The sequence below is a fragment of the Crinia signifera genome, chromosome 2 (assembly GCF_055691185.1).
Source record: "Crinia signifera chromosome 2, ASM5569118v1, whole genome shotgun sequence".
NCBI lineage: Eukaryota > Metazoa > Chordata > Amphibia > Anura > Myobatrachidae > Crinia > Crinia signifera.
In genome coordinates, this window is record NC_139218.1 from 345218816 (window position 1) to 345348568 (window position 129753).

Genomic DNA, 129753 nt, shown 5'->3' on the forward strand with positions numbered 1-129753 from the left:
TTCACCAATTTAGTCAAAAAATCGCCGTACAGCACAAAATCGCCATAAAACATGGCGAATCAGCCTCATTGAATGCTGCCCTATGTCTGTCTGTCATTCTCAAGATTGTTTTATTACTATTTTGTTCCGTTTGTAAATTTTAATGTAATGTGTTGGCGCTATGTAAGTAAATATTCATAAATAAATTATAATTATTCAATCTGCTCCCACACAGTGCGATACAATTATTTTAAAGTACTGTACACAATGGCCCTTAATCTGGTTCACTCGCAAAGGCAAATTCCTTCTCAAATGGACAAAACCATGTGCACTGCAGGTGGGGCAGATGTAACGTGCAGAGAGATTTAGATTTGGGTGAGTTATTTTGTTTCTGTGCAGAGTAAATACTGGCCGCTTTATATTTACACTACAATATAGATCTCACTTTGAAGTAAAACCCCACCCAAATCTAATTCTCTCTGCACAGGTTACATCTGCCCCACAGTGTAAATGATTGCAGCTTTAAAAAAAAATGGAGATTTCTTACCAAATCTCTCACTTCCTGAATCTCTCATCCTATTAAATCCCCCCCTTTGGGTGTTAGTCAGTCCAGATAACATGTGTGCCCATTCACAGGCCGGGCTATAAGTGATAGACTGTGTATGTCTACTGAATGTAGCGAGCATTTGTGATGCCACCCACAATAAAATCCTGCTAATTTTTTAATTGCTGGCCATATGCAAGTTGATTGACATAAAGCCAGCATTTTGGGGATAGTAACTGTCTGTTTTCTGGAAATGTCAGGGAAAACATAGGTGTTCCCAGGCATTTGAGGGGAAGGTGTGTGACGTCAGCTCCAGACCCGATCCCACTGTTTCTATCGCAGACACCTAGTTGGTACTGGGCTACGCACAGACTGCATAAACTGGAAAAATCATTTGACGGTGAGCAGTTGGGAATGGATCAGCAGCTAATTACTGATCCAGCTAATTTTCACAAGCCTTTCACTGTGGCTGGACAGTGATTACCTAGGCTATTCAATTACGCAGGGCTATGCAATTTAGCAGACCAGCAATCAACTATGAATAAGCCCCTTTGTGTGTATATTTTCTTATGATTGTATTTATTATTGATTAATATAGATTGTTTATGGACCGATTTACACTGTGTGATACTGTTGAGGGATATAAACAAACTTTATTGCACCAGCACCAGACACTGATGTCAGTAGCACTATTGAATAACTTTATTAAAAATGTCGAAACCAGAAAAAATGCAACTTAATACCCTGCTCACTATCACTCATTAGCATTGACGAAGATGCAATTAAACATTGAAACGCATAGGCATGAAGTAAGTGGCGTGAGAAATTACAGAGCTTGACCTGGTCCATCTGGTCTTGAGCTGACTTGCTTTATGCTGATCTATAGCATCTCTATGGTAGGTGAGCAATAACAACTCTTTCTGCTACAATTTTATAGAATATATGTTTTATTTTCATACCATTTTGGAGTGATATTTATTAAGGTTCCTCTTAAAAATTAATACATGTAATTTTATATGCATATGTCCAGAAAATATACATTGATGGGCTTCACTATTGTGTTGAGTTCGGTTGATGCACTGACTGATTTCTCATTACTGTTCTCACCATACTGTAGTAGATCTAATAGCACTTTTTTCCAAACGTTATAGTGGAGAACTTTCTCAAATGCAGTATAATGCTACTGCATCTTATCTCATTTCCTATTTTATGGAGACTTATACCCTGAAACCATTGGAATAGCGACATTGGTAGAATCCAGTGGATATCAGTTAAATAAGTAGTAGAACAGGCTATATGATTACTTTTTTCCTACTTTTGGGACATTATAAATCCATATGCTTCAAACGCATTGGGAGCTGTCAGATTAGCACTATGAATCCCTCAACTCCCAGCATTGATCTCACCCAGATACTTCTGGTTCCTAGCGAGGAGCTCAGTGGCTTGAGCCAATAGCAGAGAAAAGGACCAAAGCCACAGAGCACTGAAGTGGTGTAGGGCTAGCACTACCTCTTCTATAGGAATAGGGATAGCGCTACCTCTACTATAGGAATAGGGCTAGCACTACCTCTTCTATAGGAATAGGGATAGCACTACCTATACTATAGGAATAGGGCTAGCACTACCTATACTATAGGAATAGGGCTAGCACTACCTCTTCTATAGGAAAAGGGCTAGCACTACCTCTTCTTTATACACAGTTGATAGTTAGGATAGGGCTAGCACTTCCTCTTCTATATAAACAGTTGCTAGTTAGGATAGGGCTAGCCCTACCTCTTCTATATACCCAGTTGCTAATTAGGATAGGGCTAGCACTACCTCTTCTATATACACAGTTGCTAGTTAGGATAGGGCTAGCACTACCTCTTCTATATACACAGTTGCTAGTTAGGGTAGGGCTAGCACTACCTCTTCTATATACCCGGTTGCTGTTTACTCAGACTCAATCATGTCATAAACCATGTATAGGGTTGATATGGTTTTTCTTGTTTCATTGATTATAGCGCTCATCTATTTGTTTTAAAATACCTCTTGTTTGTACCAGTTATCCTTTATAACATATTACCTGGCTCACTAAACCAAAAGCATTTTCTGAGTCTTAAGTAACATTATATATGCTGTATACCAGGGCTGGGCAGCACCGGCCCTCCAGATGTTAATGAACTACACATCCAAGGATGCTTTGCATTAGTTTTGCTATGTAGCCATGCTAAACTGATGCAAGGCATGCTGGGATGTGTAGTTCATCAACATCTGGAGGGCCGGTGTTGCCCAGCCCTGTTGTATACAGTTATGCCTTTTTCATGCATTTTTTTTACTGTCTTTAGTATTTTATAAGGTAAGATAACTTGCTGTACAATGCAAATCTAATATTTAACTTCTTGACCAAACGAAAAGCACATCTCTTACTAATTATGCATATGTATGTATGAATGTTTGAGCAGGTCGGTTAAAAAGTAGGTTGTCAGGATATTGAGTGCATTGAGTGGCATGTAACTAATGTATGTTGTCAATGTCTATCTAATGCATGTCTAACTTTTTTTAATGTCTAACTAATGCATATCTAACTTTGGTTAATGTCTAAGTAATGCAGGGCTAACTTTTGTCTATGTCTAACTAATGCATGTCTTACTTTAGTCAATGTCTAACTAATGCATGTCCAACTTTTATTAATGTATACCTTGTTAATGTCTAACTGTTATTAATGTCTAACTAATGCATGTCTAACTTTTGTTAATGTCTAACTAAAGCATGTCTAACTTTTGGTGTGTACCTATCACCTGTCTAACTGGACATTGTCTGTGAGCTATACCACACCCAAATATATGTATAAATGTTGTTTATTGAACTACACCCATTCCTTAGGTATGGCCAGACATTTGGACTTGGTGATCTACTGAAGGCTAAAAAATGTTTTGCGATCTACCAATTAGCCATGGACTCCTGAAAAGGGCACCTGGCCTCATGGCATGGGCCGTGGGGACTGGTCAGCAAGATCAGGACAGTTGGAAGGTATTTTTTAGAGCTCTGAGCCAACATATCACGCTTAAATTAATTAAAAAGTCAGCAAATATGTCATTAGATCTCCCCAACGCTCCTCTTGTTTGCCCATCAAACCTCATATATGAAAAGAATGAAGATATTATAACTGGAATAACCATTTTCAAAATGCAAAGACACCGTCTAAAATACAAAACAAATACAACTGAGTTACCAGTAGTTACCAGAGCTATTAATGATGGGTAATCAGTTGAGGATGAGCTATATATTATAAAGAACATGAAATATGAATATGAAAAAAAACTCAGACATCATTTTAGACAAGCAAGCTGAATTATGATCTGGTGTTTTCCAAAGCTGCCACAGAGAATGAGTCTGATCCTAGGTAAGGTTTTTAATAAAGGCAGCAGATTCCCTGCCATTGTTGTAACTGCTAAATTATGAAAAGGAGTAACAGAAAGTAGAGAGAAAGACAAAGCCAGGGTTGACGGAACAGCAACTCAGAAATGTTGGAAGGAAGGGAATGGCAAGTTGTAAGGACAAAACAATATTAGAGAAAGGTACATATAGTGACATAGGGCTGAAGAAAGTATTGATTGTAAAGGGAAGGAATACAGAGAATGAGAATGAGAAAAAAAAGAGGCTAGGTGATTTTAAATACCTGTAACCAACAGGAATGCACCACAAGGTCTCGTGCAGAACGCCATGTGCAATGCAAGGCCAAACTGTAAGAGAACCAGTAAGTATAAAATACATGGTTTCCCTCAGCTCACTGCATGGTATTAGTAATCAGTCTTGAACACTTAGGATAATAGAATTCAGAGATATTGGTTACATATATTTGCACAAATGTATTATAAGCCTTCATTTGTGATCTGTATAAAGCTATATGCCACATTGTGAAAATGTACTAGCTTACACCAGGGGCCTGAGTCTAGTTCATTCGCTCTCCTGCATGTTCGCACAGGGGAGCAATGTTTTTGGTGCATGTAAGTGCATGTGCAGGCTTCATTTGGCCAATTGCTTATTTGCCAGCTCGTTCACAGTGAGCAGTGCGGGTGGGGGGCATGATGCGGTGGCAAGGGGTAGCACTTATGGGAACGCCCAGCGTTTCATGGGCTTCCCCAGGAAAATGCTGGGCGGTCCCACGCTAATGCGGCCATGATGCTGATGAGGGGGGCATGCAGCTGACATCAGCGGATGACTTAGATCTGCGAGCGCTTTCAAAATCATTCGATGGTTGGATGAATGATTTCGGCCCCGCACGCAAGACTGTGATTGAATGTTTATGCTAAATAAAATGTCACACTGACACATACATAACAAATATATATATAATTTGGAGACTGTCGGGATGGAAAAAAAAAGGCTAAGTGCAATCCGGAACCGCATCATTAGAGGATTTTTTCTCTCTTATGTATATTTTTGTTATGTATGTGTCAGGGTGACATTTTAATGTGATTACAAATCTGTTGGATTCTACAGAGTGCCTGTGTGTGTAATTACCAAAATATACTGGTAATGATCAAATACTAATGATCACAGTGTCATTGTTCTCATTTTCCTTATTCAAAAGGAAAATTCAATAATCCTCTATTGTGCCATATTCAGCATTCACAGTAGAAAATTAACTTGTAAAAGTTGTCCAAAGTAACAATATATTTATTGCAAGCCAATGAGTTCAAATTAGATTTTGGAGTTAGGGGCCAAACTCATAATTTAAGCTTTAGGGGAAATAATTTTCAATGTTCCAGAAGAGGTAGGGAAGGTCTCCTGGGGTTGAAAAGATGCTTGTTTATACTTTAATACTATACTTTCCTGCAATTACCTGCTCAGAAATACATTAGTACTGACAAACCATTGTCTCCTGGGTTAACAAATGCCTCTGTTCTACTACAAGCAGCCTCCTCTGCTGTAAGACGGAGAATCCTAGACCACAGCATGTCTACTATACACTGCAACTGAAAGGAATGGCTGAACATGTCTTTATGATTTGATCTACTGGTTGCTATTTTTTACTTCTATTCTGGCACTTTGCTCGGAGAACAATGCAACGATAAGTGACACAATCTGTCAATATTGAATTTGATAGAGATCCCAGATTTTTATTAAAGCAAATGAGCTTGCCAAAGTAATATAACAAGGATATCACAATTCACAAAATACATCAATGCTCAGCTTTGCCAAACTGTCAGACTCACAATTTATAAGGGTATTTTCAATTCATATTACCTCTCTGGACTTCGCATTACATATATAGGGCGTATATTTACTGAAGCCTAAACCAAGTATAAATGGCAGTTGGTTTAAGTATCCTGCTGACTTTACAGACCCCTAATACAGGATTTGTCTTACAATGAGCACAATAACGTGGCAGTGCTGCAGTCTTCGTTATTCACAGCGGTGAATGATCTGGGCAATTTAGCATTATGCTTGTAGCCATTCAGTCGCAATTCATTAATGCACGGAGGGTGGCACTGTCAAGTGGGCGGCAGAAGACTTGCCCACTCTTCCAGGTGTCTAAGAGAGATAGACCAAGTTAGGGAGCCCCCCAGATGTTCAAGGAGAGCATGCAAGTCTCCAAAAGGCCACTAGTCAGCTACTATGGTTTAGATATGTTCGGGCTTTAGAAGAAAGTGATCACAAAAGCATTATGTGCAGTTTTAGAACCAAAGTGTAAGTCATAGTTAGCACTTCATTCCTCACTAGGAAAGGATTTCTGCCTCACCTTGCCTCACCATATCCACAGGAGAACCACCCTGGAAATACAGACCCAGTCAAGTACCATCCGGAAGAACCACCACCAGCCCCCCCTTGTCCCCCCCTTGTCCCTTCATTTACAATTGGATTACAAAACTCTGCAACAATAGTAGAGGTCGAGGACACAGTTCCGCCCTTAACATCAGGCGATAGGAGTTGGTGATTCGTGTCATCCTGGGCCACTCCTGGTATCAACATCTTTGTGTCCTCCCTCCATATTGCACGTTTGGGGACTGTATCACAGCTACCACTGGACGTTTTGGACCTTCCCCACCACCAAGTGGGTGATATCAGTGTCCATCCATCTGGACGTTTGGGACTTCCTGGGTCAAACCCACACATGGTTTGGTTTGGTGAGATGATGATTTTAATTATCTGACTATCAATTGTCATTGTTTTTAGCCTGTATATTTTCTGGCTTACAGTTTTATAAAGTATATTAAATCTTCTGTGATAGATCTAACCAATCTCTTAATTTTTTATTTTGATTATATGCAAAATATTGCACACATAACCATCCCTATCAGCGCTGCCCACCCCATTTTTCTTCTTTTTATTTTATTAAATTGTTAATTAAAAAGCATCTTGAAAGTGTACAGGACCTTATTACCACCAGTGATAAATGATAAGTAGACCCAGTGGAGTAACTCCCAGAGACCATGGAGGCAGTGGCTGCCAAGTTCCAGCTGTCAAAGGGGCCCCATAAAAGAAGGCTGCTGAACTTATGGGGCCTAAACATATAGCTATTGCTTAGAAACTGCCCAGGGATCACTATGTGTGTGTAGGCCCCATTAAACTTGTTTTACTGTAGTTAGATAAACTGATATTGTTTAAACATTACTAAATATTATTCCAAAATCCAGATAAGTGTGATGAAGTGTGTACAATGTTCAATCTTTCTTTTTTTTTCCTTTACTTCTACCCAGGCTGAAAAAGGTGTTGTCCACAAACTGATGACAGTGATGTTGTTGAGTACAAAAAACATGGGACTAACTATAGTGGGTGCTGGGGGTATCATTGCTATGGGGCACAGATACTTAGGGGGCCTGACCCATGTTTTATAGTTGCATTCCAATTTCTTAGATTTACCTGGTAAGCATTTGGGCCCATTGCCCAGCCAGAATTGTGAAACATTACTTTTCTCAAAAGATCTGTGTGTATTAGATGGTATATTGGTAAAGGTGTACTGTAATATGGCGTAATCTGAGAAGGAGACAATAATGTAACTTAATAAGAACTCTGGGACTTTAGTGTCAAAATTACTGAGGACAGTGGTGATAACAGAATATACTGATCAGAAAGAAATAATCCTTACCTTGAGTTGATCGGACCACTGCAGTAGGTTCCCCTATAGAGTCAGAAGAACACCAGCAGGTCCCACCACAGCATTCAGTCACACCTCAACCCAACCCATCCGTGGAAGAGATGGCACAATCCCTGGAACATTTTCACCAAAACCAGGTAAAATGTATGGCCACACAGACACAGCAACGGAATGCTATCAGCAGCCAAATATGAAAACTAACTAATGCCACTATAGTGGCTTAGATCACAAGAGCCTGAATTGCCCATAAAATTGACATGCACCTTCTTTTCTTTTTACAAATTGTAAAAATGAAATGTATTAGTTTAACCCTTTGAGTGCCAACATCTCTTTGAGAGATGTGCAAAATATTGGCTAAACATGCCAGCGTCGCTCACATTTGCTATATAAATTCATATAGAAATGTTGGGTACTTGTGTAGTTTCACGGCGCCAGCTCTACGCTATGCTATGTTTGAATCCTGGCAGCTGGCTAAATGGCTGCCTTACTTTTCTAAGCTACGTTGTCAGCGTAGCGCCGGCAGCAGCGCTACGCTAAGTTTGTTAAAAGCTACGTTATCAGCATAGTTCAACGGCTGCCTTACTGCTGTAGTTAATTTGAAGCTACGTTATCAGTGTAGCTCATAGGCTGCCTTACTTGTGTAGTTTCACGGCGGCAGCTTGAACTACGATGTCAGCGCAGTGACTCCACGACAGCCCAGCGCTGACAGGTCATTGTGGCACTTGTAGTTCCACAGAGAAATACACAGCCCGGCACACCGCTAACAAAGGGGGCGTCTAAAGTAGACACCCCGGCAAACCGCTAACAAAGGGGGCGTCTGAAGGGTGCGTCTAGTACTTAGACGCTATAGCAGCTAAGTACAGCGCCGGCAAACCGCCAACAAAAGGGCACGTCTAAAATTTAGACGCTCTAACGTCTAAATTTAGATGCTCCGCAAACCGCTAACAAGGGTGCATCTAAATTTAGATGCTAGAGTGTCTACATTTTAGTCTGGTATAGGGGTGCAGCATTATTCCAAAAAAGACACAGACCAAAAAAATTTGAAAAACACTAGTAAACCTGTCGACAATGACACTTGTCGACGTAACAGCTGTCGACCTTGCTTATTCCACAATCCACGCCAGCCCGAAGAGTGGCGAGCGGACGCCGCACATGTCCTACAGACCTTTTCATAACCCCAATATCCACGTTGGCGCAGAGTTGATTTTATAAAGTATGGCGAGCACAGCCACTGAGCCCGAAGCGTGGCGAGGGGACGCAGGTAACTTCTCATGTATTCTGCGCCCGCTCGCCACGCTTCGGGCTCAGTTGCTTGCTGCGCTCACCACACTTTATAAAATCAACTCCACGCCGACATGGGTAATGAAAAGGTCATTAGGATGTGTATTGCGTCCCCTCGCCACGCTTTGGGCTGGCATGGATGGTGGGGTGTTTCAGAAACACATTCACAACTACCATGTTATACATCTGAGATAGTAATGACGACATGTGTTAACCGGTAACTGGTTTTTAGTTGTGTCTGCCTCTGCGCCGTCGCCTTCTCAGCCTGGGGGAGCAGGGTCAGCGCATGGAGAATATGTAGGAAGGGGTCTTCTGCACCAAGGGTCTTCCTCCAGATAAACTCCTGCAAGTAGGAGTCCAGCTGATGGTGCGCAGTGCCCCTTTGGCGCTTATTGCGCCACTTGCAGGAACCCCACAGCCTCTCAATGTTCCAGGTGTGAACCCCGGTGTATGGATCCACGAAGTGGTACTGGTGGTTCACCCTGGCATGATGTGGTACCCAGCCTGCTCCAGCTGCTCCGTGTTGTAGGCCTGCCACCAGTCAGACTAAATTGTGGTCCCCGGTTGCACGTGCCTCTCGATGGCAGCCATGAGGGTGCTGGCATCACGTCACTCGACTGCCATTATGAAGCACTCTCCGGTCTCCCTGGAGATGCCTCCGAAGATCCACTGTTGGGGCAGCATGCGACCAACATGGCTCTTCCGTTTGGCGAACAGGCTCTCGTCCACTTCAACAATGGTGCCTGGGCCGCCAATACGCCGGTGAGGCTGCGACAGGAGGTCGACGGTGCAGGCCTCCCGCATCAAGTAATTATAGAGTATGGTCGTCTTCTGCGAGATGGCCAGGTGGTGCTCGCAGAAGCGGATGCTCATCAGCTCCTCTGCCCAGCAGAAGATTAATCTGATCAGGGTGACAAAGGTCAGATGGCACCCTCTGAACCACTGCGCAGCCCTGACACTGACCTTCTTTCTGCAGCTGTGGATTTGGCTAGTCGTGGAATCACTACGCTGGTTTTGACAGGGACGCTTACGCGACTACAGGGACACTACGTTATCAGCTTAACACCCGGCAGCAGCGCTACGCTAACCCGATTCTGAAAGGGACGCTACACTTACTACATAACTGGCGCCATGAAACTACACAGGTACCAAATGCTGTATTAAAAAAAAGAGTATATTTCCTACATAGGTAAACAATTCAGGTCATTATGATGAATAAAAAAAATGGTTGCTTGCCAATTTTCTCATCTATTTTGACAAATTCACTTGCCACTCAAAGGGTTAATCCAGTTATGCTAGAAGAGTTTCCGTTTCAACATTTCTTTGAATTTGTTACATTGTAAGAAAGAGATATTTATTATTTTAAAAAAAAGGTACTTGTGGAGTATCACGGCTCCCATCATATGGCATCGTATGCCATATGTAGTGGCATACGATGGCATACAATGGTATACGATGCAATGTGATTTTTACAGATTTTTGAGCATTTTTGGTCAAAAATCGTATGCAATCGCATCGGATGCCATACGATGGCATACGATGAGATGCGATGGCATACGTTTTTGATCTTAAATGCATCCAAATGCATTAAAATTAGTATGAAACATGTTAATTGGCCCCCAACTGTCATTTTTCACTGTGTACCACCCCCAATATCAACGCCAACCCGAAGCATGGCGAGCACAGCGAGCCCACGAGGGGCGGCGGTACGCGTCCTACGACCTTTTCATACCCCCACTATCCACGTCAGCGTGGAGTTGAGAATAGAAAGTGTGGCGAGCGCAGCGAGCCACCGAGCCTGAAGCGTGGCGAGCGCAGCGAGCCCCGCGAGGGGACGCGGATACCTGTGAAGCCCGCGAGGGGACGCGTATAGCTGTGAGGGTATCCGCGTTCCCTCGCGGGGCTCGCTGCGCTCACCACGCTTCGGGCTCGGTGGCTCGCTGTGCTCGCCACACTTTCTATTCTCAACTCCACGCCGAAGTGGATAGTGGGGGTATGAAAAGGTCGTTGGACGCGTACCGCCGCCCCTCGTGGGCTCGCTGCGCTCGCCACGCTTCGGGTTGACGTTGATAGTGGGGGTGGTACACTATGAAAAATGGCATTTGGGGGCATTTCACATGTTTTCTACACATTTCAATGCATTTTGATGCATTTCAGTGCAAAATCGGGTGCGATCGCATCGCATGCGATTTGATCGTATGCAATGCAATGCGATTTTTTATCATACGATCAGCTTACGATCAAGGTCGTGGGAGCCGTGATACTCCACAAGTACCAAAAAATATATCTATATTCAAATGTTCTGCACAGAAAAGTTAACTGGAACTTGTAGAAACCAGATATGTAGTTCATACTTTGATTTCTTTGAATAAAGAAAATGTGCAGGGAGTATCCACACTTGGGCATAAGGGTTTTAAGACAGCCGTACTAGAATAGTGTAAGAGCTTAATACAAATATTATGTAAAATATATATGCCAAGAAATGCTGTCTCCTGATGTCTCCTTCTCTCTCCTTCTGATCAAAGTCACCACGGCTCTCAGCTGCGATATCATTATATAACAGCTATTGTAACTTCAGCACAATGGAGGTCAGTCATGTGCAATGTATTGGCAGGGAGATTATAAAGCAGTTTCAAATAATCTCCTTCATGAAAATATGACTTTAGGTGATCACCGTATCTCAGCCTGTCATCCATCACTGATCACAAATGGGCAAGCCGTTACCACACTCTTATCATTCTAAAATACCCAAAATGACATTGAGGCAAAATAAATGACTGATAAAATATTTGAAATTGCACAAATGAGACAATCAGCAAAATACAAGTAAGGTTTATAGCTGAATAGTACTCAAGTTACATTAATTGGAAAACTTTGGTCTTCTGTGCGTGTGATTTGACCACAACGGTTTTGCTAATTAATTAGTGCCCTCATTTGGCAACCAGACATTGGAAAGCATTCTAATATTATTTATTAAATAATCAAATAGGTATATTTCATTGGCGATGTCAGATATACTCGTCTCAACTGAAAATGAGTACGTTTGTCCTCATTAGAATCCCTAGTGGTGATTTGGTTTTGTCTCTTTTTTTTATTTATTTTTTTAAGCTTGAGGTGCATGGTTTCTACACCCAGTGAACTATGCAAAAACCATGCTAGAGGCATGGAACTTTGGAACTTCTCCAAAAGAAGAGAGGAAAGGGGGCTTTGTGTTCCTCATTACTGAAGCTTAGAGGGATTCAATCCACGACCCCAGTACCAAAAGACCTCTTAGGGTCCAATGGTCTTCATGCTTTCCTCTGCCTCATGGCTCTTGATGGCTCATTCTCCCCAGGGTTGGAGAACAAGAACATCAACTCTCCCCACACAGAAAAAACCTCAGCAACAAGAGGAAAAGGCAGCCCATGAATAAAATCCCACAAATGTGACTCACACACACACACACACACACACACACACAAAAATATGTGGGGGAGTGCAAAAAGTGACAACAAATGTGAAATAAATGAATAAGCCCCAGGTGGTGGGGGGAATAAAAGAATTATCCTTGCATTAGCCAAAAGGCCAGGGCAAAATAAATAAGTACATCACAGAAAATAAAGTGTACAGAGCAAAAGATCCTTACTAGAGCAAAGGGGGGTCCTAATCACCACTGCATTTTCAGGCACCCCTGGATCAGGAGGCACCGAAATCTCAGTCTTAAGGGGAAATTTACTAAGAATGGGGGTTCTATTTCACATGGGATTTTGCTATGCGTATTTATTTAGCACCTTCAAGAAGATGCTAGATAGGTTCTGATTGGTTGCCCATAGCAACATAGCATGTGAAATAGAATTCCCCCTTAGTATTAGTTGGAAATAAGGATCTGTACAACCGGGCTTACAACAAGTTATATATTAAACGACTGCACTGCTGTGAAGTCACGGAGAGAAGATGGGATTGCTAATTGTGAGTATGGTGTTTGTTACATTGGGGGTTATTCTAGTTCACTCTTTCTGACAAAATCCTTCTTAGATGGACAAAACCATGTGCACTGCAGGTGGAGCAGATGTGACATGTGCAGAGAGAATTAGATTTGGGTGGGGTTTTACTTCAAAGTGAGATCTATATTGCAGTGTAAAAATAAAGCAGTCAGTATTTACCCTGCACAGAAACAAAATAACTAACCCAAATCAAATTCTCTCTGCACATTTTACATCTGCCCCCCCTGCAGTGCACATGGTTTTGTCCATCTAAGAAGGAATTTGTCAGAAAGAGTGAACTAGAATAACCCCCATTGTCTCAAAGTGAAATGGATGAGTGATCTGTATCAGGGACCCTGACAATGATAGCTTCACTGCACAATTCTCAATATATATATATATATATATATATATATATATATATATATATATCATAGAAACACACTTTTAGATAGTACAAAATACTATTTGTTGGCTATGTGACAGATATATCGCCTAGTGCAGTGGGAAGTGGTTCCCAAACTGTGTTCCGTGGCACCCAGGGGTGCCTTGGGGTACTTGCAGGATTGCCTTAAATTGGTGGTCCAAAACCAATTTAAAAATGTATTTTCACTGATAGGTAAGTAAGTAAGTTTTATTTATATAGCGCACTTTTTTCCAACAGGACTCAAGGTGCTCGATAAGCACGACCAGTGCTTGTGGCTTCAAATCATTAAATACGTGGACAAACATAAGTAAATCCTGTCACTCACCACATACTTGAACATAAGGATGACATAGAAAAAACAATTCATTTTCTCAGAAAGACACGTTCCTGGGGAAATCACTGTCAGCCGCGCTGTTCCTGGGTCTCGGAACGTCCGTGCATTGCAATGGCTATTGACTAGTATAGATGTTTTCTATTTTTGGATAGCTATTTATCTACTCAGTATCAATCTATTCAAAATGAAACGTGCCATACATGTCTGCAGAAACTTTACCTGCCCAATTGCATTATAGCATTCTAAAAAACATATCGGGTGACATTCTATGGTATGAGATAAAAGCGCATTTTTTTATCTCGCTCCACATCGCCGTTCTTCGCACTTTCTGAAATCGCATTTTTTAGTAATAAATCGCATATTTAATGGGACGCACTTTGGAGGCTGAAAAGTACGATGTAGTGCGATTTGCGGCGAAGTGGTGCGATTTTATGACACATAAAAGTGCGATTTCTTCTGCCAGTCATGTGCGAGTTTTGGACCAACCGGAGTGCAATTTACGAGACTGTCTCCGCATGACTAAGAACCCCCTAACCTATTGGCCCACCTCTGTCCCCTCCATTATGCATCACACCCCCTATATAAAGGGGCACTGGCGCCATTTCACTCTTTGATAGGAAGTAAGGAGCATGGAGAGGAGCAGTGGCAGTGTGAGCAGAGGAAGAGGTGTTGGTGACAGAGGGAGGAGTGGCAGAGTGAGCAGTGGCAGAGGGAACAGTGGCAGAGTGAGCAGTGGCAGAGGAGGCAGTGGCAGCAGCCAGTAAAGAGGAGCAAGTGGGAGAGGCAGCAGAGGAATGCTGAGGTCGTTCTCCATTACAGAGAGTGGCAGCAGTGTGGCAGGCAGCATGGCCACAGCAAGGCCAGCCCCATACCAGGCCCTTGCGGACCAGCCCCAGCAGTAGGAGGTGGAGGATCTGCTGGCTTCCCCATCCTATACCCAGGACCTATTCCATACCCCAGAGCAGCTGCAGGAGGGCCACATGTCAGAGGTGGAGGAAGATGGACGTGAGGAGGAGGAGGAGGAAGAACACACTGGCATGGAGGAGGAGGGGTACATGGCTGGAGTTGAAATTGAGGAGGAGGAGGAGTTAGAAGCTGGCCGCACAAAAAGTGGCAGAAAGGTGACCCATATCCTGAGTCACCTAAAACAAATATAGGAAGTTATTGCCTTATATGGTAAGGTCTTTGCATTGTACAAACAGGATTCACTGGGACAAGAGCAATATGCTTGTGAAACTGGAAACACACACATATAAGCAGGTACAAATAAGGACAGAGAGGGTAATATGTACTTACCAAGTAGCCAGCCCTCTGGCATTTGTTGTTGGTATAATCGGTTGCAGAGGGCTGAGTGCCTCAGAATATAGGCGTCATGGCAGTTCCCACGGAAGCCTGCTACTACACTTAGGATTTTGAGATGAGCATCACATACCACCTGTACGTTCAAAGAGTGCCGCCCACGCCGATTGACATAGACGTATCCCCGCACGTGCGGTGCCCTAATCCCAATGTGTGTGCAGTCTATAGCTCCCAGCATGTGAGGGAATGCTGAGAGTCTATAGAAAGCCACCTTGTGGTCCTGCCACTCCAACTCAGAACGTGGGAATCTGATGTATGTCCACCACAACTTCTTTAAAGCAAGTAACACTTGAGTAAAATGCTTAGAGAAAGTGGGTTGTGATACCCCCAAGGACCATGAGGTCACAGACTGAGTGGAGCCTGTGGCCAAATAGTAGAGGGCACACATTAATTTCTGCAGCCCAGACACTGCATAGTTGCCTCCCCCGAAAGGGTCAAAATCATCTCTCACCTGCTCATATAAGTCCAACAGGTTATTGCGGTTCAGCCTAAACATCCCCACAACCTGTTGATCCGAGAGGGAGTCCAGGTACAGCCTAGCACGATACATACGTGGGGTACGCAGTAGTCGGGGGGCTACCTGGATCTGGTCGCAGCTTCCTCCCTCCTGCGCAGCTCCTCCAAATGGGCCACATCACAAATCAGCAACTCCAAACCACTCTGCAAAATCTCCATGTCTCAAACCCTCACAGGTGTCCTTAATGATGTTGGGGTATATGTACGGGTGTTTCTGAGTGAAATTGAGGGCACCTGTGTTGAAATTAACCATTTGTGCACTTGACCAAAGTGAGTTCTGGGCCAAATCGCCCAACAGAACCTGGTCTGAAAAAAGTGCGATTATTAGACACCTTAAAAGTGCGATTTACGAAAACGCATCCCATTAAATATGCGATTTGTATACTTTTCTGTAAGAAAACATCTGGATGCGATAAAAGTGCGATTTTTTACCACACTTTCAGTACGCATGAGTTATCGCACAGAATATGCGATATCCGGCCCTTAGCGCATCCTATTACATATGCGATTTCATGGAAAAATGCGATGTCGCCATTTTTTACTAATAATCGCCAAAAAACACACATCTCATCCCATAGAATGTCACCCATCTTGTTTGGTTTGCTTTGTTTCAATAACAAATATAATTAATCTACGTCATGTAAATAACTTTAATGTACCATCCGAGCTAAAGCTCCATTTAATCCATGATGTCCAACAGACAAGAGCATGCCAAAAAACTACTTAAACCACCAAAAACTATTTATAGCTCATATCCTCCTAAGTAATATATTCAGTGCCATCACCATTTAAGTGACTATTACAGTGGTTCCCAAACTGTGTGCCTAGGCACCCTGGGGTGCCTGAGGACACTTGCAGGGGTGCCTTGGGTTGGTGGACCAAGATCAATTCATATTATTTATGGCCAATGTACCAGGCAAAACCAGTGCTTGTGGCAGCCAATCATAATATATGTGGACAAACAGAAGCAAATCCTGCCCCACCAGATAACTGTGACATATAAACACAGTGCACTTCATTTAATATTTTTTTCTGAATTTCTCGATAAGAAGCATTTGGCCTAGGGGGGCATTGAAAATATTTTGATGCTCTAGGGCGCCGTGATTCAAAAAAGTTTGGGAACCACTGGACTATTACATTAATGGAAAATCACCATGAACTGCACAACAAATGGACAGAAAAAGTGTTAGATATTGCCTACGTTCAGGGGACATTGCTTAGTGTAACACAAAATAGGGGTCCTAGCTGATAAGCTAAGTAATAGGGATGTGCGAGTTTGGATTGGGGGAATATGGACACCCCCAAACTGAACTCTGAGCCTGTTCGAGAATTCCCGCCCATACTTGGAGCGCGGATCTCCAAACCATGCGAGATCCCGCCATCAGACAGGGGCGGATTGGCCTGGCGGGAAACCGGGCCGTTTCCCGGTGGGCTGGCCCATAATAGTCATTAAGGGGCTGCTCACCTCCCCTGGCTTGGCCGCGGACTTTGCCCAAAACAAAAATGGCTGCGTCTGCAGCCAGCAACGGCTCTTACTGGAGTAAAAATGTCCGTGGGAGGGCTGGTGCGCATGTCAGGCAGCACGCAGCTGCTCCCGCGGTTCTGTCTCTGTTCTGCCACCGGCCGTCTGTGTGAGGATGGAGCAGGGAGCGGCCAGCTGTATATCCCTGCCGCCGCTGCCCTCAGTCAGTCTCTGTGGCTGCCGGCTGCCAGTTCACAGTCACACTGACTACATTAGAGACAGCAGCGCCGGCAGCACAGAGCTGAGCTCCCGCCTGTCTCCCAACCCCCTATAATGTCACTCATCACTCATCATGACAGTCATCAGTCATGACAGCAGATTGTGGAAGGAGGCGGAGCTACACGCGTGGAAGGGGCGGAGCTACACGGGAGCACTCAGCACAGTTAATGAAAGGAAGAAGTAGATCCACTGCCAGCCAGCCAGCCTTTAAGGTAAATAAAGTGGTGGTGCTGGCACTACACAGCACTACTATTGGTGCCGGCATTATGCAGCACGGCAACTGGTGAGAGCATTACGCAGTGTCACTACTGTCGGCAACTGTTGTGGGCATTATGCAGTGTCACTACTGTCGGCAACTGTTGTGGGCATTACGCAGTGTCACTACTGTCGGCATCTGGTGAGGGCATTACGCAGTGTCACTACTGTCGGCAACTGGTGTGGGCATTATGCAGTGTCACTACTGTCCGCAACTGGTGAGGGCATTATGCAGTGTCACTATTGTCGGCAACTGGTGAGGGCATTACGCAGTGTCACTACTGTCGGCAACTGGTGTGGGCATTATGCAGTGTCACTACTGTCCGCAACTGGTGAGGGCATTATGCAGTGTCACTATTGTCAGCAACTGGTGTGGGCATTACGCAGGGATACTACTGTCGGCAACTGGTGAGGGCGTTACGCAGTGTTACTACTACTGTTGGCAACTGGTATGGGCATTACGCAGTGTCACTATTGTCGGCAAATGGTGTGGGCATTACGCAGTGTCACTATTGTCGGCAACTGGTGTGGGCATTATGCAGTGTCACTACTGTCGGCAACTGGTGAGGGCATTATGCAGTGTCACTACTGTCGGCAACTGGTGTGGGCATTATGCAGTGTCACTACTGTTCGCAACTGGTGAGGGCATTATGCAGTGTCACTATTGTCGGCAACTGGTGTGGGCATTACGCAGGGATACTACTGTCGGCAACTGGTGAGGGTGTTATGCAGTGTCACTACTGTCGCCAACTGGTGAGGCCCTCACCAGTTGCCGACAGTAGTGACACTGCGTAATGCCCTCACCGTGAGGGCATTATGCAGTGTCACTACTGTCGGCAACTGGTGTGGGCATTATGCAGTGTCAGAACTGTCGGCAACTGGTGAGGGCATTATGAAGGGATACTACTATCTGCAACTGGTGAGGGCATTATGCAGTGTCACTACTGTCGGCAACTGGTGAGGGCATTATGCAGTGTCACTACTGTCGGCAACTGCTGTGGGCATTATGCAGTGTCACTACTGTCGGCAACTGGTGTGGGCATTACGCAAGGATACTACTGTCAGCAACTGGTGAGGGGGTTATGCAGTGTCACTACTGTCGGCAACTGGTGAGGGCGTTATGCAGTGTTACTACTGTCGGCAACTGGTGTGGGCATTACACAGAGATACTACTGTCGGCAACTGGTGAGGGCGTTACGCAGTGTCACTACTGTCGGCAACTGTTACCCAGGGCTAGTACTGTCAATAACTGGTGTGGGCATTATGCAGCTTTACTACTGTCAGCAACTGGTGAGGTTATTAAGCAGTGCTACTACTGTTGGCAACTGGTGCAAGTGTTACGCAGCACTACTAGAGTCGGCAACTGGTGAGAGTGTTACGCAGTGCTATTATTGTCAGCAACTGGTGTGGGCATTTTGCAGCGCTACTATTGTCAGAAACTGGTGCGGGCATTATGCAGCACTACTACTGTCCACAACTGGTGCGGGCGTTACACAGCACTACTACTGTCTACTACTGTGGCCAACAGTGGGGATTATGTATAAGCAACACTGCTACTGTGGCCAACAGTGGGCATTATGTGTATACCACACCACTACTGTGGACATTATGTAAGTGTAAGGGTTCTAGTACTCTGGGCATTATACGTATAAGCAGCGCTACTGTGGATATTATGGGGGAAATTTACTAAGAATACGAATACAAAAAATTGTATTCGTATTCTTGCTATGAATGAATACGACTGCATATATCGTATGCAAAGTTGTGTTCCGGAGGGGAATTTACAAAGCAGTCAAATATGACTGCTTTGTAACCCTCCGATGTCGTATTAATTCGTATTAACGGCCGTATATACAGCCGCTAATACGAATTCCTACAGGCAGTCTGAACGGATCAGTCAGATCCGTGCAGGCTGCAAGGTGTAAAAAAAAAATAGAAAAAAATAAAATTAAAATCAGCGTGGGGTCCCCCCCACAGCCGAAACCAGCACCAGCCTGAAAGAGCTGGGGCGGTAATAAAACATCAGGAAACCCGACAAATAGGGGTTCCCCAATTTTTTAAAACCAGCCCCAGGCTCCTGGTCCGGGGCTGGTTCCCAAAATATGGGGGACAAAATGAGTAGGGGTCCCCCGTATTTCAAGAACCAGCCCCAGGCCAAACCAGCCAGCAGGGTAATGTCACAGCCGGGGGACACTTATTAGATATGGTCCCGCGGCCAAAACATCACCCTACTGACCAGTCAGCCTGGCCAGGGGCCCTGAGAGAGTGGTGACCCCCCCAATAAAGGGGTCCCCCCCTCCAGGACTTACCTGACCAGGCTGAAGCCTGGTGCTGTCCCCGGTGACCCTGTGCGGTGGTCACCGGGCTGATTGAAGTGTCAAAAAATAGAATAAAAACTATTGTCTTTTACTGTGGAACTATGAGTCCCAGCAAGCCTCCCCCACAAGCTGAGACTTGGAGAACCACAAGTTCCAGCCTGCGGGGCATTAAAGGGCCGCTGGCACTTGTAGTTCCACAGTTAAAAAATAGTCAAATAAACACACACTGACACAAAATAAAAATAAAACATTAATACATCCAAAGCCCATACATACTGATACTTACCTATCTTGAACCCGTAGGTAGGTCCCTGGGTCTTGGTCCGGTGTCCTGTCCTGGTCCAGATCCATGTCGGCATTTGGCTCCATGTCGATGTCCATGTCGGCGTCCATCCGGGTCCGAAGAAATCCATGGGGGACCTGTGGAAGGAAATCCAACTCACCCAGGTCCTCCTGTGAAGATCTGTCGTCTTGATCCGCCGTAGTCCTGGTCTTCTGGCTAGGCGGCCAATCAGGAGCCGACTTTCTCGGCTCCTGATTGGCCGCCTTTCGGCCAATAGAATCATGTGCCTTCACGAATACAGGGTCAGATAGGAAACACAGTGTGTGGCACTCGGATCAAATAAAGCAACTTCAGTCAGATGGCTTCAAGATCGTTTCATTCACAGTTGAATTTCGTCAGGTTATATCCTGACGAAATTCAACTGTGAATGAAACGTTGCTATATCTTGAAGCCATCTGACTGAAGTTGCTTTATTTGATCCGAGTGCCACACACTGTGTTTCATATATATATATATATATATATATATTTATACAGTATATAGGTGGATGTACGGCACTCCTCTCGACCCTCAGAAGCAGGGCATCACGGTGTGTGGCATATGTATAATGGGCATCACGGTGTGCGGCATATGTATAATGGCATCAAGGTGTGTGGCATATGTATAATGGGCATCATGGTGTGCGGCATATGTATAATGGCATCAAGGTGTGTGGTATAGGTATAATGGCATCACAGTGTGTGGCATATGTATAATGGCACTTGGTGAAATATTCCACGCCCCATACTGATAGGCCACACCCCCCAAAAATTGGCGCGCCATCGGCATGCAACACCACTGACCCCCCCCCCCCCCCCTCATTAGGGCTGCTTCAAGATATTTCCCGGGCTGGTTTTAATTCCCAATCCGCCCCTGCCATCAGATCTCGTGAGATCTGGACCCTATAAAGGGGCGGGTGGTCGGATGCCATCTTCACTACCAGTCAAGGAGAGTGAAGAGGCAGCATGTGCCCTGGATGCCTGCCCGCCAGCCATCCCACTCATAATAGTTACTACTACTAGTCCAGTGATAGTGCTGTATTGTCCAGTCCAGTGATAGACAGTGCTGTAGTGTATAGGCCAGTCTAGTGATAGTGCTATGCTGTATAGGCCAGCCCAGTGATAGTGCTGTATGTATTCCAGCCAAGTGAAAGTGCTGGATGGTCCACTCCAGTGGCACTGCCATTAAAGTCCTCTGGTACTGCTGCATAAATCCAGTAAAGTCTAGTGATACTGCTACATAAGTCAAGTCCAGTGATACTGCTATATAAATCCAATCCAGTCCAGTAAAAGTGCCTTAAAGCCCATTGGTACAGCTGCATAAGTCCAGTAATACTGCCGTTAAAGTCCAGTGATACTGCTACATAAGTCCAGTCCAGTGATACTGATACATAAGTCCAGTACAGTGATACTGCTGTACAGTCCAGTCTAGTGGCACTGCCGTTAAAGTCCATTGGTACTGCTGCATAAAGAAAGAAATACTCGCACAAGGCGAGTTTTGGCAGCGCTTAAGTCAATGAAATAGAAACAAAATTTGTTTATAAAGGTACAAATATTTTTTACTGGTTTAAAATTGCATATATACACAATGCAATAGTACAATCATGAACAAAAAAACATAATATAAATGATTAAAATCGAGAAGGTAGGGAATAAAAGTAAACTTGAATTAACAGAAATAAAGTTAATATAGGAATATCCCGCCTCAAAGGACATGTATTTGTGAGCAAACAGTGTGATCACTTGATTTGTGGAAAAAACAGGTAAGTGCACTTTACCAATAGGAAATTCCGGATTTTTGTAGAACAAATGATGATATGGGGCTGGTAGGTCCTCACGATGAATGCGGCTATTTGTCGTGCCGCTGGAGGGGTCAGGGATCGCTGGATGGAATCAGTCCTCTGTGATGAGGTGTGAGACAGATGGAATATGTCTCCAACACCAGAGGGATGTTACTGTGGCGATATGACCAATGCGGTTTCCAGCAATGTAGGGGTATGGCTTCCGTGACCCAGGAATGGTCTCACCGGTGTAGATGTTGGTAACCAGTGGTATCTGGGAACACGGTGTCCGCCTTGTAGTGTAGTGTCCAGATAAACAGCAATGGATGAATGAGAATAGGAGGTATACTCGAGATTGAAAACTCAGAGTAGAAATAGGCGCCCTATGGGGTGTATCACTAAGCTGCTCCTACTAGAGGGGTGTAAGGCCCTCTTATGGATGCAAAAGTGGGAAAAAAAGGGGTGGAGCGCTACAGTGGATCAATTGGATATCACTAATTTATTGTATAAAAATATTAAAAAGCAATTGATATGACAATAGTAGTAAATCAATAACAAAAAATGATACAATAATACAAATTATAATAAAAATTAATGTATAATATAGAACAAGGAGGACAATACTTATGTCTCTGCGCAGCTGCCTTTGTGTCCCTTAGGATGTTGGGGGGGGGAGGGAAAGTTCTCCGGGTAGTGCACTACCAGATTGGTGGTTAATGATTTGCCATCCTGGATGGAGGTAGAAGACGCTGGAGGATGCTCTGGTTCCCAAATTTTTGGGGTCCTCACTATGTTGCGCTGATCCCAGTAGTGGATGGAACCTGTGGTTATTTTTCTCGCTGGAGGAAGATCTGTATACCTTCGGAATGAAGAGGACCCTTCATTCCGAAGGTATACAGATCTTCCTCCAGCGAGAAAAATAACCACAGGTTCCATCCACTACTGGGATCAGCGCAACATAGTGAGGACCCCAAAAATTTGGGAACCAGAGCATCCTCCAGCGTCTTCTACCTCCATCCAGGATGGCAAATCATTAACCACCAATCTGGTAGTGCACTACCCGGAGAACTTTCCCTCCCCCCCCAACATCCTAAGGGACACAAAGGCAGCTGCGCAGAGACATAAGTATTGTCCTCCTTGTTCTATATTATACATTAATTTTTATTATAACTTTTATTATTGTATCATTTTTTGTTATTGATTTACTACTATTGTCATATCAATTGCTTTTTAATATTTTTATACAATAAATTAGTGATATCCAATTGATCCACTGTAGCGCTCCACCCCTTTTTTTCCCAGCAATGGATGAATGTCCACAATGGAGTAGAACTCACAATAAGGTCCTGAGGCTGGGAAGGGGGTACAGAATCACCTAACGCGTTTCACTGCGTCCTGCAGCTTTATCAAAGGTGTGTGGCATAGGTATAACACACCTTTGATAAAGTTGCAGGACGCAGTGAAACGCGTTAGTTGATTCTGTACCCCCTTCCCAGCCTCAGGACCTTATTGTGAGTTCTACTCCATTGTGGACATTCATCCATTGCTGTTTATCTGGACACTACACTACAAGGCGGACACCGTGTTCCCAGATACCACTGGTTACCAACATCTACACCGGTGAGACCATTCCTGGGTCACGGAAGCCATACCCCTACATTGCTGGAAACCGCATTGGTCATATCGCCACAGTAACATCCCTCTGGTGTTGGAGACATATTCCATCTGTCTCACACCTCATCACAGAGGACTGATTCCATCCAGCGATCCCTGACCCCTCCAGCGGCACGACAAATAGCCGCATTCATCGTGAGGACCTACCAGCCCCATATCATCATTTGTTCTACAAAAATCCGGAATTTCCTATTGGTAAAGTGCACTTACCTGTTTTTTCCACAAATCAAGTGATCACACTGTTTGCTCACAAATACATGTCCTTTGAGGCGGGATATTCCTATATTAACTTTATTTCTGTTAATTCCAGTTTACTTTTATTCCCCACCTTCTCGATTTTAATCATTTATATTATGTTTTTTTGTTCATGATTGTACTATTGCATTGTGTATATATGCAATTTTAAACCAGTAAAAAATATTTGTACCTTTATAAACAAATTTTGTTTCTATTTCATTGACTTAAGCGCTGCCAAAACTCGCCTTGTGCGAGTATTTCTTTCTTTTTGTACCAGTGAGGGGTGACTACCCTCACACCCAGGCAGCAGCTTACATTGTAGGTGCAGCTCACTGTCAAAGCGCCTGAATATTCCTAGTGAATATCTCCTTTTGTCGTACTGCTGCATAAGTCCAGTAATACTGCCATTAAAATCCAGTGATACTGCTACATAAGTCCAGTCCAGTGATACCGCTGCATAAGTCCAGTCCAATGGCACTGCCGTTAAAGTCCATTGGTACTGCTGCATAAGTCCAGTAATACTGCCATTAAAGTACAGTGACACTGCTACATAAGTCCAGTCCAGTGATACTGCTGTATAGTCCAGTCCAGTGGCACTACTGTTAAAGTCCATTGGTACTGCTGCATAAGTCCAGTAATACTGCTGCTAAAGTCCAGTCCAGTGATACTGCTGTATTGTCCAGTTTAGTGACACTGCTGTTAAAGTCCATTGGTACTGCTGCATACGTCCAGTAATATTGCCGTTAAAATCCACTGATACTGTTACATAAATCCAGTCCAGTGATACTACTGTATAGTCCACTCCAGTGGCACTGCTGTTAAAGTCCATTGGTACTGCTGCATAAGCCCAGCAATACTGCCATTAAAGTCCAGTGATACTACTACATTAGTCATTGGATACTGCTGTATAGTCCAATCCAGTGGCACTGCCGTTAAAATCCATTGGTACTGCTGCATAAGTCCAGTAATACTGCTGTTAATGTCCATTGATAGTGCTGTATAGGCCATTCCAGTGATACTGCTGTATAGGCCAGTCTAGTGATAGTGCTGCATAATTCTAGTCCAGTGATACTCCAGAAAGATTATGGAGTACCAACATTTGGAGGATAAAAAGGTGAAAGAACAAGAACCACTTTCTCCTTGTACTGAAGCTGCTGCCATTAGTCATGATAAAGAACATGAAATGCTGGCAATGTCGTCTGCCAATGCCCAATGTCATTGTAGAGGGCATATAAAATCCAAAATGGCAAAGTTCAGTATCTTGAAGAAAAAAAATAAATGTAAATCATTTGAGGAGAAATGTAAGCTTGCCATTATGCCATTTACAACACTGAGTGACAAGGAACAGCTAAGGCCCTGGCCTATGTTCATAACTAGTGGTTCAGCTTCACATGACGACCTAAGCCCTCCTCCTCCCTCCACTAGAAAATTTAAGAGAGTTAAGCTGCCATCAAAAACACAGCCCACAACTGTGCATTTTAGAGACATGGTATCACAAATCAAAAAAGGAGAGTCCAAGGGTGTTGGTGGTTGCGATGTCTGACCTTCCCATCACTTTACAGGAAGAGGTGGCTCCTTCCACCATTTGCACTCCCTCTGCATATGCTGGAAGGATCACCCACAGTCCAGTTCCTGATTTTGAGATTGAAGGTGTCAATGTTGTACACCAGGAGAAGGATATTGATGTAGCTACAGTAGTGCTGAGGAGGAAGTTGACCAGGAAGATGCTGCTGATGGTGATGTTGTTTACTTAGGGCAGAAGACCAAAAAATCCACCTCTTTGGTCTGGAATTATTTTTATCCAGTTCCGGACAACAAATGTCTTGCCATACTGTATGCAGCTTATGTAAAGCTGAAATAAGCAGGGCTAAGACCTTTGGCCACCTAGGGACATCCTCGCTTATGTGTCACCTGAAGTTTGTTCATAAGTCACTGTTTAGTTCAGAAACTGTGGCTAGGACCGTAAGCAGTCCAGGGACATCTAAAACCCCTGATCCTGTTGTATCCATGCACCTGAAAACCTCACCAGCAAGTCACTCCTCATCAATTTCCTCCTCAATCCGGATCAGAGGTAGTCCTGCAGGCCATGTTACCGGCATGATTGACTCCTCTTCTATTCGGGATTCCTCTGGAGGATCCTACTGTGCTACACTTACTGTTGCTGCTGCTGCTGTTGCTGCTTGGAATCATTCATCATCCCAGAGGGGAAGTCGGAACACCGCTACATCTTTCACTAAGCACTTGACCGTCCAACAGGCATTTGCGATGAAGACAAAGTATGATAGTGGTCATCACTGTGGCCTTAACAGCTATGTTGGTGTTAGACGTGTGTCCATTATCCACCATCAGTGGAGTGGGATTTAGATTGATGGAGATATTGTGTCCCCAGTACTAAATGCCATCTAGATTCCACTTCCCTAGGCAGGCGATACCCAGGATGTACAGACATGTCCGAAAAAGTGTCCTCAGTGCCCTGAAAAAGGGCAAAATAAGGACTATATGACTGTGACAGCCCACTGGGTAGATGCATCACATTCCACAGCAACAGCAGCAGCATCTACAAAATGGCAGCTCCTTCCAAGACAGGCTACGCTGTGTATCACCAACTTCTTGGAATTTGTCACGCAATGGCTTACCCCACTTAGACTCTCCAGGTGATTTGTGGTATCTGACAAAGCCAGTTACATTGTGCGGGCATAACATATGGGCAAATTCCAACATGTGCCATGTTTTGCCCACACAATAAATTTGGTGGTGCATCATTTCCTCCAGGAAACAGGAGCATGCAGGAGATGCTTGCAGTGGTACGCAAAATTGCGGGACACTGTCGCCATTCTGCCACTGCCTGCTGAAGACTGGAGCACCAGCAAACCCTCCTGAACCTGCCCTGCCATCACCACAAACGAGTTTGTGATGCTCTGGAACTTCATCCTCTATATGCTGCAGAGGATGGAGGAGCAGCAAAAGGCTATTCAAGTGTACACACACAACTATAACATACAAAGGCAAAGGAGGGGGAATGCACCTAATCCAAGCACAGTGGAGACTGATTTCTATGTTGTGCAAGGTTCTACAGCTGTTTGAACTTGCCACACATGAAGTCAGTTCTGAAACTGCCAGCTTGAGTCAGGTCATTCCTCTGATCAGGTTGTTGCAGAAGCAGCTGGAGAAAGTGAAGGTACAGATGTTGGCAGTTACATGGTGTAGGGATGGAAGGTGTAGAAGTGGGTCACCGACGGCTGCGCATCGCCACATCACTGACAGCAGCACATCCCTGCTTCAATGACGGCAGCACATCCCCACTCGCTGATTGTTGCGCATTCCCGGCTTCACTGACGGCTGTCACAAACACAATGCACTAGTTGGGAACTCCAAATTAATAACACGTCCCCATATAGAAATGCCAATATTCTGCAGATGCAGAGGTACTGCAATATGTACTGCACAAATGACAAAACGTATTTTACATGATTTTTTATTTTATAATTAATTACATTAATTACACTAACACAAAGATGGAATCATATATATATATAGAGAGAGAGAGAGAGAGAGAGAGAGAGAGAGAGAGAGAGAGAGAGAGAGAGAGAGAGAGAGAGAGAGAGAGAGAGAGAGAGAGAGAGAGAGAGAGAGAGAGAGAGAGAGAGAGAGGAAATTCTCCCAACAGGGAATGTGCACTCGCCACAATATCAAAGAAACTTGCTCTGATAAAATCCAACTTTTGCTTTATTTCATATGGAGATATCCAATAGTCTTATGCCATAAATTTTTAGAGCCCCGACGTTTCGGTCCTACATTTGGACCTTTATCAAGGAGTCTGAAAATAACATAAAGCAAATCACTACAAGTGAATGCATAATGTAATTTCAAATATACGGTATAACATACACATCATAACAAAAAAGTCAAAGCCATATACTTACAAAGGCACAATTGTACAGAGTATGCAACAGCACAATACTGGCAGATCAGCATGGTTCAGGAACACCAACCATGTCTGAGACTGCCCAGGCCCGGACTTACATACCCAAATACCGGAAATCACATGTGTGGCGGTTTTCCCGCCATTCCACGGACATCGCCGCGTTTCCGGAAGTGCGTCACCGTAAGTGTGCACCTTGGAACTAAGTTCATAGAGAAATGCCGCGGTATCGGATATCCGGTGCCTGACACGCATGTTCTAATGGCTTTACAAGCCGGAAGTGGGATGTGTAGGCAGGTGACACGCATAGGTGACCCGCAGCCGGAGATATACCATGTGACCGGAAGTACGGTCCGTGTCTCAGCATTATTCATTCTTACTATCAGCGCATGCGCCATGTGACTACATGCTTGTAGAATTTAGCTAGTGACCTGGTAATTTGGATAACGCGGGGGACCTGCTGTTTGAGATACCCTCAGAGTATTATACAGAATGAACATACTGTATCAATATATACACTATATACAATATATGAAAACATATTATTTAATTTAATTATCCAAAAGGACGGGACATCAATGTAAATACATTAAGTATTATATATTTATATACATCTGAGGGTATCCAGCAGGACAATTATATAGGACAAGCGATACATATAAATTTGTGAATTTAAATACAACAAAAACTTGCTTATAAAGAGTGCAAAAACGAAATTGATTAATGAAAATAATTAATCATTAATAATTGATCATAAATAATAAAATAAAAATAAATATGTACAAAACAGCTCTCTCACAGCCATGAATACATGAAAAAGTACAGGAAAAGTACACGAAAAATTAAAAAAAAGTGCAGAGATTGCAAAGTATTCAAAGTGGAAAAATTGGATCATGTAGTGTCCCTACATGTGCCAATTTCTGTTATTTATAACAATTAATTGCCACCATTGATGATCACCTAGACTTATTCTGCCGTAACTGATCACCCAGACTTATCCTGACAAAGTATATTTACCAAGCATTTCTTGTTGTTAACCACCCAAGGTCCCCAAGTTATATATGTAGAGAGGGTGTCTCCTGAATCTAGGAGATCAAGTATGTGCACAAATCTGTGCTAATTCACCAAGGGTATTAGCGCAGGAAGATGTTCAGGGGATTATTTTCGTTTAGGCCCTTTGGGGCCAATGTGCCCAATTGGTTGATCCATCTGCTTTCCTTCTTCTTGAGGAGGAGAGCTCTATCACCACCCCTTGGTGGAGGAGGCACCCAGTCAATAAGGCGGCATCTCAGGCTAGCGATTTGATGCCCTGCTGCCAAAAAATGTCTTGGAATGGGTAAATCGGTTTTGTTGGTCTCAATGGCCGCCCTGATGGAATTCCGATGATTTGCCATTCGTTCGCGGAACTTCCTGGTGGTCATTCCGGTGTAAGCTAAGCCACATGGACAGGTCAAAAGGTATACATACCTCCCAACTGTCACGATTTTAGAGGGACAGTCCCGATTTTCGGGTCCTGTCCCGCTGTCCCACCCGCGGCAGGCATTGTCCCGCTGCGGGGGGGTGACAGTTGGGAGACCCCCAATCTAGTAGAATAGACGCTGTGCGCATGCGCACAGCGTCTATTCACGTATGAAAATGAGGTCGCGGCTAATTAGCATAAGCCGCGCCCTCATTTGCATACGCCCCACCCCCTTTTCGGGCGCGAGTGTCCCTATTTCATACGGACAGAAGTTGGGAGGTATGGGTATATGACATGGTCCATGAGGCAGTGTAGACGAAAGTGTATTTTAATTGGTTTCCCCGAATGTGGATGGGGAAACGAAGGGCCTGACAACATACTGTTGCACGTTGTGCAACCAGCACAACGGTAACACCCGTTTTTTTTTATATAACCATGTGTTGGTTATCTGTGAACTAGGACTCAATGTGGGACGCATTAAAATTTGTTTGAGGTTAGGCCCCCTCCTATAGGCCATCATTGGGGGACCGTGATGGTGTAACTTCAAGTGTTTGTCAGATGCCACTATGGGCCAATGCTTGTTAAGGCTTTTCTGAATTGTTGAAGATGCATGATTGTATGTATTCACAGATAGAATTTCCTCTACATTTGGAGGCACGGATCCTGGTCTGTACCCCCTATGCGCACCCCACCGATACTCTATTTTCCACAAGTGAGAGTGCGGTCAAATTACTGGACTATATATATATATATATATATATATATATATATATATAATCCTCGAGACGGAGCGGCACTCAGTGTAAATAAACATCGAAACGTTGCAGTTTATAACTGTTCACTCTATTTCTTCACTGAGTGCAACTCCGTTTCGAGGATTCTGTATTTGGCGTTTGTATTTGGCACCAGGACATTACCCATTTAAGTGCGAGTGTGCTGCCTATCTGGACATTATATATATATATCTAACTGTATATATATATATATATATATATATATATATATATATATACAGTTAATAAACTTTTAAATGGTGGTAGTGCTTACTGTTAAACTTGGGTCCGCCGGTTTCTGTACTGTGCCATTGGTGCAATCAAGGTGGGATGGGTGAAGCAGCCTGAATAAGGAGGATGGTAAAAATGCAGTCACTGCGTGAAGGTGGAAAATCCTTAAATGGGGAATCACGGGCTCCGCAAAGGCCCATGAAAATCTTACTTTCACTTTCTGTGCTGCTGCGCATGCGCTCTGCGTAGAACAGGGTTTTATGCCCGTTCGGGGCCACGGCAGCCGAGTCAGAGCCGGACGACACGGGACCGGCAGCGAGTGATCCGTTCAGGTGTCTCTATCCGGTCTTGCACTCTTGTAATGGGAGGAGCCATAAACATGCAGAGCAGGCAGCATCTTTGCAGCTGCTGTCTCTGTAAGGTCTCAGGAGCGTGACAGGGTACAGGGAGAGCAGCATGCTCTCATGCTCTAGTGGCAGCTCGGGCCCCATAACAGCTGCACCCCCTGCACCCTTAGTAGTTACGCTACTGAAAAGCACCTTTATCTCCTTAAGGGTTCAAATGCATTGGAGTCTGTTGACGCTGCCCAGGAATTACCTGTTTCGATAATTTGCCTCTTATTCTGGACTGTGTTTAATTGCATTTTTTCTGTATTGCATGTTTTTATATGTCATTTATTGAGTAAATAGTATTACACACACATTATTTCCGATGGTTTATCATATGATCCACATGAGAATTTCTGTTTGAGAAAATACAGCTATAGCCATCCTCTGTGTTCATATCTATGAAGAGAGATGGAGAAGAGGGGATGCCCATCCCTGCCAGGTACCTCTCCTTTATGACTGTCTGTGGAGGGAACACATCCCTGTGCATTTTCAAATACACTACTCTGTGAACAAGAAAGCGGCAGTGAACAGGAAGGATACTGAGGACTGTCAGTCCGGCGAGTGACAGAGCGCCTTTTATATTACCTGCCCACGTCATGTGACATGGTCTGACCACCCTGAGGTGGCAGCTTTGCTGTGGGCGTGCACACCTTTTTTGTGGGTGTGCCTATGAAACACCGGGTGTCAACCACGGAACGCCCTCTGCCTATCGATCAGGCAGCAAGCTCCCCTGCTAATGAAAATTTCGCCAAAATCGCTTGCTGCAGGGGTTAGCACATGCGTATTAGCACCTATGGGCGTGTGCACACCCCCATCATCGGGGATGAGGACAAATTCAAATCGCCCCCCCCCCCCACCCCCCCTTGTGTGCTCCTTCCTGTTTTATCTATGCTGCTTCCTCAATCTCCTGCTGTGCAGAGCACAGTGGTGACTTACAAATGACATGAATAAAAGTCACAATAACACTATTCATTAACTTCGGTGATGTATTTCAGTTTCCTTAATGAAAAATACTATTCATCCAGAATCTTGTGAATTTCATACAAATCCTTTCACGCAGCTAATTTTTTTCAACCCCCACAAATTACAGATAATACAATGTGAAAATCAGCAGGGCATAACAATGCTCCATCAATTAATCTGGGTCATAAAGCAATCCTCTGTTGTATAATGTATATTCCACCCCCACAGACCTACCGCATTTAAATCCTGGTATTTGTACAGCCAGATCAGTAAACAGGGCAGTTATCAGCGACAGAAAATGCAACTAATGAGCAATAAAGAATTCAATAAATTATTGCAATGGAAAACAATAACTAAATGAATGTGGAGAAAAATTGACATAAAATGTTACCCAAAAATGTAATTACACATAAATATGGCAATTTTATAGCAGGTAGTGCTGCCTGTAAAAGATGCGACATTGCACCCTACCCCCCATTCCTAAACACATGACTTCATGCCAAGGGGGTGAGGCTACATCACAGAATTTACCCAGAAAGACTAAAAAATTATGGGCGAGATTCTCTATTACAGAAATGCGGTAAAAACCCCGTTAACTGGGTTTTTATCGCATTTCTGTATTCTCTAACCCCCCTTCGCAGTGTCAGCGCTGCGGAGGGAATTGCCAGCAAAAGCTGGCGGTTCCCTGCAGAAGCCTATGGGCTTCTTACCGCAGCGGTGTGTGAGGGATCCGGTGCGGCCGGCGCGTCAGTCTGCGCATGCGCAGACGGACTCCCGGGTCATAGACCCGGAAGTCCAGCAACGGCGCCGCATCGCAAGGGACAGCTCTTACCGCAAGAGCTGTCCCTTGCGTTAATGACCGCATATTTTAGAGAATATGCGGTCATTAGAAATGCGGTGGCCGGCGAAGAGGGCTGCGGATTTTAGAGAATCCCGCCCTATGTATGTAAAAACTATGTACAGGGTATATTGCAAAAAGCATGGGATATAGGTCATTCTGGTCTTCACGCTTCACTGTACTTTTGCATGGGGGAGCCATGTTTTGCTACTACAGGCTACAATTGGAAATGGGCACGGCGACTTATAAAGTCGCCGGCCCATTCGCATGGAGCAGTGCGGGCGGAGGGGGGGGGGGGTTGGGCAAGGGGCAACGGGCACGGGTCATGAAACCGCTGGGCGTTCCCGTGGTAATTTTGCCGTGACGCAGATGCCCGGGGCGGGCAGCTGATGTCACCGGATGTCAGTTGCCGGCCCTGTTACCATATCAGGGCACTGCAAATCTGAGTCACCAGAGAGTAACTTAGATTTGCAAACGCTTGAGAAATTATTCGATGGTCGCCTTCAACCCCGCAAGCCTGCAAAACATCTGCAAATGCTGCGAAATTTGCAGCTTTGTGAGTTAACCATAATGACCCCCATAGTATATAACCAAGTGGGACACCCCATGGCAGTGGCACTGGTGATGATGAGTATACTCCAGATGATATTCTCTGTGACCTGCCGGTGATAAATGATTTGAACCCGCTATTTCTGACAGGGGAAATAGCGCCCGGGATTGAATATCCCCCATAGCCTGGAAATTGTTTACCTCTGCGGGGACTAGGGGCAGCCTAGCAGCTTACCTTAGTGCTGGGCTGCCCCAACAGCGTTCCGGGTACGGCGGTGTCGATCGGCGCTTGAAGATGACATAGCGCTGTCATCTTCAAGCGCCGGGAAGGGGCGGGAGGGGGGTGCGGGCGTTTAAGCCTGTCCGGTGTAAATGCCCCTAAACGCCGGGTCGCACACGGCTTCAACCAGGGTCCAAAAAGCCGGGTGCGACCCGGCGTTTTGGTCTAAAAGGGGTATAACAGGTTCTTTAAATAGGTTTAGCGCACACTGGGGCAGATGTATTAAGCCTAGAGAAGAGATAAAGTGGAGATAAACTGAAATGAGATAAAACACCAGCCAATCAACAACCAACTGTCATTTTCAAACACAGTTCATTGGCTGGTGCTTTATCTCCTTTCACTTTATCTCCACTTTATCTCCAGTTTATCTCTTCTCCAGGCTTAATACATCTGCTCCATTATACCTACAGAGATATATCTCAACACAGGCATAATAGACCATATAATGTTTTCCTGACCCATATACAGTATTTCCAGATTTAGTTTCCATGTCTACCGGCAAATGACAACTAATGATAGGAGAACTGGCACTGAGATTTGAACTATATTCACTTTTTTAAAGTGTAACAGGAAGGAATACCTAAAGGATATATAATACCGAGTCACATGACCATGTCAGCCATTCATATGGTAAAGTCAGTTTAGTACCTGAAGGTTTACAGTATACATGAGAACCCGCCATAGCTATTCCTGGAGGTGAGAGATGCTTGATGACTTTTAGTGGCAGTGACATAGTTAATATTTATTCTTAAAGCGTTAAGCAGCACAGCTACAGGGAAGGTTAACGGTGCGGCCTGCTGTGATTTACAGATTTGTATATAAATGAGTTAATTTATTATTTTTATCGCATCCTGTTCCTCTGCTGTTAAGGAATGACCTCTGAATGGAACAGGCCGCGCTCTAGCTGGATGCCGGTGTGGCTTGAACGGAGGAGCATGACAGGTGCTTGAAGAAGAAGAGTAATGAAACCTTTATAGGTTCTTATCCCTGTGAATATGTTCGCTGATAAGGACAGATTATAAATTACTTTAATTGTAGAAAGGATGAAGATGCATTTTTTTAAAAACACAATTAGTGGCAAGATAACTATATAGAGCATTTGGGTTGATTGGTTGTACTACAGGACCATCCGTATCTCTTTTACCATCATTTATCCGGCATGAAAATGGTTAATGGCATTAATGCTTTCCCAGTCATTAGTAGAGTACACTTTAAAACAATGCACTGTAGAATTAATGTATTTTTTCTAAATGATGGTTTCATTAGTGGAAACTAAGGTTTAGGAAATAAAACGTAATATATTTGTGTGTATATATATATATATATATATATATATATATATATATATTATATGTATGCTTGACAAAAGCGCACTAAAACGCTGAATAATAGAGTAAAGAGCTTGCATGCCAAGAATAGCCCCATTCCCAGCGAATCCTGTTGCCGGATGTCCATGTTTTGTGTCGCAGCAGCTGTGTGTGATGTCACAGAGCCTACACGGCCCACACTGCAATTGATCTGGAGACACCTGCGTTGTCTGGACCGCACCTTCCCGGCCCTTAGACTGCTGTCATACATTTTGCAATGTGACCGAAGGCACGCACGCATGCACAGAATTGCAAACATCTCTGAATACCTATGTTTGCAAATCTGTATCAAACTGAATCAAGCCACCAGCATAGGCGTCGATTCTGTGGGTGCTCAAGGGCCAGAGCACCCACAGAAAACTGTGAGCACCCACTGGCCCGCAACCTCCTAAGTCCCACTGCAAGGCCACATCCACCTGCTGATTAGTGTCCGCTGCACCCACACCACTGAACCTGCCGCCCGGCGAGCAACAACCAACAGGCAGAGTGCAGCATGTGTGCCCACAGAGGGAGGCAAGCACACCACCATGTGTCGTGTATACAGTGTGCAGCACTAGCCACTGCACACCATGACACAGGCCTGCCCAGGCCAGCACACTGCAGGGCCACACACCCTCCCCAAATGACACGCCCCCTCACAAGGCCACACCTCCCTGAGCACCCTCCAGCAAAAACACAAATCAGCACCCCTGGCCACCAGTAAAAACTTACAATTTCTTAGCATGGTCAGACATAGATGTCTACTTAATACTGTATAATGGCTCATAGCTATCTTGTCCTTTATTTGATATCAGCTTGGCAATACTGATTTGTGCAAAGCCATCTATTAGGTTTAAAGGTTCAATATTTCATATAGTGGTAATGAGACTGCTCCAAAAGTCCCACAGTCATAGAAATGAATGTAAAAAATGAAAGGTTTTTATTACAACAATATGCCTGTGTGCCACCATCCTTGTGCCAAGAGAAATGGTGGCATTTGTTGTCTGTTTTGTACTAATTATCCATCCTGAGTTACTGTTACTACAGGACTCTCTGTAAGGGGTTTATTTACTAAGATGGGAGTTCTATTGAAGATGGGATGTTGCCCATAGCAACCAATCAGAATCTACTTCAATTTAGCACCTCCTAGAAGATAATAGGTAGAATCTGATTGGTCCCATCTTCAACATAACTCCAATCTTATTTGCTTAAACAATTCAAAAACATTCTACACAATCTCTATCAGATATCATTGTCAGAAAGGTGGGGGGACTGTCAACTTCTATGTCAGGGGTGGGCAATTAATTTCTATCGGGGGCCGCATGAAAAATCTGAAGTGTGTCGGAGGGCCCAACCAATGACCATGAACCGTGGTTTATCAACTGGAACGCACAGAGTTAAACAGACTTTGGTGCATAAACGATGTAAACTGTAATAACTGTATTGGCATTGTAATACAGGCATGTACAACATACACATATAGCAGGTATTGAGCAGGTGTATAGGTGCAGTTTGTTTTAATTATCTGCTACTGCAGAGATGACTTATGGGGGTCTCCACTTGGGTGATAAAGGTGCAGCGTTTTCTGTTGGGGGGGGACGCTCCCAATGGGGAGTCATACACACACACACCAGCTCTTTCTTATAAACAGTGGGGGCACTTCTATAGCAGCGGCTTCCTCCTGCTCTCCTCTCTGAGCTGGTGTGATTTGGGGGTGACAGAGGAGAGACAGTGGGTGACAGTGAAAAGACTGAGAGAAGGGGGAAAGGTAAAGGTTGAAGTGGACAGGGCAAAGGGTGTCAGGGGAGGAAGAGCGTGACAGGTAGATGAAAATAAAGTGGCAGTGAGAGGCAGATGGTAACGTTGAGTGAATAGGAAGAGGCAGTGGGTGTTTAATGTGTGTTCCCATACTGACCACTGTCTGTGGTTAGTGCTCCCCATACTGCTGCTTCATCTCCAACTTTAAACACCCCACAGCATGGGTCCCACACAGCATGGCTAGCTGGTGAAAGGAGCACAGAGGCCCCCATCATGTCCCCTCACCTGCAGCAATGGATTAGGGCCGGCACAGACAGAAAGCTTAGCATCTGCAGCAGGACACTATCCGGCAGCCTGAGCTACAACAAGTTCAGTGTCACAGGGTGGCGCTACCCAGACCCGAGATCCCCGAGCTCTTCCTGCAGCTAAGGACAAGGCAATAACTTGAGAACCACTGCTGACTAGTCTAACTGCGGGCGGGAGGAAGCTGTGACGGGCAGTGAGGAAGGCGCGCTGCTGCGCTATAGGCTGAGCGCGCTGTCAGTCTGCCGACGGCGTGCGCAGTCCAGGGGCTGCTGCCGGGGGCTGGCTGTTGCTAGGAGACGGATGCCGAGCACTCCGCTCCTAAAACAGCGCACAGTAAGGAGAGGGGTGGAGGACAGTGGGCCGGTCCGGATGGCGTCGCGGGCCGCATCCAGCCCGCGGGCCGGCCTTTGCCCACCCCTGTTCTATGTGGACACCCAAGATGGCAGACCAAATCCCCAAATAAATACATTGTTGCAATTAAATGATTAATTGTCATTTGTAGGCACATGCTTTAGAACAGTGATTTTGAAACTTTTTACCTTGTGGCATACTAAATAAGATTTTAAATTGCCAGAACAAACCATAAGACCCACACAGGGAAAAACACATTGGCCCCACAAAAAAAAAAAAAAAAAAACAAGCCTATTGGTCCCCATAAAAAAACAATCACACTGGTCCCCACAGGTAATACAAATAAAATACATTGGCCCATGAAAAGAGACCAGTAATAACAGTTGAACTGGTGGTGGCTGTAAACTGGTTTGGGCATCTCTAGATCTGGGGGCACACTTGAGAACAGTTCAAGGCACACTAGTGTGCCACGGTACAGTGGTTGAAAAACACTGCTTTAGAAGGTGGGTTAAGGCTAAGGAATTGATACTGTTAACAAGTGAAGCTGCTGCACTGAAATGAAAAGAGATGCTCACCGGAGCCATTACAAAATCATATGCAACTGTGTACACATATGCAGCCTATATGCAAGAACAAGGAACATGGCTATGCAGACTGGTGCCATGATTCTCTATGTAAATGATCGCTGCTGAAGGCAGAAACACACCTTAAAAATATGCCTTCATTTTTTGCCACCAAATCCAGTTATCGCCCAAAACAGTCCCCTCCATTCAATCCTTCTGTGAGTGCAATTGCAAAGGTATCTTGATGCATCTTGCAGCACATGCTGATAATTGCTCCATTGTGAACACATCAGCATAGCATGCAAACATTGATTAGACCCATAGTTTTCAGCTCTAAACTGCAGGATTTATTAAGCTGCAATTTGAAGGCTGAGAACAGAAAATGCATAAATGAATAGCATTGTATAGCTGTTTGTAAACATGGAAACTGCACGTAGGTTATATGAAAATGGTGCCCCAGTGATGGAATAATAAGTTTGATTTTAATGCATATTACTCCAATTTAGCTTCAGCTGCAATCAGGACTGTAAGTAGAGATGGGCCAGTGCCATCACCCACCGATCAGAGTCCTGAAATGGCACTCGGCATCTGGCTGAACTCAGCTGGCTTCGGTGCTGCCCGGCTCCCTCTTCTTCGCCATGCCTCCGCCTCACCCACCCCCGGCTGTTCTATTACAGCCTGCGGTGCCGGCTTATGACAAACCGGGTTGCCGCATGCAGGGACAGGGCGCCGGGGCACAGGGCCGGGCAAGGCAGTGGCTGATGGACGGTTCAGCGGCGCTGCCCGGAACCGGGGACACAGTGGTGGGTTTTATTTAGGGAGCACTCCCTAGAAAATACTCACCCAGTGGGGAGCGCTCCGTAAAAAAAAAAACACCACTGAAGGGGTTAATCTGCACTATTGTCCAAGTGCATTCTTTCCTGGACCTGCTGATTCTCACCCACAGCAACCATCTTTAAAACGCATATTGCTGCTGTAATATCAGTCAGCACAAACGAAGGTCGAAGGCTCGCTGTCTTTGGACCACCTGCGTCAGCCCTTCATTAGGCGACAGCCGCGACTTGAGGCCAACAGCTAGAGTCACACTCAAGCCTTGGTCTCCATTGCTGCTCATCGACACTACCCCCGGGGGTTACTGGCTCGTGGGCACCGGTATCCTCCACAGAAGGCCCGTCATCAGACGTCAGCTTCCGCTTATGGTGATCCGCTGGAGTGGCGAGTAGACCTACTTTAAATCAAATGGTCAATCTTCATCATATTCCAGCTACTACATATATAAAGTTTCCCCCCTTAAGGTGTTGTCACCATTTCATCAGGATCAATTGTTCTGCAGTTGGATTCAACAGCTAATAAATCAATAAAGGGTGAGAACCACTTCATATTACAACAGGTCATTTGACATTTTATTAGAGGTCCAATTGAGCACATATTTGGACACCATTAACTTTTGATTATATAGAAGTGCATTATTGATTATATATAATTTTATATGTTAATGTTTTTAATAATGTTAGATTATCTTAAATTTACATATGAATAAATAATTTATAAATATCCGATCAGTTTTCTGCAGCTCTCTTATATATTTATTTATATATATTCGGGGGTTGTTTAATTAAGCAATTTCTAGATTGTTATTGGGAGCAGCCACATTTTCTTCTTACATATACTTAATTTTGTCTGTGCATTCTTTAATTTTTAAATTTCTTTGGTTGTTTTTAAGTTTTTTATGTGCGCCTGATTTTTTTTTATATTCATTCGTTTACTGTAGAACAGGCCCTTGGTCGGAAGATCAATGCAGACTTCTAATAATTACTGTACAGATTAGCAGAAATATAGCCTGTTTGTTTTTTTTTAGTTTTTTTTATTTGTACAGAAAGAACAAATGATATATCTCTACTTATCATGGTGGTATGAATTCATAGATAGGTTTATATAACTCAGGAATTACTCCTATAATTAGAATTCCCTATTCAGCCTTAAACCTATTAATTAGATTTATGTTCTTGTAAAATACTCATTAGTTGTCTTTTTTCATACTAATCAGCCCATCATGTGTCTTTTGTGAACATGGTGTAACATGTCAGTGGGCACACCCAGCGATATTGCGGTAATTATAACATGCAACTGCCAACACCATAAATCTATATACAGTAACTCCTAATAACAGTCCAAGTCAATAGTGGATAACCCTAGTTTCCTAATGTAGGGATGGATTGGGGCTTACACCTTGCAAGTTTTATTCTCTGCTTGGGTTGGTCTTTATCACAAGACAATAATTAAAAAAATATATATATTGTTTTTGTCAGTATCATAATTCATAATAGTTGTCATTATGTCAAGGAGTTTGTCTGTAAATCTCACAATTTCCATCCTATGATGAAAGGCCCTGCAATGCAACCTGAGTTCACTTTGTTATTTATAAAGAAAATAAGATTTTGGTTTTGTTTTTGATTTTGTTTAGCGCATCATATGTACAGATGGAGCAGCTCCCGTCGGAGTTGCTGCTGGCAATCAAATATCCAGCCGGCAGCTGCCGCCATCCGCCAGAAGGTGGCACGCATGCACAAAATGCTTGCACGCCCCATTCCGATGGAGACCTCCGCAACCCTCTGCTGCCCACTAATGCTCCTCCGATGCCCCCAGCTCCCCCCTAACCCTGCCCGTCTCCCTGAAGCAGAGACAGGCAGGGAAAGTGCTCCCTGCCACCGTTGATGGGGACCCGTGTGCGGGTGAGATGCTTGCGCGTCCCCGTCAGATGGAGCACCTCTCTGCCGATGATTACCAGCTAAGGGAGGCGCTCCATCTGTATATTGGGCATTTTACAAACAATAAAAACCTGAATAAATAAAAAATAAATTAGGGAGTTTGTTTAGTACTTAATATTACAGTATATTTAAATAGGGGCTGATTTTGAATCAAAACAATTCACAAAGAATAAAACATTTTTAGAGTATGCATCGGACCAGGTACTGATCCATCTTAATAAACGAAAAAGTCAGATAAAGCGTTCCCACTTGGGATATTCAATTTTTCAACTTTAACAAAGATTTTTTTGTGTTCAGTATCCTGTAGACTCTATAAACCTCAAAAAGAAAATAAACAAAACACCCACTTATTTATGCCACAAGATATAGTGCACAAACTCCTCCAATATGTAGGTGTTCCTGATCGTGGTCCCACTGTTCCTCTAGTACCTCTTTTGGGTAATTGGAAATGCTCCACACAGTGTAAAACAAATATTTATTCATAAAAAAATCACAATAGTTAAAAGATATAAAGGGCATAGTACCGAATCCGGCCTTATAATCAAGGCTATGTGATTGTGTTTAGAAAAAATTCTTAGGAGGTCCCGGGTCTCCAAGGAAGATAGTCATATATGCCTCTTTAGTCCAGCCTTGAGCATAATATCAATCCACCAATGCGTTTCAGCTTTAGCAACCCTTCCTCAGGAGCCGTTAGTTAGTGTCTATTTCCAGTTAGGCCCTGCCTAGTCAGATCACCTTTTTGACTGTTCCTGAGGGGTTCCAGTACCTTGTCCCATCTTAAGACCTGGTGGCACCGGAGTTGGGGTGGACCTAATTTGCCCCATCAAATGTGGCTATTATAGGTGAAGCCTTAGCATCTCCAGGTACTGGCTACCCCTCAGGACAGATCAACAGAGACAGTGTAGGGTTTGCTGTGGCCGTTCTGAACAGCGGTCACAGCTGCGGGGTAACACCCAGATTCATAACAATATCGTACTAGTGTATGGGGACCTTTACACTTTAATCCCTCATGGGCTGTGCCCTCTTATTTTATTGTCTACTCCTAGCTCTAACCCTGCAATATCCCTGCCACCACACAAAGGACACTTGGTCACCTACATTCGCTGTCATTCTCCAGCCAGATATCAAAGTTTCCACAACTTTTCTCATTACTGCCCTCACTGAGCTACAATAATTGTAGTGATGATGATTATGGGTTACAGATGAAAATTACAGATGTGACACATATTATTATGTGCAAAGCCCACATGACCTCAACAAAGTGTGTCACAGCTTACCAAAGTTGACACTAATTACTAACAAAGAGTAAGGGAACAAGAAAGGTTACAGAGACTTTTATTAAGAGTACAACGGCCACCAGTGGACAAAACTCCAACACACCTTCAACTAGTTTCGGTTCAGTCTTACCAAGTGTACACTATAATTAAGTATTAAGACACAATTATGACATTTTGTACTGAACAGATGGTACATAAGCAGTTGAGAAATCCTTACAATATGGCTATAAATATTAAAATAAATAAAAAAGCAGAAAATGGAAAACCATGAAACAAGAAAAGTTACTGAGGAGTCTATTTACTAAGCCTTGGAGAGAGATAAACGGATGGAGATAAAGGGGCAGATTTACCAACAAGTGATATTCTTGTTTATCACTCTTTATGAATGATAAATGGAGCTTCAGCCAATTGACTCCTAACTGTCAAAACACATGACAGTTAGGAGCTGATTTACTGGGGCACCATTTATCATTTGTAAAAAGTTGATAAACCTGCTCATTCTGCTTTGTTACGGGCTGTGTATGAAAGATTACAGTTAGGAGCTTTTTGGTTGGTACTGTATCTCAGTACACTTTCTCTCTCGCCAAGGCTTAGAAACAGACCCCTGAGTTAGAAATGATGAGGCAAAAATTAAGGGTGACTTGGCTATCAATAGGCCAGGGGTGTTTCAAGAGAAGAGGAGGCCAGTGTGCAGTCTCCTCTAGCCGGGCCTCCTCTCCATTGCCTGGAGCAATGCCGGGAGCACTAGAGTGCTCAGACCCTACTGTGCATGAACAAATCTCGAGAAAAATGGTGCTGCAGGCATTTTTCAGTTGATTTTCATATTGCTGGAATCAGTAGGGTCTGTGGAGCATTGTGGATCCTGAGCACTAGAGCGCTCAGACTTCACTGTGCATCTGCAGATTTACGGAAGAATGGCCACCATGCCATTTTTCTTCGATTGGATGTCAAAGGGTAAGTCTTGGAAAAATGGGTGTAGCGTGCGTAATGTGGATCCCCCCAGGGACTCAGGGGCCCATGTGCCCACTGTACCCATTAAAGATAGACCACTGCTATAGACACATGGCAGTTATGGAAGACTATGTCTATGAGAAATTCATAGGCAGCTATAGCTAGGGGCACCAATAGCTGTTCCGGGCCCAAGTAATGGGGGAGGGGAGGGCATTGCCAATGCAGGTGTGGTCAGCCTCCCTCCTTTGAACATTTAAATAATATTACATATGGTGCAGCAGAAAAATAGGTGCACACAACACATAGGGGGATGCCAGCATGGGGGCTGATGGGTAATGGTGGCAGGCAGAAGGTGGGCTCCCTTGCTAGGGCCCACACAATTCAAAAAGCCAGAAGACGAGAAAAGCAGTTGAAGAGGAGCAGACACAAAAACACATCGTAAGGCTGGTACTACACTGGCAGGAACCACTTTCTATAGGTTATCCTGTTATCCAAGTATAGAAATGCTGTATTCATGCTGCACGCAGTGTTCCTAGAGCTTATTAACACTAGTGAGCAATGTACTCTGTGATTACACTGCCTGCTATGCGCAACTAGGACAATCCCGGGGCATTTTTTCAATCTTGAGATTTGGCTGGGGATCAGGCCAGGTGGTGCAGCCAGGGGTAGGGAAGCGGGGGTGCTGCACTGAGCAGCCAGGCCAGCGGCAGCCTTCATGGCATACAGTATGTGCATTGTTCAAGTATTTAGTCCTTTTCTAAAACACCTGGATGGATCACCACTGATTTTGATATTTATACAACAGCTTGCAAAGTATTTAAACATATAAAAGGCCAACAACTCCATGAGGTGAAATACAGCCACTGACCACTAGAGGCCACTCGAAGGACAAAATTACTCCCGTGTTAACATATGTCGTAACAGAAAGTGAAAGCAATTTTTGCAGGGACACTGATCTGTTTCAAACTTGCTGGATATGGAGAGAGGGAACTTTGAAGACAGAGATTGGAGGTAGGAGCAGATAGGGACTGGGGGTGGTGAAGGAGAGTTTGTGGGCTAAAAGTGAAAGTAAAAACTGTCACAGCTCAAAGGAAATTAAATTGCAGAAGCCGTCATTTTGACAAGCTTTTACTAATATTTGTATAAACTCTACCTCTGATCTGCAGCCAAATACATACCAACACAAACATCCCTTATAAGATGGCTGACTAAGAAGCCTGTACAGGTGATCTGGGGGAATTTAAGTAAATGAACTTTACTAATAACATGAAATATAATTACATTATTTGCCTTAAAAACCACCCAGATCACAACTTTCCCTCCTACCACGACTTTAAAAATCAGCTTAAAACAAACAAAAGAAGCAATTCCTGACTCCGCACAGTAAGAATGTACTGATCAGCCTACACAGAATTAGTATTCAGTGTGATGACTAACACCAAGCCTTTTCAATTACTAATGCCTTTTCCTTTCCCTGAAATGTATTAATCAATGTCCCTGAAACATACATTTAAAGGATACAATTCTCATATTTATCTTTACATTTATTTTAACCTTTAAGCCACTTATGATGACGACGATGATGATGATGATGATGATGATGATGACGACGACAATATCGGTATTATTATTCTATGTAAATCTTTATGGTGTTATTCACAAAATGGGCTTGATTCGGAGGTGGATGCTAATGCGTTTTCTACAGAAGCCCCTGCCTCATATGCAGCTGAGAAATATGCTAACCTCAGCCTTCCCCTTGTGCACCGGAGAGAAGAAGCGCTGACACGCCCACTTCCCCAGACCATGGACAGCGCAACTGTGGTGGTGCTTCTGAACAGTTCCCCATCCGTGCACCATTGGTACTTGCAACATTGTATGATCTGCTCGGTGGCTTAAGCTCAAGTAAGCAAGAACACGGTACCTGAGGCTCACTGACCTGCAGTTGGGGACATAGGGTGAGATGTACTTGAAAAGTAATAAAATAGAGAGTGGTAAACCACCAACCAATCAGCTCCTACCTGTCCTTTTTCAAACACAGCTTATGAGGGTATAGGTCATTGGGTTGACCAACATAAGGTCAACATGCATTGAGTCGACCTCTGAAGGTCGACATGGCTTAGGTTAACAGCTGAAATAGGTTGACATGCTTAATGTCAACATGGATAGAAGATTGACACAAGCATTAGGTCGTCCATGGCTAGGTTCAAAAAGTTGACATGGGTTTTTCACTTTTTTGTCCCAAATATCGACATGGACACTGTATCGGTGCTAGTGGATGGTAGGGCATGAAATATCACCTGATGAAACATGTTGGCTCAAAAAGAAAAAGAAGAAAGGAACCCCATGACGACCTTTTTGACTGCCGACCTAGCCATTGTTGACCTAATGCTTGTGTGGCCCTTCCATCTATGTTAACCTTAAGTATGTCTACCTATTTCAAGTGTTGGCCTAAGCCATGCACGTCAACCTTAAGTATGTCGACCTCGCGACCGTATACTGCCTGTGACATGGCAGTTAAGAGTTAATTCAATGGTGGTTTATCACTCTCCAATTTATCACTTTTCAAGCTAAGTACATCTGGCCCATAGCCACCTTCACTGACTTGCCCATGGTGCTCCTATAACACAAAAATGAGATGTTTGCGAATCTTCAGGCCACTTCCCAGTCACCACCTAGAACACCAGGTTCATACACTGAAAGCTGTATTAGAATCAACTTCGGACGCAACAGTGGTGTCCCGGGAACATGTGCGCCTTAGGACAGTTCTGTTTTTTGTGCATATGTAGTAGCATGTGCTAACATGTTATCAATCTGATCAACTGAATCAGAGAATGGGACAACATGGCAATACATGTATTTAATACTTTCAGGGGCCCCCTAGGACATTTCTATACTACAGACATACAGTATATAGCAAGGGTGTAACTACCATAGGTGCCAGGGGTGCAGTTGCTTACGGGGCCCAGAGCTGCATGGGGCCCATCTTTACTGTCTAAGTAATATGTTTTACATACATTTGTCACCATCAGCGCTAAATAGGGGGCCTTACAAACCTTTGCTATGGGGCCTACAAATATCTAGTTACGCCACAGCGCTTGTTTTATACAGGAACCCAGGCCTGCAGCAATGCTTACCTTGGAGGTGGGCAAATTCATCATCATTCTTAATACCAGATGTACTAAGCAGCAGCATCTCAACAGGTATGACCTCGAAATTTGACATGGTGTCATATTAAATGCAAAACACACCTCACTTTGCGATGCTTTAATTTTTATACCACCCAACTGTCCTGATTTTTGCGGTACAGTCCCATGGATAGCAGTGTCCCAGGGTGAGGAGGGGGCCATTGGAAGTCCCCCTGTCACTGTGGGTAATAGATGCTATGCACATATTCACAGGAGACATAGGGGCTGGGGCATGGCCAGCAACTCACAGAGTACTGGTCATATACCCACATTGATGGCATATGGGAGGCATGGCAAATGGGAAGCCATACCCCCATTCAGGAGCACAAGGCATCGACCTGAGTAGAAGTCATAATTGGACCCAAGGAAATGTTGGGAGGGATAAAATTTTGTGATCAAACTTGTTGTGAACTGATGGCATGAAAAAAGTTTCCGTTTAGTAAATCTTGCCCTAAAAGCTAGCGATAGAATGATACTGTTGTATAGGCATCTATTATTGTATAAAGATATATTTAGTAGTGCAAATCATCTATTCACTCTGCTCTGTTCCATCTCATGCTGCTGTGCCAGCTGCTCAGGGACGGCTGATTTCTAGTGAACATGGGTCTCTGTGAAAGAACAGTTCAAGTTGTTTCTATGACATTCATTTCTGATATTCAAGCAACCTTGGATTGTTATTTGGCTGCTATTAAAGGCATCCATAGTTATGTACCTTCTGCAATAACCTACAATGTACAAGAACATACGTTATGAGAAATGATTCATTGAGAATCTACATCACAGAACTGTCGTAGTTTTTCTGATTGAGGAATTTTAGTTAGCCCACAAAGGGATGTTGCTCAATGATCCACGATTAAACTTCTATTTATACATCTGTAACATGCCTTTTAAATACAATACTGAATGACGGCTTTGCAAAACCTTGAAGAATCTCAGAGATTGCATTTTAGGAGTAATCAACATGTTCCATTGAGTAACTTGATTCATACAAAATATTGCCATAGATTGTAATTTGTATGTAGTTTTATAGTCATACTCCCCAGTGGTGTAACTATTAAATATGCCCCCCCCCCCTGCCGCTAATTTTGGCAGCACCCTCCTCTCCTCCCTCCCCCCCTTCCCCTTTACCCCTTACCCCTCCGCATAATGCCGCCACCGGTACCTGACGCATCAGCGCATCAGTCTGTGGTCTTTCCATTTCACTTTCTATTACTACATTTGCCGCCTTCTGCTCCAGACATTCCCCACTCTTTTTGCTCCTTCCATACTGCCAGGAGTCTTTTAACTTATTTTATACTCTCCTCCGATATCTTGCCTTCTAGATGACATTCCATCTCGCCTCATTTGCTCCCTTTCCCCCACTGCCTTTTCCCCCTTTGATCACCTCTTCATGTTCTGGATTTCCATAGGCTATACTGAACTCACGGTCTTTCCTCTCCTGACATCTTTATCTCTATCGACAACACCACAATCTCTTCCGTTCCAAACTCCTCTGTTTGGGTGTCATCATTTTAACTCTTCCCTATCCTTTGTCCCCCATATTCAATCTCTTGTCTATTCTGTCAATTTGACCTCTGCAATATCCCTCACATCAGATGCTTCCTCTCCTAGGATGCCACCAAATTATTGCTCACTCACTGAAAATGTGTTATTTCAACTACTGAAACCTTCTTCTTGTTGGCATCCCCCGCTCCCATCTTGCACCTCTCAAATCTGCTCTTAACACTGTAACTAAACTAATCTTCCTGATCTGCCACTCCATATTTGCCTCTCCTCTCTGTCAAGCCCTTCACTTGCTCCACTTACCCTATAGAATCCACTTGAAAATCTTAACCTTCACATATAAGTCCCTCTCCATCGCCACTGCACCCTACAGCTCCATCCTCATCACCATGCATTCTTTCTCCTACCCTCTCCGATTAGTCAGTGACCATTACCAGTAACAATAACCATCAGGGATGTGCTGTCCGGTTTCCAATTTAAAGGTAAGCCCCACCAATCATCAGAAGGCAAGTAGTTAATTACAGAATGAAAGATAGGTGAAGTGCTGTACTTAGTAATAGTTCTAAGGGGTGGCTAGATGGGTCAACGGGGTCAAAAGTCATTAGGTCGACCACTATTGGTCGAAAGTGAAAAGGTCAACATGCCGTAGGTCAACAATGAATAAAAGGTCAAGACATGCAAAAGGTCAGCGTGGAAATTGTGGACACATGCAAAATGTTATTGTGGGAATGGTCTACATGAGTTTTTCACATATTTTGTGTCTAGGTCGACATCATGGACCCCCAGTTAGTTTAATACATACCCTTGCATGGAGCCTCGCTTAACTTGGCATGCTTTCCAATTCCCCATTGCAGTCCATGTGGATCGTAAAGTATGAACATCTGAGTGAAAAAAATCAAGAACAACTCATGTGGATCTTTTTTAAGTGCCGACTATTGTCATTTCAACCTATTGCTTGTGTTGACCCCTTGTCGAGCTGGTGCATATAGATATTTTGACCATGTTGATCAATTATGGTTGACCTACTGACTCTGACCCTAATTACTCTTGAACTAGAAAACGGATACCAGCTAGGCAACGAGGAATGTGGACCAGACCCAGCATCCTTGTTGCCTAGCAGCAGGAGGAGCCCATTGGCCTCTATGCATAGCACCACATCCCGGTTAGATGGCAATGGCTCGAACTCACGCCAAGACTCAGCAGCCACTGCTCTACTAGAGGAGAGAGCAGCTCATAGCATACCAACCCACCCCTTAACATTGTACCCACCTAGTTTGCCTCACCCTCTTGCATACTTCGTCTCTTGCACTCCTCCTAATAGATCCCCTTACACTGTCTCATCCCTTGTGTCATCCATTTGTGTTGCCACCTTCCCTTTAGACTAAAAGCTCCAATGATCAGGCTCCTGTTCTCACTACCGACTTCTCTTGCACACCAGCTATACTCTACACCTCCATGAGTGCACATTTAACTTCATTGTTATTTTGGCACCTTTTAGGTGGCAATAAAAATCACTGAGAGTTGTAGAGTTGTTTGTTTTCAGCATTGTACTGTTTAGTGTATTGTACTGTTCTACCATGTACTGTCTTATTATTCACCCTCTGGGCCAGATGTATCAAGCTACATAAAGTGATAAAATGGAAAGTGATAAGCAACCAGCCAATCAGCTTCTATCTGTCATGTTAGAGGCTGGGTTTGACAAATGACAGGCAGGAGCTGATTGGCTGCCTGTTTATCACTCTCCATTTTATCACTTTTTGAAGCTTGATACATCTGGCCCAAACATTTAGACATTATGTCTGCCAGATAAATTATTTTTGGAAATGTTGCCACCAATTAAATCAGACCTGGCAGCTCGGGTGCCAGATGAAGTCCCGACAGTCGGGATTCTGACAGTCAGTATACTGACATGGTAATCCTGGCTGTAAAGTGCACGATAGTCGGGATCCTGACTGACAGGGGCTATTCTCCATCCTGGGGGTCCACAACCTCCGTAGAGCGAGAGAAGAACCTGTGGCGATCCTAGCGTGTCACTGAGTCTGCAGCTTGGTGAGTGCAGCAAGCCCATAAAGGACTTCTCTACACTCACCCCCCTGTCTGAGTACTGGCAGTCAGGATTCCGATGTTGAAATAATGACCGCCGGAAGCTGCGGTCAGAGCGGCATACCACACCCAGCAGCTCTCCCCCTGTTTAGTTTTATTTATTTACAGTTTCTTATATACAGCATATTCCGTTGCACTTTACAATTGGAAACAACAGTGATTAAACAAACTAGGCAGAAGCAAACTGACATATAGGTTAGGAGGGCCCTGCTCGCAAGCTTATAATCTATAGGGATAATGGGAGGGATACATAAGGATAGAATTCCATAGCAAGGCTGTCCCACCAGATTATAAAACAGTCCTGATGCGATGCAATTAAATATGAATGCTACTGGAGGTTATGTGCGTGTTCCTGAATATGCTAAGCTTGCCTGAGGAGGTGAGTTTTCAGGGAACGCTTGAAAGTTTGGAGGCTAGAAAGTTTAGTTGCATTCTCACTGATTTTAACATTGGAATAATTAAACATGGACCAGTCTTAGGGCAGTATTCAATGAGACTGATTCACCATGTTCTACGGCGAATGTGTGCTGTTTTCATGCTCTAAGGTGAATCTTTTTACTGAAAAAGTGATTCACCCGATTCAACGTGCAATATTCGCCGACGGCAAACAGTGAATGACGGACAATTCACCGTCTGATAGTCTCCGCAATTCGCTGTGAGTGTCTTCAATGATCAGATGGCGAATTGCTTTCTAAGTGATTTTCGCCGTGTGGCACCGTGTAGCAATCGCCATCTTTTTATGGTGAAGTGGAATGTGAACTTTTAAAATAAAGGTTTTTTTTTTTTTAAATTTGGTGTAAAAAAATCAGGAATTTTATTCTGTGAAGGGGCATGCTATTTCTATTGCACATAACAGCCAGCAGGGGGCCGAGAGCCGCTCATTAGATATTCATATATTCACTGCTCCCGATCATTACATATGCACGATCAGGAGCAGTGCAAGCGGCTCCCTACCTGCATCCCCTGCTAGCTCTCCTGGGGAAGCGAGCCCTGCGGCATTGAATACTGTGACAGCGAGGGCTGGCTGCGACGGCTCCAGCCCTCCAGAACACAGTGACTGTGCAGCGAATCCTAAATAGGATTCACTGCACATGCCGAGTATTCACATTGAATACTGCCCTTAGTCAGATCTGCGTTCTATATGATAAAAGTACATTGAATGTATTTAGGTAATTATAGTAACCTAAACAGTGTAGCAGAGCACATGCATTGTACATGCTAATTCAATCACTAGAAGTTTGTGAAAGGTGATAATCATGAACCCAAGATGTTAGGAGAGTCTCTCCTAAACCTCAATTACTCCAACGTTAGTATAATACATGCATCTATAATATATTTAGGCAAAACCCCTTTCCATTTTCTTTGGTTTCTATACAAACCCAATCATTATGAGTTATGTGGGATTGGCTGTAAAAGGCGGTGGAATGCGTCAGTGTGGGAGAGAGTTCTGCCCAGGGTGGTTCTGAAATACAGCAGAGACACCCAATCTGCCCATATGTTGCGAAACGCTGATCTGTATGGAGATCTAAACAGTAAAGAAAATAAAGGTACATTGCACAGTGCGTTATTAAGTTTTACGCCATTTTTGTCATTGAAAAGCTCATGTAACCATCTACACAGTGTCATAGCAGTGTTATTTACTACCCATCACATCAATAAATAAACTATATAACAACTCGCTAAGAATCAGTTACGTAATGATACTAAAAGAGATGTAATTTGCTGTAGCCTGGCAATTAATACTGTTAAATGACCTGACATAATTGATATACTTTCCTCAACATTACTTCATTTAAATAGAAACCCCTTATTAAAACTTGGACTTCCTCCGGGGTAAAAGGTAGACGATGCAAGAGGAAACACTAATTATGTAATGACTTGTATAAAGTATCACTTAGACTGCTCAAAGGGAATTGTAGAATATATTTATAAATTGATATACAGCGCCATTGTATCATGTCAACAAATCATCAAAGTGCAGAGTCTTAAAACCATATAAACAATGTACAAAACAGAGATACCTATTAAAAATAAAATCACTTGGTAAAGACTGGCAACGACAGCAATTTAAATATAACAAGTGATACTGAATCGTTCATTCCAGACACAGCTGTGACAGATTTATTTCTATCTTTTCCTCTGGGATCATTGCGAGTCTCTTCAATAGCTGTACTCTGCACATCTCCCGACTGACACTTTTCATAAGAGAATCAGGCTGAAAGTGAATAAAACTTTATCCTTATCCGGCATTTATTTCTACGATGCCGTCTCAATCACAAATCTCTGCTTAGGCGTCTGGTTGTGTTTGTTTTACACAAATTGTATAGACTGGACGTAAACTACAGATCGGTCTATGGCACAATCCATGGGGCAAATCTACAAAGTTTTATGTCAGATGCCACATTTACAGTAGTTTCCAATATATTCCACCTGTAAAGGGCTATTGGGAATGTTCAGATCTGTTCAAGGCATTGAATGAATCCACATTTCATTTCCCCACTTTTTATGTTATGGAACTGTGCTAGTACTTCCCCAGAGACTATGGGGTCCATTTATCATTGATCGCATATACAATGCGATCTGGGTAGAATATTACCGCCCAGGATCACATTGTAAAATGCGATCCTAACCTAACGGCGGGTTGTATCATTCCGCACTCGCAGGGACAGGGCTCCGAAAGAAGCCCGTCCCTGTGATGTTCTGAGCCAGAGGCCGGGGGGTCTGCGCATTCGCGTTTAACGCTGACCCCCTGACTGCACTGCCCCGGCAGCATTGTGGTGTGTAGCCCATAGGCTACGATGGACTGCCGCCATCTCAAAATGTTGATACATCGGCCAGCTTCGCATTCCCCATAGAAACCTATGTGGGAGGTGGCCAGCGGCAGTCCAGGAGGGATCGTAGCAGGGATCGGAGATCCCTACTGCAGTCCCTCCTAATACATTCGGGGAATACTTAATATTTGCGGTTAACCCTTGAAAACGGGTGTTTTCGGGGATTTAGCCACAAATATTGATTGATAAATGCAGCCCTAAAGATCTTAAACTAAACCAATTCATAAAAAAAGGAAAATATTCCAAGTTTGGGGCACTAATTTCAACTCCTCTAATCTACTAAAAAGATTAGCAAAGACATCACTTCCAGAATCAGTAGTCATGCATTGTATAAATACTACAGGACAATGGTGCAGCACATATCCAGGGCCTTATTCATGTTTATAAGTACAGTTAAAAAAAGCAAGCAACTGGGCAAAGCCATGCTGCACTGCAGGTGGGGCAGATGAAACATGTGCAGAGAGTAAACATAAGCTGGATACATAATTAGAGCATAGATTCACAAACTCTCCATGAACGATATTGGTAAACAATATCATTCAGTGATGTCCTGGGACCCGCTGAACATGCAGGTCTTTTGAATATATAGCATGCACCTGTATATAGATGCCCCTCAGCATCAAAGCTCTGAGTATGTCTGTAGTTGGGCAGCGTGGATGCAGGAAATGAGAAACATTGCTGTTATATATGGGCTCACACTCGCAACTCCACACACGCTCCCAAAATGGTTGCAATACACCTGCGTTTTTGCCGCCATTCTCAGTTAATGTCAATAAATGCTACATGACTGTCAATCACTTTGCAAAAATCCTAAATCCTCTCTGCAATTACCATTGCGACCATCACAGCACATGTACAGTGTGGTGATCAGACCACCAGTAATCAGGACGAACTCACACAATCTGATCATTTTATAGAATAATGGAACTTTAATTTAAGATGGTATAAGTTCAATATAAGATGAGATATTGGTCTAACCAGGTTAAAGTGCTAAGTGGGCTATATGATCCACTGCAACAACAATGTAGGTTTAGGGTATTGTGTATGCAGCCTTGGTAGTGAGCATAGTAACAAAGGTTAAAAAAAAACGAAGTCCATTGATTTCAACCTATCTAACTTGTAACTACTGACGTGAGTAAGTCATATCTATAGGATTCCCTTAGTGGCCAAAAATGATTAAAATTTATTAACAGTAGTTGCTGTTATCACCCCCACCGGCAATGAGTTCCAGAATTTTACTGCTGTAATGGTGAAGAATCCTCTTCTTAATTCAGTACAGAATTTCGGTACTTGTGTATTATTACGGCACCCACTATGCCAAATGCGTAGAGGGCTATTCTGCTTAGGGAAATCGCATCGCATGACATTTTAGTTGCATGCGATGCGATGCGATTTTTTTTAAAGTTAATTTATTCACTGCTCATTTCCCCAGCCCATCTCATCGCATGGCATCGCACCTCCCGAAAAATCGCATGCGATTTTATGGGGTGCCATGCCATGCCAGACACTTGGATGGCATGCAATTATGTTTGAAATGACCGTCGCGAGCGCAGCGCGCCCTGCTTGAGGCGACGGAACACGTCCGTCCAACCTTTTCATTCCCCCACTATCCACGTCGGTGTGGAGTTGGTTTTATATAGTGTGGCGAGCGCAGCGAGCCACCGAGCCCGAAGCGTGGCGAGCATAGCGAGCCCTGCGAGGGGACGCGCAATCCATGTAAAGAAATCCGCGTGCGCTCGCCACACTATATAAAATCAACTCCACACCGACGTGGATAGTGGGTAAATGAAAAGGTCGGACAGACGCATTCCACCGCCGCTCGCCACACTTCGGATTGGCGTGGATAGTGGGTGGATCATTCAAACATAATTGCATGCCATCCAAGTGTCTGGCATGGCCTGAGATGGCCTGGAGACATGAACAGTGAATCAATTAATTTAAAAAAAAAATCGCATCGCATGCAATTTTTCGAGAGGTGTGATGCCATGCGATGAGATGGCCTGGGGACATGAGCAGTGAATAAATTAAGTTGAAAAAAATGCGATGTAATGCGATTTCCCTACGGTGCCGTACGTACTGTACGTAGGAATTTATTTTCCTCGAGCCTCAGTACATGCCCGTGTGTCCTAAGTATAAGCCTGTTAATGAACAAATCATCTTCCAGTTCCATATGATTCCTAATCCTGTATTTGAACATACTAATCATATCACCTCTCAACCTCCGTTTCTCTAATGAGAACATATTCAGCCTGGTAAACCTATCTTTGTATTCTAGTGATTCAATACCTTTTACTAGTTTAGTTGCCCTTCTCTGTACCTGCTTCAATTCATTTATGTCCTTTTTAAGGTGCGGTGTCCAGAAATGAACACAGTATTCCAAGTGTGGTCTCACCAATGCCTTGTAAAAAGGCACTATTGGAATCCCTTGAATGCATTCTCCTTTATTGCATGCCCGTGTCCGGTTTGCTTTTGCTGCTGCACTCAAGCAGTGTGCACTATTACCCAATTTATGACCTATGATGACCCCCAAGTCCTTCTCTGCAGCAGAATTTCCTATAATAACTCCATTTAGCCTATAAGTAGCTTGTTCATTTAATTACTTTACATTTATCAGTAAAACCGCTTTTTCCACCTTTCCATTTTAATTAAGTTGCTTTTAATTGTAAAAACCATCAGGCAGGTGTCCGGAGGCGAGCTCAGGGAGGACAGAAACCTCCCGTGGAGCAGAAGGGAAAATCATCTCCTGAGTTAATTTACTTACTCAATTTCATGTTGTCCGCAAATATTGCAATCTTAATAAAGATACCTTGATATACGTTTTATCGTATTGCACACGGTGAGTGAGGTATGCCATCTTGAACCATATCCTCACTTCCCCGGCTTAAAACTTTGGAAGAGTAAACCCACACATTGGTCCTTATTCAGATTTGATTGCAGTACAAATTTGTTTGGAAAATGGGCAAAACCATGTTCACTGCAGGTGGGGCAGATGTAACATGTGCAGAGAGAGGTAAATTTGGGTGGGGTGTGTTGAAACTGAAATCTAAATTGCAGTGTAAAAATAATGCAGCCAGTATTTACCCTGCACAGAAACAAAATAACACACAAATCTAAATCTCTCTGCACGTTACATCTGCCCCACCTGCACTGCACATGGTTTTGCTCATTTTCCAAACAAATTTGTACTAAGATCAGATCTGAATAAAGGCCATTGTTTGTTCTCTTTATCCTTCAGTTGCACAAACCGCAGCACATCCTAAAAAAAGAGGACTTCACTGCATCACGATCCAAGAAGATCACTGCACCACCTGGAGGAAAAGAAACCGCTACGTGCTTGAAAATCTCCACCTCAGAGTGAGTTGGGTATGCTGGCCCTATCTTCACCTTGATCACATTTCTTACAGAGAAACTTTACACTAATCGCATACGGGTGTGGATCATTTGGCCTACAACAACTAGGTCGACAATCATTGGGTCGACATGCAGCAAGGTCAATATGGGTCTAGGTCGACATGAGACAAGGGGTCTAGGTCAACATAAGCATTAGGTCGACATGTCGAGAGTCCCTCACATACTATCTCACCTTTTTTTGTATGGACACATATTGAGAATACATCTCCATCTGGACGTCATCCCGCACGGAACATCCATTTATTGAAAAATAGAAATCTGACAAAAAATAAAACCACAAAGCTGTTAAATATAACTTTATTATTCTTTATTGTTTTGTTTTTTTTCAATGCGCCACTTGAATAGTTTTTTCCACCTCCCTCCTTCAAATTAATATTCTAGGGTGCCAGTGACACCCAGGACGATTGCCTTCTGAGGCTGCATTGCGCTATTGGTATACTGTTGTTCACTATTCTCCATTTCCAGGGGGGTAAGATTAGTATACATATCTACCATGTGAGTGATCATGCACAATTGGATTCAGCTGTCGGTCTTCTGTTCGCCGGCATTCCTAGATCTAGAATGTCGATACCATCCCAACAGAGTACTATACACACCAGTGGATATAATTTAGGCAATAACCACTGAATTGTCTTATCCAAGCTTTGTGGTCTATTTAGCAGTGGTGGCTGTTCAGCGTACTCACTGTTACACAGGACTCGTAGATAGAGCAGAGTCTGTATCTGAGCAGGGATGCTGACACTTTGCCAGCAGTTGACTGTCCTGTTTGTCTGGATAACGGTGCAGGGCTCTGGAACTACAGTCCTCGTGGGTAACTGTGCAGGACTCTCTGAGCTAAGTTAACATCCATCCATGTTCATGTTGCTCTCACAAGATGGCATTACTCATGTGCAGATGCTCCACATTGGTAAGGGAATGAGGTATCTCTTGTGGGGCCATTTTGTTGGAGTTTGTGAAATAGCACACTTGACTACAACATAAGGGTTGTTAGGTGAACTGTGTAGAAGGGTGGCAATTTGGTTAAATAGGCTAATGCTGGGCATACATTGTAAAATAAAATGTCTGTTAAACTAACTGATATTTTATCTTACAACCTGAAACCAGCAAACAGCGCTTGGGATAGTCTGAATAATAACCAAATATAAATGTGGTGAAAAAATACAATTACATTTATTACATTACACAAACAATTTAGAGAATTCTCTATAAATGAGAAAATGGGGAATGCGCAATGGATAAAAAAATCTTGGGGTGTTAAAAAAAAGTCAATGCATGCATGTGTGCTCCAAGTGAGAATAACAGGCAGTTCATGAGAGCCAAGATATTGGGTATAGTTACCACCGGTGATGGTCAGATGTCAAGACCTCATATATTGACCAATTGGGCGATTCCGGTCTATTTCCCAGCGTGTGGATCCAGATCGGTTGAGCAGGAATGGCAGGTGGGGTGGTGGGTATACCACTGCCAAATGTCACTGCAGAAGGAGGTACAAATCTGCGGAGGCACAAGTTGAAGAAGTCTGGTCCTCAATAAAGTTCACCGAAATGGGAGCTGGAGCTGAGACACAAAGTGCTGAAGGCATTTACACAACAGAATGCATTGGGACTGATCTTACAGTCCCAATGCATTATAGACATTCACCACGATTTGGGCAAGGTAACTATTCCCAGTTCTTGTCCACATGGTTAGTAAATCAAGAAAATGTTTGGAGAACATGTTAAAAACCCAACTAAAATGTGTCAGCTAATTGTGTGTCAACCACTAATTGTGCATCGACCTTTTGAACCTGCTGACCTTATCTATCTGTCTACATTATGCATGTCACCCATAGGGGTTTTACCTATTGACTGTCTAACTAGACAGTTAAGACCTATCATCCAGATATCCTGCCTGCTCTCTCTCCCAAGGAGCACACAGTGCAGCCAAAACGTAATTCAGGGGCTACTTTTTCGGCTACGAGCAGAGGAAAAGTAATTCAGTGATGAGTAACCATCAAATGAGTGTAAGCTCGCAGCATAGCGAGGGGATTTGGGCGGCGGGGGTTTGTGCGTTCGGCAGGGTGGTGTTAACCTGCAGCTTTGCAACAAGGTCTGAATTACACCCCCCCCCCCTTCTCTATAATGTTCCCACTAGCTTCAGTGAAGGATAATTTTAATATCTGTATTGTATTTTTTGTGATTAAACATAAAGTGCTGCAACCTAGCTAATGACATGTATCAAGACACATAATTATTGGTTTAACAGCCCAGGATGGGAATATGCTCCATTGTATCTGTGTAGCCACACCTGTAATTGTGGTGCTTTCCTCCACCCTAATGAGATATATACCTGCAGTAAAGCCATGCATTGTCATTCTATAGGCAGGGCAGCCAAAGACAGAAGAGAGCCGGGTATATGGGTGCTTAATATAGGCTTAGGAAACCATGCTGAGAAACCTTTGCTCAGGGAAATTCATACGAGCTGTCATAGCAGAATACATAGGCACACTTCTATTTGTATTCTTTGGAGTTGGTAGTGCTTTATCATGGCCCTCATCTCTTCCAAGTGTCCTGCAGATCGCCATTGCCTTCGGTCTAGCTATAGCGACCGTGATCCAGATAGTAGGTCACGTTAGTGGGGCTCACCTCAATCCTGCAGTGACTCTGGCATTCCTGGTGGGGTCTCAGATCTCCTTCCTGAAGTGTATCTTCTACATGGTGGCTCAGATGTTGGGAGCAATGAGTGGAGCAGGGATACTCTATGAATTGACCCCATATGAGGTGCGAGGAACCTTTGCAGTCAACTCGGTGAGTGGATCAATGGGAATCTGGGGCTTTGATTGCAAATTAACTATATCGGATTATGAAATGCAAATAAATCTGAAGGGTTTAAAGCAGTATATATATATATATATATATATATATATATATATAATTGGTGCTTAGGATAATAATGCATTTATTTTTTTCATTTTTTAGCATTGTGTCGACATAATGGCCATGTTGACCTAATAACTGTCAATCTAAGTTCTGTCGACCCTATGACCCAAATCGATTCAGCGATAGAGACTAATGGGGTAAATTTACTAAGATGGTTGTTCTATTGAAGATGGGATGTTGCCAATATCAACCAATCAGATTTAACTTTTTATTTATTTAGCACCTTCTATAAGATAATAGAATATGATTGGTTGCCATGGGCAACATCCCATTTTCAATAAAACCCCCATCTTAGTATATTTACCTACTGTAGAATGCCTTTGCACCTGTGATCCTGTATGCAGTTGATGGACGAAAAAATGCAAATGATGTAACCTCCTGAAAATGTATTGAGACGCCCCTCGATGGCTTTGCAGATCCAAGCAACTGCCTACAGATTTGCATCTTTCATTAATCGGTCATCTGCAGAACATTATGGTCATGTTAAATTGCCATGGGAACAGGGATGCTGGTGCCATGTTCTGTGGGCATGTATATATCCCTTTGAAGCATTGGGCAGTCATGCCGGGAACTCACCAATGCCTGCATCATGACTTAGGGGGTGTGCACACATTGTGATTGCCTTGCTATTCGATCGTGATCAAATCACGTGGCAAGCAAGACGCATTTAATCTTGACTATATAGTACAGATCGGGTGTGGTATGGGATTCCGACAGTCGGGATCCCGACAGTCATTAGCCCCACAGGTGCAGCTGCCCAAAAAGGGGGTGGAACTAAGGAGTTGAGGGGCCTTTGGTAAATGGTGCGGAGCATAGTGCAGGTCTCTCCTAGCGACTGGACAGCCCCGTTCCCTCCCTCTTCCCTGCAATGAAGAGATACTGTGGGTACCGGCAAAGCAGACCAGTGGCGATCTCTTGCTCCCCCCAAACTGCCCCGCTTGCAGGACATTACCACCCATGGGAGGGACAGCGGGACAGTCTCCAAATAGCTGGACTGTTCCGCTGTAATGAGGACAGTTGGGAGGTATGCAATAAGCTGTTACCTCTGTTTAGTTTACAGACAGTTCTAAAAACTGGTGGACTGGCAAATGTTCTTATGCCAAAAATTGCAGTACGCAGAGATGAGTTTTTGATTCATTTAGAAACAATTTAAAAAATACATAATCAAATGGGTTTTTCTTCTGGGTTACGCGTGTAACCGTTTTTTCATTAATGCCCCTTAGTGTTCCATCTGCTTGTTTTTGAGAAAAAGGATCACAGGTTGTTTCTGTGCAGTAAAGCAAGTACATAATTTATAGCACAGTAACCGCACTCACTAACTACTGTATATCCATTTAGAACTCCTCGTTGAATCAGTTAGTTAATTAATGGAAAACAATTATGTTTATAAATAATCAATAAAAGTAAAACATAAAGGGTTATTCAGTGTGCACAGATGTAATGATGTACACAAACATTGGTTAGATGACACCAAAATAGCAGCACCCCTAGTGGAAAATATAATTCCAAGGGTGACATTTAATGGGATGAGATTTTTAGTCACTTTCCAAAATCGCACATTATCGCACTTTTTAAAATTGCATTTTATTTCTGAAATATATATACCGTATATACTCGAGTATAAGTCGACCCGAACATAAGCCGAGGCACCTAATTTTACAACAAAAAAACTGGGAAAACGTATTGACTCAAGTGGGACCCTCACTCGAGTATAAGCCGAGGGGGGCTTTTTCAGCATGAAAAATGTTCTGAAAAAGTAGGCTTATACTCGAGTATATATATAATGAGATGCAAATTCACTACAAAAAAGTGCGATACAGGGCGATAATGGGTGATTTTTAGTCATGAAAATGGGCGAATTTGAGGACATGTGCGATTTTTGTGTAAAAAAATGCAGGGGACAAAAAGCGTAGGGGTCCCCCATATTTCTGAAACCAGCGCCAGACTCTTAGACTGGTCCTGGTTTCAAAAATCTGGGGGACAAAAAAATCTGGTGGTCCCCTGTATTTTTAAACCAGCACTGGGCTCCAACAGCCCGTGGTGTCATGCCACAGCCGGGAGACACTTTTTACATGAGGTCCCCTGGCCATACCATGAGCACCGTGGCTGGTCAGCCTAGGGTGGGGTAACTGGGGGAGTGGGGACTCCACCAATAAAGGGTTCCCCCCCCAGGCTTCACCCGTCCAGGGCTGAAGCCTGGGGCTGTGTCCAGCCTTCCGTGGGCTGTGGACGCCGGCCTGATAGGGTTAAATCATTCATACACAACATTGCTTTATACAGGTGAACTTCAAATGCCAGCAGGCCTCCCCCGCATGCTAGGACTTGGTGAACCGCAAGTCCCAGCATGCGAGGCATTAATGGGCTTGATGGGACTTGTAGTCCACCTGGAAAAAGAATGTCAAAATAAAACACACACACAGAAAAGTACAACTTTATTACACACAAACACACCTCAATTTTACACCAACATACTTGCAGAACCAGGGTCCAGTGCTGCCTCTCTCTTCCACAACCAGCTCACCCCGCACTGACAGCGGGGTGAGCGTCTTCCTCCGTCGCTGCTAACAGCTTCTATAGCGCTGTCCTAGCGCTATAGAGGCTGTTAGTGTGGTTCTCTCTATGGAGACGTATAGCTCAGCCCTGATTGTATGAAAGCGTCTCCATGGAGACGCATAGAGCCTAACCTTTATGTCGACGTTATGCATGTCAACCTTTTGTCAACTGAATGCTGGTTAGGTGGGTTAGATAACATAAGAATGTCAAGTGTTTGGTGATCAGTAGTCATGTGCGGTATGACCTGTCAAACAACAGAGTTTAACTACAGTATAAGAAAAATACCAAAAATATCAAAAGTATATTTAAGGCTCTTGTGTTTTATTTACATGTTACTAGCCCTAGTGTAGGACATTATTACAGCATGACATGTCCGATGTCACACTGCTCCACGCTGCTGTGCTATACTGCTCTGCATTTGTTTTTGAGTCAATGTAATATAACGTTGCTTCTGTATTTTCAGCTGAATAATAACACCAGTGCCGGACAGGCTGTGACAGTGGAGCTGCTCACTACCATGCAACTTGTCTTATGCGTTTTTGCCACAACAGACAGCAGAAGGACAGACAATATCGGATCCCCAGCATTATCAATTGGTTTCTCAGTTGCTTTAGGACATCTCCTTGGGGTATGTAATTAAACGACAAATCACAATAGCATAGATGCTTAATCATAGTTGCATACCCTCCTGCATTCTGCAGGAGACTCTCTGAAATAGAAGCAATCTCCCGCTCTCCCTCATTAGTCTAGCAATCTTCCTCATTTCACCTAGCCCACATTACAGTGTTACATTTTGGGGGAAAAAGGAATGAGAGATAGATACATTTAAATTGAATCATCAGCACCATTCCCCAGCACTTTAGCAGTTAGTCTCTTACTAACTGCTTTGGGGCTCATCTACATTTGTATATAAGTAATTTTAAAAGATTCCTCTCAGATGTAGCAGTACACACCCACACAGTGGCGTAAGTTCATACCAGGCGCCTGGAGGCGACAAAGATTTTAGTGCCCCCCCCCACACACACACACACACACACACACCCAACTACACATACATAGCATAGCATAGCATTGGTTACCCCCCCCCCCCCCATACACTACAGTTAGTATTGATGGCTCCCAGATCCTACAGACAGCACCTGTGACCCCCAGACAACACGGATAGCATGACAGTCACACACATGCATGCATACTAGGGTTACCACCTTTGTGTTCAGAGATTCCCGGACAGTTGCCCGCCCCTTGACACACCCACAGTCCACCCATTGACCCACCCCCAGCTCCGCCCCTTGACCCATCTTTTTTTTATCCTTCACTTCAATTCTGTTCTTGATTTTGCAAACCGTGATGCCCATTAAGTGTTACACCATACACCGCAATGTCAATTACACGTTATGCCAGGACTCAACAAATTTCTTGTAAGGTAGAGAGAATGTGCACAAAAAATGTCACCGTAATGCCGATTACACGTCACACACCCATTACATAGTATACCACATGCCATAATGTCCATTACACGTTATGTCACACACCATGATGTCCATTGAAGGTTATGCCATGTGCATAAAAAACTAGCAGGATTTCATCTCTGGACAACGCTGCGCACGTGCATTGCAGACCAGATGCATGCACAGTGTAATGATAATCGGCCACTGTGCGAATTTGTACAACAGCAATCAGGTCTAAATTAGGCCCAATTGTCATGATGATGCAGACTGTGTAAAGCACTAAGTAGGTAATGATGGATACATTAATCAGGGTTGATGATAGGTGTTACCTGTATTGTATCCTAAAAAAGCAAACCTAACGTACATTGTAATAGCAGCTGTCTGGGAGGCAGGTGGAATACAGCATCTGTATAATCGGTGCAAAACATGGAGCACTCCTGCTGTGCAGCTCTGACATGTCACTGATTACAGACCAGATTTCCGCTCATGTACTAGGTGCACAAATAATAAGACAACATAACGCTGACCAACACCAGCCTCTTAGCCGACCCCTATCTCTCCCCCCACATCCGCAAAACCTCTGACCTCCCCAGTCTCTCAGGACGTTACACCGCATGTACAGCAGAAAGTAGCATCACCGCTAGGAACCAAATTGCAAATCCGCAAGGACAGTAATAGGAACGGACCACTTCCGATTCAATACTTCAAGGGATGGAAGTATGCGTTGCCTTGGAAACTGGTACACTTAGGAAGGGTAGACATAATGTATTATACTATATGGAAGTTAAGTGGAAAACCTACAATTAAGAAATCCCATTGCTAAATTTTCTGTCTCTTTCTCGTCAGCGGCGCGCACAGGGACGGTGCTAGGGTGTTCGGCGCCCTCCCATATTAAATAAAGGGAAAGCACACACAAATAAAGGGTGTGGTATCATAAGTAAGGGACAATAGTACCACCAGTTCAAATAAACATAGAAACATAGAATTTGACGGCAGATAAGAACCATTTGAGCCATCTAGTCTGCCACTTTTTTTTACCCTTCAGGTAATCTCCATTACACCATACAGTAGCACAATCTTATTCACATTACACCACACATGGTCATCCTTATACACAAAGCCCACAGCAGTGCCTCTTATACATAATACCCACAGAAGTATTGCCCCTTTAACATAATGCCCACAGTGGTGCCATTTAAAACACCCATGGTAGCATTGCCTCTTATATATAAATCCCATAGCAGTATTACTTAAAAACACAATGCCAACAATAGTAGTGCCCCTTATACATAACGCTCACAGTAGTGTCCATTGATTAAACATAAAATCCAAAGTAGTGATGCATCTTATAATAGGAAATAGTAATAGGAAAGTGGAGGCATGAGAAGGGGAAATGTGAGAGGAATAGTGAGTTGTCAGGGGTACAAGGGAAAAGTGGGTGCAGAGGGAAAATGGTTGAATATGTATAGAGTATAGAAATGATAGATGGGGTACAAGGAAAAATGATTGGAGGGAAAAGGTGGAACAAGGGGAGCCTGATGCTGGGCAGAGAGAGGGTAGGACAGCTATATGCTGGCCAGGGAAAGGAACAACCATATACTGGGCTGTGAGAGGGTGACAGCCATAGGCTTGTGCAGATCATTTTATTAGGGTGTGCCCAACCAGCATAGAGGGGTAGGGAGGGCATAGAGAGGTATGGAGGGCATAGCGAGGTGCAGGGTGGGAGGGAGAGGCATAATGAGATGCAGGATGCTAGGTAGGGCATAGTGAGATGCAGGGTGTTAGGGTGGGCATAGAGAGACTCGGCACTAGGCAGGGCATAGAGAAATGCAGGGCGCTAAGGAGGGCATAGTAAGATGTAGAGGGCATAGAGATGCAGAGCTCTAATGAGGGCATAGTAAGATGCAGGGCGCTAGGGACGGCATAGAGCAATGTAGAAAGGGATTAGAACAATGCAGGACGGTATGTAGGGCATAATGAAATACAGGGCACTAGGGAGGACATAGAAAAGTTCTGTGAGAGCCTGCCTGCCCTGCCTTATACACTGCCATACAGCAGGTGTTCCAGTCCCCACCCCTGGGGTGAGGCTGGTCCTCACACAACCTCACTGCCCCAGTCGTGCAACTCATTTATCCAGGCAAGTCATGAAATGTGGATTGTACAAAATAGCGAAACAGATCAACAGGTGAGGCAAGAAAATTAAAAAAATAAAAATGGTTTATTAGTTTATCATCGGTGTGTTGCCAATAATAATTACTGACAACATGATGATAAATTAATAAACCATTTACATTTTTTTCACTCTCTCTCGTCTCACCTGTTGCACCATTTAATGCAAGCCACATTTCATTTACTACTAAGGGTCAATCAGTGAGAGACACCCCAAACTAAAGGCAGCATGGTCAAATTCATCCATATCCCTTTTTTATTGTGGGTAAAGAGGCCTCCACTTTTTTGCCTCTGCTGCTGCCGCCTCCTTGTCCTCTGCCTTCATGGCCACTGCACACTGCTAGGCAGTAGCCACCATTAAAACACTACCTATGACTCGTGGTGGCCAGCACTTAAGTAACACATAATGTGCTGCTACATTGTCCACACAAGCTCTGTCCCCGCACATGATGTGAGTGACAGTGGCGGCTGGTGCATTAGGGTGTACCTGTTGACACCTGGCACACCCAGTGTGCATGCCTATGGGGACAGATGTTGGGAGAGAGGGGGGATAGATGTGGGGAAAGGGAGATAGCTGTTGGGCAGAGGACACAGATGGTGGGGAGACAGGGATAGATGTTGGGCAAAGAGGAATGGGGGGGGGGGGCGAGGTGATGGACACCAAAGGGGGGGGGGGGCAGATGATGGGCAGAGTGGGGGGACAGATGATGGGCAGAGAGAGGGGGACAGATGATGAGCAGGGAGGGGGTTAAGATGCTGGGCAGAGAGAGGGGGAGAGGTGCTGGGCAGAGAGAAGGGGAGCAATGGTGGGCAGTGAGAGGGGGGGGCAGATGCTGGGCAGGGAGAGGAAGGCAGATACTGGACAGAGAGGGGGTAGCACAGATGAGGGTCAGCTGGATGGGGCAGATATTGTGCAGGGAGGGAGTGGGACAGATGATAGGCACTGACAGAGACAGAGAAAGAGAGAGAAGCTGCAGGGAGAGGCAGGAGCCAGAGACAGAGAACTGTATACTTACTCACAGAGAACGCCATGCTATGAAATCCTCTGTTATTTTTGTGATCAAAGGAGAGTGTTATAGTTTCCTCCAATCGGTGCTCTTCTAATCAGCATGTGCCGAGCTCCTCCAATCACAGCTCGGCACATGCTGTCCTGAACCCTGATGCTGAGAGCATGGGGGAGGGGCTCCGCACCGCAGTGAAGGAGGAGAGGGAGAGAGACTTCCCCTGCTGCTGCTGCTGCTCTCTACTTCTGCCGCAGCCACAAGTTCAACATCTAATGTAAGTCCCTCCTCCCTGCTGCCGGCGCCGGCTGCTGTCTGTCTAATACACTGACAGAAGCAGCATGTTACACAAGCACCGCCTCTCCCTCCGAGTCCTGGCAGCAGCGCAAGGTGTGCAGCGCATCTCCTCCTGTCATCCGTTCCCGGACATTGTATAGTCCGGGAACACCACCCGTACGGACTCCGGACACCGGGCTTGATTACCGGACTGTCCGGAGTAATCCCGGACGGGTGGTAACCCTAATGCATACATACATACATACATACATACACCTATGCATACATTAACTCACATATATACATAGTCAAACACATGTATGCATACATATACAGTCACACCCATGCACACATTTATACAGTATAATAGTTACACACACACACACACACACAGATATATACATAGATACAGTTACACTCACCATGCTGCCGAAGAGCCTGCCGTTTAGCCCCGCCCCCTTTTCGGACTCCTTCTTTGGAGCCTGCTACTGGCTGTTTCATGAAACTTTTGGGAGGCTGGGGAAGGGGCTGAGCTGAGATTACCAGCTCCAGCTCCTTCCTGATCTGGCTGCTGCAGAAACTAAAAGTAAACTGAGCCTCTGGCAGCAAGGGCTGCTAGGAGCTGTACGAGTTTACTTTTAGTTTCATCTCCTGCAGTGTAGTGTGTCACCGTGACCCGGCTGCTGCTGCTTCAGCTTTGTAAGTGGACTTTGGAGAATACTTGTCCTGACTTCTAATAGTTGTGGGCAGCGCTGGCTCCTTCTCTGCTTTGACAACTGCAGCAGCGGGTGGTTACCGCTCACTGCAGAAGTCAGTCTATAGGCTCCTGGTGTCGGCTCCTCTGTGCCCCCCCTAGTGGCTAACGCCCGGCGGCCAATGTCTCCATTGCCTCCGGGAGTTACGCCACTGCACCCACGCTTCTAGGGGCCACGTTCACAATCTCTTTTCACAATCTCTCCATATATGGAACTAGACACGCCCTTTGGGTGGAGCATGACACGCCCCCTCAATGGAGCGCTTTGCAAAATTCTATTACCAACTATAATCTCCCTGAAACTAAGTTTTAAAAGTAGGAAAGTATGTGCTTAATTAAACATAAATAAATGGACAACTTTGTAGATATAGGGCCTGATGGGGGTTTTGAACTTATTCGCACCCTAAATCGCAGGTGTAAGAGGGGTTCACTGAAAATCCGCAATTGTGGCTACATGCAAAGTTGCAGACATGGCAAGATGTGTGTAAGTCGGCATTATTTGTCAGGGATGCCATCAGGGGGACAGAAAGTACCAGTATATACACGCTGGTGTCACAGCTGAGACCTGCTTCTTATTACTAAGCAGATATCGGAGTTTGGGGCTGGCATCATCTGCAGGAGCAGGCCCCTCTGCCAGTCTTTAATCATCAGATCCAGGTTTAGATGGTACCTTTGGGTCGGAGGTTGCTTGTCCCCATCCCTACTCTTGTACAGTCTGGAGGAGTCAGGGATAGCACTCCAGGTGAGCGCTCAGTTTGAGACCTCGTTCATGCGCACTGTGGTGGGTGCACATGAACAGTTGTGCGAATATCACCCATTAGCGGAACTTAATGAATTAGCTCCCATGTACATAGTGTAAGCTTAATTGTGTCAATCTCTTCCATTTGTTTAGATATACTTCACTGGCTGTTCAATGAATCCCGCAAGATCCCTTGGTCCTGCTGTGATTATGGGAAACTACAAATATCAGTGGGTAAGAACATATAATGTTTGTTATTATGATGTTTATTTGGGATGCAGTCAGTCAAAATACCATTGGCAGACAGTCAAAATACAGAGAGGCTCAAAATGCTGACATTCATTATGACAACACGGTCAAAATGCCGACATTTAAAATGCCAACATGTCAAAAAGTCAACATGAGTTTTTCATGATTTTTTTTCTTTGAAACTGACTTGTTCTTACTTCACAATCCAAGTGGGCATAGATCATGCATGTCCAAACTATGGCCCTCCAGCTGTTGTGAAACTACAAGTTCCATCATACCTTGCCACAGTTTTGCTATTAGGGACTGCTAAAACTATGGCAATGCATGCTGGGATGTGTAGTTTCTCAACAGCTGGAGGCCCAGAGTTTGGACATGCCTGGCATAGATTCTAATAGTGTGCCAAAAGCATTGCGAGTACTTATACGGTGTCCATGTCGACATATATCGACATAGACACGCAAAAACATATGTCCATTTTTTGACATGACTGTGTCAGCATTTTGACCATGTTGGCATAATGATTGTCGGCCTATTGAACATTTCGGTATTTTGACTGTCTGCCAACGCTTGTCGGTATTTTGCTTCAGCTGTGGAGGAAAATGCCCTCTGGCGTTACAACATAAAAGCCTAGAGCACTCAGACTTTACGGTGCATGGCACAGCAGACGTTTTTATGTTGATTGATCTGTGCATCAATTTCAGTTTTATTTAGACTCCAATTGCACAATTATGTGTTAGAGTATCTTAATAAATACATATGGGTATATTCAATTAGTGTCAGATCCATTCCGACATTCATTTGGCGGAATTGAACTGACACTACCTATTCAAATCAGCGCCGGGACCGGGTGAGCAATGGGGTGAGGCGGTGGTTCCAGGTGAGCGACAGCGTGAGGCAACCGGGAGGTGGCGGGTTGTGTGAGCACAGCGAGAGTCTGACAGAGAGTCGACAGGAGGACGGTGCCGGGTGAGCTGCTGCTGCTCACTCAGCACATCCTCCCTGCCTCAATCCAACATTTTTTCAAGTTGGATTGAAATTGCCGAAAATGGAGCCCAAATCTTTCGGATTTGGCCTCGTTTCCATCAACAACAGGTGGATCCATGGCTATTCCCCCAATCCACCTGGTTTTCGAATGCTCCGACCTGTCAGAAGAAAAGCAGACTTTATTGAATAGGCCGGAACCCATTCCAACCTATTCAAGTCGGAAACTGTCCTCTTTCCAACAAGACGGCAGTTCCGACAGGAATTTAATATACCCCATAGTAGGAAACAGCTGTAAAAAAAAAAAAAAACACCGGTTTACTTTCACATTCTAAACTGTCCAGCACAAATTATATACACTGTCTGTATAGTGCTTTAATTATTCAAAATGATGACCATATTTCCATGTTTATCCACAGATCTTTTGGGTAGGTCCCATGGCGGGTGCAATCTTTGGTTCCTTAATCTACAATTACATACTGTTCACACCTGCGGGCAGTCCTTTACAAAGACTTTCTATCCTGCAAGGTAGCTATGACCCTGAGCACGAATGTGAGAGAGAGGAGCACCGCAAACACTCTGTGGAACTTAATTCACTTCACAGCTATTCAAAGGAGAAACTGTGAGAGCACAACAAGAACACAGTGTAAAAAACTGGACTAACAAAGCATTATGTGCACTTGTTGCTTGCACAGAGTTACTGCCATGTAGTGGGGTGAACCAATATTTGTGACAAGTTAGTCTACTACTAGGAGCGAGTGATAACCCTAGCCCCGTGCCTCACGCCTAAGATATCTTACTCATTCATAGTAGATTGAAAAAGGTGCATGCCCACAAATTTTGTTTCAGAACACAAACCTCCACCTGCAAAGTGGAGAAGCCACCACCTGCCTCAGAAGCCTCCACCTGCAAAGTGCAACGAGTACATTTCCATCAAGGAAACCGATGGAACTGCCCCACCTAGAGTCTTGGCGTTCCTGATGGTGGGCAAAGTTGACAGCTTTACTTGAAACACAGAGATGAATGATATTATTAAAAAGGTTTACCCAAGGGGACAGGAGAAAAAATATATACTGTATATACTGCATATGTATAAATGAATGGATGTTGGTATATGTATGTTCCTGTATATATTGATGTATTGTAAATACTGTGATGGTAATTTTTTAAACTGATGTATTTTACTGTTTTTTTATAATTGTACTTATGTATTACCAGCTATATAATATCACACATTATGGCATAATGCTTGCTCATAAAACCTAAACAGACTCCACATATGAAGGTGATATTTTATAACTGGTGAAATGGATTTATTTTATTGATACGTTTTATCCCAGGTAAACTTATGCATTTGTTTGAATATGTAAATATAAAAATATTGACATGGGCACAAGTAGGGGGAAATTTACAAAGATGGGAGTTCTGTTTCAGATGGGATGTTGCTATGGGCAACCAATCAGATTATGGGGGAGATTCTCTAAGAATCTCCGCCCCCCTTTGCCGCCCATTGCATATTTAATTATCGCATATGCTGTAACATATGCGATAATTAAGGCAAAGGACAGCTCTTGCGTTAAGAGCTGTCCTTTGCGGTGAGAGTCGCCGGGTCCCAGCAGGTCCCCAGCAGGTCCCAGCAGCTCCCCCCTCCCTCCCACACCCAGCGCTGCTGCTGCTGCGCCAGGCTCTCCTCCTCCCTGCACCCGGAAGAGGATCAGTGCAGGGAGGAGGTCACAGGTCCGGGCAGCACTGCGCTGTGCTGCCCGGACACAGGTGAGGGGGGAGGGGGCGATGCGGGGCGGCGGAGGGTTGCGATAGAAGCCCATTGGCTTCTATGGGGCATCGCCAGATTTTTCTGGCGATGCCCCCCGCCGCGGTAACCCGGCGGGGGATGCTTACAGCATCCCAAAATGCGGTAAAAACCCCGATAACAGGGTTTTTACCGCATTTTTAGCTTAGAGAATCTCCCCCTATATCTATAATCTTCTAGAAAGGACTAAATAAATAAGTAGATTCTGATTGGTTACCCATAGCAACATCCCATCTAAAATAGAACTCCCATCTTAGTAAATTTACCCTATAGACTTTTGCTCTTAACCACTTGCCTGGCATGGCTGCATCGTTTACAACCACACCAGGCAGTGCGTTATCTGATCTGGTCATAAATGATGGGAGCAGTCAGATACAGTACACAGTACGGGTGCCTGCAGACAGAGAATCTCAGAGGGACCTCCTGGACCTTCTGCTTCCCGGCGGCTTTCAGCAAGGTCTACCTTTTGATCATGTCGATCACATGGGTTCGACCTATTAACTGTCTGCCTCTTATGTCACATTTACAACTGGCTTTTTGATTCTTTTATGATATTATGCATGTACGAAACATTTTTGTATATGTAATTTATTTTAACAATAAAATATTCTGAATCTACTACTTTATTCTGTGTGCTATATCTAGATTATATCTAGATTTTCCAGCATTTTTATATAGCATCCCTATGAAATTGCAGCAGCTGAGTACTAGAATTAATCCCATTATTTGCTTTATGCTGTGCACACATGGTGTAATTCAGGGTCACTTTCTATTCGATTTGGACTATATCGTCCAATTCCAATAGAAAGTTAGTCTGACTCGCACATGTATAGCCACATTCGATGCTGATGAGTCGATCTCGATGCGCGTCCCCGCTAGATTGGGATCGAATGGGCAAATAGATTGTGAAGGCAAGACTATATAGTACAAATCTGTACAATATAGTCAAAATCAAATGTGTTTTGCTTGTGCGATTCGATATTTTACACATAGCATAACATGTATGTTACTATGTGCTATGCACCTTCCTATCACTGTGTGGTCTGCGCTAAAGCATTGAAACTGCAATGCAGCTGGAGTCCATGTCAGTGTAAATGAATACACAGGGCGTGTTCCCTTCACCGGCGCTCAATAGTGAATACTGTACATTCCTTATATGGATAAAACGCCTCCTCTTCTCCGCCTCATATACTATCAATGGCTCACAAAAGATGAAGGTGTCTATCGTGTCTACCTCCACACAAGAAAAGGATCTCTTTACCAAAAACCAGAGAGGGGGGGAATACCATACGTCCCTTATAAGGGGGTGGTGTCTCCTATTCTCCGCCTCTTTGGTTAAACACTTCTTCATGTGATACCGGGTCCTGATCTCACACAATGTATCCGTATGTATGGACTGGAAAAGACAATAGATTGATAAGAGCGTAATACAGTTTTAATGAAATCACACTAGGATTTACTGGAGGTGGTGGAGAAGTCAGATGAAAAGGTTCTCAATAAACGCTTATGAATGAAGGCAGTCCTGGCAACTGGAATCAGGTAAGCGGAAATCGGTACTCCTCTCCTCCAACTGGGTCTGGTCTGATAGTACTGACTCCGATGCGTTTCAAGGAGGTTTGTGAATTGGAGGTGATCAGGTACACTCTTTTATATGGCCATTAGCCAATCATGTCCTTTTTTATTGGGTGCAAAAACCCGGGGAGGATGTGTGTCTCCGTGTACTTGCCACTTGCTTCCGTTCGCCATGTGCTTCCGTTCTCAGGCATACAGACACCAATTTAGTTGACGCTGAGGTCTCCTACTTCTTTGTGCCCCACTTCCAGTCAGATGACACAGCATTATGTCAAAAAATAAAGGGGTGCTTCCCTTTGCTAAAAAAAAAAAGCGGTGTGCCCTGTGCTGTAAAGGAGTGCTGCTGTCCTGTGCTGTTAGGGGTGCCACTGTCCTGTGCTATTAGGGGTACTGCTATTCTGTCCTATTAGGGGTGCTACATATAAGTTCAGCAGGGCTGCCCTGAGCTGCCATATAAGTGCAGTGGTGGTGTGTGTTGATACAGAAATGGAGGAGGAGGACACACAATTCAAAGATCAGGAACCACTTCCTAGTGCTGAAGCTGCTGCCATTATACAATTTCATCAACGTTGTCTGCGATTCAATTCCATCAAGGCTGGTGCCCAATGTCATAGAGGGCATGTAAAATCCAAGAAGCTACAATTAATAACCAAAATAAAATGTAAACTATCTGATGAGAAACATAAAATTGGCAACATTTGCTAAATAAAGGTAGCAAAAGCACAGGAAACAACTGTGCATTCTACAGAGATATCACAAATCCCATGTGATGTCTAATCCTCACCTTCCCAACACTGGATGGGAAGAGGAGGTTCCTTCCACTATTTGCACCACCAGTCCAGTTGCTAATATTGACATTGAGGATGTCACTGTAGAAGTACACCAGGATGAGGATATTGGTTTATTGGTTTAGCTGGCATTGAGGACAAAGTTGACAAGGAGCATTCTGATGGTGTTTGTTTAAATAAGGCTCAGGTGAAGACAGTTGTTGGGCATGGGATGAAATTGCCCATTGTCATGCCTGGGCAGAGGACCAAAAAAAATCGACCTCTTCGGTACCGACTTATTTCTACCAAAAATGGATAACAACTGTCTCGCCACATGTAGTCTTTGTAAAAGCATAATAGGTATGGGTAAGGATGCTAACAACCTAGGAACATCCGCCCTTATACGTTTCCTGCAGCAAATTCATCATAAGTCTTTGTCAAGTTCAGAAACTTTGGCTACAGGTAGGATTCATCTGGGGTGCACCTTCGGAGAAGGGTTACTACTGTTTGGGATAATGTGCTATAAGGGGCATTACTGTTTGGCATATTGTGAATATGTACTACTGTGTGGTGTAATAATCATAATGGGCAGGTTTCTATGGCATTATTTCAATAGGGGGTCTTGCCCCAGGTGATGAAAATCCTAGTTTCCTGGTTATTTACATCACTAAAGACAAGCAGGGATTAAATCGTGGAGAATGGTAAAATTGCCATTGCTACTGTATTTAAATACTGTGTTTCATGATTCACCCCTCCACGGGCTGGCCAAATTTAATCCTGCTCCTGTAAATTTTGGCAGATGTCGGGTGTATTCGCCAAGCAGCCCAGCACTTCATTGAATTCCCGCTTTACTAATGTAGCAACATTGTTTCACCAAAGTAAAACTTATCAGTATTCCTCACTGCCTGCAAATGTCTATGGTAGTGAAAAGGTATATACAGGGCAGTCAGAGCAACAGAGTAATCGGTAAGAGCTTCCATCCTGTAGCAAGTCCTTCAGAGGAATAAAACCATACATTTCCAGTGAATTTCATCTAATTGTAATATTTTCACAAAATAACAGACACATCTGAAAGCTGTGCACGTAATCACCAAGGTCAAGTATATGTTAAATACTGTAATGGTAATGTTTAGTTTCTATTTTCTAGGGAAATGCTAGCTATTGAAGATTAGGCACATCCTGTGTTTTTATCTGAATAGAAAGCTAGCAGTCCAGAGGTCAATGAAAGATGCCTTTTTAAAATATTTTAAAGTGCTTCAGTTTACTTCCTATTGTCAATTCAGAGAGGTTAAAAGTTCAGGCATTTCATTCGGTTTAATCATAATGTTACATACTGCTAATTATTTTTGTCACTTTTCAGTTTTACAGCTACTAAAAGCTTCATGCAAGTGGAGTATGTGCTATCAACTAACAATATGGATAAGCCCAATACACACCTCTAGCAGCCAAGCCGAGCTTATGGCATAATGATATCACCTAATACCATAGAATATACAATGGATACAACAAAAAGTCAATCAAAATTCCGTAGGTGCCTAATCCTTCATTAATACATCATAATGGCTACTTTTCATGATGGATCTTTTCCTGCAACAGACGTGTTCTTACAACTTGATCCTGTTAGGCTGTGTCTACACATTGCATTTTGACAGGTCCCTTTTAAATCGACCTGTTTGGTAGGAAGGAGCCTGCACATGTATATCAATGGCTGTGTCTACACCAGGGTTGCCGACTTCCATAAAATCCTCTCCGGGAGAAGCCCGAAGAGGAATCTTTCATGACGAGTTTGGGGGCGGGGCTTAACGGTGACGTCATTAAGCCCCGCCCCCATTAAGGCAAATAGGCAAAAAAATGATCTCCATGGAGGGGGCGGGCCTAAAATGACACGATTGTGCCATTTTAGCTCCGCCCCCTCCTCTGAGACCCGCGGATTGCGGCATTTAAATGCCGCGATCGGGGGGCTCAGTGGGGGTTCCCCTGATTTCAGGAGGGTTGCCCACCCTTCCGGGGGCCGGGAGGGGAGACCCGATTTTCGGGAGACTCCCGCAAATTCCAGGAGGGTCGGCAACCCTGGTCTACACACTGCTTTTAGCTGGATGCAATCGAACTGGAGCTGTTTAGCAGGATGTTTACTCAAGAGGATATATACACAAGCCTGCTGCATCCTGCTAAAACACAATGTGTAGACATGAGAAGCTGCATCCTGCTAAACAGGATCCTGTTCAACTGTATCCTTCTAAAATGCAATGTGTAGACTCAGCCTTGAGTAACCAGTGGTGCAAGTAGAAAAATGTATCAGTGGTACTGTGCCGCAAGCCGAAGGCACGTGATGAAAAATGGGCGTGATCAGGGTGTGGTCAGGGGCATGGCCATACCACATGAGGGGAGTGGCTACATGACAAAAGTACATAGAACACTTTAGCATATTATATACAGCACCCCTCATCCCCATATTACACCCAGTAACACATTAAACACACCCCCCACTACCCACTGTACACACAGCCCCCACTACCCACTGTACACATTCCCCACTCCCCCAGTACACACAGGCACTGGCGGATTCAGGGGGGGGCACCCGGGCACGTGCCCCCCCCTGTCATTTCAGACAGTTTTTTTTCTGCTGCCCGCTCCCCCGCTGTGCCCGCTCCCCCGCTGTGCCCGCTCCCCCGCTGTGCCCACTATCCCGCTCCCCCGCTGTGCCCGCTCCCCCAATGTGCCCGGCCGGGAGAGAGATGTGCTACTGTATAAAATTCACTTCTCCTGCTGTACCGCTAGCCAATGGGCGCTTGCGGTCCAGCAGCCAATCAACTGGCGGCTGCTGGACCGCGAGCGCCTATTGGCTAGCGGTCCAGCGGTAGATATGAATTTTACATAGGATAGGAGCACATTTCTCTCCCGGCCGGGCACACTGTGGAGCGGGGGAGCGGGCACAGCGGGGGGAGCGGGCGAGCGGGGAGACGCGGGCGAGCGGAGCAGGGCGGGGGGGGATGGCTGGCTGTCTGTCAGCACAGGCGGGGGGGTGCACACATAACCCTCCCACCCTACTGCACCCACAACCCTCCCACCCTACTGCACCCACCCTGCTGCAAGCACCCTCCCACCCTGCTGCACCCAAGCAGATTCAGTCGAGCATGAAGCCCCTTGGCATCGAGCATGAAGGTATGTGGCACTTATGTGTCAAATGTGTAATGGGCATTATGGTGTGATATATAGTATGTAATGGGCATTATGGTGTGTTATATAGTATGTAATGGGCATTATGGTGTGATATATAGTATGTAATGGGCATTACGGTGTATTATATAGTATGTCATGTGCATTACGGTGTGTTATATAGTATGTGACGGGCATTACGGTGTGTTATATAGTATGTAATGGGCATTACGGTGTGTTACATAGTATGTCATGTGCATTACGGTGTGTTATATAGTATGTGACGGGCATTACAGTGTGTTATATAGTATGTAATGGGCATTACGGTGTGTTATATAGTATGTCATGGGCATTATGGTGTGTTATATAGTATGTAATGGGCATTACGGTGTGTTACATAGCATGTAATGGGCATTACGGTGTGTTATATAGTATGTAATGGGCATTACGGTGTGTTACATAGCATGTAATGGGCATTACGGTGTGTTATATAGTATGTAATGGGCATTACGGTGTGTTACATAGCATGTAATGGGCATTACGGTGTGTTATACAGTATGTAATGGGCATTACGGTGTGTTATACAGTATGTAATGGGCATTACGGTGTGTTATATAGTATGTAATGGGCATTACGGTGTGTTATATAGTATGTAATGGGCATTACGGTGTGTTATATAGTATGTAATGGGCATTACGGTATGTTATATAGTATGTAATGGGCATTATGGTGTGTTATATAGTATAAAATGGGCATTACGGTGTGTTATATAGTATGTAATGGGCATTGCGGTGTGTTATATAGTATGTGACGGGCATTACGGTGTTTTATATAGTATGTAATGGGCATTATGGTGTTATATATAGTATGTAATGGGCATTATGGTGTTATATAGTATGTAATGGGCATTATGGTGTTATATAGTATGTAATGGGCATTACGGTGTGTTATATAGTATGTAATGGGCAGTACTATGTGTTATATAGTATGTAATGGGAATTGCGGTGTGTTATATTGTATGTGACGGGCATTACAGTGTGTTATATAGTATGTAATGGGCATTACAGTGTGTTATATAGTATGTTATGGGGATTACGGTGTTATATAGTATGTCATGGGCATTGCGGTGTGTTATATAGTATGTAATTGACATCATGTGTGGGCTTATGTGTAATTGGAATTACAAAGTTCACTAAAATGTGCAATGGGCATTACGGTGTGTGGTATAATGTTGGTCCATGCCCACTTTTAACTGAGCAGGAGCCTCACCTACTACAAATTGAGAGGGAGGGGGGCGAAACATGCCCTTGCTCCGGGCACCGTGGCACCTAGCTACACCACTGCCGCCGCCGCCTTATAGGAGACAGACACTAGAGGTACTGCTATACCTCTAGTGTTTGTCAGAACAGAAGAGTGCGGCCAGCGCTACCCGGAAGTGTGGATTTGGGTAGAGCTGGCGCGCTATTTAAATGGAACCCTTCACAAGCATGCACCCTGGCTCCCCCCTGGCAAAAAAAAATATATCAATCCCATGGCATGGCAAGAAGAATAAAACCCCTGGCAAGAAGCATGTAACCCCTGGCAACGAGTGATATTCCTCTGACAATAAGTATGTAGGTAAGCAGCAATTAAATGGTATAATATGTAATAGGCATTATTATGTTTAATGGGCATTTTGGTATTGGCATTATGTTTAATGGAAATCACAACGTATGGCATTGTGTTTTATGGGTATTACTTTGTTGGCATTATGTGTAATGGCCATTACAGTGTGTGACATTATATTTAATTGGTATTACGGTGTGTGACATTGGCCCTTATTCTGATCGGTGCGGCCGGATCCGAATATGCGGCCAGGACCGTGCGTGCGAAACCCCGCCTTCCATACGGATCGCCAACTCCGTCCGTACGCGGTAAGAAGCTGGCCGAACGGACCGCCCATGTATTTTTCACGGAATACGCCTCCTCCATCTAAGGGAACCTCCCCCATCATTCGATGGTCGCAGACCATCGAATGCAGGACCGAGTGCTCCACCAGCTCCCGCAACCTCAGACCACACAGACATTTTTCCGTGCAAAAGCAGGGATCTGGGCGGGCAGCTGACATCCGGCGATGTCATATGTCCGCCCACTACACGTGCGTCACGGCCGCATTACCATACGTACGCCCAGCGTTTGCATGGGAACGCCCATGAAACGCGGGGCGTATGCATATGGTAATGAGCCCAAATAGCCCTTCACGCCCCTCTCCACCCCCTGTTCGGAGTGTTCACATATCATGCGGGATTTTGCCGTACGCCCCGCTCGCACATGCGCAGAGACGCCTCTGCACATGCACAGACACAAAACATCGGCGGGCCGTACGCACGCGGATATATCCGCACCAACCAGAATAAGGGCCATTATGTGTAATGGGCATTACTGTGTACATTTTTGGCTCGCCGACGGCGCGCAATGTCCCTATTTATACATCATTATCTATACTATGGCTTAATCCATGTGGCGTTATCTGAATTTTGGCTTAATCCATGTGGCATTATGGAAATTTTGTCTCATTCTTTTTGGCATCATGTGTAAGCGGCAAGTATAACAGGGTCCACTATTTTGTTGCATAATGTGTAAAAGTGGTATATGGTGTGGTACACTACACTCAAGGACACGCCCCCTTTGGAATGACCACACCCCTTTTTGAAAATAATTTGGCATGCCTACGGCGCGCACACCACTGCATCCTTCACTTTTCACTCCACAGTGGGCCTATAGACTTAAAATGTCAGGGCCTATTTCTAATCCCATTCCTTCCCTCTCTCTCTGCTCTCCTCCTCTCTATCTCGCTTCACTCTCTGAGAATGCACACTGGCACTACTAACACCGCTCACTCCCATCCCCCCTGTCATGGTGCCTCCCCTGTCATTTTCTCCTGGATCCGCCCCTGCACACAGGCCCCATTCATTATAAACAGCTCTCACATTATACACAGCCCTCATTCCTATTATGCACAGCCCCCACTCCTGTTATAAACAGCCCCCGGTACACACAGACGCCACTCCTCATTACATACAGCCCCCACTCCCCCCAGAAGTACATACAGCCTCATTCCTATTATATACAGCCCCCACTCTGCCCAGTAGTACAAACAGCCCCATTCCTATTATATACAGCCCCCATTCCTATTCTATATAGGGTACTTGTGTAGTTTCACGGCGCCAGTATGGCGGGCTCGCCACGCTATTTAAAATCAACTCCATGCCAACGTGGATAGTGGAGGTATGAACTATCCATGTTGGCATGGAGTTAAGTTACTTTTTTTTAACATAGTTTGTGGCGAGCGTAGAACCCGGAAGTAGCACGGCGTCATGAAACTACACAAGTACCCTATATAGCCCCAACTACCTCCAGTAGTACATACAGCCCCAATTCCTATTATATACAGCCCCCACTCCCCCCAGTAGTATATAAAGCCCTCATTTCTATTATATACAGCCCCCACACCCCAAGTACAAACAGCCCCACTCCCACTATACACAGCCCCCACTGCCTACAGTAGTAAATACAGCTCCCAATCCCCATTATACACAGTCCCCACTCCACCCCAGAGCACTCACCGGCAGTTTGGTTGTGGAGGAAACAGTTCACCGCAGACAGAGACAAGGAGCAGGAGGAGCAGGCTGGCCTGATGCACACAGCCCTGTGTCAGTGTCCATGTGGTGGGCAGGGTCAGCTTCACTAAAGCAGAGCACCAGCTGCTGGCTCTCCTGCTTGCTAAGGCGAGCTCAGGGAGGACAGAAACCTCCTGCTTGCTGCTCTGATGTGACAGCAGGTAGTGCAGTTCGGCTATCGCTACCCACAACCCTGTGGTGGCCGGCTCTAAAGTTTTTCCAGCAGACCCTGCCCCCTGCCACTTCTGGATGCGCAGTGAGCACTTCCGGATCATTTGTTATGGCGGTATGGGGTACCGGCACAATATATTTTAGCGGTATGTCATACCACCCTGTACCGACATACTTGCACCACTGTGAGTAACTCAGAAAACAGAAAGAAATATTATAGTAGGTAATAACACATGGACCAAATTCTTGACTGTTAATTTGTCCCCTAACAATCTTAGTGTTTTAAATTCTTAAGGTACAGTAGACAATGAGCATTCATATAAGTGATTCATACAAAATCACACCCAATTTATACTTTCTCCACCTTTTTCAAAAACATTGATCCACTTGCAGGGGCGTAATTAGAACTTTGTGGGCCCCATAGCAATATTTTTGAAGGGCCCCCCACCCCGGGCAAGGGCAGAGGGGGCATGAAGACAAAGGCAGAGGTAGCATGGAGAAAGAAGCAGAATAGTGGAGACAGACGGGGAACGGAGACAGAGTGTGCATGGAGACAGAAACAGGGGAGGCAGAGAGACTTTGGCAGAAGGGGCATTGAGACAGAGGGGACATTGAGACAGGCAGAGGGGGCATGGAGATGGACACAGTGGGGGCATGGCGACAGAGGGGGGCATGGAGACATCGGCAGGCAGAGGGAGCATGAAGACGGGGCAGAAGGGGCCATGGAGGCAGAGGGGGTAAAAAGACAGGGGCAGAAGGTACATGTAGGCAGACAGGGCATAGTGAAAGAGGCAGAAGGGGCATGGAGACAGGGGGCAGAGAGACAGATGGCATGGAGGCAGAGAGAGGCTTGGAGATTGGGCCAAAGGGGGCATCAAAGCAGGGGGGCACAGAGACAGGGGCAGAGGGTCAAGGAGGCAGAGGGGGCATGGAGAGGAAAAACAGCAGGTGCTTGGAGGCCATGAGGAGGAGAAGGACCCACAGCCTGCTTCTGCTTCAATGAGGAGGAGCCAGCCATGCACAATGTGAAGAGGAAAGGGCCTCCAGGCCTCTGCTGACAGTCACATATTTAGAGTCGTCCCCTTCCCCCTCCAACCTGCAGTGGTGTGTAGGGGAAGGCTGGCCAGGGACTGTGTATGTAACTCACCGTAATCACCCTGTTCCTGCTGCAGAACATATTCTGATGGTGCGATGGGATCACCAGGCCTGCTGAGTGCACCAGCACGCAACACCACTCATTAGCCTTGCGGCGGCGGCCGTGGAGCTAACGCTGGACTTGCAGCAGCGAAATGATGACCTCATCATCTCTCGAGACCTCAATGCAGCGACAACCTGTTACCTGTGTACAATCCTGACTCCCAGCGATAGCAGCCCCGCGGGCCGCACCTCAGCCCAGGATCTTAAGCTCTAAATGTGCGGCAACATAATTAATAACTGATTAAAGTATACAAAGGGTGCAGGGGATTGCCTGCTGGGCTCAAGGGCCCCCCAAATTGCCGGGCCCCATAGTAGCTGCATCCCCTGCACCCTCCATAGTTACGCCACTGTCCACTTGGTATGGTTACAACCTTGGAGTGGACTTTCATCAATATATATAACATGTCAACAGTAAAAAAAAAAAAAAAGGATAAAAGTTTAACATTAAAATTTTTATTTAAACCCATGGGTACAAGAGTCTTAAAATTATAAATAAACTTAACTACACTACCTGCCAATTTTTGGGTGATATCATTGAGTCTAGTATTCACTGCAATTTTCTTAAACCATAGATGTTACTAATATGTTTTATTTCACATTAGTGAAATCTTTAAAGTACATCGATAAAGCATGCATCATTAAACCCCTAAACTAGCTCTAACTTTAAGGGGCCTACTAGTTCTACCTACAGAAATGTTGTTGCAATAAAATTATATAAAATAAATAACATTAAATGTATAGAATGTTATAAAATCTTTAATAACATGTTTGTTATTGTTGATATCAACTTCCTTTTTTATACCCAAACAAACATTTTACAACCTATATATATGTTCCACATCAGTAAAACCCTTCAGAGTTTACAGTTGATGTCTTTGGAGAGGTAGTAAATACTCACCATCTTTGTATTTAGATTTGGTGTCTTCTGTATTTACATAAGAAGGTTCCAATGATTTTCAATATTTATTTCACTTCATGGTTTTGGGCTGTATAATCTACAATTAATGCCAATTTAAACTTTTCACCATTATAAAACATTCACTTCAATCTTATTCTAAGGCATATCTAGAGAAGTCCTAACCTTCTTGTAGCTACATGGTCCAAAAAATCAACACAAGCTTCACTTATATTAAAAGTTAAAACAATATTTCTGTCAATGGAATTCAGATGAGAACAAAATTATTGAGACTTTAGTAGTCTCCTTTCCATATAAATAAAATGTAATCTATAGAACAATGCCAGGAAACTAAGATCACCCCAAATGGATTATTAATCCAAATCACTTTGATCTTCCATGCGCCCATAAAAAAGTTTACGACTTTGGGCAAAACTAGTGCCCATTGCAGTCCCTCTATTTTTAAAAAAAAAAAAAAGCTCCTATGTATAAATAAAATAGTTATTAAAAAGAATAATTGATTCCATCAAGTATAATATTCAGTTTGTGTCAAGGGGTGAATTTATCAAAATGTAGTGGATTGCCTCAATCCCTTGTTGATAATAATAGTGTACAGGGATAAAGTTGTAAGACTGCGACTGTCGGAGGAAAATAACCATGTTTGATTAGTAACTACCATGATGAATTATTGAAGGATTATGCACTTATGGATTTTGGCGGTGACTTTTTGTTGCATCCAGAGTATGGGCCAGATGTACTAAGCTTGAGAAGTGATAAAATAGAGAATGATAAAGCACCAGCCAATCAGATCCTAAATGTCATGTTACAGATAGGAGCTGATAGGTTGGTGGTTTATCACCCTCAATTTTATCACTTTTCATGGCTTCCCATAGGCAAACGCAGGGTGGGGGTTCTGGTTGCCCAGAAACCCCCATCCTCCTGGCAGGTGGTTCAAATTATGACAATAGCAATGGTATATAATACGATTACTAGAGCCACCACCACCACATCATGCATTGTAAAGGACAGAGCAGAACTGCTGCACATGCCAGAGTCCTCAATCAGTGGACCAGAGCACAGCTACCAGGGAGAAGGGATAGGCGTCTTACTATGAGGTGGGAGAATGTGTACTTAGAAAGTGCAGTTCTGGTTTTATTATGTTTGTGTATTTTTTCATTATGGTATGTTTAACCTTTTCCTGACAACTTATTTATATTATTTAAAGTTTGATACAGCCTATAATATAGTATAGTACATATATAGTATGGAATACATTGATATGGAATACATTATCAATGTACGGAATACATTGATAATGTATTCCATACAGTATCCAGTATATAAAAATACCAGTGTGTACATTAATGTCCATGATCATTACTAGGTTCTTCTAGCACTCCTCTGGACTCCCACTCTTGGTCCAATGTTCCACAGAGTGATAATTTGTGTACTGCATTTGGAAACCCCCTCTAGAAATCCTGCATTTGCCACTGCTTAGTGCATATCTCTCGATTTGCTTACATTTGCATTACTACTTTAAATCATAAACATTTTTTGGCCACTTTAAAATTGTTGCAATGACAGTGATAGTGGCTTCCTATTTGTCCTCCATATACATACCACCTCTGTTGAATCACAGTCCAATTTTCTACCATACTGTGAAAAAAACAATATGGCCTCAAGAATATGGCTGCTTGGAACAGCCATAGTGCTTCAGGGAGGGAGCAATGGATCTCTAAATAAATTTAAAAGATGTGATTACTATTTTTTTTTTATATTACTGGGTGACCTTGTTATCATAAAATCAAAGAAAGATAGCTAAACAAATAGACTATTTTTCACCTAGAACAGTGGTTCCCAACCTGGGGTACTAGTACCCCTGGGGGTACTCTGCAGACCAGTTGGGGGTACTTGAAAATAATATTGGTAATGGCGGAAGATGAAAAAGTCTTTTGATGGCAGAAGAAGAAGACCCATTGCCATGGAGAAGAACCATGTTGTGTCACTTATGGTTCTGTCTTCAGTGTCATCAGCGTCTCATTGTGATTTTGCATAACCAGCAATCCAATGGGAGCTTCCCATGCTGCCCTCAGACATCAGCGATCATCTGCCCTGTACTGACACGGGTGGAAGAAGAAGCGGCATTAATCCTACAGGTGTAAGAGGGAACCCTGGAGACAATATACAACCAGCTGCCAGACACGGAAGGGCACGATTCCTGTCCGCTACTTCTTAATATAAGGACATGCATAAGGATACGCATACCGCTCACTTCCACTCCACTCAGAAGTACTCTCTATATTTTATATTGAGAGGAGGGGGTACTCATCAATGAAAAGCCTATTCAAGGGGTATGGGAGAGAAAAAAGGTTGGGAACCACTGACCTAGAACATAATCTTGCAATTTGGACAGCAGTCACTCTGATCAATTCTTTATGTCACTGTCACTGTGAGGTTAACTGAGTATTTTTCCCATTCATTTCAATGGCGCTTCTAAATGTAGCCACTTTCTGGAAACTTCTATTGAAATATATGTGGAATGGAAATAAATGAGGTATTATTTTAAACCTATTTTAAAAACAATGGAAATCACACCAAATTTTAAAAAATATATGATTTAAAAAACAAGTGCATTAGTATGATACATTTACATTTTTTACACATTTACTATTTTTACATCCCTATTCTGTTCATACTGAGATTTCAGACACATGCATGTAGAAGTACATTGAACATATATTGGGTGTTTCTGGGCAGGAACTGGGAGGTGGCTATTCAGAAGGACACATGGCCATACTCTGCTTCTGTGTCTGATTAAACAGAACACATGTAATTCATTAGTGTCCAAGTGTAAAAGTATAGTATGGTGAGCCTACTGTATGCATGCAACATGTACATAATTACTGTAAGTAGACATATTCCTTGTGTGACAGGGACAGCATATTTCCACATGAGGGTAATGTGGAAGATCCAGTCCAGGTTTTAGAGCAGCAGCAGGAAAATTAGATCCAGTCCAGGTTTCCTAAACTGATGTGTTTAAGGTTTGGCTGATTAGCAGCACCTGTGGCTTCCTGTTATATGTGTGTGTGTCCAGGACAGGGAGTGGTACTCTTTACCTAGAACGGCGCCCGTCGTGCTGATCGCGGGTACATTTATGTGCGTCCGCGACGCGACCGACGCGATGCCCGCGATTTCCCATTGAAACCAATGTTAAACTTTGAAATCGTGTCGGTCGCGTCGCGGCCGCACATAAATGTACCCGCGATGCCCGCGACGCGATGCTCACGATTTCCCATAGGAATCAATGTTAAAAGGCGCGATGGACCCGATTTTACTGTTAAATGGCTCAATCCACCCGATTTGGCCATAGGAATCAATGTTAAATGGGCCACAGAGCCCATTAACCCTTAAATGCCCCCCCAAATTTTTAACGCCACCCCACGATCCACGCCAACCCGAAGCGTGGCGAGCGCAGCGAGCCCGCGAGGGGCGGCGGTACGCGTCCTCCGACCTTTTCATGCCCTACTATCCACTAGGGCGTGGTGTGAGAATATAATAGTGTGGCGAGCGCAGCGAGCCACCGAGCCCGAAGCGTGGCGAGCGCAGCGAGCCCCGCGAGGGGACGCGGATACCTTCACAGTTATGCGCGTCCCCTCGCGGGCTTCACAGGTGTCCGTGGCGACGCGGACACCTGTGAAGCCCGCGAGGGGACACGTCTACCTGTGAAGGTATCCGCGAGCGCTCGCCACGCTTCGGGCTCGGTGGCTCGCTGCGCTCGCCACACTATTATATTCTCACACCACGCCCTAGTGGATAGTAGGGCATGAAAAGGTCGGAGGACGCGTACCGCCACCCCTCGCGGGCTCGCTGCGCTCGCCACGCTTCGGGTTGGCGTGGATCGTGGGGTGGCGTTAAAAATTGGGGGGGACATTTAACGGTTAATTGGCCCTATTTGGGCTGTGTGGCCCATTTTACATTGATTTCTATGCCCAAATCGGGTCCATTGAGGCATTTAAGTGTAAAATCGCGGTCAATCAGGCTTTTTAACATTGTTCCCTATGGGAAAATCGCGGTAATCGCGGTCATCGCGGGCATCGCGGCCATCCCGATTTACCCGCGATGCCCGCGATTACCGCGATGACCGCGATTTTTACCCACGACGACCGCGATTTCAATCGCTGGCGCCGTTCTAGGTAAAGAGTACCCAGGGAGTCATTGCTAGCTATGCTGAAAAGTGGCTGGGTGATAGGCTGGTAATGTAATATTATGTTAGGTACTTTGGAGTTTACCCTTTCTGTGAAATCTGTGGAAACACCTGTGATGCTGTAACCTTGCTTACCGAGCTGTTAACCTGGTATGCTGTTTACCTGTTACACAACAAAGACCCAGACTTCAGCTATATCCAATGTATGTGATTGCTTGTTAAACTTGTTTTGTAAAAACTGAACAATTGAAACAGAACATTAGAGTGTGTTTGGGAGAGTAAATTCCAAAAAGAAATATAAAAACACTGTCACTGAAAATATCATTTTTTTTTGCAAGTGGAAAAATGAAAATGAAAATAACAAACAACTTGAGCCCATAAATGGGTATGCAGATGCTGGGATAGCAGCCATGCTGGAATGCGGCACTATGGTGTATAGTCATTGACTGGCACCTCCCCTTCTGTGACAGTGAGTTGGTTTTTAAATGCCAGGAAGCAAGATGGATTTTTGTCTTGTATAAAATGAACAAATACCACACTACTTTATGATTATAATAATCATATCAATGGCAAGCTTTGTGGCACCTCATGCTTTACATTTTTATAATATGTGCTGTTAATTTCCTTTGCTATTTATAGGGTTTTGTTTAGACTAGAGCTAGCATTGTTTTCAAATAAAATTAGTATGCTAATGTGGTAGAGGTGATGATTAGGACATCAAATATTACATACAGTGATTCTCAAACTTGGTCTTCAGGACCCCACCCAATTCATGTTGACCAGGTCACATGGCAGCTATACATTTATTACTCACGGACACATTTTTATAAAATTCCACAGGTGGTGCTAATTATTTCACTTGTCATTCTGTGAGGAGACCTGGAAAACATGCGGCGTGTGGGGTCCTGAGGACAAAGTTTGAGAACATGTGATCCAATAGAACAGGGGGGGGGGTGGCAAGTAAATCAGGGGCAATGAGCCAAAAAATACGTTATAGTAAGACATAGAAATGATACCATGCAGAAAATTGGTTGTGGTCTAGCTGGCATAAGGCCACGCCCCATTTATGCATCTTTGGATTGACGTTTGTAGGAGCATGACATTGTGTCAATCCTCAGTTATTTGTTAGGCTGAAAATGTGCGATTAAGTATTTTTGGAAAAAAGTAGCAAAGCTACAGTAGGAGCAAGTTTCATCTTTGCTCCTTTGGCCATGGCTAGCCATGGCTATTCTATTGTTCTCAGCTGCAATACGTATTGTATTGCAGCTGAGAACAATAGAATAGCCATGGCTAGCCATGGACAAAGGAGCAAAGATGAAACTTGCTCCTATTGTATGGAGTAAGGTTTTGCTAACTACTGTAATTAGGGATCCATGGTCTTTCCTGTTAGGACATCCAATAACTTACCTATATCCTCTTTCAGAAAAATTAGCAAACCAGCAAGATGTCTTATTGCATCACATTGGAAATGCCTGGAACCCCCTTCTTCTCAAACATTGTCAAATAGGATATGGTTTATTGCTTCAATGGAAAAGATTTCAGCATTTTTACAAAATAGATCCGTAAAATTTATTCAGATTTGGAACCCTTGGTTTGTTTATGCACAATCACTACATGGTGGGGAAATACGTGCCAAACTTGATCTGTATGTATTCTGAATATTATATATGTCCTCTGTAAATAAGGATAGATGGGTTAAATAAATATATATATATATAAAATCTTCCGGGCAATTATTACCTTTTTTTTATTTATTTAATTTAAAAAAAAAAAAATATTTTTTGTCTTGTTTTAATGTCATTTCATAATTTTAAGATTTGTAACTAATTTTGAGTTACAAATAGAAATTCCAATGTTCTGAAAAATGTCAATGTTCTATGCAAAATGTAAAGCTGAATATTTCGAACTATGTACAGGTTGAGTATCCCGTATCCGAGTATCCGTTATCTGAATTATTCCGAAAACCATACATTCCAGAAAGTGAAAAAAAAATTTTTTTTTTGCTAAAAACTCACTGGGGACATCTGTAACAGCACTACTGGTGACATGATATGTAACTGGCACTATATATGTGCAAGAAAATGATTGCTTGGCATTCAAATTCAAATCTGAGATAGTACACAAATTTTGTTTCATGTTTTGAAACCTTGTTTTTTGAACAAATAAAATATATGTGTGTATTTTATGTGGTAATAAAATATATTTGTGTGTATTTTATGTGTTTATACAGCATACATGCAAGATACTTCAAAATACATAATTGAAATATTAAAATATTCCGAAATACGGAATAATCCGTTATCCAAAATTCTCCTGGTCCCGAGCATTTTGGATACGGGATACTCAACCTGTATATGTATATGTTTCTATTGATACTCTTGAACATTGTAAACTGTATATTAAATGTTAAATTGAATAAAATATATTAATAAAAAAAAAGAAAATGTGCGATTTAACTAATCTTCCCAATACAAAAAAACATTATTACCTATTATATATACCTTATTTAACTTTGCTGCCATTTTTTAGAAACATAGAATATAAACATAGAATTTGACGGCAGATAAGAACCACTTGGCCCATCTAGTCTGCCCCTTTTTTAAATATGTTACCTCAAACAATATTTGATCCTTATTTTTTTGTAAGGATATCAATATGCCAATCCCAAGCATGTTTAAATTGTACTACTGTATTTGCCTCTACCCCCTCTGATGGGAGGCTATTCCACTTATCTACTACTCTTTCTGTGAAGTAATTCTTCCTCACATTTCCCATGAATCTTCCTCCCTCTAGTGTCAGTGCATGTCCTCATGTTCTGTTGCTCCTCTTCCTGTGAAGGTCTCCCACCTGTACCTTGTTAAAACCCTTGATATATTTGAAAGTTTCTATCATGTCCCCCCTTTCCCTTCTCTGGTCCAAAGTATACATATTAAGATATTTTAGTCTTTCTGGGTACGTTTTGTGATGTAGGCGATTTAGTTGCCCTTCATTGTACAGTCTCTAATGTATTTATATCCTTCTGGAAATATGGCCTCCAGAACTGAACACAGTACTCTAGATGAGGTCGTACCAATGACCTATACAGTGGCATTATTACTTCTTTCTTTCTACTGCTGATACCTCTCCCTATGCAAACAAGCATCTAACTTGTCTTATTCATTGCTTTGTTACACTGCCTACCTGCCTTTAAGTCCCCTGAAATAGTGACACCAAGATCCCTCTCTTCCTCAGTAGTTTCCATTATAGTGCCATTTATACTATATTTAGTCTTTGGATTTTTGAGACCCAATTGCATGATTTTACATTTTTTGGCATTAAACTGTAGCCATGTTGCCATGCTCTTGACCATTCCTCTAATCTACCTAGATCATCAATCATTTGTTTTACCCCTCCTGATGTGTCTACCCTGCTGCATACCTTTGTGTCATCTGCAAAAAGGCACATTTTACCCTCAATTCCATTTGCAATATCACCAATATAGATTTGAAAAAGCACCGGTCCAAGTACAGATCCCTAGGGTACTCTACTTGCAACCTTTCCTTCATTTGACTGTACTCCGTTTACTACAACTCTGTCCTGCAACCACGCTCTTATCCATCCAACTATCTTAGAATCCAATCATAAGCTTTGAAGTTTATTTAACAGTCTGCGATGTGGGACAGTGTCAAAAGCTTTATTAAAATCTAGATAAGCTACATCTACAGCCCCACCTTGATCTATTACTTTAGTCACCCAGTCAAAAAAGTCAATAAGATTTGTTTGACATGATCTTCCCCCAGTAAATCCATGCTGTTTCAGATCCTGTAAATTGCTGGTTTTGAGATATTCTACAACTCTTTGTTTTAAGAGTGTTTCCATTTTTTGTAAGTGGGACATTTGACAATCCTTGTTGGATTGTTGGAGCTGAGATTTATGATGGGCCTGGGAGGGGTGGGTTCTCCTGTGGGAGAGAAGGTTAGGGTTAGGCAGCGGGAGAGACTTCTGGAGGGCAGGTTAAGGTTAGGGAAGGTTAGGGTTATGCAGCATTAGGGGAGGTTAGGGTTAGGCTGCGGGAGGGCAAGTTAGGGTTAGGATGCGGGAGGAATGGGTTAGGCTGCAGGAAGCTAGAGTTAGGCTGCAGGAAGCTAGAGTTAGGCTGTGGGAGGGCAGGTTAGGATTAGGCTGCTGGAGTACAGGTTAGGGTTAGGCTGCAGGAGGGGAGGTTAGGCTGCAAGAAGGGTGGGTTAAAATCCCATACCTATACCTACACCGACTGCAGGACTGCACCCACTCTGTGGAATGCCCTCCCAAGCCCAATAAGACTCTCCTCCAGTCTCCAAACCTATAAGCGTTCCCTAAAAACTCATCTCTCAGACAAGCTTATCAAATTCCAGAACCAGTCATAGAACCTTCCATTCTGGTGGAATCGATGCAATAAAGAATACAGTGTCTATCCTTATGTATCAATGCCTATTTCCCTATATATTGTAAGCTTGTGAGCAGGGCCCTCCTACATTTTGACTGTCTGTAAATACCCTGTTTGTTGTATCACTGTCTCCTTTGTAAAGCGCAACGGAATATGCTGCACTATATAAGAAACTGTTAATAAATAAACATAAACAATAACTTTCACAAACATGCACACACATTTTCACATATCTAAACACACATATAGTCATACACATACACACATTCATACAGTCAAAAATATTTAGCATTTACGCACACATATACATACATACTACATACACTAACATATGCAGTGCCTCTGCCATGATGAGACACGCTCACCATTTACAAAGGGGTTTATTGTGTGACAGAGTAGCACCAAAGACAGGGCTCTCTGGGACACAATTCCTGGCGCTCTGCAGTTCAAGATCTACTTCTTTAAGAAGTTGTATAAATATATAGATAATTAGCAGAATTTGCCACAGCTGCTGCAGTAACTCCTGTGGGCCCGTCAGACCCACAAAAAGAGAAAACTAAAAAAGAGGGTTGGAGTAAATTGCGCTGCTGTTTAGGTGGTTTTAATATCTGTAACACATTGGCTGTCTAGAAAGGAATGAGTTATGGACACACTGTTGCTTTTAGAAAATAATTTATCACAAATAAATAAAATATATTACATACAAATATACAGCATATAAAACAAGACAATTTTAAAAAGAAGAGAATGGGATCCCAATCAATTAATTATAATGGCTTTGATGTAATATTAGCAACCATTCTTCACTGATAGAATTAGTGGATTTTATTCTCCTGCCATTTGATGAAGAATATGTAAAAGGAATCGGGCAATGAAACAAAGTTCCAGTTTAGTTAGAGTAATATCACCTTAGTAGCTGGTTGGTAACTTATAATAGATACAGTCACGAATTAGGTAATATGCTCACCCGTATAGTAGACCTCGATCCCCTGGATGTATTATGGGGAGAGGAAGATGGTATGCAGCAGCTGATGTCCGGCAGCTCAGATGGAAGGAGAACTGCACTTCAGCTGGGATGAGTAAGTGCACCTTGCAATGTGCCCGGTTAACTTTAGCCCAGTAGAAAATACTTAATCAGCGTGGAGTGTGAGATAACTGACAACTTGTCGGCAAATAAGATTCTCTGCTCCTACTATGGATATACTCTGGTGACGATACACCGCGGAGGTCTCAATCCCCTTGATGTGGCGTGGGGAGAGGGGCAAGGTGCTGCTGCTGATGTCCGGCGGCTCGGGACAAGGGAGAGCCGCGCTTCAGCAAGATGGTGAATATGCACCTGACAGGTACCTGGTAGCGATACGCCGCGGAGGTCTCGATCCCCTTGAAGTAGCGTGGGGAGAGAGGCGAGGTGCAGCTGCTGATGTCCGGCGGCTCGGGAGATGTGAGAGCCGCGCTTCAGCGAGATGGTGAGTATGCACCTGTCAGAGTGCGCGGTTATCCGGGCAGCGTGGGGCGGCTGATTGCCGGTAGTTGGAGAAGGCTCACGTTTTCACGGAGAGGCAGGAGGCGACTGAGGTGTTTGCTGATGGGATCACCGTCTCAGGTGAGTGGATTGCGTCAACGCGTTTCGTTCCGTGGTCAGACTGGGAACTTTATCAAGACGAGGTCGTCTTGATAAAGTTCCCAGTCTGACCACGGAACGAAACGCGTTGACGCAATCCACTCACCTGAGACGGTGATCCCATCAGCAAACACCTCAGTCGCCTCCTGCCTCTCCGTGAAAACGTGAGCCTTCTCCAACTACCGGCAATCAGCCGCCCCACGCTGCCCGGATAACCGCGCACTCTGACAGGTGCATACTCACCATCTCGCTGAAGCGCGGCTCTCACATCTCCCGAGCCGCCGGACATCAGCAGCTGCACCTCGCCTCTCTCCCCACGCTACTTCAAGGGGATCGAGACCTCCGCGGCGTATCGCTACCAGGTACCTGTCAGGTGCATATTCACCATCTTGCTGAAGCGCGGCTCTCCCTTGTCCCGAGCCGCCGGACATCAGCAGCAGCACCTTGCCCCTCTCCCCACGCCACATCAAGGGGATTGAGACCTCCGCGGTGTATCGTCACCAGAGTATATCCATAGTAGGAGCAGAGAATCTTATTTGCCGACAAGTTGTCAGTTATCTCACACTCCACGCTGATTAAGTATTTTCTACTGGGCTAAAGTTAACCGGGCACATTGCAAGGTGCACTTACTCATCCCAGCTGAAGTGCAGTTCTCCTTCCATCTGAGCTGCCGGACATCAGCTGCTGCATACCATCTTCCTCTCCCCATAATACATCCAGGGGATCGAGGTCTACTATACGGGTGAGCATATTACCTAATTCGTGACTGTATCTATTATAAGTTACCAACCAGCTACTAAGGTGATATTACTCTAACTAAACTGGAACTTTGTTTCATTGCCCGATTCCTTTTACATATTCTTCATCAAATGGCAGGAGAATAAAATCCACTAATTCTATCAGTGAAGAATGGTTGCTAATATTACATCAAAGCCATTATAATTAATTGATTGGGATCCCATTCTCTTCTTTTTAAAATTGTCTTGTTTTATATGCTGTATATTTGTATGTAATATATTTTATTTATTTGTGATAAATATTTTTCTAAAAGCAACAGTGTGTCCATAACTCATTCCTTTCTAGACAGCCAATGTGTTACAGATATTAAAACCACCTAAACAGCAGCGCAATTTACGCTCACCATTTAAGGTGGCTCAGGCTGGTGCTGGAGGTCTCCCACCCTGCTAGCTGGCCTGGCACTGACTACACAGTACAGTGCCGTGTAGCTCCGCCTCCTTTTTGGACCTCTGGCTGCACTGCTTGGCTGGTAAAACACTTGGGAGCCTGACAGGGGGTGGGCAGAGGTAACATGCCCCGAGTGCTCCCGATTCCCTCTGTCTTCATTTTGCTCAGCTGGGAGTGGGCTGCACCGCACTTTAGTGAGGAAATTGAAAGTAAACTACAGCTCACTGCAGCAAGGGATGCTGGGATTTGAAGTTCATTTTCTGTTTCTTCACTACAGCTGTGTGGTGTGCCCGGCTTTTGATGTGCGGGTTGCGGCTGATACACCACAACGTCACTCGGGAGGAAGGAAGAGCCAAGTATGCGGCGCAGATAGGAGGAGGACTATTAAAGCCTTCCACTGCTCCACCATCACAGTTAAAATTCTATGCCGATGTCAGCATTATTTTCTCAGGTACAGGGCTGTGTTGAGGCAGGAGTGTGTGGGGCTTAGGAGGCTGCAGAAGAAGGAAACTTTTTTTATCCTGTTTTCTGCAGCAGAGAGGCACTGCAGATGTTGTGGGCCTATTTGCAGTGTGGGCCTGGAGCTGCAGCTCCATCAGGTCCATTGTTAATCCGTTCCTGGCAGGGAGTGCATGGGAAGTCAATGCTCTAGGCAATTTGTTTAAGTGGCAGATTTTACTGGGGGCTACAGTCCTATAGCCCATAGGTTAAATCCACCACTGAATTAGTCTAAAGGTTCTTGTAGCAGAAATTAATACCCCTTTCAGACAGAAAACTAAATTACCGGCTGAAGCAGTTCTACCCGGGAATTTCATGAATAACACGGGTCCTTTTTCTGTGTGAAAGGGCACACCCGTGTTGTAAATCCCGTGTCTCCGACCCTGGAATTGACCAGGGTCGAGAACACGGGATTTATGACCCGGGTTGACCCTTTCACACAGAAGAAATACCCGTGTTATTCAGCAAATTATCGGGTAGAAATTTTCAACCCGGTAATTTGTTCTTCTGTGTGAAGGGGGGTCAGGCTGTTCCCGGCAAAACGATCCGGCATTTGAAATGCTGTGTATTTTGCCGGGATTTTCAGACTTTTCTGTCTGAAAGGGGTATAACAAACCTATCGTGCCAAAGTTCTGATTACCTCAGTTATCGCACTCCTGATTCCCAAGGTATCCAATTGAAAACAACTGGACACGATCGTTTTTACTGCAAAAAACTGCAGGAAAAGTATTTAAAAATTTGAGAAATCAGCATGTTGCTTAAAAAAATAATTCAATATTGGTTAACAAAATGATTGGAGTTTTTAGTTGCTTTTAAATGGATTTTTCTATGTTTGAACAATGGTAGAAAACTTTTTTAAATTCAATAAATTATCTTAATTTTTTGCTTAAAAATGTCTGTAAGCTCATTTATTTTACGTAAAAACACTTGTAACTCCCATCTGCATGGTTTAAAACACCTGTCCCATCTGTACAACACCCCATATACCTGTAACGTCAAAATGGCATGTAATTATTAGCCTAATTAAAAATTCCAATAGCCTTTATAATGATTAGGAGGAATGCGACAGGGATTCTGACTGGATGCGTTCAAAAGAACGCAGCCGGAATCCGAACATCAATTGGCGGTGCTGGAAATCTGACTGCAGGGTTGCCGAACATTAATTAACCAAGGACAGGTTACCTGTGAGTCGGGGATGGGTAGTGAGCGGACGGGTTACGTTTAGGCAATAGTTGGGGGACTAGGGTTAGGCTGTAGGGATTGAGTCATAGTGTTAGGAACTTAAAAGAGTGGTTAGGCAGCGGGGTGCAGGACTTAGGAATAGGCACTAGTGGAAGGGTTAGGGTCAGGCTTCGGGAGGGGGGTTTAGGGCCAGGCTGCTAGAAGGGAGAGTTAGTATACTAACCAGACCCCTATTGTGATTCTTTTCTTCGGGGTGCCAATGTCTGTATTCTGACTGCCGAGATACTGACCACCTGGTCAGCCGTATGTATCCCTTCTGCACCATTAACCCCTTCAGTGGTGTTTTTTTTTTTTTTAGGGAGCACTCCCCACTGGGTGAGTTTTTTTCTGGGGAGCGCTCCCTAAAAAAAAAAACACCACTGGGTCCGTGCAGCGCCGATGAACCATCCATCAGCCGCTGCCAGTCCTTGCGCCCCGTGCCTGCATGCGGCAACACAGCTTGTCATAAGCCGGCGCTGCAGGCTGTAATGCAACAGCCGGGGGGGGGCGGGGTGAGGCAGAGGCGCGGCGGAGGAAAGGGAGCCAGGCAGCGCTGAAGCCAGCTGAGTTCAGCGATGAACTCAGCAGCGCTGCTCGGCGCTAAACACTGGCAATCCCGAAAATTTTCCGGGCATGCCAGTCATGGCATTAAGTGAAGGGATTAAGGGCCAGGTGTATCAAGCTTCAAAATATTATAAAGTAGAGAGTGATAAACAACCAGCCAATCAGTTCCTACTTGTCATATTGCAAACCCAGCCTGTGACATGGCAGTTAGGAGATGATTGGCTGGCAGTTTGTCACTCTACATTGTATCACTTTTTTGAAGCTTGATACTGGCCTTAATTCCTTTCAAAATTACTGCAGCTGAAATTCTCGCAGCAAACTATGGCTGACCACTAAGAAACAAAAACAGAGCCAATTGAACATGCCCCCAAAAGACACTATTGCTATATAATGTTGTGTTTTGTATCACACAAGCATGCATTGGTTTAGAGCACATAAAACTAATTTAGGAGTAACGGGAAATGGAATTCCTGACCCGAAGGGCTTGCAATCTCTTTAAGTCCCTATAGATTGTAAGCTTGCAGGAGGGCCCTCCTACCTCCATGACTGTCTCTTTTTACCCAGTTTGTTCTATCACTGTCTACAATTGCAAAGCGCAACGCAATCTGTTGCGCTATAGAAGAAACTGTAAATAAATAAGTCATCATGTTTTACAGCATTCCAGTGTTCCCAGTTCCTTGGAATAATACTTTCAGGTGCTGTAACAATGGTACTAATGAATAGCAAAGTGATAATTAAAATAATGTCATTTACTGGAGATTATCACAGTATAACTATTAATCATTCATTATGCAAATCCTAACTGTAGTACATTTATTAATTCTTAGAATTCAATGCCATGTTGTTCACCCATTGCCAAGAAGCAGAAACATATATATGAGACAACAAAAGCATGCTCATAAAACAGTGTGGTATATAACAGTGCAAGTGATAAGGGGCTGTTAACTTGTTAGTTTGTTGTTGACGAGGTGAATTGTGATTTATGTTAAGAGCCAGTGAGCAATTTAAGAAGCTGTTGGTGATCTGCTTGCTAGCAAAGAAATGTAAATTGTCTTTTTCCTCACTTCGGGCTTAGAGTATCAATTAGAGAATCCCTGCAGCGTAAACTCTGACAATAAGCACAAGAGACAAAACATGATGCTGTAAAAATAAAATGATTGTGGCGTTGTTTATTGCTCGCTCTCATTTACTGACAGCCAACTTTTACCTTTTGAATAACAAAAGTTACTAGTATTAATAAAGAGTACTTGTCACCACAGTGGAAGCAGCTATTTTGTGGCATTGACCAATTTTATCCTATCAGTACATTAGGGACTAGTGACAGTACTGAACAGCCCCAATTACAGCAGGATCGTCCCACTGCCCCATAAAAAAAATTGTGATTCTTGTCACTGTGGGGGTTATTCTAGTTCACTCTTTCTGACAAAATCCTTCTTAGATGGACAAAACCATGTGCACTGCAGGGGGGCAGCTGTAAAATGTGCAGAGAGAATTAGATTTGGGTGAGTTATTTAGTTTCTGTGCAGGGTAAATACTGGCTGCTTTATTTTTACACTGCAATATAGATCTCACTTTGAAGTAAAACCCCACCCAAATCTAACTCTCTGAACAAGTAACATCTGCCCCACCTGCAGTGCACATGGTTTTGTCCATCTAAGAAGGATTTTGTCAGAAAGAGTGAACTAGAATAAGGCCCTGTGTGCCGTCACACACACGCGCGCGCTGCGACCCAGATGCTTGTGCAGTCTTTCAATAAACGATTGGCTGTGAACTCGCAGAGCAGCAATCAGGTCTGAATTACCCCGTTAGACCCTTATATTTGGAGCACCTGTGGCAGAGTCTCCTTACCATCAAGACTGGGGGTTATTCAGACCTCATATTTTGCAGGTATACCAGAGTGAAATCCTGCCCCGTACAAGCCCGCAAATTGCTTAGAACCATGAATGATTTTTCATGATTGGGAATTTATCTGGAATCCCATTTGTTTTTGTGTAAAATGGCCTCTTAATGGTGATAATAATAATAATAATAATCTGCCATAAATCGCAATATTAGGCCATTTTTATCAGCAGAAAATAAGAAGGTCTGTGGTGGAACAAGTTAAGTCTGATGCCAACAAAAAAGTCGCATAGGCTTCTCATGGTAGCACCTTTCTCCTATACTAGTGGGTTTGCCCATACCTCCCAACATGACACTCTCCAGGAGGGACACAATGCTCTGTTTCCAGACTTTCCTCTTAATGTATAATCACCTTCATCTGTTTTAAACAAGTTAATTGATAAGAAAGGTGTGTCACCACAGGTGAGGGTAATCATAAATGAAGAAGGAAGTCCAGAAATAGAGCATTGTGTCCCTCCTGGAGAGGGTCATGTTGGGAGGTATGGGTTTCCAAAATCTGGGCCTAATGCAGATTGCAATGCTGCTTTTTTAGCAAATGGATAAAACCATGCTGTACTGCAGTTGGGGCAGATGTAAGCATGTGCAGAGAGAGTTTAGGCCCATACACACTAGAACAGGCATTCCCAACCACAGTCCTCAAGGCACACCAACAGTGCAGGTTTTAGTGATATCCAGGCATCCGCACAGATGGTTTAATCAGAATCCTTCAGATACTAATTAAGTCACCTGTGCTCAAGCCTGGATATCTACAAAACCTGCACTGTTGGCGTGCCTTGAGGACCGTGGTTGGGAATGCCTGCACTAGAAGATGATCTTTTCGATCTGGCTTGTTGGAATGAAAATCTGGAAATTTTTGGGAGCAAATGACAATTGACCATTTGCTCCTAAACATGGAAAACAGACACAAATTGGTACTACAGACAAATTGCTTAAATCAATTTATGCAGATGACTGCTTTTGTCCATTTTCCAGCATTTGGAAGCAAACAGTTGATTGTCATTTGCTCCCCAAAATTTCCAGATTTTCATTCCAACCAGCCAGATTGGAAAGATAATCTTCTAGAATCGATATCGGGGGCCACCGGATCAGCACATGTAACCACAGCTTAACTCTTCATGCACAGATTACATTTGCCCCCATTACATTAGGCCCTCGATCCTTAAGGAGCCCCAACAGTTCGCATTTTCCAGGTCATCTGCTAGGTGCACAGGTGTTCTCATTACTCACTCACATATTTTAAATGATTTGCAGGTGGAGCTAATCAAACTGACTGGCAACTTTTAGCCTGGGGGGCAAGTCCAGAGCATGGCCCATAAGTAACAGCACATCATAGATTCCTGGAGAAAAAATAAAATATTGCTGCAAATGGGCAAATAATAATTCAGTAAGACAGCGGAGCTACGATTGTGACCTGCAATCAGACAAAAAAAAAAAAATTAAAACACTTGCTCCATCAGAGGTGAGGTGGGAGGCTGAGGGCTGGGAAAACCCCCTGCTCCCCCTGTATAATAACAGCAGGACACCACAGGCTGCTCCCCCTGCAAAATACCAGGACACCACAGGCTGCTCCCCCTGCAAAATACCAGGACACCACAGGCTGCTCCCCCTACACAATAACAGGAGGACACCACAGGAAACAGGAGAAATATATATATATATATTTTTTTTTAGTAAGATGCTCACCTGCTAAGCTGCTAGCGCCTTTGAAGTTTCTCCCTCCGGGTCCTGCTACGGCTCCCCGCTTCTCTGCCCTCCTTGTGCCGCAGCCACAGGCTCAACACCTCCGCCTGTCCTCCGTCCGCCAGATCCTCTACAGATGCATGGGTGGGCGGCATCAGCATCCTGTCATCCCCACACAGCGTCTGTCATGGCCAGTAATCAGGAGGAACAGGGGGCCGGGCCCGCCTCCACGTAGCCCTGGAGGCCGGCGGCAATGTTCCTGTAGCTGCGGCCATCTTTTGAAAGCCGGTGCTGCGGGCTACAGGAACATGGCCGCCAGCGGTGGAGGAGGCGGTAAGGCGGCCCGCAACACTACTGGTAGAGCGGTCTGGAGGGCACATGGCACCCAGCCCCCCGGCCCAGCCCGCCCCTGGAGCTTATTATTTCACTTGGGCTTCTGTGAGGAGATCTGGAAAACATGCACTGTTGGGGGTCCTTGACCGAGTTTGGGAAGCACTGTTCTTTAACATTTTGTTTGAAACTGTAGGAGTTAAGTGGAAGCTTTTGGTTAATTTAGGATATTAGGATATTGGCTACTTCCTCGGTGCACGTCAGGGATATTCTTTTTCTAATGGGAGCGCCTTAAGGAGGCGTCAGGTTTGTTAGCAAACATGAAGCCATCCTTGTGCACATTATATGACAAACAAAATAAACTCAGCTCAGAAAATTTGATCACACATTGCCACCATAGCAATATCAAAATAATATAAAAATAAGGTGCCTAATAAGTAAATATAAAAATAAGGTGTCTGTATAGGCCGCCATTCAATACATGCGGAGCAGCACTACTAGTCCCTTTCCTAATTAAGGTGCATCGTTTGCTACAAGTTGACATGTGTGCTCATTTTGCTTTCTGATTTGATGACTGAAAACCTAGATTTGCCAAACACCTCTGTAGATTGCTACTGTAAAATCAGGTGTCAATCAACTAGTTTTCGGATTTTTTTGTTATTTTATTTCCCTCTCCTAATGGATATTGGAGCAGGAATAACAAATTAACCAGTCCAGGTGTAATTTGGTCGCATGTGCAAATGTGCACCCAGAGCGTAGACGAGAGGAGTTGCCCCTGGTCAAAGAAGGGCGGCTCCCAACTTTTATCCCCGACTCTCTCCCAGTCATGCTGCAAGCACTGTCTCTCTCCCTGGCCCTGAGCTTGGTGATCCAATGGGTTCTGTGGGTGGCAGCAGCGCTGTTCCAGACAGAGAAGTTCTATGACCTGGCAGGTAAGAGAAACACACATATATCTACAGGGTAATAGTAATAACAACAACACAACATGTCGCGTTCGTGTTATGTGACTGCTTGAGACCTATAACCCCGTAAGCCGGCGCCATGTGCAGTAAGGGCAAGATAGTAACGAATTTCAAGTCAAACTGCAAAGCGTTTATTAGATGCGCGCTGTAAACCCACGCACTAAGCATAGCGTTTTATATAGACCTAGACCACTGTGCGCTGCATTTACTGTTGTAAGCGATTATTAATTGCCCTCAACAGCAAAGGATTCCTGAGGTGCGATCACGTGATGGACGCATTAACGTAACCTAGCAACTAAGGGCGGAGTTCGACAAAGTTACATAAAGGCAAAGTGCGCATGCGCGTTATGTGCTGCTGGTGAAATTGGTGCTTGCGTGCCACTGCTGGATATATGCAGGAGTACAATTAGAACTTGTGTGCATTACGTAGTAGTTATAATAGGAACTTCTTGTTTTTAGTTTTGTAGCCTAAGCATGAATTATGGGGCTAAAGGTGCCCATACACGTTACAATTTTTGTATACCTCCCAACATGACCCCATCCAGGAGGGACACAATGCTCTGTTCCTGGACTTACCTCTTAATGTATCATTGTCATCACCTGTTTCACACAGGTTAATTGATAAGAAAGGTGCTTCAACATAGGTGAACGCAATTATAAATTAAGTGAGAAGTCCAGAAATAGAGCAATGAGTCCCTCATTGTATACAATATCACATCGGTTTTGCGATGAGATGAGATCTAGTACAAAAAGTATGTGCTGCACATACTTTTTGTACTAGATCTCATCTCATCTTATCGCAAAACTGAGATGCGATATTGTATACAATAATTGTAACGTGTATGGGCACCTTTAGAATTTTTGTTTTGTACAGTGAGTGTTGTGTTCCTCATATAACGCTTATCAGTCGGTGTTTTAAAAAATAAAATGTTTGTGTGTGTGTGTTATTGTTACAAAGAGGGTCAAAATTAATATTTTTTTTTTTTATGAGTTGACATTTAATTGCTGTCTGTCCCCATTTGCCCAGTAAATTTGGCGATAGTTGTCAACAATGATGATTGTAAATTCACCGTATTTAGTTTTACCTTTGGTAACTAAAACAATTGGTGTGAAATGTTAGCTTGTTGACCCCACAAATAATCCAACTGTCGGTTTAAGCATGTCCAGGTTTTGCCTGGTTTCTCAGTATTGTATTAAGCAGACATTTGACTTCTTTTGATGGTAGCACTAATTAATGGGCTCCAAAATGAGTAATTAAATAGTTTCTCTATTTAAAGGCCCCATACACTAGATCGACTTGTCCTAAGGAAAAGTCGGACCGCTTTGCCCTTCAGCGCCCCCCCAGCAGCTCCCCGGGAGGCTCACTTATGATTTGGCACTTGATATGCCATTTTTACATGCGATAAATCACAGCGGCGGGGTCCGGCCAACGTGGTCGGAGCGGCAGCTGGGAGCTTGTAGAGAAAAGACAAGCTGCCGCTGCCCGTCCCCCGCTGCATGGACCATGCTGCCCGTCCCCCGCTGCATGGACCATGCTGCCCGTCCCCCGCTGCATGGACCATGCTGCCCGTCCCCCGCTGCATGGACCATGCTGCCCGTCCCCCGCTGCATGGACCATGCTGCCCGTCCCCCGCTGCATGGACCATGCTGCCCGTCCCCCGCTGCATGGACCATGCTGCCCGTCCCCCGCTGCATGGACCATGCTGCCCGTGACTATGCTTAAGGGTGAGTTCTGCTAGAGGCCTGCTGTGGTGCAAGTAGAAAAGTGTGAAAAATATTCTGGATGCCTAGCAATTTGCAAACAGTGTGTTTTCATGAAAATACGTGTGTGTGTGTGTGTGTGTGTGTGTGTGTGTGTGTGTGAAGCTGGAAACAGCACTCAGGCCTCCTCCTCTCTTCATATGCCCTTGGGTCCATTTCTGAGGTGAAAGGATCTGTTGACGGCTTTACAGTTCAGCCATGGTATCCTCCCTGTTACCTTATGCTCACAGAAAGAGTGATCAGGCAATAGGGCAGGCTTTCCCAACCACGGTCCTCAAGGCACACCAACAGTGCAGGTTTTAGTGATATCCAGGCTTCAGCACAGATGTTTAATCAGAATCCCTCAGATACTAATTAAGTCACCTGTGCTCAAGCCTGGATATCTAGAAAAGCTGCACTGTTGGTGTACCTTGAGAACCGTGGTTGGGAATACCTGACATAGAGGATCAATCCATTATTGATAGTGTGCCTGGTATGGTGCCTGTATAGCCGCATGCAAGTTTTGCTGATGTCGGAGACATCTGCATTTGTATTTGTGTCTAAATCAGAATCAGGCCCAATATCATATACTCGTTAAAAGCCCTTCAAAATTACAGCTTCTGTAGTGCACTTTCCCTTTGAGCTGTGACAGTTTTTAGCACACAAACTCTCTAACCCACCCTCATCCCCTATCTGCTTCTATCTCCAATCTCTGTCTTCCCAGCTCTCTCCCCACCTCCAGCAAGTTTGAGACAGATCAGTGTTGTCCCCCCCCCCCCCAGATGGAGGCATCATCCTGCGGCGGATGGGCAGTCTGTGGTGGGGTTCCTGCAGCAGATGGGGACCTGTAGCGCTACTAATTCCCATCTGCCGCAGGGTCCCTGCCGCTGAGCTCACATACACCGCAGGGACCCCCTGCCCGCCATCGCTACACGGATCCCGCTGCCTGCCAGCCACCCACTTGCCACCTCAGCAGTGGGGTGGTGGATGTGGGGGCCCCGTGGCTAATCCACCACTGTTCAAAAGGTTGATATGACAATGGTGAACGCATACACTGCTTGGTTGGACATTTTTTCTTTTACATGCTTCACTAAAATGGTCACTGCTTGGCTCCATTTTGTCATAGATTAATCTCCATGAACCACCAGCCTTGGTGAGGGGGCAAAGGCACAGTAGGGACGTGGTTGGGGCAGAGTAAAGGGCCCCTTACACTTGTGAGATTTGTTGAGATTTGACACAATCCAGGTGGATTGAGTCAATTTATCTGACAAAATCTGATGTGCCTGTCTGACAAAATCTTATGTGCCTGATGTGTAGGACACAATCCACAATCCTGTGCCATTGGGTATAACCAAGAGATTGTAAGAGATTGATCCTCCTGCACATAAGATAAATCTCGAGTCAATCAGATTCAATTTGTTGAACAATAAATTGAACAAGTGTAAGGGGGCCTTTACACATTGAAAGAGGAACAACTAAAAATAAAAAATAAATGAGGTTTAGTAGTTCTTCAATATGATGGTACAATGAAAATGTAATTTCAGTTGCAGAATATACAGTTGATCATTGGTTACATGTCGATTTTAAATAGGTAGTGGAACATTTATACTTTTGGCACAACTCAGCCTAAGATGGACGGGAACAAAGTATTTGCGTCAACAAGTCCAGACTGGGCTGATCACAGTCTGGGGATTGCGGTAAGTGCCCTCTTATAGAGTAGTATTGTTGCATTAAAAATTGCTGTGTATACTAAACATCTTCCTTTTTTTTTTTTTTTTTTTTTTTAGACTTGGCACATTTTTATTCCTAAGAATCCTTCGAGATGGTCATGATAAACGCTTTGATAAAGTGCGAGATAATCCTGGGAGATTTTTGGTGTACTGGACAGTGCAGGGTGAGTAGGGAGGAGAACTGACTGATTCAAGCAAAGTAACGCTACGCTATAGTTTGTTGTAAATGTAAGACAAAAAATGTATAGAGTTTATTTGGAGTCATCCATTTGGAACTAGACTGGACTGAGTAATTACTGGGGACTGCATCATTTTGGTGAACATGCTGTACTGTGAAATCTGCCGTTTTGTAGACTGAACCAATATCCAGCCTATGAACTCACTAGGAACAAATATGAACTTTCTTTAATAACAGCCCCCTAATATATCTGCATTTTTATTATATTTTTGCACACCTAGGATAAAAATTCTCCCTTTTATTTATTTTTTTAAATGCCCACCTGTCATTCTTGGTGTCAGTTATATGGTGGGTAAGTTGAGCTTCTGATTGTCCACATGTTTTATGATTGGCAGCCGCTAACACTGGTTTGGCCTGTTACTTTGACCATAAATAATTTGATTTGACCTTGGTCCACCATCTCAAGGCACACAAGGCAAGAGCCGTGCGACCCCTCAGGTGGGAACCACTCATGTATGGTGAATAGATAAAACAGACTTAACTATAAAGTTAGCTGACTTTTGAATGTCTATTTAATTTCATGCAGGTATCTGGATATTTGTGACATTGCTGCCATCCTTAATGGTGAACTTTCAGAAACGGGACAAGCCACTAGGACTGTCTGATTATTTGGGCTGGACAATTTGGGCCACTGGTTTTCTCATACAGGCGGTTGCAGACCAACAGAAGTGGAATTTTAAAAATGACCCTGACAATGCAGTAAGTGTAATTAGGAGAGATAAACAAGCTCCTTCACATCACTATACCTTTTCCATTTCCTGTCCGTATTTATCTGTCAGTTATATACTTGTATTACAGCCTCCTTGCTATGTAGGGGAGACAATACCGCTAATTTATTAGTAATTCCTGGATTAGGATTGAAAAAACTTTAATTTCCCCAAATTCTTTGTATTGATTTGTAAGGTACTTGTGTATTATCACGGCGCCTAGTTTTGCTACGTACGGCACCAAAGGGAAATCGCATCGCATGTATTAGCTATACAATAATATGATTGTATGTCCCCAAAATAGGTTTAACGCGCACCCCCCCCCCCCACTATCCACGCCACCCCACAGCGCGGTGAGCGGCGGTTGAACTCGTCCTACGACCTCTTCATTCCCCCACTATCCACGCCGGCGTGGAGTTGATTGTATATAGTGTGGCTTCGCTCGCCACGTTATCTAAAATCAACTCCACGCTGACGTGAATAGTAGCGGCGGTTGAACTCGTCCTACGACCTCTTCATTCCCCCACTATCCACGCCGGCGTGGAGTTGATTGTATATAGTGTGGCTTCGCTCGCCACGTTATCTAAAATCAACTCCACGCTGACTTGAATAGTGGGGTTATGAACAGGTCGGAGGATGCGTACCGCCGCCCTGCGCGGGCTCACTGCGCTCGCCACGCTTCGGGTTGGCGTTGACAATGGGGGTGCATTTAACATTGTAAGCACCCATGAGGGTGCTTGTACATTTAAAAATCGCATCGCATGCCGCTATATTGCATGCGATGCGATTGCATAAGATGTACTGCGATCAAAATCGGGGCCGCCGTGCTAGGAAACAAGTACCCAATATTGCTTGGGTGTCATCTGAGTTGGACAGTAAGTTATGTGTAAGTGTGATCATCATCTGCCCTCATGTACACAGCAATATGTGTAAAGGGGCAAGTCTGATAGCTAGACAACAGGGGAAATTTACTAAGATGAGAGTTCTGTTTCACACGGGATGTTGCTATGGGAAACCAATAAGATTAGACTATTATCTTCTAGAAGGTGCTAAATAAATAAGAAGTCGATTTTGATTGGTTGCCCATAGCAACATCCCATGTGAAATAGAACTCCCATCTTAGTAAATTTCCCCCATTACTGATTTGCATATTTATCTGCAATGTAATGAAAGGTCACACAGTCTCTGTCACTTCTACAGGGCAAATTTATTCAGAGTGGATTATGGGCATACAGTCGCCACCCAAACTACATGGGAGAAATTCTACAGTGGAGCGGCCTGTTCCTGTCGGCTTCCTCAGTGCTGAGTGGTTTCCAGTACCTCAGCGTCATATCCCCAATTTTTGTGTGGTTCCTGCTCAATTATGTCAGCGGTGTTCCCCTTCTAGAGAAACAGGCCATGAAAAGATGGGGTGGAGATCCAGCATATCAGAGCTACATCCAGCAAACACCTGTGCTGTGGCCATTGAAATTCTAGTCTATGACCAGCATGGAAGATTATGCATACATATGTGACAGTAACGACAAAGGCAAAACTTGTCATTTTTCCGCTAGGAACAAAGACTCTGTTTCTCTCATTTTTCCTTTAAAATGTTCACCTGTATCTGTAAGGCTTCTCTTGTGCTGCTGCCCCGGACACTCCTCTATGGGCAGCTCAGACAGGAAGTGAAGGCTGACACTGCGTGGAAGTCATTTGGGGGTAGATTTATTAAGCACGGTGAAGTGATAAAGTGTCTGTTTTTTATCACCCGCCAATCAGCTCCTACCTGTCATTTTTCAAACCAAGCCTGTAACTTCACAGTTAGGAGCTGATTGGCCGGTGATAAAAACCAGACACTTTAGCCCCTCGATGCTTCGTGGCACAAGTCAAGCCAGACCCACTGCCTAGCTACGATTCTAAGTAAAATAATATACAGTATGCACTCAAATATTAACATCATGCAGGTTATATGTCTGGGAGTGTCTGCCCTGTATTGCAAGTCACTGACTTTGATAACTGTACAAACTGTAAATGGCAAAGCTTGCTACAGTAGCCGAATTCACTTCATATGGGCCCTTATTCTGATCTAAGCGGTAACGGCCGCTTGCGGCCGTTCCGCCGATGTTTTCGCTCTGCGCATGTGCAGAGGGCACTCTGCGCATGTGCAGGCGAAATCGCCGCACATTTTTTTTTACCGCCGCAAAGGGGGTGGATAGGGGCGTGAGGGGCTACTTAGCCTCATTTCCCTATGCATACGCCCCGCGTTTCATGGGCGTTCCCATGCAAACGCGGGGCGTACGCATGGTAATGAGGCTGTGACGCATGTGTTGGGGGCGGGCATCTGACATCGCCGGATGTCAGCTGCCCGCCCCCATACATGCTTTCACACGGACAAGTGTCCGTGAGGTCTATGGGTGCGGGAGCTGGTGGAGCGTGCGGCCCTGCCTTCGATGGTCGGCGACCATCGAATGCAGGGGGCTGCTCCAAGATGGTGGAGGCGTATCCCCCGCCATTTTCATGCGGACCGCCACATGTCCGCGTACGGACGGCCGTGGCGATCCGTATGGAAGGCGGGGATTCGCCTGCACGGTCGGAGCCGCATATGCGGCTCCGGCCGCACCAAGCAGAATAAGGGCCATTGTGCTTTTTTAAATAATAAAATATTTTCCATTAAATTTGAAAAAAGTCAGTCATTTTAAGAATAATTAAATAATCCTAAAGCCCCCCATACACGGTCCGTGCATCGGATCCGTTCTGTGCTTAAACAGCACACATCGTATCGGATCGCATCCCTTGTGCATGCATTGTGTATGCACTGCAATCCGATACTTTTTGTACTAGGTAAACATTGTATGTGCAGCACATACTTTTTGTACCGTACTATGGGGTTTATTCTAGTTCATTCTTTTTGACAAAATCCTTCTTAGATGGACAAAACCATGTGCACTGCAGGGGGGCAGATGTAACATGTGCAGAGAGAATTAGATTTGGGTGAGTTATTTTGTTTCTGTGCAGGGAAAATACTGACTGCATGATTTTACACTTCAATATAGATCTCACTTTGAAGAAAAACCCCACCCAAATCTAATTCTCTCTGCACAAGTTACATCTGCCCCACCCGCAGTGCACATGGTTTTGTCCATCTAAGAAGGATTTTGTCAGAAAGAATGGACTAGAATAACCCCCTATGTGATGCGCGGGAGCGCACATCGCATAGTACAGAACGGAGCCTGTCCACAACGAACCGTGTATGGGCCCCTTTATGTATAGCTGCCATTAGGATATCAGATAATATAAATTGTGCCTAAATGAAAAGGAGACTTTTGCTGTATCTAATGGCAGTGGGTTAATGTGTTTGCTGATAGATGGCGCTGCATTTTTCCCATTTGCACAAATGTAGTGAACGGCTTTGCCTCAATTTCTTCATTCTGGAAAGTTGTTTTGTGCAGTCGCATGCATAATGGATGGTGTAATGGTTAGCATTACTGCCTCACAGCGCTGAGGTCATGGGTTTGATTCCCACCATGGCTCTAACTGTGTGGAGTTTGTATATTCTCCCAGTATTTGCGTGGGTTTACTCTGGGTACTCCTGTTTCCTCCCACAATCCAAAAATTTACTGGTAGGCTAATTGGCTCCCAACAAAATTAACCCTAGAATATCTGTGTGTGCGTGTACATGAGGTAGGGAATATAGATTGTAAGCTTAATAAATAATGGATTCCTCCAGATCAGCGCAATGAGCTGTAATTTTTTCATGCAGAAGACGAGCATGTGTCATAAATGTATCACATGATGAAGGCGGTGTACGGAGAGCCATGTCTCACGCGGGGGTGTCAGCGTCATGAGGCGGACACGAAAGCATCAAGGACTTACTACGGTGCGGGCAGGCGCACGTTGTTACCAACCCTGCCATGATTTCCGTGCACCGTGAGAGACACTGCTCTCCGTACACCCCCTTCATCCTGTGATCAATTTCTGAAGCATGCTACCTTCAGCTCGAAGAAAATTGGATAACCGCTGTTTTCGTTGGACTGGAGGAATCAATCAAGCATACGACCGCGCAAAAAAACAACTTTCCAGGAATGAGAAAAACTGAGGTAAAGCTGTTCACTACACATGCGCAACTGGGAAAAACATTACGCTGTCAATCGGCAAACACAACCCACTGCAAATCGATACGACACCCCTACATCAAAAGCCTCTCCCCTGTGCAGAAGCAATATATCGGGCCGGCTTGGCTGGGATTGCATGCTATATATCGCATGCGATCCTGCCGCACGGGAAGGTCTCGGTTGGCTCAAGGGAGCACCTTGTGCACTTCTCCTAGGGAAGAGGTTACCGGAGTGCATGGGGGGGCCTTTGTTCAGGTGAGACTGCACACATACATCAGTCAGGCTGCAGTTGCACAGACCCACCAGTGGTGGCTCGTAACAATTTATTTTGCTTTCTCCCAATAGACCTAGAAATCACGCTACCCAATCCTGTGAATGACCCCTAAAGTATTTTTAATCTTAAATTTTCAAGTAAGATTTAATCTATGTTTAATAAATGTACCAACTATTGCTCAGCGCATCTCCAGTCACACAAGTGAAGTAGAAGTGCTACTGCATATATCATTTAAGTAAACCTAATTTACAAATTGAAAAATTTGCCAAGTCTGGTCTCTGATAGATGCAGGTGTATTCATACAGAGAGTCATGTTCTCTATGAAAATAAAAAGGAGCTACGAAAAGGTAAGACCTAATAGTCCAAAGGAAAAATATGTATAGTCCTAGAATTCAGTTGGTGGAGGTCTCAGGTATTGCTTTTAGCCTATGCTACTCACTTAGCGGCCATTGCAAGGGCAGCAGAATCCGGCCAGAAAGGTGGCGTGTGAGTGTTTGCTGTTAGAGTCTCTATCTGTCTATCTATCTATCTATCTATCCATAGCACTCACATAACTGGATATACTGTTCCTGTTTACTTCCATGCTAAGGAGACAGACTCCCGAAATAGTAGCTTGTGGACCACGGCACTCAAGAAGAAACACGCAGAGACATGCCAGGTATAGGCCTTTACCTGGTATGTCTCTGCATTTTTCTTGAGTGCCGCCGATTGTTAGATGTACTTAGTGAATTAATATCCTTATAATTAGGGTTGCCAATCCCGGAATTCGTGATTAAAAAATGCCCGATCCCGGGATTGGCTTCCCTAATTTAAAAACCCGCCCCGGCCGCTCTGCATATTTACATACATGTGTGGTGCGGCCGGGAGGGTGGTCAGTGAAGCTGGGAGGGTGGGCGGCTGATTACTGATGCCGGGAGGCAGGTGGGTGAGTGAGTGGCCAGCAGCAGGATCCAGGAGCCATGCAGGCAGGTGGGCGGACGGACGGGCGATGTCATGCTGCTTGGCCTGCGCAGATGCTTGGCGGGCGCAGCGTGACCTCTGGCCTCATCACGCTGCGCAGAGCCACGCCGGTGAAGGGAGAAGCCAGGCAACGTCTGAGCACACGCTCAGACGCTGCCCGGCATTAGACTGCACATGCGTGGTCTAATCCCGAAATCCCGGGATTGGTAAATCCAATCCCGGGATTGAAATCACGGTGTTTTAGGGGCCAGATCCTGGGATTGGCCACCCTACGTCTAATATTAGGTGTTTGGTTCACCTTTAATAAATTAAATTTGGAAAGGAGTGGGTTTGGCTTTACTGGGTTTGGATTTTTATAGGCTATCCATCTGTCAGACAGCCAAGACCAAATTAAAATACTCCAATTGAAATGTTTTATACTGCCCTGACTGGACTGGTTGTTTATTTGTTTTGAAGCACACAAGTAAAAAGCTGACATCAGTGGCTACAAGAGTGGAGGCAGGGGTAACGCAAATGTAGAAGGGTTGCAGCTGTTTCTCATGAGGGTTTTGGCAGAAGTTGCATTTAGCACCGCTGAGCTCATATTAAACTCATGAGTCTTGGCTCCTGTCTCTGCTATGCAGGCCACAGGTTAAGCTCCAATCTGTGATTATTCGCACAAAGAAAATTGTGACATTAAACAAACTGTTTGACATTTGTTTCCACAAGGTTTTGTGGAGTTTCTAGACACCAAAGTGATAAGTTTACAGCATGACAGCCAGTTCAACAATTCTATTCAAATGATCTTTATGTAGCACCATAGGCTAAAAGTTGGAGCCATGTGGCTTTCCATTAAGTATTAGCATATCGTGCCAGCCACTGACTGTTATGAGTTATGTTAAGGCCCATACACACTGTGCAATTTTGTGCGGGAATCAGCCTACATTTACAGTTTCAGCTGCTTTCAGCTCAAAAGCCGCCCAGTGTGTATTGCCTGGTGGTGAGTGCTGATGCGCGCTCCTGCATCATCGCCGACCTCCGCCGCTCATCTGCTGATGTTACCTGCAGATAAGCAGAGGGGTGGACGGCTTTCCATAGGGTCTCACTGAGCAGTGGTTTTAAGCCCAGCAATTTTCGACATCATCGATATGCATTCAGGCTGGGCAAAAACGGCCAGTGTGGATGCACCTTTAGATAAGTATGTGCTATGTAAAGAATGTAGGGTGCTCAGCCAAGCCTTATACACACAACATATTAAAGGTCACATGTAAAGCTCTCATATAGACCAGAGGTTAACATAAATCAGAACAATAAGGATGATTCAACACCGTTCGGAAAGGGCGAATTCGAACCCGTTCCGATAGAGGGGGTATTTGCACATGTGCAGAACCCGCCAACGAATATCTTTGGCGAGTTACAACCTTCGTTTGTTGCGGGGAGGGAGGACCAGGAGTGGACCTAGTGTTTCATGGGTGTCTCCATGAAAACACTGGGCATTCCCATGGGAATGCAGTCGGCCCGATGCCTGCCGGGGGCATGCGGTTGACATCACAGGCCCCCTCTTCGGCAGACACCGAAGGAAATAAAAGTCAGTTGGAACTGACTTTTATTTCCGTTGGAACTGACTTTTATTTCCGTTGGAACTGACTTTTATTTCCGTTGGAACTGACTTTTATTTCCGAAGGCAGGAGAAATCATTCGATGGCCATTGACCTTGAAATTATTTCAGTGCTCGAGTCAACTTGAATCACCCCCAATATACATTTGCTTTGTATTCCTACAGTATACCAGGCTTCTGCTGTTCCAAGGAATGCAGGGATTGCACTATTATCCTATTATCCTGTCTATTAAGCAGCGGGTGTCAAGTGCTAGAACAGGAGCGTTTCACATAGTAATCATGCGTGCTCACAGAATACAATAGATGGATGCAATCATTTTGATGGCTTCACCTGAATAATTATAGAGGTTGGGTAATATTTATTATAACCATCATAAAAATAACGGAGTGTGTATAGAGTGTCTCTGCAACATTACGGAAACAAAACGAGGCTCTTCATTCATTGTCTATCCAACCGTCTGGGCTTATTTCTTTGCCATAAATGCACACATCTTCAAAATGTCTTGAAAGATATTTGAAACAGGGCAGGGGGGGGAGATTTAATAGGATGAGAGTTTCAGAAAGTGAGAGATTTGGTAAGAAATCTCCGGTTTTCTTAAAGCGGCAATCATTTATACTGCATAACCAGTTTGATTTTTCAGTGTAAATGATTGCCGCTTTAAAAAACCTGGAGATTTCTTACCAAATCTATAATTTTCTGAATCTCTCATCCTATTATATTTCACCCATAATATCATTTTGATTGTGCATATTTGCAATGAACATTTTGTTGCTATAACATACTGTCCTCGCACACTGAGTTTGTTTTACTTTACTTTTGTTTAGTATTATGTATTAAAGCAATAAGAAATACATTGCAATAGTTTAAACACAATAAGGTAACATACATAAAAAGCAGACATTTCAATTAAAGCCCAATCAGGGGCAAATTTCGGGGTCAGACTGCCCCCTTCATGTTGGAATCTCCTAGGTGCCAAAGCTGCACCAACATTTTTTCCCCTCTCCAACCACAATTTACTATTGCACTCTCCTCCCTCCTTTCAAAATAAAAAAAATAGGTCATAATGAAAATTGGCACAGGCTGGCGGAGAGGTGCTCCATCTGACGGGCACACGCATGTCCCCTTTAACACTGTGGCGGGGGAGTGCTTTCCCTGCCTGTCTGTGCTTCATGGAGATTGGCAGGGATCGGAGGGAGCTGGGGGCAGCTTGGGGAAGGGGGTCTGCGGGGGAGCGACAGAGGGCTCTGACAGAATGGGGCGCACGAGCGTCTTGTGTGTGCTCGCCTCCTTCAGTCGGATGGTGTATGGCGATTGTATTACCAGGAGCAGCTCAGAACTGCATTGAGCCAGCACCCCAGGTAGCATCTCAGGGCTGGATTAAGGTCTGTGGGGACCCTGGACAACAAAAATTTGGGGGGCTCCCTTCTCCCCTTTCATCCCCCCTCCTATTCTCTCACCCCCCCTCCCGCGCAGCACTCACCAGAGTAGTTATTCTCACTGCCCATCAGAGTCGGAGCTGCTGCACAGGCACAGCAGCTTCATGGCGCCTGGGACACAGGGTGATCAGGCGGGGAGGGCGGGGTAGGTCCTCCCGGAGACAGTGTGACAAGAGAGCAGGTCGCTGACTGTCCAGGTGCTGCAGGGACCCCCTGGCCGCCCAGACCACACTGACTGCAACCCACCAACCTGGAGTGTGGGGGCCCCTGATGTGTGGGGGCCTTGGGCGACCTCCCCTAGTCGCCCCTTGGTGGATCCGCCACTGTACCATCTACTGCTTTAGCAGAGAGTCCCTCAGTGATGACCCATCATTTCACCCACCTGCAATGGAAAAGTGCCTGCAGGGGCTTGTGACGGGTGTGGACCAACAGATAGAGATGAAGTTTAGGATGGAGTGCAAGATCCCAGAAGTGGAGCTTTGAGTGTCACATATTGTAGGTCACAAGTTTTGTAAGGAGTTTGAAGGGATGCCAGTAATAAGGACAATGATTGTTCCCCTTTAGCCTTTTACATTTTCCCATGGGAATAGCAAGATGCGGTGGGTTGGAGTAACAGATCAGACAGCTTATGCTGTGTACACACGGGGGAGATATGGGCTGTAATCGCTGGGAATATGGTCGCAGGCGACCATATTGCCAGTGATTGGGAGTGTGCCCCGGCGATAAATAGCCGGGTGCGCGCTCCCTTTTTCTGCCCCATTGTAATCGCTGGTCGCAGGAGCTTGCTCCTGCGACCAGCTAATTACCTCTGCGGCACCCCCAGCAGAGGTTCCTTTTCAACAGCGACCATCTCTGGTCGCTTGTTGAAAAGGAGACACTGAGCAATATATTGCTCAGCAATATATTGCAAGCAATATATTGCTAGCAATATATCTCCCCCCGTGTGTACGCACCTTAAGTCTCCCCTCTAAGCAGGGCCGGACTGGGACCAGAAATAGGCCCTGGCTTTTTTGAGCACACAGGCCCACCAGCAGTAGGCAGGACCCTTGTGCGGCGAAAAGGGGGCGTGGCCTCACAGAAAGTAGCATTACACATTATGGAACACACCTTAATGCCCATTACACCTTGTGGCACACACCGTTATGCCCATGTACACCTTGTGGCACACACCGTTATACCCATGTACACCTTGTGGCACACACCGTTATGCCCATTACAGAATATGACACAATCTTTATGCCCACTACACATTGTGGCACACACACTGCAATGCCCATTATTACACATTGTGGCACAAACTGTCACAATATGCAGGTATTTCAGTTACCTGCTGGTCAATCCTGCTGGCTTTGTCTCATGCTGTTGACAAGCTCTGTATAATTGAACTGTGCTGTGAGATCTGAACTCAGCTAATTAGTAACACCTGGTAAACTCTCTCCTGCAGGAGAGCTCTGTGTAAACTGAGCATGCTCAGCCCGTTGATTAATTCACCTGTGAGTTCACTGTGCTTCCTATAAAAGGCAGTCTCTGGGAGACAGAAGCTGCCAGAGTATAGGTTCACACCAGCTCCAGCGTTCCAGTGACTTGTACTATTCCAGACTTCTGACTATTGCATCTGACCTCGGCTTGTTCCTGACCATTCTCTTGCCTGATCCTCCGGTACCGTGTCCAGTGATTCCTGTGTATGACCTTGGCTTGTTCTGTGACTATCCTCCTGCCTGCTCCCTGTGTACCGCATCCTGTGCCTTCCTGTGTATGACCCGGCCTGACTCTGACTAATCATTGCTGTATCCATTGGTACCGTTTCTGTCCACCTGTTACTGACCCGGCTTGACGACCACGCACCATATTCCACAAGCTACCACCACTCATACGTGGAACCTGACCAGGGGGCCGCGACCGACGTGTCGGGTGCCGCAGAAGCCCATATCCCGCTTGGAGGGGTCACTGGCAGAAAACCCCCGGCACGGTTAGACTCCGCGCCCCTGTGTCAGGTCTAGCCAATCCCCGAGTGGTAGTGCACCCCAAGTTTGTGACAGAATACTCTGGCCCAACTGGAATATGGATGCTGTAAGTGGCATGTCTCATAAAGAACTCCTGGAACACCTGCTGGTCCGGGTTGACAAGCAAGGACAGCACCAAGCTCTGATTATGCAAAGCTTGCAAACTCTGCAGCAGCAATTGGACCTCGTTCCACCCTCTCCAACACCAGTGATTTCTGATCCGGAGTCCATTAGGGTGCCTCGCCTGCTAATACAGCAGTTACAGGAGCTGCTGTCTAACGTCCTCACCATTGTCCCCAAACTGCTCGGCGAGTCTACTGTGGGCTTGATGCCTGCAAGACCCTCAGATTCCACTCTGGGTACCCCATTGGCAAATACATCTGTGCCCTTAAAGGACAAGTACGTGAGTCGGCCTTGTCACCAGTTGTCAGGTGAGGAACGCCAGCGACGCAGGTCCTTAAATTTATGTTTTTATTGTGGAGACCAGGACCATTTGATTGGGGATTGCTCCCTCCGAGAGGCCAGGAATAAGGTTGTTGCTTCTGTGCCCGCTCAGGAAGAGTTTCAAGGCTATCACTGGGGTCCAAGAACTTAAATCTTTTTACCTAAAAGCAGTACATTTTCGGTCAAACCGCAAGAAGCGACCTCGAGTGTCAAGTTCCGAGAGGGGAGTCCGGGTGTCCAACCCCAAGAGGGGGCCCCATCAGTCCAACCCCAGGAGGGGGTCCTGTCCATCCAGCCCCAGGAGGGGGTTCATGGTCACAAGCCCCAGGAGAGGAGTTTGAGTATCAAACCCCAAGATGGGGTTCTGTCCAGCCAGCCCCAGATGGGGGTCCTGTCAGTCCAGCCCAAGGAGGGGCTTCCGAGTATTGTGCTCCAGGAGGAGCTTCCTAGTGTCTTGCCCGAAGAGGGGCATCAAAGTGTTTCACCCCAAGTGGACTCTCACAGTGTCGAGTTCAGAGAGGGGTCTCAGAATGGCGAGCCCCAAGAAGGGGTACTGAGTCTTTTTCCTCGGAAGGGGTCTCGGAGGGTCAATTCCCAGGATGGTTCTCAAAGTTTCAAGCCGCAGAAAGGGGTTCAGAGTGTTGTGCACCAGGAGGGGTCTCAGACTGTCAGACTCCTAGCAGGGTCTCGGAGTACCACACCCCAAACAGGGTCTCTGAGCATTGCGCCCCAGGAGGGTTTCCTGAGCACTGCACCCCAAGAGGGGTCTCTGAAAGTGATACCCCAAAAAGGGCCTCTGAGTACGCTACCCCAAGAGGAATCTCCGAGTGTTGCACCCCAAAAGGATCTGCTGGTCGCCACACCCCAAGAAGGGTCTCTGAGTGTGGCTTCCCAGGTTGGCCACTGAGCACTTTGCCTCAAGAAGGGGCTAATATCACCCCAAGTGGGGGTTCCGAGTCTATCACCCCGAGTGGGGGTTCCGAGTCTGTCACCCCGAGTGGGGGTTCCGAGTCCGTCACCCCGAGTGGGGGTTCCGAGTCCGTCACCCCAGGTGGGGGTTCCGAGTCCGTCACCCCAGGTGGGGCTTCCGAGTCCGTCACCCCAGGTGGGGGTTCCGAGTCCGTCACCCCAGGTGGGGGTTCCGAGTCATTTACCCCAGGTGGGGGTTCCGAGTCATTTACCCCAGGTGGGGGTTCCGAGTCATTTACCCCAGGTGGGGGTTCCGAGTCATTTACCCCAGGTGGGGGTTCCGAGTCACTCACCCCAGGTGGGGGTTCCAGGTCTGTCACTCCTGGTGGAGATCCATCTGCCCTTGCCTCCGGGCATGAGGGCCCATCTGCCCTTGCCTCCGGGCATGAGGACCCATCTGCCCTTGCCTCCGGGCATGAGGACCCATCTGCCCTTGCCTCCGGGCATGAGGACTTGTGTGTCGTGGCCTCCGGGCCAGTCTCTGTGGCCTCCGGGAAAATCTCCTTGGCCTCCGGGCCAGTATCCACAGCCTCCGGGCCAGTCTCCACAGCCTCCGGGCCAGTCTCCACAGCCTCCGGGCCAGTCTCCACAGCCTCCGGGCCAGTCTCCACAGCCTCCGGGCCAGTTTCCACAGCCTACGGGCCTGCCTCCAAGGTCTCCGGGTCTTCCTCCGTAGCCTCCGGACCTGTCTCCAGTACCATCAGGGTCTCTAAGGTTCCAATGCCTGCCATTCAGGAAGATTTACCTGCCTTGCTGGAAGTCCCTACCCTACCCAAACTGTCCTCCCAGTCCATTCTTCAGGGGAATCCAGTTCAATTAGATCCATCTAAAGAGCCTCGATTCGTCCAGTTTGATGGAGATCTCACCCATTTCCAAGCCCTAGCAGACTATTATTTAGATGCTATGAACTCTGATCCATCCTCTGGGGTTAATATGGCAAACATTGTCAAGTACTTAGTGTTGTCATTCAAGGGAGAAGCCATGGAGTGGGTTAGTCCACTCATTGAGACTCATGATCCCAGGCTAAAAGACCTAATTTCTTTTTCCAGGGCTGTGATTGGAAGATTTGGACCAAAGACTCCTGGTGAGAGGTCTATCCTTTCTGCACCTGAGGTCAGTCAGAGTGGTGAGTCAGCTAGACTACATTCTAAAACTTCCAGAGCATCTTCAAAAAAAATTTTGAGACCCGACTCCTTGGATTTAAGAGGTGGAGTTATATGTGTAGGTTCTTCCAAGTTGGTGGTGGATCCTCAAGAACTTCCTACACTGATCATGGACAAAGATTCAAGTTCAGAGTGTGGCTCAGATCATGATGTCACTACTTTGTTGGGACGTCCAATATTCTCTACTGCCCGTTTTGTAGAGCCAAAGGCCACATCTCAATCAACCAAATCCAAACGATCTTCCAAAAAGACGAGGCACCGCAGACGACCCTAAAAAATTCCTTGTGGGGTGTTCGGAGCCCACCCCTAGAGGGGGAGGTAATGTCACAATATGCAGGTATTTCAGTTACCTGCTGGTCAATCCTGCTGACTTTGTCTCATGCTGCTGACAAGCTCTGTATAATTGAACTGTGCTGTGAGATCTGAACTCAGCTAATTAGTAACACCTGGTAAACTTTCTCCTGCAGGAGAGCTCTGTGTAAACTGAGCATGCTCAGCCCGTTTATTTATTCACCTGTGAGTTCACTGTGCTTCCTATAAAAGGCAGTCTCTGGGAGACAGAAGGTGCCAGAGTATAGGTTTACACCAGCTCCAGCGTTCCAGTGCCTTGTACTATTCCAGACTTTTGATTATTGCATCTGACCTCGGCTTGTTCCTGACCCTTCTCTTGCCTGATCCTCTGGTACCGTGTCCAGTGATTCCTGTGTATGACCTTGGCTTGTTCTGTGACTATCCTCCTGCCTGCTCCCTGTGTACCGCATCCTGTGCCTTCCTGTGTATGACCCGGCCTGACTCTGACTAATCATTGCTGTATCCATTGGTACCGTTTCTGTCCACCTGTTACTGACCCGGCTTGACGACCACGCACCATATTCCACAAGCTACCACCACTCATATGGGGAACCTAACCAGGGGGCCGCGACCGACGTGTCGGGTGCCGCAGAAGCCCATATCCCGCTTGGAGGGGTCACTGGCAGAAAACCCCCGGCACGGTTAGACTCCGCGCCCCTGTGTCAGGTCTAGCCAATCCCCGAGTGGTAGTGCACCCCAAGTTTGTGACACCAAACACCGCAATGTCCATTATTACACATTGTGGCACACACACCGCAATGCCCATTATTACACATTGTGGCACACACACCGCAATGCCCATTATTACACATTGTGGCACACACACACACACACACACACACTGGAATGCCCATTATTACACATTGTGGCACACACACCAACACCATAATGCCCAGCACAGAAGTCATAGACAAAAAAAAAAACACTTACTATCTTGGCTGCTGCCTTGCACTGTGTGACACTGGACCTCTGCACAGCATTGACGGAATCCAACTCCTACAGTCACCACGTGCTTAAGTAGCACTCCAGTCCCACCTTGGTGCCGCCCACTGCAGATTCTCGGTAAAAACCGCATGTGATTTACATCTTGACTTCACTGGTGACCTTTACTCAGCTGACTGAACTCCCTGTAGTCTCCCGGGTCCCGTCTCCCGGCTCCCCCTCCTCCGGGTCAGGTGCAACACCATGCAGTGTCCTGACGCCATGACGCTCAGGCGTCATGATGTACAAAATGCTAATTCCGGGCGGGGCAGCCCAGAGTGCCTGAAAGTCTGGAGGCAGCGGGGCGGGCTCAGTAGCGCCCTCCGCATCATGACGATGCAGAGTCATGACGTGTTGCCATTATGTTGGGCTGGGCGGGTGGTGCGCCAAGTAGCTTCAAGTTGGTCGCGGGCTCGCGGCACCCCCTGATGACGCCGGGGTGGGGCGGTGCACACTAAGGTGGCCGGGCCGCCTTGCAATATCCCAAAGACGGGCGCCGAGTCATGGCATCAGTATGCAAATGGTGCGGCGCCGCGGCGGACGGGAGTCAGGACCATATGATAGGTAGCACAATATGAGCAGAACATATGAGCAGCACAATATCGGCCCACTTGTCCATCGGCCCTTCTGGCATTTGCCAAAAGTGCCAGATGGCCAGTCCAGCCCTGCCTCTATATTAGAAGACCTGAGGTGATCATCTGCTCACTTTTTCTCTCCCCTGGGGTAATTGAAATGGTTTTCTATTAAAATGGGTTGAGAGGTGGAGAGAGAAAGACTCTCCTGAACTTTCTCTTTAAACAAACTATGGTTTTTTATGGCACAATTACATTTACTTATTTATGTATTACCACAGGGGTCCTCAAACTATTTTGCTCTGGGACCCCATCAGACAATAAAAATAATGACAGGCCCCCTGCAAGTTAATGTGGAAGGTCCTCCCATCACATGTGTAGTCAGCAGATGGCACAAAATGATGGGAAGGGTCTAAAATACCAGACATTTCAACAGATTAGAGAAGTCATCAGCCTGATGGTCAGCAACATGGAGTCATGACCCCATGCAGAGAAGGTCAGGACTCACTTTGGGGTCGGGGCCCACAGTTTGAGAACCACTCTATTACCAGTTATTTATATAGTGCACACATAAAACGCAGCGCTTTACAAAGAATATTTGACCATTCGCTTCAGTCCCTGCCCTAGGAGAGCTTACAATTTATATTCCCTACAACATATACACGCACACACATTCATTCTAGGGTTCATTTTGTTTGGGTACCACAATGGGGCACAAAATGGAGCAATTCAATTGTTACTCCGATCATGCCCATTCGCCACAGGAGATATTTTTTCTCACTGCCTGCTGAGGCAAACCTGACCCATTGCTGATCTTAAGAAGGTTTTAATTATTTCAGATGGGCTAAAAGATTGTTCAGCTGTCACAGTGATACACACATAGAATCAGCTATAGGAACTATGATATTACAGGGGTCCTCAAACTATTTTGATCTCAGTCCCCATCAGACAATAAAAATAATGACAGGACCCCAGCAAGTTGATGCATAAGTTCATCACATCACATGTGTAGTCAGCAGACAGCACATACATGGCAGCATTGTGGAGTCACAAAATGATTGGAGGAGTCTAAACTAAAGATTTTTTCAGACTCCTTGAATCAATGACTCCGATTAGAAAAGTCATCAGCCTGATGGTCAGCAACATGGAGTCGCCACCCCATGCTGAGAAGGCCGGGACCCACAGTTTGAGAACCGCTGTGATATTACAAAACATAGATGCTAATTTATAAGCTTACATTGGTATATTAACTTTTTCAGGCTTGTTCACCTTAAACTCCTTCAAGTGCCTGTACAGTCAATGGCCAAATTGTTATTTTTTTTTTTTTTTGTTTTGCAGTATTTGATGTGTTATCTGTAAAAACCTTGATTCTATCTCAGAAATTAGATAGAACACATAAGGCAAGAATGTGTCTTCCATATCGGTCATATTAACTCCATGATTGTGCATATTTCTGACCTTTTGGAAGTTTTATTTCCACATTTAAATTGTCTGACCAAATAGAGATGGTTTTTTGCTTAATAAAAAATGAAATAAATAATAAAAAAATAAAAACCTTTTTGCTTAATAGGTGAGTTCTAGATGCAGATTCTCATAAAAAATGTCATGTTTGCTGTAAGGCCAACTGTATTGCGAATACTTATTACAGTACTTGCCTTGTTTAAATAGCAAGAAGATGACAAATTCACTTGACACTCAAAGGGCTAAAAACTAAGGGCCTTATTCTAGTTCACTCTTTCTGACAAAATCCTTCTTAGATGGACAAAACCATGTGCACTGCAGGTGGGGCTGATGTAACTTGTGCAGAGAGAATTAGATTTGGGTGGGGTTTTACTTCAAAGTGAGATCTATATTGCAGTGTAAAAATAAAGCAGCCAGTATTTACCCTGCACAGAAATAAAATAACTCACCCAAATCTAATTCTCTCTGCACATTTTACATCTGCCCCCCCTGCAGTGTGCATGATTTTGTCCATCTAAGAAGGATTTTGTCAGAAAGAGTGAACTAGAATAAAAGGCTAAGTACTCCACTCATATTTGCACAAAGAAATACACAGTACTTAGTAATGTTCAGCTCAAGTGAAGATTATAAGGGGTTGTTCAATTAGTTCAGTTTTTTCGAATAGGCAAAAACAGAATTAATTAAGCCTGACAATTCAATTGCAAACTTTTTTTGCCGCTATTGAAGGCAATTGATTGCTCATGCCTTTTCACTTTTATGGGGTGAAAAATGCTTCAAAAAGCACCAATATGGGTGAAATTGTGCCAGGAAAGTGGCAAAAGCATTTGGATCGGTGGCTAATTCGCCAATCCAGGTGTTTTTCAACAGTAATTATTTTTTATGCCTGGGCAAAAAATAAATTCCCTCCATTTTAATAGAGTGAATCCTCATTTGCCTTAAAAAACTGAGGTAAGGTGCCCATTTTCACCTACAGTAGGCAAAAATTAAATACCTTCCTAGGACATAATTTTCATGTGTCACAAATTGTGTTAATACTTCATTAAAAAAAGTTATAACATCAACTATTGTGTGTCTAGATATTCCAGTGAGTTGTGCAGTTTGTTTTTTAGAGGTACCCAAACCCCTGAAATGCGAATTTTCAAAGAAGGACCCTTTCTGATGGAAACCCACAATGATGGTCAATTCTTGTTAATACACTTTCAAGAATATCAATCAGAACATGGTTGATGGCAGTTTTTGTGGTCCAGATTGTTTGCCAGTAAATAGCGCTGTCTCATGAATTCGATGACCATGATGTTGCTCAGCATTTAATTTCCATTTACACACTTTGTTGGCAATTGAAGTCCCCCCCAATGTGATAACGTGTTCACTATGTTCCAACAAAAGGATTCTTTCACAGCAGCACTACAGCGATCTTGTTGCTTCTGAAGATAAATGACATTCCCTCCAGGCTGACCACACTTGATTTCTCTCCAGGATTCAGCACTGATCTGAAGGGGATACACAGAGCAGGGCAGTGAACTAATGTAAGCTTGGTGGTGGTCACTAAACAGGTGAGCCACTGAGGGGAACTAGCAAAATAATGCTCTGCCCTCATTCTAACTGTAGGTTTGTGTGTGGGGACCACCTGTCACCGAGTCTCCTTCTCTCAGGGGGCTATACCATGTCCCTATAGCTAATAAATATGCCCCTTGCTGAGATGATTGTATAAAACAGAGTGAAAGCTGCTCAATCAAATTATTAATGCCCCTTGTGCTGAAAGGGAGGGGGTTTGGTTTACCCCCAGCATACTAAAGGACATTAGTAATAAGATTTGAAAAAAACAACATAATAGAAGGTAATTCCGAGATCTTAAGGGGCATACACACACACAGATGTGTGCTAAGATAATTTTCAAAGCTATTTAGGGTAGGTGATTTCCCTGTGTGCAGATCTCCCGTGGGGAGCACATACACACGGAGAGATTTGTGCTGAGTGATTTTGCCAAGCAATTTTGCTTAAGCAAAAAAAGGCCGGGTAGTGGTTCAGAATGAGAGATTGCGATCATTATCTCTCATTCTGTACACACAGGGAGATTTGCAGTCAAATTCTAAGGAATTTGGTTAGATTTTGACTGCATGCACTGACTTAGTTAACAGGAGATTATTAATCACTCGGGGCATACACACGGAGAGATCTGTGCTTACTATTTAAACAATCTAGTCAGATTGGTTAGAAAAGATCACAAAATCGCTCTGTGTGTATGCTCCTTTAGTTACATATATGTGCAAAAATATAATAAGCCTCCAGCCCTCGGCAAGGCTTCTCTGATACTGGAGGTCCCTAAACTGCATGATGACAGCACCCATTCTCGGCCATATAATTGTCCAATGTAAGGCTACATAATAATAGCACTTACCAATATATCCACGTTAAGAGCAACCTATCGGGTCCTCAATCCTCCCTGTGGCAATACAGGAACCAGAATGATTGTATAATTGCTAAAAGGCGTGAAGTGGAGTGAATCTTACAGCCAGTGTGCACAGAAATAAAAACATAGAATTTGACGGCAGATAAGAACCACTTGGCCCATCTAGTCTGCCCCTTTTTTAAACATGTTACCTCAAACAATATTTGATCCTTATTTTTTTGTAAGGATATCAATATGCCTATCCCAAGCATGTTTAAATTGTACTACTGTATTTGCCTCTACCACCTCTGATGGGAGGCTATTCCACTTATCTACTACTCTTTCTGTGAAGTAATTCTTCCTCACATTTCCCCTGAATCTCCCTCCCTCTAGTTTCAGGGCATGTCCTCTTGTTCTGCTGCTCCTCTTCCTGTGAAGGTCTCCCACCTGTACCTTGTTAAAGCCCTTCATATATTTGAAAGTTTCTATCATGTCCCCCCTTTCCCTTCTCTGCTCTAAAGTATACATATTAAGATCTTTTAGTCTTTCTTGGTACGTTTTGTGATGTAGGCCATGCACCATTTTAGTTGCCCTTCTTTGTACAGTCTCTAATGTATTTATATCCTTCTGGAGATATGGCCTCCAGAACTGAACACAATACTCTAGATGAGGTCGTACCACTGACCTATACAGTGGCATTATTACTTCTTTCTTTCTACTGCTGATACCTCTCCCTATGCAACCAAGCATCTGACTAGCCTTCTTCATTGCTTTGTTACATTGCCTACCTGCTTTAAGTCCCCTGAAATAGTGACACCTAGATCCCTCTCTTCCTCAGTAGTTTCCATTATAGTGCCATTTATACTATATTTAGTCTTTGGATTTCTGAGACCCAAGTGCATGATTTTGCAATTTTTGGCATTAAACTGTAGTTGCCATGCTCTTGACCATTTCTCTAATCTACCTAGATCCTCAATCATTTGTTTTACACCTCCTGGTGTGTCTACCCTGCTGCATACCTTTGTGTCATCTGCAAAAAGGCACATTTTACCCTCAATTCCATTTGCAATATCACCAATAAAGATATTAAAAAGCACCTCCGTTTATTCATATTCAGATTTGTTTCATTACGGTTTGTTCTGAACTGTAAAGCACTGCAGAGTATAATGCCATTAAATAAATGTTGATAAATAAGTAATAAAGTATATCTACTTTGCAAAAAAGGAGTTAATGCGTTGCTAGCTCAGCAAATAAACTTTCTGGCTTACAAGCTGAAATGAAGAAATAAACACATATATCTTGAGAGCAAATTATTAATGGATGCTGTAATAAACACAAAACAAAAATCCACTTAGTTACACTTTTCAAGCATTACTCTAAAGCAGGCAAGTTTGGTGGCTGTCTGGTGACTTATTTTGTGGCTTTTTAGCTATCCAATGAAAATGTATGAAAACCTGTTCTATAATTTGTATTATGTGATTTGGTCTACCCACATGTCACTTCCAATGAATGACACTGACAGGATAACTTTAGACCAAAGCATCAGTGGAATACAATGTCATTCAGCATATGTCAGGTCATTGGTGAAAGGACAATAAATTGTGTTTGAGTGATAGGGGATAAGCAATTCACAGAGCTTCCTCCATCAAGATGTATTATCATTATGGAATATAATCATCCCAAAGACCTTAAATGACATCATAATTCATTTCAGGTCAATAAGAAGTAGGCCTTTGCTTTTATATGTATATTTATACTTCAGCTTTAATGCTAAGTCTATATAAATAATAGTTGTAGTCTTCCACTTAGCTTTAGTGGGACCCGCTATTGCCTGGTTTAGATGTCTCTCCAGCTTCCTGCACTGCAATCCAGTACCTACATAAAAAGGGTTATTCTAATGTAATGGGTCCCCCGCGTGTTCGCACGGGAACCAATTTTTTGCATTTATTTATTCTCAGTTTCTTATATAGCGCACACATATTCCGCAGCGCTTTTCAGAGAATAATTGACCATTCACATCAGTCCCTGCCCCAGTGGAGCTTACAATCTATATTCCCTACCACATGTACACGCACACACAGACATTCCAGGGTTAATTTTGTTGTAAAACATTGACCTACAGTATATTTTTGTATTGTGGGAGGAAACCGGAGTACCCGGAATAAACCCATGCAAGCACGGGGATAATATACAAACTCTGCACAGTTAGAGCCATGGTGAGGAACAAACCCATGACCTCAGCGCTTTGAGGCAGTAATGCTAACCATTACACCATCCGTTCTGCCCCGCATTTGGCACATATCATTTAAAGAGATATATTAAGGTGCATATAATGTCATATAGCCATGCACATGGTCAATGTTTCAGGGTGAACTAACCTAAGAAAAATTCTCATTTGGTTTCACCACCACACTGCATCACTTTTGCACATTACTGATATTTATGTCCTGAAGAAAAGGCGGGTTCACCATTAAAACATTGACCATGTTTATAGTTCAAGTTATGTGGGAACCAATCACACTCTATCATCTACTAGAAGGTGATAATTAAAGAAGTAGAATCTGATTCATTGATATGGGCAACATCCCATCTTTAATAGAACACTCATTTTAGTAAAGTTTTCCCTAAAATCCAATCCCAAACATTCCAGTTTGTATGAGTCTGCAATACAGGACCATGGGCCTGATTCTGGTTCACTTGCAAAAGCAAATTCTCTCTCTAATGGACAAAACCATGAGCGCTGCAGACGGGGCACATGTAACATGTGCAGGGAGAGTTATATTTGGGTATTATTTTGTTTCTGTGCAGGGTAAATATTGGCTGCTATATTCTTGCACTGCAATTTAGATACCATATTAGAAACCCCACCCAAATGTAACTTTATCTGCAAATGTTACATCTGCCCCCCCCCCCCCCCCGCAGTGCACATGGTATTTTGAACCAGCATCAGGCCCCATGTCTGCTGGTTTATGAGAAACTAGATAGGTCAGATCTACTAAACAACCACCCCCCCCCCCCCCCCCACCAATCTATTTTTTATAGTCACAGAGATAATATGTAAGATTTGTGTGGTATGATCTCCCACAGGTAGTTCCATGGTACTTAAACATAGAATTTGATGGCAGATAAGAACCACTTGGCCCATCTAGTCTGCCCTTTTTTAAGCATGTTACCTCAAACCATATTTTGTAAGGATATCAATATGCCTATCCCAAGCATGTTTAAATTGTACTACTGTATTTGCCTCTACCACCTCTGATGGGAGGCTATTCCACTTATCTACTACTCTTTCTGTGAAGTACATTTTACTCAGATTTCCCCTGAATCTTCCTCCCTCTAGTTTCAGTGCATGTCCTCGTGTTCTGCTGCTCCTCTTCCTGTGAAGAATGTCTCCCACCTGTACCTTGTTAAAGCCCTTGATGTATTTGAAAGTTTCTATCATGTCCCCCTTTCCCTTCTTTTCTCTAAACCAGTGGTAGCCAACCCTAGCCCTCGAGAGCTACCAACAGTTCACATTTTCCAGACAACCTAGCTGCTGCACAGCTGCACTCATTAATCACTGACACATTTTAAAAGATACACAGATGGAGCAAATTAGCTCACTTGTGATTCTGTGAGACCTGCAAAACATGCACTGTTGGTAGCTCTCGAGGACTAGGGTTGGCTACCCCAGCTCTAAACTATACATTTTATGCTCTTTTAGTCTTTCCTGGTACGTTTTGTGATGTAGGCCATGCACCATTTTAGTTGCCCATTTTTGTACAGTCTCTAATGTATTTATATCCTTCTGGAGATATGGCCTCCGGAATTGAACACAGTACTCTAGATGAGGTCGTACCAATGACCTATACAGTGGCAATGGGGCAGATGTATTAAGCTTTAACAAGAGATAAATCCAAGGGTGATAAGAAGAGATAAACGGCCAGCCAATCACCTGCTAACTGCCATGTTACAGCCTGTGTTTGAAAAAAAGTCAGTAAGGAGCTGATTGGCTGGACGTTTATCTCTCCTTATCACACTTGCATTTATCTCGTTAAGTTTTAAAAAAATCTGCCCCAATATTACTTCTTTCTTTCTACTGCCGATCCTGTAAGGGGCTTGAGATATTCTACAACTCCTAACTTATTTTTAGAGTGTTTCCATTACTTTCCCTACTACTAATGGGAGGCTATTCTGTAGTTACTTGTTTCCCCCTTTTAGTTTTGAGAGTTTTGTTAGGACATACTTTCATCTACCTGTTTTTTATGAATGTTCTTGCAACTTACCTGTGTCCCCCTCCCTGCTACTTTTGTAGTAAATACTGAGCAAAAACTAATATGACCTGCTGTTGCCTATTCTCCCTCCATCAAACTCACACTGTCTTAAGTCTAATTATTACCCGTTCCACTGCCACTGGATGCTCCCGGGTCCAACTCAGGTAACTACCCGAGTTGGAGTCCCGGGTCAGTCGATCTGGGATTTTGCATTTCCACTAGCAAAAGACCTGGGTCGATGCACGTCCCCACGCATTGTCCCGGGTTATTTTTGCTAGTGGAAAATGGTATTAGCCTCCTTTTGTCTGGAAAGAAACATTGCTGTTATTATTTTGGGCATGCTAGTATTTCATAAAGGCTATCTTTTTGCTTTTACACTAGTTGCTACCTCTTGTGAACCACACTGGTGTTTAACTTTTATCATTACTCCCCCCCCCCCCCCCCCACCTCTCCTGCGCTGTTTTGTTTTCAACAGCCTCCAATTCGCCATTGAATCACATTTCCCCAATCTGCTTCAAATTTCATCTTCCTAAAATCCATTCCTATAAATGATCCTTAGTGCACCCACAAGCATACTTGCATTTCTTTTTGAGTGTTCCTAATAGTCTATACCATTGTTTATGTGTGACATGAGTTGGTCTTTATATCTAAACCATACTGCTTGATGGTCACTGTATCCTATGTTCTCACCCCCTTATGTCTGATATCCTGGCATCATTTGTGAGTATGTAATCTAATATTGCGTGTTTGTGAGTGGGCTCCCTTCGCCATTGCTGACATATTGTTTCCGCCCACTCTGGGGTACACAGGGTCGGCACTGTCCTCCACTGCTCATGGGCTCCCGCTGCACAGCCAGAACAGCGGATCCCTGAGGATGGATGCTGAAGCTCCAAACCCATCGGCCATCTTGGAATCTTTCAGAGAGGAAGGTGAGCCAAGACAGCACCTACTCACACAGGCACCTACTCCACATACAGTACCTTCACCCTGTCTCATGTCCCTTATATGAATCTCCCCTACATAAATAGGGTTGAGCCTCTACCCACTACAGCCCAGGCTCTGTAGTATTAGGAGCTGCTGTCATATTGCTAGCCCCTTAGTGTGCACTCTCCATATATTATATATAACCTTTTCACCTGAAAACTGTGAGTTCTGTTCTTTATATCTACACAATTTCTTTACGCTCTCTATTGGTTATCAGCTAATGGCAACTGTTCCTGTGTCTCTCCTGCAGCTCTTCCTGCTGGCCGATATGTATAATTGCATTGTCCACTATAATCTTATCCTACCTCCAGTGGTGCACCCAGGGGGGGGGTTACGAGTACCCGGATCCCACCTGTGCCTATTTATTGCATGCATGCGACACTGATCACATTGAAAGAAACCACAAGAGGCGCAAGGTACAAGCTCTATGTGGAGCTGCTGTTGAGAACAAGTGCAGGGCGCAGCCACAGGTTAAACAATTGAAGTGCTCGGCCCTGTGGTCATGCACCCCATCCTCTTCACTACCCCGGGCTTTGAGCTGCACACTGCAGCAGGACAGGCTGAAGAAGCTGCCGGCTGCTCTGTCTGCTAGTGAGTGTCCAGCGAGAGTGGCTGGGCTGCTGGACTCTTCTTTGAACACTCCATTCCCTTCTTTTATTAACAGGTAATAGTTTCAGTGTCAACAGCAACCCAAAACAACATACTAAAATATAAAATCATATATTGTAGATACACTCCAGACACACAACTAATAGCTGTAGGGTCATTTCATGGTAACTCATGCTACAAACTGACTCTGAAGTGTATGCTCATTTGGATGTTACAGAAAAAGTATAATGAATTTTTTTATTTTGTATTATAATTAACATTAAGGCAAACTCCAAATATTTTCAAACCTTCCAGTAGTCTTCAAGAAATTACTGATTTTCTACTGGTAACTCACGTTACATGTTTT

The 129753-nt window shown here is 44.4% G+C and overlaps 2 protein-coding genes and 1 long non-coding RNA gene across 4 annotated transcripts; 2 read left to right on the forward strand and 1 right to left on the reverse strand.

Annotated features, from left to right (window-relative positions):
* Positions 1-48028: 48028 nt before the first annotated feature.
* On the reverse strand, positions 48029-57029 carry LOC146059173 (uncharacterized). The gene is made up of 3 exons (XR_014470167.1): positions 56909-57029; positions 55743-55828; positions 48029-48106 (listed from the first exon to the last, which is right to left on the reverse strand). It is a non-coding gene; the product is annotated as an uncharacterized LOC146059173 (long non-coding RNA).
* A 964-nt stretch (positions 57030-57993) lies between these two features.
* LOC146059174 (aquaporin-2-like) lies at positions 57994-70470 on the forward strand. Of its 2 annotated transcripts, XM_083171296.1 has the most exons (5): positions 57994-58356; positions 61505-61669; positions 67582-67662; positions 69078-69255; positions 69351-70470. In XM_083171296.1, exons 1-5 carry the CDS (start codon positions 57994-57996, stop codon positions 69389-69391), a joined length of 828 nt encoding a protein of 275 aa, XP_083027422.1. In that variant the 3' UTR covers positions 69392-70470. The 2 variants fall into 2 exon arrangements, with proteins under 2 accessions (XP_083027422.1, XP_083027421.1); XM_083171295.1 differs by having other exon boundaries at positions 69078-70470.
* A 29777-nt stretch (positions 70471-100247) lies between these two features.
* LOC146057865 (uncharacterized) lies at positions 100248-109495 on the forward strand. Its single transcript, XM_083169642.1, has 5 exons — positions 100248-100424; positions 103786-103891; positions 103982-104088; positions 104689-104861; positions 106070-109495. Exons 1-5 carry the CDS (start codon positions 100319-100321, stop codon positions 106343-106345), a joined length of 768 nt encoding a protein of 255 aa, XP_083025768.1. The 5' UTR covers positions 100248-100318; the 3' UTR covers positions 106346-109495.
* Positions 109496-129753: the final 20258 nt, after the last annotated feature.

Excerpts from the sequence above, each read along its gene's own strand:
- LOC146059174 (XM_083171296.1), top strand. The coding sequence starts at position 57,994 with ATGCTGAGAAACCTTTGCTCAGGGAAATTCATACGAGCTGTCATAGCA. Across the intron at positions 61,670-67,581 it reads CTTTAGGACATCTCCTTGGG|ATATACTTCACTGGCTGTTC; the intron begins GTATGTAATTAA and ends CCATTTGTTTAG. Across the intron at positions 67,663-69,077 it reads GAAACTACAAATATCAGTGG|ATCTTTTGGGTAGGTCCCAT; the intron begins GTAAGAACATAT and ends GTTTATCCACAG.
- LOC146057865 (XM_083169642.1), top strand. The coding sequence starts at position 100,319 with ATGCTGCAAGCACTGTCTCTCTCCCTGGCCCTGAGCTTGGTGATCCAA. Across the intron at positions 103,892-103,981 it reads ATCACAGTCTGGGGATTGCG|ACTTGGCACATTTTTATTCC; the intron begins GTAAGTGCCCTC and ends TTTTTTTTTTAG. Across the intron at positions 104,862-106,069 it reads AAAATGACCCTGACAATGCA|GGCAAATTTATTCAGAGTGG; the intron begins GTAAGTGTAATT and ends TCACTTCTACAG.